Here is a 141,713-nt window from a genome sequence, read left to right as displayed (position 1 = left end):
GACAATATGAAATTTATTGGTCAAATAACAACAATCAAATTAAGATTCGTAAAAATATGTTTGAGGGATACATAGGAGGAAGACTAAACCGTATGAATCAAAACATAGATAGAAGAAGAAATGTCTCCAAATAGATCGATTGAGAGGAAGATTAAACGAGAGACATGTAAAATCAAAGTAAAAGAGTAGCTATTCTTGATTTCAACTCAAACCTGTAACGAATCATGTAGAATTTCATAGATCTCTTTGATTTGGGTTTTGATTTTTGATGACTTTTTTCGTGAGCGAGGTTGCGAGTAGATCTGACGAAGCTTTTGATTTGGGACCCTATGGCAAGCGTTGTGGCTGTGAGGTCTAGGAAGATCCAGCCCAATCCTGCAATTTGAAGATCTCTGTCAATGTTGTACCCAAGTTAGTTGCAGATTATTAGATCTAAAAACTTTTATTGGATTTGGAAACAAAAAAAAGAGAAGAGGAGAAATAACGTGAGTTTGAGGAATGTGATATTGGTGATGTGGATTAATGACATGGATAATCAAAATTTTATTTATTATTTTTATTTAAAAACGAATTAAAAATTATTAATTAAAAAAAAACTAATGAAGGGTGTTAATTGTAATTACACAAATACTCAAAACATATGAGTAATTTTTAAAAGATATATGATATTCTAATAATAAACATACTTTTCTATAACATCTGAGTAAATTTTTCTAGTAAAAATCTGTAAAGATAGTTGTTAATTCGTTGAATATTTGTCCTTATAGTTGAACCACATGTAATGCGTTGAAAACATGTATTGTCATAATTCATAAACCATGTAAACTGAAAAATGTCCACTACATATGATAATAGACATACGACAAGAAGTTTCACGTTGCAGGTGAGAAAACCTAATAAACTATCTCTTATTAGTTATTACTCTAATTAAATCAAATTTGTCTCTAAGAGCTCGAATCTCGATGCAATTGTAGTTGGTACTGAATTATTTCCGTGACCACCATTATATGTTTTGATTATCTTGTTTATTTCTGATTTTTCAGTTTATAAGTTTGAGGTGTATTAGAAATTCTTGGTTATATATGCATGTGATCAGATCCACAAAAGATAATCGGTGCAAGCAAAAGATTATTGCTACCAATAATATTTCTTGGATAATTTTTTCAGTTTATAGAGTAATGATTTTAATTACCACTTGACTACAAAATCTTTGTTTTTTTAATTAGGAAACTAAAGTTTAGTAAAATAATTATTTTTTATAACTTCAAAATTCTGACCACTGATTTAATATGCAAACAAACTGTTAGACCGATTGGTTTAATTAATAAATGTTTTAAACTAATATTTCGAGGATTGAACTACTAGGGAAAACATGCATGTTTTTTAACGAGATACTCCTTTACGTGGCCAATTAGCTATTAGGTGGAAATTCTATGAGCACTCAAGATACATATGACATATTATAGTCTCTCATTTTTTTTTTTTGAACTTATACTCTAAAGATGAATAAAATTAACCCAAAATTATAACAAAAAAAAGAAAGACTAAAAAAAGCACAAGCACGATGTTTTATTTTTTCTCATCTAAGTTTCTTTTTAGTAAAATCATCCGTTTTTAGCTTAAATGGATTATTATTTTTTTGCTGTAAAAAAAAAGAAAAAGAAAAATAGTCTTATTTCATGTGTATTACTATTAACTAGGAACACAGTTGGTCGTAAATGCTAAGATTCATAGAGATCTGAATCTTTGGTCCAATCCCCTAAGAGTTCAAGAGTTAGAAAAATTATTCTATGTAATGATATAAAAGTTCAAGAGTTAGAAAACAAATAAACTAAAACAACACTCCACAAGATTGTTGAGTTAACCTTGAGAAAAGCTTAAGAGTTTATTAACTTGGGTTAGTTAACTTGAGTTATAAGTTAACAAATAAAAGGATATAGTGTGAGAGATTTGGAAGTTATCCAAAAAGTATTTCGGAGATATCTAAATACTAAACCTTGTTAGATTTAGATTAGGTCTTTAGGTTTCCTTTATAAGAGATGCTAAAGGTGTGGTAGTCCTTATGAGTTTTGAGAGAGAATTTGAAAAAGAGAAAAAGCTTTGTTTAGTTTTGAGTTAGTTTCTAAACATCGATAAAGAGAGTTATTCTTGTTGAATCTTTGTGTTCTTTCTTTGTTGAAGTTCTATATTTGGTATCAGAGCCACAACGTGATAAGAACTCACCATGGCTGAGATAAAAGAAGACGAGAAACAAACTGAAGAAGACGTGAAACCGACCTCAAAGGAAATCAGATCCTCAGCCATAAAGTGTCCGATGCTCACCTCTTCTAATTACACTATTTGGGCTATGCGGATGCGAATTGCTCTCAAGGTAAACAAGGTGTGGGACACCATAGATCCGGGAAACAAAAACGAAGAGAAGAACGACTTGGCAATTGGGTTGTTATTCCAATCCATACCAGAGGCCTTGATCTTACAAGTTGGAGACCTCGTCACTGTAAAAGAAACTTGGGATGCAATAAAAGGAAGACATGTTGGAGCCGAAAGAGTTAGAGAAGCTAGGTTACAAACTTTAATGGCGGAATTTGATAGAATCAAGATGAAAGAGACATATTCGATTGATTCTTTTGTAGGAAAACTGTCAGAACTTTCCTCCACTTCAACATCTCTTGGAGAAACCATTGAAGAACCGAAGCTTATAAAGAAATTTCTTAAAAGTTTGCCTCGGAAAAGATTTATTCATCGCAGCCCTTGAACAAGTACTGATCTAAACAACACTACCTTTGAAGATATTGTTGGAACAATCCCTTATTCGACTTCAGAATTATCAACAGTTGACCGCTCGATACTATAACTCAAAGTTGAAAAACAGACCTTTAAATGTAGGAGACTTTGTTTTAAGGCGAGTGTTCGATAACACAAAAGAAGAAGGAGCTGGAAAACTCGGTATTAACTGGGAAGGCCCTAATCAAATCACTGAAAAAATCCGAAACGGTGTATACCATTTACAAGACCTTGGTGGAAATCCCGTTCAAAGGCCTTGGAACATAATCAACTTGAAAAAGTTCTATTGCTAAAGCAAACACATTCGAACTACGATTTGGCTTGATCCTATTCTGGGTACGTAGGCAGCTCGCTAAACACGAGTCCAGCTATAATATAAAAATAAAAATATTATTCCAGTCATGGAATCTTGTTTTTATGAATTTGATATTCGAGCATAAATATAAAAATACGTTGCGAACAATGTATAAATAAATATTTCTTGCTAAGCTAAGACCGGATCTAGAAGGGTCTTGAATTACGGAATAGCTCTACTCCTTGACCTGCGAGGTCAATGATGCTAATAATACAACCTGGCATGTTTCCGTACTCCTGAAGTCCTAGTTCGATCCAATCGGAAGGATGGGTTTCGAGGCGATGAAGCTCGCGAGAAATATCGAGGCGACGCTTCTCTAGCTCCATTATCCGTTTCCTAATCTTTTTCTTCTCATCCTCGAGCTCGTCATGCCGAGTGATAAGCTAAAGAAAATAAAACGCTACGTTGAGAAATAACAAAAAGAAGTTAAATCACTAGGATGGAAAATACCTTGGTGATAAACTCCTCGGCCTTAACATGATCTTGGGCTGACAATCTCTTGATTAATACGATCAGAACCTGAATGCTGGTTCCCTTCCTCAATATTCGTGACCCTTCCGGTTCGCCAGTTCTTCCCGTTTTTGTAAGCTCGATGTCTGGTGCTCCCGGAAGATCGTCACTTATCAATCTGGATGAGTCAGAAGTTTTCTCTGAAGAATTTCCCTCTTCAGACATTCTTGTAGAATTGTTGTTGAAATTCAATGACAGACTACACCCACTATATACTCGAAAATTTATTCGATTGCATTTAAGAAGATTAATTGACGATTTCCCAAATATGAAATTACGACTTTCATTGAAAATGTAATCGAGTTAATTGCTAATTATATTCTCTAGATTAAACGCATTAAATGAGATTTGAATAAATCGGCAAATTTAAAGCAAAAGGAGGAATATAATTAATGTTGAAGGGTTTCAAGTCCAGTGACATTTTACAAACATAAAACGGAAAGTGTTCGATTAAAAGTCTTCGCCCGATAATGACTCCAGAGAGGTGGAAGATCCCGAACAGCTTTCTGAGGATAGTCCCTCGTCAGAAGATAAATCAAAAGGGTCGGGGAAGTCATCAACAATTTTCATCTCCGGTTCCTCTTTTGCTTCAGTTCTTAACATCGGAAGTCTCCGAAACTCTGAGGAACATGAAACAAAAGAGGAGCCATCGCTGGTCGCCAAGGATAAACGATGAAATTTATCCAGCATGCGGAGGAATCTTCGGAGGCAAGTAGGCATTATGGCCACAATGTCTAGACAATTCCTCTCCCATTCGTGCGGTTCAGATTCCAGGCAAAGGATCTCTCTTTCCATCCTCTTTATGCGCTCATCAAGAGCACGGCGCCTCTTTCCGATTCTTTGTCTCTTATCACATAAATCTTTGTGTCTCCCGACAATCTGTTTGAACAAACATTTTGTCAAATAACCGAAAGAAAGGAAGTTATAGTTTTCTGAGAAGACTAAGAGTTAGAAAAGGAACCTTTTCCAGGAAGTCATAACATTTAACCCTTTTCTTCCCTGTTCGGAAATGAAAAAACGTTGGGTGAATAACTCCCTTTGGAGAGAATCCGTCTTCGGACTCAAACAGTGGGTTCCCACTTGAAGTTGTTATTCTTGAGCATGATCTGAAAGAAGACAGAGGCATTTTTCAAGTTTTTTCTTATAATGAACTATGGTGATCTTTTGGAATTCCTTTTGAAGGAGAAAGAGGTTCAGATTTCTAAAAATAATTATATATTGCTGGCCTGTTAGAGGAGGCTTCAGATCCAATTAAAACGCGGCCCAGCGATTCCGAAGCCATCATGGGCAACGATCAAAACCATTGCCTGGTCATATTTATGACAAAATTCTCATGAATTATAAATCTTATCCCTCGATATAAAAAAAAAAAAACTTAAGCCGAGCTCCATCCTCGCCTTCGAGAGACCGAGGAAAAATACTTATTAAGATTTTTTCTTTAAAACAGGCAAGTGAGCCTGATCAGCTCATCTCTCACAATTCATAAAACCTCTTTGGCGGGCTAGGACTTACAAACCTAGAATCATGTCCAAACGTTTTTGTTTAAAATAATCATCATATGCCAGAGCATGTACATGGTTGTGTTCAGTCACACTAATTGAACAAAATATTTCCGTCAAACGGAATAATCCTCATGGACTCAACAAAACAATTCTTTAAAAAAAAAAAGAGCGTTCCTACACCTCTGGAGAACCCTCATGTGGCCGAGAACCTTCACCTACCTCGAATTGAGATGGGGAATCTCCAAATACCAAAGAAAATTGTTTCAGAACGAGAGTAGGACGGGAAGCCGAGGATAACTCGGATTCAACCATAGCGAGTTCGGCAGCAACTTCGCTCCTCTCGTTCTTGAAAGAAACTCTTCCAGCCTCTAGTTCCTTAATCAGGTCTAGATTTCTCTTCAGTTCGGCTCGATCTGTTAGAAGTTTAGTCCAGACCACTTCGTCCTTGATGAACTTCGTAACAGATTGAATAAGTTGCCTACCGAATCCCCTCATCTCTTCTCGAGCATTTTGTTCGGCTTCAACGATATTGCGAGCCCTGTTCCTAGTTAAAAGCTCGATCTCTTGATTTGCTTCTTCGAACAAAGCCGTATTCTCCTCTAGCTCAGCCTCCAAGCGAAGAGCATTAGACCTCGCAGAATCTCTTTCAGCATTCGCAATTCTGATGCGTTGCTCGTTAGCTGCTAGAGTTTTCTTCATATTTTCAAAAGATGACTCGAGTGTTTTTTCCCGCTCAAGTCGCTCAGATTGGTTGGCTAATCTAAGTTCATCAACCTCCTTCTTAGCCTTTGCAGTCTCTCTCTTCGCTTGATGAAGAAGGTTCTCATAATGGAAGATCATTCCATTAGTCTCCATAAACGCCTTCAGAGTAAAAAACAAAAAAAAACGTGTCGTTTAGACAAAAAGCTTTTACCTAAGGAAGGGAGGTTGTTATAATCTAAAAGATCCAAACATGGGATAGGTAGCAAGCTCGATTGGCGAACATCTGACGGATTTCCGGCCTCCAAACCGAAAAAGGAGGAAGGGACGCCCCTTCCCTGGTTTGGAAACTTCGGAAGATGTCTCCAATCTCTTCTCCGCCTGCGAAGCAGAGGAGAATAGCAGATTAATAAAATAGATGCAATCTGTAGCAAGTTTTGCTAATGCTCGCTTTCTAAGTAAAAACTTACCTGAAATCGAAGTGGGTAAAGGATTTTGAGTCCTAACACTCAGTCCTTGAGATAGGGGAGCCTCCGGTCTCGGCTCATCTATTTCCTCTGAAATTACTCTGTCTCCCGGAAGAGGGAGCTCGGAGTTTAAAGGTTCTGAAGAGGGAGAAACAGAACGTAGAGGGCTAGAGGAGGTTATTTCTCCCTCACGCCCTGGTTCGGAAGGGCAAATTACGGTGGCAACTGGAGGATCGTTAAGGATCTCGGCTCCATGAGTATCCACCGCGGCTGACAGGGCTGCTTCTAATGAACCATCATCAACCAAGAGGGTCTTTTTGTGGAAGTTACCAACCCTGGAGATTGCAGCTATCCATTTCTTTCTCCTGATTTCGGATAGCTGATCCTTAAGAGCCTTGATTTCAGGCTCGAGACGTCTTTCTCCTCGGGAGGAGGATCGAGGGGGTGAGTCTGAGCGTCTTTAATGGCGAGCCCCGCTTTATGAATGCGTTGAAGGTGAAGGAATTCCAATTTGTTTCACCCTCGGAAACGATTCGAAAGAAGGACAAGAAGTCAACGGTTGGGCGGGGGATCGTCTGGTTCTCTGAAACAAAGTATTGGGTTAATAATTCTATCTCTTTTACATAATACAGTGGAAAGTAATAAAGGTTGGATTTTTAACCAAGTTTAGCCGACCAATTGGCGAGAAAAAGACCGGAAAGACCTTGAACGGAATGGGGATTGACTCGGAAAAAGAACTAGTATTTCCTCCAAGGCCCATCATTCGAGGGCATTCCGTCGATCAGATTACAGTCAAGGATAGGGTTTATAGAAAAAATACCCGCTGCTGCGGATTCACGGGCTCGAAATAGCCCTAAGAGTTCGCTGGTGGAGAGGGAAAACCCTACTTCTGCCGAAACAGTGAGGGTGCTCAGAACGTATCGAAGAAAGTTGGGAGCCATTTAGGGAAAGGTAATCCCTAGGTGGAGGAGGTATAAAAGAAGAACTTCCGGTATGGGAAAAAACAAACCACAACCTTTGAAATAGACTTCGTATGCACAACAGTAACCCTCTCGCATCACTTCCGGAGACTCGTTGGGTCTAGGAAGAGAGAATTCAATTTCCTGAGGGATGTTACAAAGGCGGCGAAGAGCGCCAAGGGAACCAGAGATCGACTGAGACCTGAAATGCGGACCAAATTTGTCTCCCCTTTGGGTGAAGACTTCGTCCCCTCAGGGAACAGGGATTCCTTGACTGTCATCTTCGTTTTCCGAAACATAGACGGCTGGGGAAGACATCTCTTACTAAGAGGTTTCTCTTTTTCTGGTTTGGTAAAAGCTTTTAGAGGTAAATGTACGCTGCTATAAAAGCCGTCGTTCCATTTAACCTTATTTAGCAGAAAACCGCCTTGAGAATATTGGGAAGTGGGACAGTTTTCCCCGTGGTATTAATATAAAATTAAGAAATTAATGATGATGGTTGTCTGGGAAATCAAATCATCTGATTATCCGAGATCAGCGTAACAGCGTAAAACATGGAGAAATTCCATAATGTTAAAGATCTCGAGTCATTAATTACTGTTTACTTAAGTCTTCCAAGCCGAGCATTCAGCTCGCAAGACTTGGGAGGCTAAATATTGGGGTCGGATCCAACACATCTTCGGTAGAATCCACTTGGATCTGTCCACGTCATTATTACATAATAATCCTCTTGGATTTCTAGATACTTTATTGGACTTAACCAGTTGGGAGTTCGATTCGGTGTACCAAAAGAGCTCGATCTTTACCAGTACGGAGTTCGCTCTTATTCAACAAACAGTTCGCATAAAAGAAGGCCGAAGCGAGGAGAATATTGTTTGAGGTTCGCGGCAGCGTCAAGACGCAGGAGTTTGGAGTCAACAAGAAAGAGTTCGGAAGATCCACGCGAAGCCCAAGATAGTTCAAATTCAAGCCGTTTCGGTCAAATTTTAACCTACATGATTAATGCAGATCAATGCGATTATGAGCAGTAAATGACCGCATTGATCATGTTTTCTCTATAAAAACAACCTCAAACGCATGTATTTGAGGAAGAACGAACCTTTTATCTCTTACTATCAAGCAATACAACATACTCTTTCTTTTACAATTTCGCAAGGCTTTTTACTATTTTATTCTTGCTAAACTCTTTCGCTTTATTTAGTTTCTTGGTTACTTTCCTTTTCAAATCCTTATTTTCATTTCTTGATTTTAGAGTTTTTCTCCACAAAAATACTTAAAGACAATCGAGTGTGAATCCTACATCCACACATGGGCTCTATTCCTATCCGATGGTTGGTCCGCTATGTCCGAGAGGCTTCAAAGATTTGTTTACTAACCATACAAACAACCACATGATCTTTTCCTAGGTTTTGTTCTCACTCACATAGTTCCGAAAATCACTTTCCGGAAAGTCACCTATCCAGAAATTGTTCTAGCTCAAGAACGCTTAACTGTGGAGTTTTCTCAAGACAGTTGAACGAAAAGATAAGTGCACTTTGATGATATAGGTGCCCGTGGCCAAATCAATTCTTTTAAACCTTTCCGCATGCACCACCATATTCCTACAACCGGGATGTTACATGTATCATATGTGATATGATGAGCAGCTCTCACGAATAATGATTCTTTGATATATGCATCTCTCTCCGCAACACTTGATTCCACAGCAGACGATCATGTATGAATGGCATCCCATGATGGACATGCTCTTCTTACAACACACAAGACCACAACGAATTATTCACGGTACTGGACTTCCGATAGCCTTTGTATCATTAATCTATTTACAAAAAAATGTATATCTTGACAATCGAACTCCATCCATAATGTACAAGCCTTGAAATCTTTAATAATTGAGCCTCCTTGTTATTATATATATATGCAAATTTTATGATTTTCAATTACTGACAAATATATAATTTTAAACTTTTCATTAGGACAAAAGTGTCATTTTAAAACCAAAAAATAGTTATCAAAAATAAATTAAACATTAGGTATCTTTTTCAAAAATATTAATCTAAAGGAGGTAAATTTCCTAATTTCAATAGTAAAAAGGGAGATTTACTCAGATGTTATACATTTTATATGAAATTACCAGAAACATACAAATATTTTTTTTATTACTATCATATTTCGGGTATATTTTTATACCCAGCGTGCCCCTGTTAAACGTTACAGGAAAAAACATAATTACAAAGAATACCACTACCACGTCAGCAAAGCCGCGTCGCCACGTCAGAAATCGCTGACGTGTATTAATGAACTCAGCCGTCAAGCGATATATTGGCAGTGACGGCTGAGTTACGGTATGTTGCGGCTGATTTAAGAAAAATGGTTGAGTTATGAGCAAACGGCTGACTTACGAGTATAACCCAGCCTGGAGTTACGGCTGACTTACTGAAATCTGTCTGAGTCATGATAAAATGACTGACTTTCGAGCATAACCCAACCTAAGTTACGGCTGAGTTTTCACCCGATGGTTGATTTGTTAAATTTTTGGCTGAGTTATTGCTTCGACACGGCTGACATAACTTTCTCCGGCTGGCTGAGTTATCAAAGACGGCTTAGTTATGGGATGATGTTACGGCTGATTTATGTTCGAGTGTCATAAATCAGCCGTAATGAGCTGGATTAACGGAAAACTCGGCCTTATTACGGCTGACTTAGTAGCGAAAGATTAATTACTAGAATAGCATGCAATGACGGCCGACTTATTAAACGACACGGCTGAGTTATATATTTTTGGTTGAGTTACGACAGTAAACGGCTGAATTTGGCTGCCGTTTTTTCGTTTTTTAATTACTGTAATAGTATTCATGTTGCGACCGAGTTAAAGTTTTGTTTGATGGCTGGTTTAATTAAGCTGATTTACATTTTCGTTTGGTGGCTTACTTGCCACTTCATCAATTAAAAATGACGTGGATGCAACATTCCATGTCATCATTCCATGTCATCATCATCAAAGGACAAAAAAATAGGGCCAAATTTTTTCAACTCGTCTTCTTCACCTGAGTTTTTCACATCACCGGAACTTCCAATTCCTCATCGTCTTCCTCATTCTTCTTCAATTTCTTTCATCCTTCTCCCGATATGGTTGATCCGGTTCCGGTAATTGGGTATAGAAACACAAATACGTATTTAACACCGATGAAAGAGGGTGTAGAGTTGTGCAGATAGATGCGGAAACAACGCACGAAAAACTTGTGAAGGTGGTGCTCGATGATAAAGTTAGACGAAATGTTGCGTCTCTTATTGTTTCGCGGCAAATTTACATGTCACGGCTGAGTTATATGCTTAAGGGAAGACGAAAATTTCGGTCAATTTACATGTCACGGCTGAGTTATATGTTCCAGGGAAGACGAAAGGTTCGGTAAATTACTAAATTTACATGTCACGGCTGAGTTATATTCTCCAGGGAAGACGAAAGATGGGTGTAAATTATATGTTACGGCTGAGTTATATGCTTCAGGGAAGACGAAAGGTTCGGTAAATTACATGTCACGGTTGAGTTATCATTCAGGGAAGACGAAAGGTTGTGTAAATTATATGTTACGGCTGAGTTACATCACTTTACGGCTGATTTATAATACAGATCGGAAAGCAACATTTTTTTGGAGAAGACAATATGAAATTTATTGGTCAAATAACAACAATCAAATTAAGATTCGTAAAAATATGTTTGAGGGATACATAGGAGGAAGACTAAACCGTATGAATCAAAACATAGATAGAAGAAGAAATGTCTCCAAATAGATCGATTGAGAGGAAGATTAAACGAGAGACATGTAAAATCAAAGTAAAAGAGTAGCTATTCTTGATTTCAACTCAAACCTGTAACGAATCATGTAAAATTTCATAGATCTCTTTGATTTGGGTTTTGATTTTTGATGACTTTTTTCGTGAGCGAGGTTGCGAGTAGATCTGACGAAGCTTTTGATTTGGGACCCTATGGCAAGCGTTGTGGCTGTGAGGTCTAGGAAGATCCAGCCCAATCCTGCAATTTGAAGATCTCTGTCAATGTTGTACCCAAGTTAGTTGCAGATTATTAGATCTAAAAACTTTTATTGGATTTGGAAACAAAAAAAAGAGAAGAGGAGAAATAACGTGAGTTTGAGGAGTGTGAGATTGGTGATGTGGATTAATGACATGGATAATCAAAATTTTATTTATTATTTTTATTTAAAAACGAATTAAAAATTATTAATTTAAAAAAAACTAATGAAGGGTGTTAATTATGTAAACTAATGAAATGTTCGTACCTTACCGCAACTTTCTACTTATGTAAACAATATTCCTACATATTGGCTAATTTGAGCCAATACAATAAAGCTGTTGACAAAAAAAAAAAAAAAAAAAAAAAAAGGAGGGTGTTAATTGTAATTACACAAATGCTCAAAATATATGAGTAATTTTTAAAAGATATATGATATTCTAATAATAAACATATTTTTCTATAACATCTCAGTAAATTTTTCTAGTAAAAATCTGTAAAGATAGTTGTCAATTCGTTGAATATTTGTCCTTATAGTTGAACCACATGTAATGCGTTGAAAACATGTATTGTCATAATTCATAAACCATGTAAACTGAAAAATGTCCACTACATATGATAATAGACATACGACAAGAAGTTTCACGTTGCAGGTGAGAAAACATAATAAACTATCTCTTATTAGTTATTACTTTAATTAAATCAAATTTGTCTCTAAGAGCTCGAATCTCGATGCAATTGTAGTTGGTACTGAATTATTTCCGTGACCACCATTATATGTTTTGATTATCTTGTTTATTTCTGATTTTTCAGTTTATAAGTTTGAGGTGTATTAGAAATTCTTGGTTATATATGCATGTGATCAGATCCACAAAAGATAATCGGTGCAAGCAAAAGATTATTGCTACCAATAATATTTCTTGGATAATTTTTTCAGTTTATAGAGTAATGATTTTAATTACCACTTGACTACAAAATCTTTGTTTTTTTAATTAGGAAACAAAAGTTTAGTAAAATAATTATTTTTTATAACTTCAAAATTCTGACCACTGATTTAATATGCAAACAAACTGTTAGACCGATTGGTTTAATTAATAAATGTTTTAAACTAATATTTCGAGGATTGAACTACTAGGGAAAACATGCATGTTTTTTAACGAGATACTCCTTTACGTGGCCAATTAGCTATTAGGTGGAAATTCTATGAGCACTCAAGATACATATGACATATTATAGTCTCTCATTTTTTTTTTTTGAACTTATACTCTAAAGATGAATAAAATTAACCCAAAATTATAACAAAAAAAAGAAAGACTAAAAAAAGCACAAGCACGATGTTTTATTTTTTCTCATCTAAGTTTCTTTTTAGTAAAATCATCCGTTTTTAGCTTAAATGGATTATTATTTTTTTGCTGTAAAAAAAAAGAAAAAGAAAAATAGTCTTATTTCATGTGTATTACTATTAACTAGGAACACAGTTGGTCGTAAATGCTAAGATTCATAGAGATCTGAATCTTTGGTCCAATCCCCTAAGAGTTCAAGAGTTAGAAAAATTATTCTATGTAATGATATAAAAGTTCAAGAGTTAGAAAACAAATAAACTAAAACAACACTCCACAAGATTGTTGAGTTAACCTTGAGAAAAGCTTAAGAGTTTATTAACTTGGGTTAGTTAACTTGAGTTATAAGTTAACAAATAAAAGGATATAGTGTGAGAGATTTGGAAGTTATCCAAAAAGTATTTCGGAGATATCTAAATACTAAACCTTGTTAGATTTAGATTAGGTCTTTAGGTTTTCTATATAAGAGATGCTAAAGGTGTGGTAGTCCTTATGAGTTTTGAGAGAGAATTTGAAAAAGAGAAAAAGCTTTGTTTAGTTTTGAGTTAGTTTCTAAACATCGATAAAGAGAGTTATTCTTGTTGAATCTTTGTGTTCTTTCTTTGTTGAAGTTCTATATTTGGTATCAGAGCCACAACGTGATAAGAACTCACCATGGCTGAGATAAAAGAAGACGAGAAACAAACTGAAGAAGACGTGAAACCGACCTCAAAGGAAATCAGATCCTCAGCCATAAAGTGTCCGATGCTCACCTCTTCTAATTACACTATTTGGGCTATGCGGATGCGAATTGCTCTCAAGGTAAACAAGGTGTGGGACACCATAGATCCGGGAAACAAAAACGAAGAGAAGAACGACTTGGCAATTGGGTTGTTATTCCAATCCATACCAGAGGCCTTGATCTTACAAGTTGGAGACCTCGTCACTGTAAAAGAAACTTGGGATGCAATAAAAGGAAGACATGTTGGAGCCGAAAGAGTTAGAGAAGCTAGGTTACAAACTTTAATGGCGGAATTTGATAGAATCAAGATGAAAGAGACATATTCGATTGATTCTTTTGTAGGAAAACTGTCAGAACTTTCCTCCACTTCCACATCTCTTGGAGAAACCATTGAAGAACCGAAGCTTATAAAGAAATTTCTTAAAAGTTTGCCTCGGAAAAGATTTATTCATCGCTGCCCTTGAACAAGTTCTTGATCTAAACAACACTACCTTTGAAGATATTGTTGGAAGATTAAAGGTGTATAAAAAGAATTTTTGATGAAGAAGAAGAGCAACAAGAAGATCAGAGTAAGTTGATGTATGCCAACACGGACTCGCATACATCCTATCATGAAGGTTATGGCAGAAACAGAGGTGGTCGATCTAACTGGCGTGGCAGAGGCCGCAGACTTTTTAATGGTTACCAGAATGGATCATACATGCAAAAGGAGAGAGATACGTCCATGATAACATGCTATCGTTGCGATAAAATGGGTCATTATGCGTCTGATTGCCTTGATATATTACTTAAACTGCAAGAATCTATTGAAAAGAAAGATGATGCTACACAATAAGCTGATGAATTGATGATGCATGAGGTGGTATATCTTAACGAGAATAAGGTGAAACCAAGTTGCTTTGAAGCCGATCTAGACACAAAAAATGTATGGTACCTTGATAATGGTGCAAGTAACCATATGAGTGGGAATAAGTCTTTGAGACTCGGGAAGTAGCATTTGAGAGGAAGATGAATCTACTCGATGAGAAGCTCGCAGACTTGTTGATTCGCATTGCTGGATGCGAAGAGAAACAAGAAGAAAGTCCCAAAGCCTGAGCCCGTTATGAAGCTAAGGTGAAAAAGGAAGTTGAGATCCTAGGCAGAAAAGGAAACCTCTTCCGTTTCCTCCCCCGAAAAGGAAACCCCGATGTCTTTAAAACAAGTAAGACTCCTAACCTTACTTCACCACCTCTCGCCCAAAAAGAAGAAACTTCAGAGGAAGAATTTGAAAGAGAATTCACGGAGAGTTTCAACGAAGAAGAGCCGCAAAACCCTATGGAGGAGCCAAACCCTATTAGGGAGTGCAACGCCGTGATTCCTCTTGATGCGAGACCCTTACGAGTGTTTGAACAAGGAGAGATTCACGATTAAGAGTTGGATTACTTTGATGAGGTTGTAGATGATGAAGGATACAACTCATATGACTCGGAAGGAGAACCGTCGGTCAATTCAACAATCACGGAGGAAGAATGTGAAGTAGAAGCTGCGGAGATAGAAGAGATGACCCATACCACGCACGAGAATGGCATGAGATGCACTTTCCATGACTTGGTTAGAGCGATACCACTCACGGATTCGTTCGAGGCAGCTTGGGAGAAGTTTCCCGTCAAACGATTCTACATGGAGAGTTACATCTCTAAAGATCGTGTTCAAGAAACGTTTGAGAAGGCAAGGCGTTCCATCTTCCAGAAAAGGAGCGATTACATGGAGGAACCCCCCGACGAGTTCCAATCCAAGAGAGTTTGTCTAGGGACAAACAATCCTTCTCACTACGCTTAGTGAACTACCAAACGTCGAGCCAACGACGCTAAACAAGTGCGCTGAGTTGGAGCCAACCCACTTGGTAAATACTTTTCCTTAGGATATAATTGCTTTTACTATTGATAGTTTTAGTTTTTGTTTCAGGAATTTCATAAAAACAGAAAAGAAAATAGAAAAGAAGAAAACAGAAAAGCCAAAAAGAAGAAGGAGGAAAAAGGTCCCTGGACCGGCCACACCACCCCGTGACCGGTGCCAGCAGGAGGCTCCGGACCGGCCCCACCTACCCGTGACCGGTCCCCACTGAAGCCTTTGGACCGGCCACACCTACTCGTGACCGGTCCAACCCACGCTCTGTTCGATGATTATTTCGCGACCTTCCAAAGCACGGTGGCAAGTTGAATCACAAGACCGGCATCCTTAAAGATGTTCGAAGCATGCCGAAGGCGATGGATTGATCAAGCTGCCAACGATCAATGCCAAGAGTCTCCACCCTGACAATCCGAGATTCGTGAGAACATCCAACCCGCCGTCCGTACCGCCATCCTACCGTGACCGTACGGCAGAGCAACACCCACGTCCGTTCTCCAATTCTGTCCAATGAAATGATCTAGGATTGAATATCCGCAGATAACATGGATATTTCATGAGTAATCATTAAGACAGAATCCTGAGACAACGAGCGTTTCGCGAGACGACACCAATCCTCCGTACCGCGAAGCACCTCCACGTCCGTTTTGAAGTTTCGCTTGACCCAATGAGCTGAGATTTGGAATTCACCGTCAATATTGGGATTTGATGAGGAATGATCGAGACAGAATCTTCAAAAGAGGCGCTCTTTGCGATACGACACATTCAAGCCCAACTGAGCCGTACCGCACGATGAAAGTCGACAACGTCAGAATCTGCTGGGATTCAAAACTTCCTGATTTTATGACCATTCCAGGACATATGATCGAGAAAAAACAGCTTGGGTTCGGACTAGATTGTGAGATATGACGAGAAGCCGTCAAAAGAAGCCTTCACCGTACCACCAGGCTAAACTCCGAGAAAAGGCTTGAGATTTAAAATTCATCCGGAAACCTGACATTCTGGAGAAAATGGATGAGAAAAACAGGCCTTGGAACGGGTTAGTTTTGGAGATATCGACTTCAGGTACGAGATTTCGTTGATAACCTTACGATATGCTGTTGCACTCGATGATATTGCTTGGGATTCAAAATCCATAAGCAATATGCCTATTCTAGAGGCATTCATCAAGAGAAACATGGATGTTGCCAGTTTAGTTTCAGAGATCCACGATACCACCCTCCGCTAAGCCATCCTCAAGGCATTCCGTCGTTTCAAAGTCTGTAATTCGACATGAGATTCAAAAGCCATCGGCAGCATGCATGTTTTAAAGGGAATGATCGAGAAAAAATGGCCTTAGAACGGGCTAGATTGGAAGAACGACGAGAGAGCTAGAGATTGCACATACCGGACCGTACGGATCACCGACCGACCGCACGACCCGCGACCGGTCCCGCCTCAAGCAACCAACCCCACACTACCCCGTGACCGGTGCAGGCCAAGCACCAAAGATCGGTCACACGAAGTTTCACCGACGATCCTTACCATCCATTCCACCCGTCCGATCCGTCAAGCCGACCGTCCTATCCGTCCGTCACCGTGATTTTGATCTTAATCGTGGTCAATTTGACTTCAAGATCAAATCTATCTTAAGTATGTTTTATTTATTTTGTTTTTGTTAAATTTATTGATGGTCTTAGGTTTTTCTCTCAAGGAATATGCGAATAGAGATTTATTTCATGGAAATTCGATTAACTTAGCCGAGTTAAATCGATGTCAAGCACAAGAAAGATCATATGGTTAGTTACCATCCACATCCACCGACCACCACCCCTATGTCGTTCAGGTGACATTGTTCTTAACCTATCTTTCTCACGGATTCATCTCTTTATTTATTTTCCCACCGAGGACGGTGTGATTTAAGTCTGGGGGGTTAATGAATCCGTCGTTACTAATGCTACTCTTTATTTTGTTGACTTGAGACCTTTTTCCAATTTTTACATCAGTAGGTTTTCGCAAAATTAAAAGTTTTTATTTTATCGAGTCAAAATAGTTGGGAATTATGACCTTGTTATATGATGATTTTGACCATTTTGCGTTGAGAATTTTTCTTAAGGAACACTTACAGGTTCACAAGAACAAACAAATTTGAACACTACCTCCGGACCGTCCCCCTGAATTTTCAACGCGTGGAGATCTTTGTTGATCGAAAGTCAACTCTACCTTATATTGGACGATTAACTTGATCTTAATTCTTTCTCTTGAAGAGGTTTCAGATCAGGGAAACGAGCATATACATTCAGGACTTCTTATCCCTTTTTACCACTCTCTGCTGATCCTGAATGGCCACTCACTTTTAGTGGTTTCCTACCCTTAAACCCTATCCTCTTTTCAGACCTAACACATTCTCTTTTCCTTTTCTCACTTTAGCAGCTATGTGCAAAAACGTCGGAGAGAAAGGAACGACACAGTTTCCCGCCACGAAGACGGAGATTCGGAACTTACCAAGAAAATGACGTTTTGGTCTCGAGCTTATGCTTTCTCTGGGATTCGATTTCAAAAGGTATTTATTTCTTGCTCATGAGACTTACATTCTTAAAGTACTGTTTCCCCTTTCATAAAAAAATAAATAATAATAAATAAAAAAGAAAAAGAAAGGAAAGGAAACAGTTACCGAAAGAAGTCTCATAGCATAGGAAATCCCAAGGAAAAGCATAGTTCATGGAGAGGAGATGGAGATATTCACAGAGATCCCCGCAGAAAAATCTAAGTCTGGGGGAATCTAAAAGAAAAGAAGTAAAGGAGAAAGATGGTGTTACAAGAAGAAGTGGTTGGAAACTGTGGACATCAAAACGATCCGTTCTCTCTTGCGGTTTTGCAACATATCCTGCATTCTCAAGAATTTACGGTAACCTTAAACACTTTAACTCCACCACCAAACACCAAAAAGCCCCTTTCATACCTAGCGCCGTCTACCCTGAATGATCCTTCCTAATGAGAAAGCTCACGCCAAATACTTAATGAATTTAAAGAGTTGATTGACGTGAATTCAGAGTTTCTGTAGGTTCGAAGCGGATGTACAAGGATGAGAAAGGTGTAGGACGATTATGCAGATGTTCTAACGTGAATCTTGTTTTCAAGTGGTCTGTAGATTATTCAAAATACGGTCACTGATAATAGGAGAGTTCCCGCGATTTTCAAACCTCTTCACCGGATTTAGTCTTTTGTTTGCTTGAGGACAAGCAAAGTCTAAGTCTGGGGGAGTTGATAACATGGGATTTTCGCCCATATTTGTTATTGTTTTCTTATGTTTTAGGGAGGATTTGGAGTGATTTCAGAGCTAAGAGGGAGTTATTCAAGTATTTATGGAGCCGAGAAGGTTTAAAGAGTTTTCGAGCTTTAAAGGCCAAAAGACGATCAAAACCCGTTTCAAGACAGTTTCTATCATCAGAAGTATGGCATCCGTTCGAGGTCTTACCTGTTACTAAATCAAGATATCTCGATGGCTATAGAAATATATAAGAGTCAAGATTCGCCTCGATGTAGAATCAGAGCTTTTAATCGAGCCGTTCAGAAGTTATGACCAGAAGAGTGAAGACATGTCCAAAGCAGCCATAAGCTGTGCAACCGTTCCAGAGCTTCCTGACCACCCCGGTCACTTGGGCTGAGCCCGGGCTGCCTCTCACTCACCACCCCGGTCACTAAAGCCTCTACCCTTTCCAGAGACGCGAGTTGCACTAAACCTAATCTACGGGAAAAGACGCTTTTACCCCTTGACCTAATCCTTAGTTCCCGGAACCTATAAATACATGTTGAGAGCCCTAACCCTAGGTGTGCCTGCACGTGTCTTCGAAGTGCCTCTCAAGTCTCCGCCAAGCTCGTCCCTGCCCCTATAGCCGTCGACCTTGAAGCTTTGAAGAATCACCAAATCTCTCTCTCTTTTCTCTTGTTTTCTCTAAGATCTATTAAGGTGAAGTCTTACCTCTTGTACTCTACATTCAAAGAAGTAATCTCTAAACCCTATTCAGTTCTTATTCGTTTCTTTCTTATGAGTTTATCAAACCTTACTTTGATGATCTCTTTAACCATGCTAGAGTAGTTTTCTAGTTGGGTTTAAAGGGTTAATCATGGGGGAATATGGCTGATCGTTTAGGTGGCAATATCTAGGGTTTTGTTTGATCGTTTACACTGTATTTAATGCATGTAGTTAGATTCATGTCCTAACTCGTGATCCGAAGTGTTTAAATTGCTCACAAGGTTGTTTAATACGCTAAACCTAGCTTACGAATGTGTATCGTGTTATAACAAGCACACACCACTTAGTTATTGGGCTTTATGGACTAGAATCGAACTTGATCTTATTGCTTTGATATGTGCGTCGTTGCCTGCGTTAGTTGAGTAACGGAGTATAAGGATTTTAGCCGACTAATTCTACAACATAGAGTTAGCCGAATCTTAGTGTTTTGTATATCCGAGACTTGGAAGTAAACAAACCTAATTCTAATATTACTTAGATAGCGATCATTGAACCCCCTGCGATACCCTTGATGCCCAACGTTTGTCTCTCATAGTTTTCTTACGTTATTTACTTGCTTTCTACTTTGCTTTCTTATTACTTTCTCATTTACTTTTACTTGCATTCGTGACACCACAACCAACTCCCCTTTATTGTTTTGTCCTAGCTTTATTTTGTCTTAATAAGCTTGTCCGAACTACTTCTCTCTTTGTGGATTCGATACCCTAAGTACTACGATTGACTGCTGTGCACTTGCAGCTTATTGATCCTGTTATTTGGGATTTTTAAAACCTGATATACGTGTCCCACACGACCGCAGGTCATGCTTTACCTCCACTAGCTCATTTTCAACACATTCTCTAATGAAATGATACGTTCTATGTATGCGTTTACTTATCCCATGAAACACCGGGTTCTTTGTCAAAGCTATAGCCGATTTTTTGTCAATTCTCAACAAGACCTTCTTACCTTCAGTGTTTAGTATTTCAATCAACAACTCTTTAAACCATATAGCTTGTTTTGCAGCTTCCGTGGCCGCCATGAATTCAGCTTCACAAGAAGACATAGCCACTGTTTCTTGTTTTTGAGAGCACCAAGTAATAGAACAGTCATCAAGAAAGAAAATGTGACCCGTTGTGCTTCTACCATCATCCAAGTCAACATTATGCGAGCTATCACTATAACCCAAATTTATCTTGTCTGTTCATTTGAACAAGAGTCCAAGAGAGGTGGTTCCACGTACGGACCTCAAGACTTGCTTCAATGCTGCTCCATGAGATTCCTTGGGCTCTTGCATATACATGCTCAAGACCCCAACAATATAAGAGAGATCCGGACGCGTGTGAATCAAGTAACGAAGACAACCAATACTTCTTCTGTAATCTTTCTCATTGATACCCTTCTTATTCTTAGACTTAGACAATTGTAAGTTCATCTCGATTGGAATATGAGAAAGATTGCAGCCTTCTATTCCCGTTTCTCCCAATATCTTTTCTGCATACCTTTCTTGCTTAAGACTAATGCCACCTTCATGTTGATGCACTTCAATTCCAAGGTAATAAGTCAATTTTCCAAGGTCACTCATCTCAAATTTTGTTGCCATTTCTCTCTTAAATTTCCGTATCAATTTTAAAGAAGATCCTGCAACCAGTAAATCATCTACGTACACTGCCACAATGAGTAGATGCCCTTTCTCTTCCCTTTGAGATAGTGATGGTTCCTTTGAGCACTTATGAAACTTGAATTCTCTGAGAATTGTGTTTAACTTATCATTCCAAGCTCTAGGTGCTTACCTTAAACCGTGAAGAGCTTTGTTCAACTTATAGACTTTATTTTCACTACCTGTGGATGTCGGATTCACACACTCAAGTATTTTTATCAAATAGGAAAGATTATTCTTGAGGGACAAAAAATAAGAATGTAAAAGGCTTATGAATTGCTACAAAAATTGCTATAGTATTTCTTGTTCAAGAGGGAGATCTCCCCTTTACATGGCCATTGGCCTTTATATTTATACATAGAGAAACGACATTAAAAAGAATAATTAAGTACAATTATTCCCTCTTAAATGTGTCCGTTTTGATCTTTGACTTTAATGCTCAACGTTTGAATTTGAGTTGACTCTGATCTTCATGGGCCTCGCCTTTTGGCCCAAGTGTCCTTGAACCGACTTACCCGTGTCTTCTACACCGAACTCATGTCGAAGCGCAGTCACTTCGGATTCTCGAAGTGGTGATAACCACTTCGACCGTTCCTTCGGCTCACGGGTCCAATGGGCTTTATCCTTTATGGGCCATTATCTTGACTACGTGGCAATCTTTGGTTGGTCTCGGACTTCTGGTGCGGGATCCGATACCAACAATTAGCCCCCCAAGTTCTTCGAAGTGCTATTCCAATTCGGAGGACTTTAAATGCTTTAATGACCAAAGATTGCGTTCCGAGGAATCTTCTGATTTTTTCCCGCCAAGATCCCACCAGTCCTTTAATTTCGGCGCTACCCTTATTTAGTCGCGTGACATATGTCGTCATTATGACCATATATCGATTATTTACTATTAAAGCGGGAAAAACCTTCCCACTTCTTCCACGATTCCCAAGACGGTTCCATCATTATCACCTAGCTTGCGTGAGGTAACCTTCTTTTTCATTCTTACTTTTACTCTTGATCTTTGTGGTTAAAACTCCTTCTACTTCTCTCTCTAAATTTTCTTTTTCCCGAAACTTGAATTTTTTATTCTTCCCAATGACTTCCGATTCCGATAGACCCGAGTCTCCGTCTTTCGATGAGAGGAGTTCTAGCAATGATGAGTGCACCCGCCCTAATGATATTGCCGGTCCGCACTATAGATCCACCTGCACCCTTCAATCCCTTGAACGATTGAAGGAGCTCTGCCGAATCCCACCGGGAATTATGGCGGAGGCGCAGATAGCTGATCGTACGGAGTCCCCAGAAAGCCACCGCGACGGCTACTTCTGTGTATACGAGATCTATTTTAAAGGTTGCGAGCTGACCTTTCCCCTTCCCGAAGCCCTAGTTTGTTACCTAGCGGCTCTTGAAATTGCTCTTCCTCAATTAACCCCTAATCTTCTTCGTACTATCCTTGGAATTATAACAATCGCGGCGGAGGCCGGATACGTTATCGGAGTCACTGAGCTAAATGAGCTTCTAAGCGTGAGAAGTTCATCAAAGAAAACGGGGTATTTCTCAGCATATCCAAACGCCAACAGGAACATCATTTCGCATCTTCCGAACAAGGATGAAAATTGGCACCATCCTTGGTTTCTGATTAAGAAAACTCCCGCTTCGATTGGAAATCTTGCAGATTTTCTCCCTTCGAAGTGGTCTGCGAAACCTGGTAGAGATTAGGTCGCCCATATCTTTCCCGGTTGTTTTATTATCTTTATTGACTAAAACCGTTATTTCATTTCGCAGCTTTCGTCGCTCCGACTCTCCCATCTGACGCATTCATTGAATTCTTCAAAATAATTCTCGAAGGGGAAACCCTTTGGAATTCTTTCACTCTTGAACGATTTTTAGAAGCCAACCACAGGCTCAGAATGAGTCCCCCAGGTCAACTTCACCAACTTCCGCCTCCTCCCTCAACTCAGGGGATGTCATCTCGGGCCCTTGTGGCCAAGCGTAAGGTGCTCTCCAAGCCGATAACTGCGGCTTGTGAGGAGAAGAAAGAGTTTCTTGCGGCTTCTATAGATAAGAAGGACTACAGTAGGACCCTGCTGGTTGATGATGGCAGCTCCGAAAGAGCCAGATCCGTCGCTTCTTTCAGATTAACTCCTCGTCGCGATCGTCGTGACGAACTTTCTTCTCGGAGGGACCGATCTCCTCGCCGTGATTTACCTCGTCCTTTCCGAGATGACTTTAGCAATGAACCTCTTAAGAACTTGGTTCGCAGGAAGAGAGACAAGTCCTCTCGTAGTGACTCTTCCCCGCGAAGGGAGAAGTCAAGGGCCCGGACTGACCGTTCACCTCGATCATCCCCTCCTACTGAACCAATGGGTCCTCCTAGACCGGTTGATATGTCTTCCTTTTCCCAGCCTGACAGCGAAAAGACTGTCCGGAGCGCATCTCCCAAAAAGGGAGATTCTGAATCTCGAGATGCTTCCTCGAGGTTAAAGCCTGCTCTTGTCCCTCAAGTCAAATCGCTTTTAGGTTTGGTGATTTACACATACTTAAAAGTTCTTGTCTCTATTCAGATTCCGATTTTTACAACTCTTCCTCCTTCGCAGCTATGGAGAAAGAAGGCAGCGTCTTTCGATGCTTCAAGACCCGATCGGGTTCGATCTTGCCAGACTTCGACAAGTGGCGCCCTGCGATTCGTGAGCGCTATTTGCTTCATGCTTATCATTCATCTCGGGTTAGTTCCGCTTTATTTTTCCGATTGTGCTGCCGTTCATCAAAATGACTCACCATCCCGGTTTTATGCATAATGCCAGGCTAATAGTGAGCTTAATGACATGATTGAACATTATGAGGGGCTGGTCATTGGTCGGGAGAAGGAGATCGACACGTGGAAGGGCAAGTTTTCTAATCTCGAGGCTGACCTCCGTTCTTCTACCGACTCCAAGCATGATTTGGAGGACAAGGTTGATGGTCTATCATCCGAGCTTGCGAAGATAAAGGGGGAGCTGCAGGACCAGTACGACCAAAATTTCAAACTCCAGGATGAGCTTTCTGGTGTTCAGGGTAGACTTCATGAATCCGAATCAACCGCCGATACCCTGAACAACCAGCTTATTGAGCTTAACGCGAAGTACAAGGCGATTGCCAAATTGCGTGATTCCGAGTTGGCGAGGTCGGCATCGAAAGCCAGAAAAGAGGTTAAGGGACGCGGGATGGAGTTGATCCAGGGGGCCATCCACTTCATGCAGACCGAGAAAGCTAGGTCAGATTTGGAATCAGACATCAAGGAGCACGAGAGCAACCTGATCTTGTTGGATCAAATCCATGATACAGATTTCTCCGAGGAGCAAGAGAGGACCAAACTGTCAGCTAATCTTTCTGAAAAGCGGAGTCGCTTGGCAGCTCTTCCTACTTCGACCTTCAACCCGCAGGACTTCGAGGAATTCTTCACTGAATCGCCTCCTATTAGTGAATCGGGTCTAGATTGGGCAGGTAACGCTTGGCTTCTGACACTTACTACCTTTTTCTTACCTTATGTTTTTTAAAAACTAACTGGGACTGCCCTTCCCAGGCTCAAGTGAGACGGAAGATGTCGTCCCACCCGAAGTTCCTGCGACACCGGCGGTCACCCCGGAGGATGGTTGTACTGTGGAGGGCGGACCAGGAGCCCCATCTGACCAAGCACCAGCCAAGGAGGCGAATGAAACTTCGACTGCCTAGCCGGAGTCCGAGGTGGCTGTTACTTCGTAGTGGCTGCGTCCACTTTAAATTGGGAATTGTCCCATTTATTTTTAAAACTTAATTTCGAACTTGTTTTTGCCTAAGGAGGCTTTATTATTTCTTTTGAAAAAGATATTTGCCTGAGGAGGCTTTTAAACCTTTCTAGGTTTTGACCCAAAGGAGGTTTGGTTAAAATTATGTGCGGGTTTGCAAAGTCCGCTTTTAACCTTTTGTGGCCTTGTGGTTATGCTTTCGAGATTTTTAGGCTGATCAGACCTTTCTCTTTAGAATGCGAGAACTGAGCTCGGCTTAACGCGAGTTCCCCACTTCGGGTTTAGTCAACTCGGCAAATTTATTGGGCTTGGGCCTTAGAAACTTTTGTAGTTAATGCGACGGTTGCTCTTTCCCTTCTTATTTCTTGAAAGTAGGAAAAGCGGCTCGTCTTTAATGCAATAATTGCCTTTTCTCGATTTTCCAAAAATGGTTTAAACCACTAGGGCACGCCACCATTATTGAATTTTCATTCCCAAGGCAAACCTTAACCCTATTATAAATAGGAGTTTGTCCGGCTTTGATCTTTCCTCAAGAAACTTCATAACATCATATTAATGGAAAACGAAAACATAGCTCCTATTGATCCCGGTAGCCCACTCTTCTTGTCCGGCGACGGCTTTGAACCGGTCGGCGTTCTTTTCCCTCACGCCGTCTTTCACTTTCCTTCAAAGGAGAAGAAAGAGGCTTGCGACTTTATTGACAAGGTTAATATCTGTCGTCTTTGATTAAAAACTTTTGTTTCATCTTATTCATTCATCTTTATGCTAGGTCGCCGACAAACACCGTCGCTTGTGTGAAGAGAGACAGCGGCTAGGCCTGAAAAGGCAAACACTCGAGGCTCGCATTGCTCGGGTGGAGAGGAAGATACGGGCTTTGGAAAGTGACCCCTTTCAATGGGAATGGCGGAACTTTGATTCTGTCGCTAAGATCCCGAAGATGCTCCGGATGTATCTCCGTGCTAAAGGAGTTCTGGGTCCCGTGAATGTTCCGGTCCATACCGTTCCATCCGATAGCGAGGAAGAAGACGAGGAGGAGACCAGCACCAGTCGAAAACGCGTTCGGGATCATCCCGAAGTGGATGCCAAGAACAAGGCGTCCACTTCGAAAACTAAACCGGCGATGAAGGAGCCTGTTCCTGAGCCTCTTCCATAAATTTTCTCTAATTTCTTCACTTATTTTGAACTCGTAATGGGCTTCGGCCCCTTTTTATTTATGGAAACATTTGCAATTTTCCTTACTCTTCAAATATTCTCGGAGATGCGTCTTTTAATGCAGGATCGGTTTAAAGGCATAAATCTCTCCGCGAATCACTCCATTACTAGGATAGAATCCGCAGCTTTCTAGGAATACGATATTCCTATAAATTATAGTCTCAACTTCTCTTTTCTCCTCACCACTCTTTTTCATTTTAGCAGGTATGGAGTTCAACCTTCGAAGTTTAGAATCTATGCCCGACTTCTCCAGGATCGGAATGATAAACGAAGATGCCCCAAATGAACCAAATAGGCGGCCTCTTCCACCTCGCGGCTTCTTAAGATCCCAGATCCGAGCTCCATGTGCTTTGATCAGGGATCTCCCAATCAGAGACCAAGGAACAGCGATGGCATTCATAGAGGCACTTGCGCTTCAACATCGGAAGCTTACGTTGGAAAAGAGGAGACTCCGGAAGAAGATTAACCGGATGCAACGCAGGCTTACTACGGTATCAAGAGATCTTCACGTCCTTGAATCTCACCCTGGAGAATGGGTCGAGCTTGGAATCTCTGACTTCGCTCAAATTCCGGACTGCATGATGCCAATCCTCGACCTTGCTGGTCAAGGAGTTGAAGTGTTCTGCTCGTCAACAAGATCTCCATAACCCGAAGTGTTCGATGAGGGACATTCCATCTTTTTTTTTGTTTGAATAAACGCTCTATTTCCAATCCCTTGTATGTTCGCATAGCCGAACCTTTCCCTTTAATACAGAAATAAAACAAATTTTTATTAATAGCTGAACTCGTTTCCGAGCTGCCTACGTACCCATTTCGGGATCAAGCCACACCGTAGTTCATGTACATAAAAAATGCATGTAGCTTTAAACATAAAACTTCTTTAGGTTGATCACATTCCAAGGTCGCTTGACTGGACTGTATTCTAAGTCTTTCAACCTATAAACACCGTTCCGAACCACTTCGGTAATAATGTAAGGTCCTTCCCAATTAATACCGAGTTTACCGGCACCTTCTTCTTTTTTGTTGTCAAAAACACGCCTTAACACATAATCTCCCACGAAGAACGGCCTACTTTTAACTTTAGAATTGTAATATCGGGCTGCTGCCTGCTGGTAATTCTGAATCCGAATCAAAGCTTGATCACGCCTTTCATTTATGGTATCTAGTGAATCATTAAGCATTGCTGAATTTTCTTCCTCATTTAATGGTGCTTCTGTTCGGCGAAGTTCGGGCACGTTGAGTTCAGCTGGTACTACTGCCTCCATGCCATAAGCCAAAGAGAATGGAGTTTCTCCGGTAGGTCGCCTAGGGGTTGTACGATAGGCCCATAGGACGGGTTGGAGTTCTTCGTACCATCCTCCCTTTAGATGATTCAAACGTTTCTTGAGATTGCTCAATATTGTCTTGTTCGCGGCTTCAGCTTGACCGTTTCCTTGCGGATATCGTGGAGTAGAGTAACTGACTTTGATTCCCCAGTCCGCACAAAAGGCATCAAACTCTTGTGAAATGAATTGTGGCCCGTTATCGGTGACTATTTCATATGGAACTCCATGTCGACATATAATATTCTTCCAAATGAAAGCCTTTACCGCTGAATCCTTGATGCCAACATATGCCTCAGCTTCAATCCACTTCGAAAAGTAGTCTGTCAAGACCAAAAGGTATTGTACACCTCGAGTTGATCTGTGCAATGGTCAAATGATGTCCATTGACCATCTCATAAACGGGTACGGGGCGGAGATGGAAGAGAATAACTCCGAAGGTTGATGGATCAATGGTGCATGGAGTTGGCAGCGCTTACATCTTTGGGCAAATTTAACACAATCCGTGATAATAGTGGGCCAATAGTATCCCATTCTTTTAACTTTAAAAGCCATAGCTCTTCTTGATGAATGACTCCCACATAATCCTTCATGCACTTCGCTCATGACGATTTCGACTTCGGGCCCAAAAATGCATAATAGGTAAGGATCACTGACACCTCTTCTATATAATGCATCCTTTGATAGACAAAATTTCGCGCTAACGATTTTCATTTTCCTGGCCTGCCACTTATTCTTTGGGAGCTCGCCTGTCATGATGTAGTGCTTTATTGGCTCCCTCCAGTCAGCCCCCCAGTCTTTAGCCGGAATTTGGTCAACCTTGTGAAATACTCGTGGCTCCGGTTCGGGATGTTTGTTTGGTTCAAGAACATCCTCCTCGATTAACGGCTCGGTTTCTAATATCGTTTCTGGAATCACATCTTCTGCTAAGACAACGGGTTCTTTGTTAGATGTGTTTGATCCCCTTGACTTCCTCCGTTTGTTGGGCGGAGGTTCGATCTCTGGTTCGCCACGGTCACGTACCGCTGCTCGAGACCTTGTAACGACGAGGGTTTCTTTGTTGTCTTGAATGCTTCACTCCGAAATGCATTCCACTGGAATAACTCTTTTCAACTCAGGATCTGATGTTGACGCCAATGCGGCAAGTGCGTCCGCAGTTGTATTCTCCCCCCGAGGTATGCGGATTAATTCGAATTTCGAGAAATTTTTAGATAGATCCTTCACCACTTCGAGGTACGCTTCCATTCTTGAGTCCTTGGCTTCATAGTTTCCATTAAACTGGTTAACTACTAATTGTGAATCACAATAAGCCACTATTTCCTTAGCTCCAACTCTTTGTGCCAATCGAAGTCCGGCAATCAGGGCTTCGTATTCTGCCTCATTGTTGGAGGCATTGAATAACAACCGGAATGACTGTTCTAGAATTTCTGATGTTGGAGACTCCAACTTGATTCCCACTCCGGATCCTTGCTTTGTTGAATACCCATCTACATGTAATTTCCAAGTTTGGTTCTCCGGTTGCTCTATCGTTCCAGGTATTGGTAGCTCGGTCAAGAAGTCTGCTAAAACCTGAGCTTTCATACTGATCCGGCTTTTGAATTCTATATCGTACTCGCTTAATTCCACTGCCCATTTCGCCAAACGTCCGGACTGACTTGGACTATGAAGTATTGTTCGGAGTGGTTGGTTGGTTAATACTTCAACCGGATGGGATTGAAAATATGGGCGCAGCTTCCGAGCCGAAGTCACCACCGCGAGTGCGAGTTTTTCCATCATTGTGTATCTGGTTTCCGGATCTGTCATTGCCTTACTTACGTAATAAATTGGTTTCTGTTCCCCGCGGTCCTCCCGAACCAAGACTCCACTAACCGCATGGTTTGAAACCGACACGTACAAATAAAGTTTTTCATCCGCTTCTGGTTTGGAGAGTATAGGTGGAGTGGTTAAGTATGCCTTAAGCTGCCCAAAAGCTTCTTCACACTTCTCGTCCCAAAGGAATCCTTTGTTTCCTTTTAGAATTTGGTAGAAAGGTAACGACTTATCTGTTGATCTTGAGATAAAACGATTCAAAGCCGCGATCCGCCCAGTCAACCGTTGTACTTCCTTGAAGTTTCTTGGAGATGACATATTTAGAAAAGCGTTAATTTGATTTGGATTGGCTTCAATCCCTCTTTCTGTCACAATATAGCCAAGAAATTCTCCGGATGGGACTCCGAATGTGCACTTCGCCGGGTTCAGCTTCATTTGATATTTATTGAGAATATCAAAACATTCCTCTAAATGCTTAATGTTATCTTCTTTCTTTAACGACTTAACCAACATATCATCTATGTAGACTTCCATTGTCTTGCCGAGATGATTATGGAACATTTTGTTAATCAACCGTTGATAAGTTGCTCCTGCATTTTTCAAACCAAAAGGCATTACCTTGTAACAATAAATACCTCTATCAGTGATAAATGACGTTTTTTCTTGGTCTTCGGGGTTCATCATTATTTGATTATAACCCGAGAAGGCGTCCATGAATGTTAACAGCTCGTTCTCAGCGGTGGACTCTACAAGTCGATCTATATGTGGGAGCGGGAAACTGTCTTTGGGACATGCTTTATTGAGGTCTGTGAAGTCGATAAAAACCCTATCTTTTCCATTCTTCTTCTTGACAACGACAGCATTTGCTACCCACTCCGGGTATTGCACTTCTCTTATGGACCCTATTTTCAAAAGTTTATCTACTTCGTCATTTACTATGTTTGCTCGCTCCACTCCGAGCTTTCTTCTTTTTTGTTTCACCGGCTTGAAGCTTGGATCCACGTTTAGTTCATGACAAATTATGCTTGGATCTATGCCAGGCATATCTGCCGCTGACCATGCGAATGATGTTATGTTTTTTCTCAAAAGTTCGATCAAAGCTTCTTTTATTTGGCCAGTCAAAGTTGCCCCAATTCGAATTTTCCGGTCCGGTTTGTCTTCTTCCAACACCACTTCAATTACTACATCATCTTTTTTCTGCCCGCTAGGAAATTTTGTTCTTAGTCCCTCTTTTGCGGGCTTCGTTAATTGCTATTGAATCTTCATACGGTGGCTAGCTAGATAACACGTCCGTGAAGCTTCTTGATCTCCCCGAATTGTTTCCACTCCTCTTGATGTTGGAAATTTGATACATTGATGATATGTAGAGGGGATTGCTTTCATTTGATAAATCCAGGGAGTCCCGAGAATGATGTTGTAAGCTGCGGGCTTATCGAAGACAACGAAGTCCACGATCTTCGATACCTTTTTGGCAAGGACCGGTAGCTTGATTGTCCCAAGAGACATGGCTGACTCACTTGTGAATGCAACTAATGGAGACGGAGGTCCTACTATGTCCGCCCGACTAATTCCCATTCTTTCTAAGGTACTTAAAAAGATCAAGTCGACCGAACTGCCTGTATCTATAAGGATCCTTGATACTTCAAAGTTGGCAACGTCTAGGGTAATGACTAGGGCATCATCATGAGGTCTTTCGAGGTGCCGCGTTTCTTCTTCATTAAATGATATTGATGCACCTTGAAAATCGACTTCTTCGCTCAAGCTTGCTTTGAGTAGGACATTTCGTCTATGTTTCTTGATGGAACTTATCGAATCTCGAAAAAATTTGGAACCTCCTAGAATAACATTGATCTTACCCTTAGAATTCCTTGGTTCTTCCTCGTTGGTTAACCTTGGTCTTTTGGAATTTTGATATTTGGAATTTTCCTTTGCTTTGTGGTATTCCTTCACAAAATCTTTTATATCGAATTTGGAAAGATCTCCACTGGCCCAAAGCTCTGCGAGGTGCCTTTTAAGAACGCTACAATCCTTGGTTAAATGTCCGGTCACCTTATGAATGTCGCAATATAAACTTTCATCATGGACCCAAGTGTTTGATCTTCCTTTCCCTTGGAATTGCTTTCTGACGGTACTGTTGAAGGGTTGCGACCCAAATTTCTTTGGTCCTTTGTTCTCCCTGGGTTCGAACTTCTTGGTAGGGACGGTGATTGCCGGCTTCTCTTGCTTATTTCTTTTGGCAAAATTTTCTTTTTCGTCCTCTACCTCCATCTAGTTGTTTGCGCGGAAGAGTGCATCCTGAATTGTGTCTGGTTTATGAAGTATTAAATCTTCTTTAAATCTTGAATCATGTCGCAATCCTTTTCGTAAGGCAGATAAAGCTGATTGTTGTGAGATTCTTGGGAGCTTTGACAGCACTCCTTTGAACTTGGTGATGAAAACTCGAAGTGATTCATTTGATCCTTGTGATAAGTTCCAAAGATCGGCATCCGAAACGCTTTTATCCATAAGGATGGAATATTGCTTTAAGAATACAGCTGATAGCTCGTCGAAATTGCTGATCGAACCCGGCTCTAATTGGGTGAACCACATTAAAGCTTGGCCGCATATATTTTCCGAAAAAAGCTTGTAGTAACCTGCATCCTCATCAGCTTCATCCAATTCGACTCTTCCAGCAGCGATCAGAAAAGCTGCGAGATAGCTCTTTGGATCCTCCAATCCGCTGTAAGGGTCCAACTTGAGCTTCCGGGAATCTTTGATTCTCAAACTCGCAATTCGCGAGATGAAAGGTGTTCGCCTAGCTTCTTCAATGACTCGATTGATATCCGGCTCCGAACTTGTAGCCTGATGGAACTTTGACTTCATTTCTTTTAGTTCTTGGCTAACCTTCCTCATAGTCTCGAACTGGTCGAGGTTTTCCTGCTCGTATTGATCTGCAAGTTGACCTTCATCTTCGAGCTGTGCCTCTCCATCCAATGGCTGAACTACATTATTAGTAGTACCAAGAGTTGTTTGTCCGCTGGTTTCATTTCGCGCAACGGAACTTGGCGAGTTGAGTATCCTCCTTCGGATTCCCACAGGATTTCCTGCACTTAAAAAGCGAACACGAGTTTGTATAGTATTGACGTTTTGACTAAGAGATACCTGGGATGTTTGCAACGTATCGACAGCCTTTTCCACATCCGAGAACTTTTGTGATATGTCCGACATGGTTTGCTGCATAGCTTTGAGGGTTTTGGCCAATGATGTCTCAACGGCGTCTCCTCCGGACATTGCTGCTTATCTCGGGAATGTAGTAAAGAAAAATCTGACCACTCAAGAATCCTCTGTCCCCACAGACGGCGCCAAAATGTGGATGTCGGATTCACACACTCAAGTATTTTTATTAAATAGGAAAGATTATTCTTGAGGGACAAAAAATAAGAATGTAAAAGGCTTATGAATTGCTACAAAAATTGCTATAGTATTTCTTGCTCAAGAGGGAGATCTCCCCTTTACATGGTCATTGGCCTTTATATTTATACATAGAGAAACGACATTAAAATGAATAATTAAGTACAATTATTCCCTCTTAAATGTGTCCGTTTTGATCTTTGACTTTAATGCTCAACGTTTGAATTTGAGTTGACTCTGATCTTCATGGGCCTCGCCTTTTGGCCCAAGTGTCCTTGAACCGACTTACCCGTGTCTTCTACACCGAACTCATGTCGAAGCGCAGTCACTTCGGATTCTCGAAGTGGTGATAACCACTTCGACCGTTCCTTCGGCTCACGGGTCCAATGGGCTTTATCCTTTATGGGCCATTATCTTGACTACGTGGCAATCTTTGGTTGGTCTCGGACTTCTGGTGCGGGATCCGACACCAACACTACCCGCAACAATAAATCCTTCAGGTTGACTGACATAAAATTATTCTTCCAACTCTCCATGTAGAAACGCGGTCTTAACATCAAGATGATGTATTTCCCAACCATTAGAAGCCGCCAAAGCAATGATAAAGCGAGCAGTTTCAATACGTGCCACATGAGCAAACACCTCATCAAAATCAATGCCTTGTCTCTGAACATACCCTTTGGCGACTAATCGTGCTTTATGCTTGTTAATACTCCCGTCTGCATTCCTTTTCACTTTGAAGACCCACTTTAAGCCAATTGGCTTAACTCCTATGGGAAGACTAACCAAGTTCCATGTTTTATTATTTTCTATTGATGAGAGCTCTTCTTTGCAAGCATCTGTCCAAACTTTCTACTCTCTAGCTTCGTTAAAGTCCCATGGTTCCTCATTAATTACCATCAAAAGTCTTTCACACTCTGTTTCTGCAACAAAGACATAATCATTCAAGTACACTGGTTTTACACTCGGTCTTTCTTATCTTCTCAGTTGAGGTTGTGGTGTTTGTTTCCTTTCATCTTCAACACTATGCTCATTACTCAGAGCATCTCCATTTATCCTTCTTCTATATCATCTTCTACTCCTATCACGTCCTCATCTGCAGTTTGAGTGTTCTGTGTACCTACCTCTGTTCTAGGTGTATCAATGTCTCTTATGCCTTTATTACCAAACTCTCCTAAGCTAATAAAGAATGTTTCGGAGTTTCTATGTGCTTCTCTTTCTCCATTGTTCCAGATCCATCCTTTACTTTCATCAAAAATAACATCACGGCTTACAACTATTTTCTTGGTTGTAGGATCATACAAACAGTAAGCTTTCGTGCCAGGCTCTGTTCTGAGGTGTACCAACGTTCTTGACCTGTCATCAAGTTTCTTTCTCCCAACAGTCTCTGTTCTTGCATAACCAATGCAGCCAAAAACTTTAAGATGCTCAAGGTTTGGTTTCTTCCCTTTAAACACTTCATATGGAGTCATTTGAGTCAATGATCTTGTTGCAATCCTATTAATAAAATAGGTAGCATGTCTCATAGCCTCTCCCCTTAGTGAATTTGGTATGTTCATGTGCTTCAAGATACTCCTAGTCATCTCTAAAAGAGTTCTATTACGTCTTTCGACGACACCGTTTTGCTGAGGAGAATAAGGTGCAGTCAAGTGTGTTTTGATGCCATGTTCATCACAGTAAGCTTGAAATTCATTTGACACGAATTCTCCTCCCCTGTATGTTCGAAGTGTCTTGATTGTTGCTCTGGTTTCTTGTTCCACAAGTGCTTTGAACATTTTGAATTTTCAAATGACTCACTCTTCTCTTTCAAAAGGATTGTCTACATGTAACGTGAATGATCTTCAATGAGGACAAAGACATACTTCTTTTGAGCCGGAGTGGAAGGTGTGATAGGCCCACAAAGGTCTCCGTGAATAAGCTCAAGGTTTTGAGTGGCTCGAAAAGAAGTTGCTTGCGTGAATGCCACATAGTTGACTCGGTTGGTGACATCAACCATCATCTTCATTGTCTCCAAGTTAGTGTGTTCAAGTCGTGAATGCCACATAGTTGACTCGGTTGGTGACATCAATTGTAAGCATTTGAGATTCTCAACTTGCAGAATGACCTTGTATAGACAATTCTTAGACCTTGTTGTCTTCACCAACACATTTCCAGACCGATCATAGAGATTCAAGGAATCTTCTTTCATTCGCACCTCACACCTTGCCTCCGCGTGGCCTGACCAAGGCTTACAATATTTCTCTTTAAATCCGGTATAAAGTATACATTCTTTAAATTTTTTAGCACCTTCCCCTTACCATCTCCAAATGCAAATTGAATTGACCATTTACCTTTTATATCAATGCGAGAATCATCTCCAAACCGCACCTTACCCACGACTGTCTCATCAAGATCCAAGATCAATCTATGTAATGGATCAAGTAGACTATCGATCTCGTCGAGAAGTGTTTCTCCTAGCAACTCACACCGTTTGCTTAGATCTCCAACCTTGGCGTTGGTTTCTTCGGCGTCTTCTCTAATCTTTTTTATGAGCTCACGCATAGTAGACTCTTTATCGGAAAGATCTCCGAATCTAGAATCGTTCTTCACCTTTTCTTCACTAATCCGGATTGCCAATTCACCAATGCTTTTGGCATTGCTTTGAGAGTTTTTAAGGTCTCTCTCTTGACTCTTTTCAAGCCTCTGGATTCTCCTTTCCATACCGACAGAATCTCTGTCAACAAGATCTCCCAATCTTCTGGTCTTAGAAGAAAGTTCATCGATCCTACCCGAAAAAACACTATCGATCTTATCGATTCGTGCGTGTAGTGTTCTCGTGTCCAAAGCTTGTTGATCCAAGTGTTGGCTCATTAAGCTCTCAAGTCTCACCTCATGACTTTTCTGCCTCCATGGTACACCAGATCGAATTGTCTTGAATAGGCGGGTTTGGTTGGTGAAAAGAGAGACGGTTCGGTGTGAACCTCTCTTGGTCGTTCTCGGCTCTCCTTGGATAAGGTGAATGAAAACGTCCTTCACGGCTTCTTCGGCTGGGCTCCCAATCTTCACTAACACAATGAGAAAACTTTAGTGGTGGTGGTCTAAGATTACCTTGGAAGGTAGCTTCTCCTTGATTCCGAAGTTGTCCAAAATCGGTATTTTTGGGAACTTCTTCATTAGGAATCCGAATTGTCATACAAGAGTAGGCGTCTTTGAGTTCTTCCTCCTCATCTCCATCATCTTCTTAACTAGATGATTTGGTAAACTCATCATTCCCTCTTGAATAGTCTTCAAAACGGCTTTCATTGATCTTCTCATTGAAATAAGCTTTTTCTTCATCGGCGGGGTAGTCTTTCTCCGTAGACTTAGAATCGGTGGTATGATTCTCATCAGGGGCTGTGGCTTCTTTCTCTTCGTCATGGTAGGATTGGTCACTTTCCCACTCGGGAAACTTAGTAGGATTAGTCAATCCTTCTTGAATCTCCTCAGTCCTCCACATTAGATGGCTCTCCACGGTATCAATAGAGTATCCCATGTTGATGATCTTGGTGTTGTGGTCTTGAATGTCCTCAAAGTGGTTTATGAGTTCATCCTTGACATCACCAACTTGTTCTTCTACACGTTTGATGTCGACGGTAAGTGCATCAATCTTTGAATCGAATTCGGCTTTCATCTCCGTGAATTTCGAATCAATCTCCTTCACGCCCTTCTCTTGGATTTCAAGTAACTGTTGCATGATCTCCATAAGTTTTTCCTCCGTGGCTTCTCTCCTTGGAACGAATGACTCATGGTTACGGAATGGGTAGTTGTTCGGGTGACGTCTACACTCATTACTTCTTGCGGATAGCAGTACTCTCCATCATGGTTTGCAGCTCCATGACGTGGGGAATGGTGTCTCCCAATGGTTCGATCTCCAGAGGATCGAACGACGTGGTGGAAGACATGAAGTGGTCGGGCAGGGGCCAGACCGGTTAGTGTGCCTCATGACCGGTCCGGACAGAAGGGGTCACCCCGGTCACGGGCTTCGTGGCCGGTCCAGCGGTGGCTTCTGCGGGACGGTCCGAGCAGCTCAAAGTCTCCAATGGTGGCGGCTTCGGGTGAGTGAGGGTGAGTGCGGTATGCACCGTGGGTCAGTTCTTACGTACCAAGAGGTAGTCCGTACATGTGGTCGCTCGAAAGCTCTTGTAGTGCTACGAACTCCGAAAGTGTAAGGTTTTGATATACTTCGGGGTAAGCTCTCGGAATCATCTTTGAGGTTTCCTGAAACAGTGAAAATCAAAACTAAAAATTAAAAAGCAAAAGTCCTAGAGTTTACCTAGTCCTTAAACTTGTGGAACTAACAATCTCTCCCCAGCAACGCCGCCAAAAACTTGACCTGCGGTCGTGTGGGACACGTATATCAGGTTTTAAAAATCCCAAATAACACGATCAATAAGCTGCAAGTGCACAACAGTCAATCGTAGTACTTAGGGTATCGAATCCACAGAGAGGGAAGTAGTTTGGACAAGCTTATTAAGACAAAGTAAAGCTAGGACAAAACAATAAAAGGGAGTTGGTTGTGGTGTCACGAATGCAAGTAAAAGTAAATGAGAAAGCAATAAGAAAGCAAAGTAGAAAGCAAGTAAATAACGTAAGAAAACTATGAGAGACAAACGTTGGGCATCAAGGGTATCGCAGGGGGTTCAATAATCGCTATCTATGTAATATGAGAATTAGGTTTGTTTACTTCCAAGTCTCGGACATACGAAACGCTAAGATTCGGCTAACTCTATGTTATAGAATTAGTAGGCTAAAATCCTTATACTCCGTTACTCAACTAACGCAGGCAACGATGCACATATCAAAGCAATAAGATCAAGTTCGATTCTAGTCCATAAAGCCCAATAACTAAGTGGTGTGTGCTTGTTATAACACCATACACATTCGTAAGCTAGGTCTAGCGTATTAAACAACCTTGTGAGCAATTTAAACACTTGGGATCACGAGTTAGGACATGAATCTAACTACATGCATTAAAAAACAACTTACTTAGAAAGAATACAGTGTAAAAGATCAAACAAAACCCTAGATATTGCCACCTAAACGATCGGCCATATTCCCCCTTTGATTAACCCTTTAAACCCAACTAGAAAACTACTCTAGCATGGTTAAAGAGATCATCAAAGTAAGGTTTGATAAACTCATAAGAAAGAAAGGAATAAGAACTGAATAGGGTTTAGAGATTACTTCTTTGAATGTAGAGTACAAGAGGTAAGACTTCACTTTAATAGATCTTAGAGAAAACAAGAGAAAAGAGAGAGAGAGATTTGGTGATTCTTCAAAGCTTCAAGGTCGATGGCTGCAGGGGCAGGGACGAGCTTGGCGGAGACTTGAGAGGCACTTCGAAGACACGTGAAGGCACACCTAGGGTTAGGGCTCTCAACATGTATTTATAGGTTTCGGGAACCAAGGATTAGGTCAAGGGGTAAAAGCGTCTTTTCCCGTAGATTAGGTTTAGTGCAACTCGCGTCTCTGGACAGGGTAGAGGCTTTAGTGACCAGGGTGGTGAGTGAGAGGCAGCCCGGGCTCAGCCCAAATGACCGGGGTGGTCAGGAAGCTCCGGAACGGTTGCACAGCTTCTGGCCGGTCTGGACATGTCTTCACTCGTCTGGTCATAACTTCTGAACGACTTAATAAAAATCTCTGATTCCACTTCGAGGCGAATTTTGACTCTTCTAGCTTTCTATAGCCACCGAGATCTCTTGATTTAGTAACCGGGAAGACCTCGAACGGATGCTATTCTTCTGACGTACAGAAACTGTCTTAGAACGGGTTTTGATCGCCTTTTGGCCTTTAAAGCTCGAAAACTCTTAAAACCTTCTTGGCTCCATAAATACTTGAATAACTCCCTCTTAGCTCTGAAATCACTCCAAATACTCCCTAAAACATAAGAAAACAATAACAAATATGGGCGAAAATCTCATGTTATCAGAGCATGTTCTCGGCAACGAGCAAAAGGCGGACATCCTAACAAAGCCACTTGGGAGAATCAAGTTTAAGGAGATGAGAAGTCTTATTGGAGTTCAAGATGTGAAGAAAGACGACTTCAAGCTTAAGGGGGAGAATGTTGAGTTAAGCATGAGAAAAGCTTAAGAGTTGGTTAACTTGGGTTAGTTAACTTGAGTTATAAGTTAACAAATAAAAGGATATAGTTTGAGAGATTTGGAAGTTATCCAAAAGTATTTTGGAGATATCTAAATACTAAATCTAGTTAGACATGGATCAGGTCTTTAGGTTTTCTGTATAAGAGATGCCAAAGGTGTGGTAGTCCTTATGAGTTTTGAGAGAGAATTTGAGAAAGAGAGAGCTTTGTTTAGTTTTGAGTTAGTTTCTAAACATCAATAAAGAGAGTTATTCTTGTTGAATCTTTGTGTTCTTTCTTTGTTCAAGTTCTATAAAGATTTGCCTCATCAGTTTTTTTTTTATTCAGTAGATAGTATTTATACTTATCTCAACTTGTAACATATGTGATTTTTTGTCTAATGATTAGTAGGAAATTTAATAGATTTAAAGGAGTTTCACGGACATAATTAGTTTCGAGGATGATCTTGAGATTCACTTATATAATAAGATTTTGGGTTTACTACATGTATAACACTCTGCCTTCAAATATCATCCTGAGACTCACTTATATAATAAGATTTTGGGCTTTTTAGAAATTAAAAAAAAAATTATGATTTTTTTTTAAGATTTATTTTGGGATTCTAGAGAACTTTGGGAATTAGTAAAGTTTTAATGGATCCAGTTAGTCTTCTTTGAGGTGTTATATTTAGGTTTTTTTTTTTGTTGTTGTTATAATTATATTTAGTTATATCTTGTCCTTTCATTGAACTAGTTATATTTCAGAATAGAGTCTATAACTCTTATGTAAATAAGATCATTATGTTTGTTTAGATTAATAAATGTGTATTCAATTATAAGTTGCCCACACAAAAAAAATGTATTCAATTATGCATTTTGCAATGATGTGTATGCAAATATAATGTCATATATTAATTTTGAAAACCAAATTAAAAAATTACATAGAAAGATTTATAAATTTTAAAACCAAAACAGAAGAAGAAATATTTATAAATTTACCAAAAATCGTATATACCTACCTTTCCATAGGTCGATATTTAACTCACGTTGCTATATAACGCTAGTGTAAGACCCACCAAGAAAGGACATATCAACGACTCTGTTACACTTGTCATCTAGGTCATGCAAAGGATAATGTGACCTTTAACATAATATGTTATTGTGATTATTAAGTAAACTACTATTTTAAATGGAAAATTTGCAGGAGATGTGTTTTTAGTCAAATGATTAAATTCATTTGAATTTATCTTCCCCATCGGAGTTCCACTAAGTCACCTTACTCTATGTTGTAGGGTTTGACTATAGATCATCATTGTCGATCTAAAGATGTAAAAAAAATGAAAAATTTGCATCAATAACCAACAAAAAATATACAATTCATTAACTAACCAAAACAAAAACAATTGGATGATATTCTCTATATTTTATATAATATTTGTCATTATACCCTTGTTTTCCACCATCACTCTAATCTTTTCTTTTACTATTCTATTTATTACTACCACCGCAATAACCACCACTACCACCACCTTAACCACTGCACCAACACCACCATTACCGCAAAATCACCATCACCACCACTACCGCAAAATCACCATCACCACAAATGCGCCGTCAGCATTAGCATTGTGTCTGTCACCACCACCACAATGCCATGACCACTGTTGATTCTGAAAATCACACAATGAATTTGTTTAAAGAGGAAAACAAATTCAATAACTCTCTCTCGTAATTTCTGTTTGAAGATGGTAAAAGAAGATGAATTTTATCGCTTAGAGACAAAGTTAGGGTTTTTGCACAAGAACAATTAGGGTTTTATTGCAAAGTTCCGGATCCCCCAATAGAGGACAAACCCCTCTATTTATATAGTTTTTAGGCGGTTTAGAGATAAGTTAATTTTCTAAATTGATAAAGCTAAATCTTCATGTTTTCCTTTCTTTTCGGGATTCTCCTCAATCTTCTAGGAAAAAACTCATTTTTCCTGAATGAGGAAGTCGGTCGCAGGCGGTCTTCCGTCCTAGAGCCGAGCTCGCCTGGCGATCTCCTTTTCCTGCCCGTTAACAAGCTTGACCTGGATTCCCCGGTTTAACTGAATTCTCAGATTAATTTGTAATTCGTCCGGTTTAAGCCGATATTGTCGGAGGTGCTAATTCATGCACCAACAACCACCACCACCGCGCCGTCACCGCCACTACCACCGGAACCGCCATCATCACCTTAGCCACTACCACATGGTTACCACCACCACAACTACGGTATAAGCCTTTCGTCATCGTTGACCTTGCCAAAGTCATAATCGGCACTATGTTTCGTTCCATATTATTACAGTTCGTTCTATATTATTTCATTTATATATTTTATGTAGATAAATAGTATTCACTAGTTTAAAAAATCAGTATCCTATTTTTAAAATTCAAATTATGTCATATGTCAAGAAAAGAAGAAAATTTTTAGCATAATTATGAGATTGAATAAATTTTTTATAAGAATGATTAAAGCAAATAAACTAATGATGTGGTTTATTGTAGGAAAAAGAAACATTTGTTTTTCTCTTCCTCCTCCTCTTCTCTCTTTTTCTATTTCTTTTTACACATTTATATGGATCCAACATCTAAACCCAAATTGGTCATTCCATAATCTTCCTGTATTACTTTCTTTATTTTTCAATTTATAGTGTTATATTCTTAAATAACTTATCAAAAATAGTTATTCACCTAAATCATTCATTTTAAATTGGCTTAAACTGTGTTAAATATTTAAATAAAAATGAAAATTTTTAGTGTCATTCGATAAGTATGCTTATACAATAAACCACTATAAATAAATATTATTAGAACTAAAATTATTTTAACCGATAAGAGTAATAATGTTTAATTTAAAGAGAGATTTTTTCTTATAATCCATTATTCATATAAGATTATAGTATGCAGTTTATAAGTTTAGAGTATATACAAGAGTCTTGTAGCAAGACCATGCCTAGAGATTGGGTGGCTTAAAGCAATATAATAAAAAAAAAAAATTTATATATTTTCCTGATAAAGTGTATTATAACTTATAACTAAAACTTAACATATTATTTTGTAATAAAATAGATATAGTTCACACTTAACACTATTTTTGATTCTATGAAAAAAAATATTGTACTAATTACTTTAAATGTATAATTTTATACAATTTTCACAATTTATTTTCTTAGTTAATACTATTTTTATCTATAAAAATACTAAAATTCGAAATCCTATATTGTAAAGTACTAGAGATAGCAGTCCTTCTAATATATTAAACAAATATTCAAACTTACGAAAATAGCACTAAAATATATATATTTTATCAATTAACAATTTTAATTTTTTGGATCCAAAATTTGCTTAATAATGAGGGACCTAAAGCAAATGCCTTTTTTTCACACGCACGCCTTGGCATGACCAAAACCTAACTGTAACCGTATTTCGGACCGTAACCAAACTGTTTCTCAACCATATCCGAACCATAACCGTATAAAACGGTTAAATACTATAACCGTTAACCGTAGAAATATATTAATTATATTTTAAAAATATATTAACTGTAACCGTTAACTAACCGTAAAAGAATCAAAACCGTTAGTTAAACGTGTGCGGTTAACCGCACTATTAACCATATAGTTAAAACTTTAAAAATATAATTGTAATTGCGTATAATGCAAAAAAAATATCGAATGTTCAGATAAAGATTTCAAAAAATAAAAAATAATACCGCATTTGAAAAAATCTAGGTTAGAAAAAATAATTTTTTTCTCAAATAAATATTTTTAATGCTTAATTGCTCGAAATGAAGAAAATTTGGTTTATAACATATTTTTCATCTTATTAAAAGTAGTATAAAAAGAGAGGTAACTCGTAAGATTTCGTCTCCGATATTAACCGTATCATAATCATTAAATAACTGTAACTGTATTTAACTGTAATTGTATTTAACTGTAACTGTTTTAACTGTAACAGTATTTAACCGTAGCCGTTTTAACCGTATATATAGTGGTTAAGGTTACGGTTAAACAAGATTTATAATCGTCACTGGTGGTTAATCAACCGTCACTGTAATAACCGTAATCGTGAACATGCTTACGCTTGTCCCGAATATATAAGAGATTGGTTTATATTATCTACATATATTTACTTAAAGATTTATAGAAATATATTATTGAGAAATTGTTAAAAATGCCCCTTTTTCAATACCCCTTTTCAAAAATGCCCCCTTTGAGAGTCCATTTTTAAGTATGTCCTCTTTTAATTTTTAATGACCATTTTACCCTTATTTGAAACAAAATTAGGTCCACAAAATACAAAATATTTTTTGGCGGGAAAAGTGATCCCGCAATTTTCCCGCCAAAACACTTGTAAAAACCTTTAAAAAACCTTGTAAAATTTTCCCGTAAAAATTTTTCCCGCCAAAAAATTTTCCCGCCAAAAAATTTTTTTTGCGGGAAAAGTAATTCCGCAATTTTTTTTGCGAAATTTTTTTGGCGGGAAAATTTTTGGCGGGAAAAATTTACAAGGTATTTTAAAGGTTTTTTACAAGGTATTTACAAGTGTTTTGTAAGGTTTTACAATGTATTTTAAAAGGTTTTACAAGGTACTTTAAGGTTTTATAAGGTATTTATAACTTGTAAAACCTTATAAAAAACTTGTAAAACCTTATAACTTGTAAAAATCTTATAAAATAGCTTGTAAAATCTTATAATATCTTATAAATACCTTGTAAATACGTTGTAAAACCTTTTAAAATACATTGTAAAACCTTATAAATACCTTGTAAAAAACCTTTAAAATACCTTGTAAATTTTTGGCGGGAAAAATTTTCCCGCCAAAAATTTAACGCCAAAAAAATTGCGGAATCACTTTTCCCGCAAAAAAAATTTTTTGGCGGGAAAATTTTTTGGCGGGAAAAATTTTACGGGAAAATTTTACAAGGTATTTTAAAGGTTTTACAAATTTTTACAAGTGTTTTGGCGGGAAAAATTGGGGGATCACTTTTCCCGCCAAAAAATATTTTGTATTTTGTGGACCTAATTTTGTTATATTTCCTTATATATTTATGATATCTTTTATTAAAAGAAGGGTAATTTAGTCATTTTGTACATAAAAGGGGTATTTTTAAAAATGGACATCCAAAGGGGGCATTTTTGAAAAGGGGTATTGAAAAAGGGGCATTTTTGTGAGTCTCCCTATATTATTTTATCGAATTTTGAAATTTTTTACTCCGACTAGTTGGGATCAGGACAATTTGTTTGGTTTTTTTCTTTTTTTTTTTACAGCCAGAAAAAAGTTTTATAATATCTATATATCATTCATTTAAACCAACGACCCCGGCAGTTCACTATATATAAACAACATCGAGAGGTATCTAATATTCTAACATTGGTTAGAGATGTCAAACCAAAGAAAACCAATCCTTCCTCTATTACTTGAAAAGAAACCAGTTGAGCTTGTTAAACCCGCAAAACACACTTCTTGTGATGAAACTCTCTCCCTCTCCACTTTAGACAACGATCTTTTCAATGAAGTTATGTATGCAACTATTTACGTTTTCAAAGCAAACCAAAAGAAGCTAAATGATCCTGTTTCTTTGCTTAGGAAGGCTTTGTCCGAACTTCTTGTGCATTACTATCCCCTTTCAGGCAAGCTGATGAGAAGTGAGAGTAGTGGTAAGCTTCAATTGGTTTATCTCGGTGAGGGAGTTCCATTTGAAGTCGCTACATCAACTCTAGACCTCTCCTCTCTAAACTATATAGAAAACCTCGATGACCAAGTTGCTTTGCGGCTTGTTCCTGATATCGAAATCGACTACGAGAGCAACGTTTCTTATCACCCTCTAGCTTTGCAGGTATCTTTTCATTTTCTTAATTGTATCAATAACATTGTATATATATCTATATATATATATCTATATATATATATATATATATATATTTCTTTTTGTTCAATACATAACAATTAAGATAATATATTGTTCCTTTATTGGTTTCTTTTGAAGGTTACCAAGTTTGCATGTGGAGGATTCACCATTGGCACCGCATTGACACACGCTGTGTGTGACGGATACGGTGTGGCTCAGATCATACATGCCTTGACCGAGTTGGCTGCCGGAAAGACTGAGCCATCGGTGAAGCCAGTGTGGCAGAGAGAGCGCCTTGTCGGAAAAATTGACAATAAACCAGGCAAAGTGCCCGGCAGCCACATTGATGGTCTTTTGGCCACCTCACCATATTTGCCAACTACTGATGTCGTATGTACTTCCTCACCATATTTGCCAACTACTGATTTGATTTATATTATCCCATTAATATCATATTATTATAAGTTATGATTTAATTAGCTCATTTAGCTTTTAGATCTGTAGTTATATACAAAGAATATATATTAGGTCGGATGATCTTAATGTATTTAGCTCATTTTGCTTGTATTTTTGTAATGATTAGGTAAATGATTTTATTTATTTATTATCCAACAGGTCACGGAGATAATAAACATTCCCGCTGGAGATATTAAAAGGCTTAAAGACTCTTTGATGAGGGAATGTGATTACCTCAAAGAGAGTTTCACTACTTATGAAGTACTAAGTTCTTACGTATGGAAATTAAGATCTCGAGCTCTAAAACTAAACCCTGACGGGATCACTGTCCTTGGCGTGGCTGTTGGAATCCGACATGTTTTGGACCCACCACTTCCTAAAGGATACTACGGTAATGCGTACATAGACGTTTATGTTGAGCTAACTGTGAGAGAACTCCAAGAATCATCAATCTTTGACATCGCGAATCGTGTGAAGAAAGCGAAGAAAACAGCCTATGAAAAGGGGTATATCGAGGAAGAGCTAAAGAACACGGAGAGATTGATGAGGGATGATGCGATGTTCGAAGGGGTAAGCGATGGATTGTTTTTCTTGACGGATTGGAGGAATATTGGCTGGTTCGGATCGATGGATTTTGGTTGGGATGAGCCTGTGAATTTACGACCGTTGACCCAACGGGAGAGCACAGTGCACGTAGGGATGATCTTGAAACCTTCAAAATTGGATCCATCAATGGAAGGTGGAGTCAAAGTGATCATGAAGTTGCCGAGAGACGCAATGGTTGAATTCAAGCGAGAGATGGCTGCTATGAACAAACTTTATTTTGGTGATACCAACTAAATTAATTAGTTGGTACTTGAGTGAATTTCTATGTTTGTTAATGAATGCTTTTCAATTAATGTCAGTGAATAATGGGTGAAAAATATATGTAATGTACTAATGTTCAATATAGTCATGTAATACTTGATCTGCTCATGTCATGAGTAATGAATAATGAATAATGAAGTTTGGTATTTCCATTCGATTTTAGAAATACTAAAACACATTGACATGTCTTTCAATATTCAATAGATGTCTTAAAAGATTCTTATTCCTAACAAGGCCATGTAAAGCAGCAAAAATCTTCATTTCTAAAAAGGTTTGAGATATGAAACTCTTCTTTATTCCTTATCCTTCAACGATTACAATGTTTCCAAGCCCTAACAATGGAGATTTGTTCAAGAGATTTCCTAACTATCCTCTAACAAACCATACGTTTGTTACACACATCAATACATGCATAACTTCTTCAATACTCTTTTATCTATTTATATACAACTCACTAGACTCTCAAGTGGTTAAAAAATCTGTTTCTTCTTGCTCTGTTTTAACTCTGTTTCACGTGCCTTCTCTGCTCTCTTTCCTTATTCACGAGCCTCTCTCCTTTTGAGCTACCACACATGCCTCCTAGCTTATCATTTTCTCAATAATCTAACTATCAATAGAGGCTAGTTGTTCACAAACACCTTTGATATCTTTCAAATACCCAGCCATAGATTTCTCTTTCTTCTTAGTAGTTTGCAACTTTCTTTATAACTCAAATAAACTGGAAAAAGCCACACACAGTTATGGCTAGAACAATCCATAGCTTTTGAGATGTTGTAATACTAACCATTTTCCTCCCAAAATGTTCGGGCAAGCCTAAGTATTTTCCAACTCCACCTTCTTTAAAAATGTTTAAGAGTCTTTTTGCTTTTTTCCTTCGATTCTCGGGGAGTTTTTGAAGAGAAGGTGATGGAAGACTTCCCAAAGTTTATACTTTGACCCGAAGCAAGCTCATAACTTTTTAAATTGGAGACAAGGGTCTCACACCTCCTTCCATCCGAGCGGCAAAAGAACATTGTGTCATCCACAAAAAAATAAGTGATTTATGGGGGAAGGGGGATCCATTTGCAACTTTGATGCCGGGGAGAACCGTTTTCTTGTGCTTTACAGCAAAGGCCGGATAGAACTTCGGTACAAAGGATGAAGAGATATGGAGAGAGTGGGTCTCCTTGACGAAGACCTCTAGTGGGGGAAACTTTCCGAGGAGGCGACCCGTTCATCAAAAAATAGTAAGAGACGCATTCCATAACCCAACCTATCATTTCTCCTGAAAGCCCAATTTTACTAGCAGTGCTCTAAAGAAGCTCAATTCAATGCGATCTACCTATTTAACAATAAAATATATATTGTACAAATGTTAACTTTTCTAATAACGATAAAAAAATATATTTTACATCGATCTCGTAATCTTAAGATCTCCTAACACTTTACATTTATTTTCTTAATAACTAAAAAAAATTATTTTATTTGTTAATTTATTTTATTATTGACAATCGAAATTATTCCTTTGATTTGATGGACTTACGATAAGCAAAAGAGTAAGACTAAACAAAATATTCAACACATTCTTTTCAAATTAGTGTGCGTATAATTTTAGAATGATATGTTTTTCTTTGACCAGATTATAAATAATATTAATATGTTGTAATTTATGAATATTTATATTAATGTTATATTATTATTTATAATCTGAGTAATAAACTAATGGTATTTATAAATAATACTAATATAAAATATAAATTATAGTTCAAAAAAGAAAAAAAAATTATAATTTATTTCACTAAAGATAATTGATGGTTTAAATTTTCAGATTTTTTAGGTGAGACGAAACTAATAATATGTGATTGTCGAAAAACAAAGTGAGGGTAACAAAACAAGTAATTTAAGTGGTTTATGAAATGAAAATATTATTCAGAATATCAGTAATTTATATTTTATTAAAAAAAAACCAATAATAATTAAAATAATAGTTATAAATTTTACAGTTTGTGTTATTAATCAAATATTTATAAGCATGTATTAAAAGTTGGAATTGTTATAGATTTAGGCATTTTGTGGATTTAATATTTGAGATTGGGCATTTTTCTACTGGGCTTACAGAATTAGGCATACTTAGATATTGCCCTCATTCTTCCTTCCTTTCTTCTTTTCTTCCTTTCTTTTTACCCAAGGATTCCAATCTTAAACACAAATTTAATCTATTAAGAATTTCAATTCTGTCTAGATTGATTAACTCAAACTCTGGAAATGGTGAACCCAAAGTAAAAAAATCAAACGTTTGGTGGATCTGAAAGATATTTATGATTCCTTAAACCATAAATCCATGCTAGTTCCTGATGATTAATAACATAAGCGAAAGCGTACCTGATGAATCCATAGCTTAATATCTGAATTTGGGATTAGGTCTTCCAAAGCACACCCTGAATAGGTTTAGGTCTCTGGGAATGCAGAGAATTTCTTTATTTCTGGTTAGAGTTGCTTTGGGGACCATAACCCTCTTTTTATAACTTGGCCCCTCATCAAATTAGAAATTACTAAATGTATCCACACATTAATTTTCCATAACACTTATGCCCCATATCTTTTACTTTATACCAAAGTGACCACATAAGTCTTGACTAATTAAATAATGACCCTAACACATTGATTAATACACTGTGACCCCAAATAATTCTTACAGAGTCTTCATCTTCCTCATCATTCCTTTCTGTTCTTGCAATTTGATAATGGGATTTTGCATGATGTATCAATTAGAGCTAATATTGTGGATCTCGGGTTGTCTTCACCATTTTGAGAAACGTTTCACTTCATCGAGACTCTAATGAAGCAATCTCAAGTTTTTCGAGACTCTAATCTCTGTCAAGTCAGAAGAAGAACAAGCCAACATCGTTGAAGACTATGATCGCATCACCGGAACCAAGATCCCAGGCCCCAGCCACTCTAATATCTCCTATATCGGCACATAAGCATAATAAATATCAGATTTTTTTGTGATATTTGCGGATAGTCCGGTTAATCATAATCATCAAAAATTTGATAGATTTCAAATTTCTTACCTTCTGGTTAACGCGTGTGAGATTGAGAGCAACTAGATTTTTTCTAGTTATAAATTTTGTAAGCAAATTGAGTGATACAATAGTGAAAGGTTGAAGAAAGTAAACAGAAACGTTGCTCTTTATAGTTGATGGATTGGAAATTGAAACGACAATTTTGTGATAAGAATATAAAAATATGAACTAATTTCATTTTAAATAGGAGAATTAATTTTTCCATGCATCTATTAAAACATGCTCGGGTGTAAAACTACGAAGAAGATAAAATTTGGGAAAAGGAATCGTTGGAGGATTCCAACTTCTTATTTTTAAGGGATGCAGATTTTTTTTCTTTAATAAATTTTATTTCACTAATAAAAACTGATATCACAAACACATAGCCAAAAGATGAAAAACTGAAGTTACAAATACAAGTCCAAAAGATACAAAATTACACACTATATTATATATATATATATATATATATCCAAAAGATACAAAATACACTATATATATATCATAATTTAGTGTGTATATATCTATTGATACGGATCGAAGTAGATATCTGATAAAAAAAAAAATTGTGATTTGCTTTGGTTTTTATTAATACTATATTTTTTTCTATTTGTTTTGCTCTAAAATCTTACAAATATTCAAAAATTTTCAAATCAAAACGGATCAAACAAATAATTTGACCTGCTCTACCCTTACTTTTGGTTGGCGATTAAAAGTAAAAATAATAATATAAAATACCACTTGGTTTACTATAACCAAAAGGAATTCGAAAGATTCAAATCATATCTTACCAACATGAACCGAAAATCGGTTTAGGTATTAGAATCCTGAGAAAAACCCAGTTGTGTGTTCTAAAAACTTCTAAACTCTTCCAATCGAAGTTTCCCGATGTAATTCTACAAACTTCTTCTCCAAGTTCTCCAAGCAGAAAACCTCCATCTTCTTCCTCTTCCTCATTCCAAAAACCCTAAAACCTAAAGAACACTTTCTTCATTTTACCTCACATGGCGTCTAGGAGATTATCCAAATCTGTTTCCTCAGCCATCAAAGCTCAATATACTCTCTCGAAACCATCTCTTCTCCTCCGTTCTCGTCCTCTCTCTTCTTCTCCTCACTACACCTCTCCCAATTCCTCTATTTTCCGGCCAAATTCATTCATCGGAATCACCGGAAACAACAACTCTTCGATCACTCAAACGACTACTCATAGCCAACTCTTCCCTCTTTCTCTTCAATTCCCTTCTCCGCGACGCTTCTCCACCACCACTGCTCAGGTTCGTCATCGGTTACATGGCGATTTCAATTTTGATCTTGGAACTTTTTTTTTTTTTTTTGAATTACTAAGAAGTTCTAGGCCCATAGATAGGGACCAGAGCATTTTATATGGTCTCACTCGAACCGGCGACCTCTAGGCTTTGCTTGAGTTGTTCATTATCGCTTTAGTGATGATAAAATGTTGTTTATGTAGATTAATCAAAATGAGTTTACGGAGATGGCATGGGAAGGGCTTATCAATGCCTATGATGCGGCTCGTGAATCGAACCAACAAATTGTTGAATCTGAACATTTGATGAAAGCTCTTCTTGAGCAAAAAGATGGTATGGCTAGAAGAGTATTCGCCAAAGCCGGAATCGACAATTCCTCTGTTTTGCAAGCTACTGACTTGTTCATATCTAAACAACCAACGGTATTAGCAACTAGTTTCTTTTTTTTTTATGTGTATCATCAGAACATAATTTTAACTGTAATTTCAATTTGATTTTGCAGGTTAGTGATACAGGTGGTCAGAGACTAGGGTCATCTCTTAGTGTTATATTAGAAAATGCAAAGAGGCATAAGAAAGATATGTTAGATAGTTATGTATCCGTCGAACATCTTCTTTTGGCGTTTTATTCTGATGCAAGGTTTGGTCAAGAATTTTTCAAGAATATGAAACTTGATATGCAAGTGCTTAAGGATGCTATAAAAGATGTACGCGGTAGTCAACGAGTAACTGATCAAAGTAAGTTTTGTGTTGGTACTCTCATGATGTTTTAGTGACCTTAGCCTACTCTAATGATGTTGTGCTACACATGTAGATCCTGAAAGCAAATATGAAGCACTTGAAAAGTATGGAAATGATTTAACTGAGATGGCTAGACGAGGGAAACTCGATCCTGTTATTGGGAGGGATGATGAAATTCGGCGTTGCATTCAGATATTGTGTAGGAGAACAAAAAACAATCCTGTTATTATTGGTGAGCCTGGTGTAGGGAAAACTGCAATTGCAGAGGGGTGAGACTTGTAGTTATTATATCCCTTGTTTTTCTTTTCCTCAGAGAATTATGTTTTTACGCTTTGAGAAATTTTAATTTTTTTTCAGGTTGGCTCAACGAATTGTGCGAGGAGATGTCCCTGAACCTCTCATGAATCGAAAGGTTTATTCCAGTAAATTAAGAATGGTTTACAGTTTTCTTGTAGAAAGGCTTGAGGAAGATTTTAATATGTTTGGCGTGGTTTCTTTATCATGTAGTTGATATCTCTCGACATGGGTTCACTTCTTGCTGGTGCCAAATATCGAGGAGATTTTGAGGAAAGGTTGAAAGCAGTATTGAAGGAAGTAACTGCTTCCAATGGGCAGACAATCTTGTTCATTGATGAGATCCACACTGTTGTTGGTGCAGGTACTTTTTTTTTCATTTTATCCACCACATACTACTATAAACATTGATGAATTTTTTTATATACAATACATGTATATATGCATATACTGCACTCCCCAAGTAAACGTGGTTGAGTAGAAGAACATTGCATCGGCAAATTAATGGTTAAACTATAGATGGAAAATTATGGTTAAGATATTAAAAGATCTACTCATATTAATCTTGTTTCTTATGTCTTTTGACCCACTTTAGTACTTTGTTATTGGTAAGATGAAAATAATGAATTGGCTAATATTTTTACTCTTATTTAGGAGCTATGGGGGGAGCAATGGATGCGAGCAACCTCTTGAAACCAATGCTTGGACGAGGTGAACTGAGATGCATTGGTGCAACTACACTGACCGAATACCGAAAATATATAGAGAAAGATCCAGCTCTAGAGCGTAGGTTTCAACAAGTGTTATGTACTCAGCCCTCTGTTGAAGATACTATCTCGATTCTTCGTGGGTTAAGAGAGCGATACGAGTTACACCATGGCGTTACTATATCAGATAGTTCCCTTGTTTCAGCAGCTGTTCTGGCAGACCGATACATCACTGAACGCTTTCTGCCAGACAAAGGTATGGACATACACTTTCCCTGATTCTAACCAGTTTTCTTGGGAAGTGTTTGACCATAGTATTGTTTTCTAAGATGAAAGTTCTTTTGTTTCAGCTATTGATCTTGTTGACGAAGCTGCTGCAAAGCTGAAGATGGAGATCACTTCTAAACCAACTGAACTAGATGAAATAGATAGAGCTGTGATCAAATTAGAGATGGAAAAGCTATCTCTTAAAAATGATACTGATAAAGCTTCTAAAGAACGGCTACAGAAGATTGAGAATGATCTGTCCACGCTCAAACATAAACAGAAAGAACTCAGTGACCAATGGGAGAAAGAAAAGTCGCTCATGACTAAAATACGTTCATTTAAGGAAGAGGTAAAATCTTTCTTCATCACTATGCCTTTTCGGCTTAACGTCTTATAAAAATAATTTTATACGACACTCGTAGTTTCTTGTTCTAAATAGTACTTTTAGTGGTTGTAGTACTTGTGGTGGTTGCTTATGTTGATGGTATATATCGACTGTGATGTCCTCTGTAACATGTTCTATGTTTAACAGATTGATCGAGTAAACCTCGAAATTGAATCTGCTGAACGTGAATATGATCTAAACCGAGCTGCTGAGCTTAAGTATGGAACACTTATGTCCCTCCAACGCCAATTAGAAGAAGCTGAGAAGAATCTCACGAATTTCCGACAGTCTGGACAGTCACTACTCCGAGAAGAGGTTACCGATCTTGACATAGCAGAAATAGTAAGCAAGTGGACTGGTATTCCACTATCTAATCTTCAGCAATCAGAGAGAGAAAAGCTAGTCATGTTGGAACAAGTTCTCCACCATAGAGTTGTTGGTCAAGACATGGCTGTAAAATCAGTAGCAGATGCTATCCGACGTTCAAGGGCTGGTCTTTCTGATCCTAACCGTCCAATAGCTAGTTTCATGTTCATGGGTCCAACAGGTGTTGGTAAGACCGAGCTTGCCAAGGCTCTAGCGGGATACCTTTTTAACACTGAAAATGCAATAGTGAGGATCGATATGAGTGAGTATATGGAAAAATTCTCAGTCTCGCGGCTCGTTGGTGCACCACCTGGCTATGTTGGTTATGAAGAAGGTGGGCAATTAACTGAAGTTGTTCGCAGGAGACCTTACTCGGTGGTTTTGTTTGATGAGATCGAGAAAGCCCACCCTGATGTCTTTAATATCTTGCTACAACTGCTAGACGATGGAAGAATAACTGATTCTCAAGGGAGGACAGTAAGTTTCAAAAACTGTGTTGTAATTATGACGTCGAATATAGGTTCCCACCACATACTTGAGACCCTCCGCAACAATGAAGACAGCAAAGAAGCAGTTTATGAGATAATGAAGCGACAAGTTGTGGAGTTAGCAAGACAAAATTTTAGACCCGAGTTCATGAACAGAATTGACGAATACATAGTTTTCCAGCCGCTGGATTCTAAAGAAATCTCCAAAATCGTAGAGTTACAGGTAACAAACCCTTTTACACCCACTTTTCTTTTCAGAATCTTTATTCTTCTATCCATTAATTAGATGTATTTTAAACCCTTTTACATGTCTGACGTATGTTATAACATTTGTGTAACGTGTAGATGAGACGGGTGAAGAGTAGGTTGGAACAGAAGAAAATCAATCTTCAGTATACAAAAGAGGCAGTGGATCTCTTGGCTCAGCTTGGCTTTGACCCCAACTACGGGGCGAGACCTGTGAAGCGAGTGATTCAACAAATGGTGGAGAATGAGATCGCTGTCGGGGTTTTGAAAGGAGATTTCGCAGAAGAAGATACCGTTCTTGTCGATGTTGACCTCTTGGCTAGTGACAACAAATTGGTTATCAAGAAGCTCGAGAGTAATGCTTCACCTGAAGAAATGGCCGCTTAACTATATATATATACAAACAAAATTAGTCTATTCTATCTTTTGTAGATTCGTACTTTAGTGTTGATCTCTTTTCTAACACGTACGGATTGTCTGGTTTTAGAGGACTATCTTTTGCGGACAAAAGTAAATGGGAACACACCGACATTTGCATTTGAAATTATTAACTTGGAGCGGTGAAAAATGTGGTTAAGATCATTTATGGACGTACCAATGTGGCACTATTATAGTTTGTTCGAGATCTGATTTTCGAATAAGGAGATTACAAATCTTACCAAATCAAATTGAAGAAACGTTAAATAAAAAATATTAACCACGTTCTCATGTCGTTAGAATTGAATCGGATCATTCTCTTTAATAGCTTCCGACATTGAAATATTTGTTTATTCTTACAAGTTTCTTAATAATTCGTTTGTTTGGTATTTAAATCGAGTTAGTATGCTTGTTAGTGATATAGTATTAGTTAGTGACTTTGAAATGTCAGTCGTGTCTTGTAATGAGGGGAAAGAACCTGGTACATCCAGTCTTATCAATTAAATTTTAACTATCGTTTTATAAATTATACTTTTGAAATTGTGAAATGAGCCTACTATTATCAATTAAATTTTAATTATCGTTTTCTACCTGAAACTTGATAAGCAAGCCTTAAAGAATGGTACTGAAACTATCCACAACTAGTCAACAAGTAACTGAGCAAAGCACTTAAATTGAGATGGCTAAACAAAAAAAAAAATCGCTCTTCTCATCGGACATGGTTTTTTTTTAGTAATATTGCTAAATCTTATAATTTTACTTTCCTCAAACAATTATTTTAAGAGACTAAAATCATAAATTAACTTGCTCTGTGCATCTGAACATAATATTTCTGCTAATAAACATCTCAACAGATTATTTGTAGAGATGAAAGAGATAAAATAAACGTTGTTAAAACAAACGAAGCAAAGCAAATGTGTTGAGTGCTAATAATGTAATAAGAATCAAACTTTAGCTATCATTTTATCATTTTTATATGAATGAAATGATTTTTAAAAATGTTCATTATGTTGTTACGAGAGGTACAGCTTCACATGATATTTAACGCTTCACAAGAAAATAAAATCAATAAACTAAATACAAAATGTAATTTAACTAACTAATTCAAAACTCGATTATCAAAAAAAAAAAAAAAATTCAATCTTTGTAGGTACCCATCTTTATACCATCATAGGAGAAGTATTTGTTTTAACATAAAAAAAAAAAACAAAAAACAAAATGTGTATCTTGCGGGTCAACTATTTTAGTCCATCAAACCGACTCAAAACCCAACTATAAAAGTGAAACTTCTGAATTCTCAACCTTAAAAAATAAATATTCTCTAGATCTCTATAATATTTTTTGCAAAATAAAAAAGTCGCTAAAATCTCTCTAAAAATCATATATTTCCTCTGTTTTCGCTTCCAAACAAAACAAACTATAAAAAAAAAAAAACAGAACAAAACTCTCTCTCTTTCTCTCTTTCTCTCTCTCTTGTTTCCTCAAGCTCTATAGAACTGATCGGCGATAATGGCAAAGTGTCACCGTAACAATGTAGATTCTCTTATCCTTCACCGTATACCCTCCGCTTCTTCTTCTTCTTCCTCCGCCTCCGGAAACACTTTCTCCGGATCATCATTGCGCAGGATCATCTTCGACGCAATTAGCTGCGGCGGTAGCTCTCGTTACCAACGTGAACTCCGAGAAGAAGACGACGAAGATGCTTCCAAATCGATAACAATCGGAGAGGATTTAGCAAGGAAATCAGAGAAGCTTTGTGATCTGTTAAACTTAGCGGTGATAGAGAGTGTTGTTGAGACGAAGAAGAAGGAGGAAACACTTGAGATTCTAAAACGTGTTGTTAGAGATTTACAAGTGGAGGCGGAGACGGCGGAGAAGAAAATAGTGGCGGCTAGTGAGGTTAGGTTGTTAGCAAAAGATGATACGGAGGCGAGAGTGACACTTGCGATGCTCGGTGCGATTCCACCGTTGGTTAGTATGATCGACGACGACGATTCACAAATCGCTTCGCTTTACGCTCTTCTCAATCTCGGAATCGGCAATGATGTGTGAGTTTCTTTTAGTACATTTTGAGTTTTGTTTCCATTGTATTGCATGTTACAAGTACATTTTTGTGTTTGATTTTTCGAACATTTTGAGATTTGTGAATGGTTTTTGTTGTTGTTGGTTTGCTTCTTTTAGGTAAAATGATAGAGAACATTTAATAGTTATGTCACTTTCAATGATTTTTTTTTTTTAAGGGTTTGATCTGTTTTGGTTATATGTTTTTCTAAAGCCAAGAACTTGGAAAAGTTGAAGCATTAAATTCAATCATTTGTAAGAATGACATATGGTTAAATTCTCTGAATTTCAGGAACAAAGAAGCCATTGTTAAAGCAGAAGCTGTTCACAAAATGCTGAAGCTAATTGAGTCATCAAAGCCTCCAAATCAAGCGATTTCGGAGGCTATTGTCGCGAATTTCCTAGGGCTAAGCGCATTAGATGCCAATAAACCGATCATCGGTTCCTCGGGTGCAATTATCTTTCTAGTGAAAACTTTGAAAAACTTCGAGGAAACTAGCAGCTCACAAGCTAGAGAAGACGCTCTTCGAGCTCTTTACAACCTTTCAATCAATCAACAAAACGTTTTCTTCATCCTTGAAACAGATTTGATTCCATATCTCTTGAACACATTGGGAGACATGGAAGTAAGCGAGAGGATTCTCGCCATCTTAACCAATGTGGTATCCGTCCCTGAAGGACGGAAAGCGATAGGGGGTGTGGTTGAAGCGTTTCCTATATTGGTAGATGTACTGAATTGGAATGATTCAATAAAATGTCAAGAGAAAGCAATTTACATCCTTATGTTAATGGCTCATAAAGGGTATGGAGATCGGAAAGCGATGATCGAAGCGGGTATTGAATCTTCATTGCTTGAACTAATACTTGTAGGAAGTCCATTGGCGCAAAAGCGAGCCTCAAGGGTACTAGAGTGTTTGAGAATGGTGGACAAAGGGAAGCAAGTCTCAGCTCCGGTTTATGGAATATCTTCTTCTTCTTCATTGGGTAGAGAGAGAGGTCATGATCTAAGGATGAGTGATGAGAGAAAAGCAGTGAAGCAGTTAGTGCAACAGAGTTTACAAAGCAACATGAAGAGGATTGTGAAGAGAGCTAATTTACCACATGACTTTGTTACTACTTCACAGCATTTCTCAAAGAGCTTAACTTTCTGAATCCAAGAAACAAAGTTTGTATCATTGTTAATCGTTTTCCAATAAAATTTGTTACTAGGAAATATTCTAGAAGAATATACTTTTTTGACTAAAATATTATCAACATGTTTATTTGACCAAAAAAAACAAATTACTCATGAATTTAAATATTTTACAAACTATAATCAAAATATTATGCTCTGATTACGATGCTATTTTTGTTTAGTATTTTCTCGATAAAGCTACTTTTTTTAGTTGTTTCATATTATTATATAAGTTTATAACATTCTTGATTTAGGTTAGAGCCATAAATGGTTGTTAATTTTGTATCCAAGGTTAGGTCAGTGACAGTCGTCGAGTGTAATTACCGGGAACATAAGGGGTACTAATAGAGTCTGATTTGGATCCTCCTCACATGCACCAATAATTTTTTTTTTTGATCAAAGCACCAATATTTTTTTTTATACTTCTTCATGTCATTTCTAAGACCCCAATATAGGTAAGTTACAGTATTGCCATCAAAGATATATTTCAATTTTTTTTTGACAAAAGAAAAAGAGAGATCCATCATCTGCATTAATTAAGCATGCATTGGTCCACTCGTGAATCGTGCATATAGTAGTGTCCATTAAAATATTACCACTTTTCTTATACCAATGTTCGTTGCACACTCGTGGGATTTGCGAAGAGAACCGACAACCATTTTTGTACGTTGTTTATTTATTTTTTTCTACTTGTTGGGCTAACGTAAAAGACGAATCTTGGGAAACCAAAAATGTTGTAGTTTAAGTACACGTAATGTTTGATTCAAGTGTAGTGTTTTTAGGTTAATGATTTTAAGGGCAATATAGATTGTTATTTGTAACCAATACATTCTTGATTTTAGACGAATACTCGGACACTTTTTTGTTGTGGTAAGAAGGAAGCCACGCAACGTACGTCAACAATTGGTTGCATTACTTAATTGGTTTCATTAAACACCACTTTTGGTCTACGATCTAGGTACGAGACATGATGATAAAGTAGAGATCTATAATTCGTATACATAGTTTGAAGTTTTCCTTATTGTATATATATCATATCTTCTAAGAGAACATGCAAAACTTTTTTTGTGTTATAAGGGATGGAGACAGTGTTATAGTATGAATGAATATGGAATATTTTGAACGAGACGTGCATATTTATTAATATCATAATTTAAGTGTGTACGACAAATTAGACATATAATGAGATATTCACTCGACACGACCGTTCTTGGGTAGATGTATTGACATAGACATTATCTTTATGTGTTTCAGTGTATAGACGTTGTGACTAAAGATATTTTTGCAATGTATAACCCGGTACCTACCATTCTCACTATTGGCTTCCAAATTCCTCTGCGGACTCTCCAACTATTTATATAGTTTGGAAAACGGCAATAAATGGATTCTAGAGGGAGATAAATCTTTGGTTACATGAGGGGAAATTTCTCAATTGAATTCAAAATCATGGATCTTGGCATAAGGAACAAAGTGTCGGCCCTGAAAGGATAGAGACTAAAGTGGGGCTCTATCATTCTTCAAACTTCAATGCTTAATTTTCGTCTTTTTCTCCTCCCTCCCAAGTAGACTTGAATTAGTGACATACTCCCTCTGTTCCTAAAACAATGATGTTTTAGTTTTACACACAAATTAAGAAAAAGTAACTTTTATATTTTTTTATTATTATTTTGTTAGTTTAATAATATTAGTTTTACTTCCCTCCTTCTACTATTAGTCACAAACAAAAATAATAATTATGTTTTTACAAAACATCAATCTTGGTGAAACAACTAAAAAACCCAAAACATCAAATAACTAGAAACAGAGTGAGTATATACTAACGTTGGGAACTCAATCTCAAAGCCACTAGACCACCATCCACTTGGTATATATATGTTTTTACTTAGCAAATGTATTGTAATAAAAGTCGCATTTCTCGTAGTTATCCTAAGGGAACCTAAGAATTAAGATCTCTTCGATCAGGTGAAACTTAGTTGTTTTTTCTTATATAGTTTCACATTTGATGTGGCAACTTAAAAGTGTAATATTCATTTGGCATACCCTTTTGATTATTAAGGTTATATTCTATTGATGGATGATCAATATAAATGAGACAAGGATGATGTGAACCAAGTGTAAGAACGATTACATGTAAGTATGTAACATATCTCTTTAATTATATGTATTGTTAAAAATAAAATATTATTGATGAAAGAATAGAAGAGGATACATCTCAAGTCGGTGCGGATCAGCCAACAATCTGGTTGTTGCATTAAATTATACTTATGGTCATGGACGGACCTACACATAATGGTAAGTGAAGGAGGCCATGGGTAAATGATATTTAGTCTCTTTTTTTTAAGAACTGAAATTCTTTATTTTAACATAGGAAAAACTGAATGATTGTAAGAGATTTATAAAAATGGAAAGAAAATTATACATCAAACATACCGAATAAGGACGGAAAATTGTATATGTAGAGTCGAGATGGATATTGTTTATAATTCTGAAATCGTCTCGTAGTGACAATTTTGTGCCGATCCAAATCATCCGTTCACATATTCTAGCAATTTAAACATGTACTCTTTTATATATTTCACTGGTTCCACATTTGTTTCTTTCTGTATGATCGGTTTACTTGGACTTTGATTATTTATTTAAAATAGTGTCACCATTTTTGTTTGAAAAATGAATTATTCACAAAAGATTTGTATTATTAAATAGTACTCTTGCAATTACAAAAGATTATTTTAATAGACTTAATTTCTTCAGTTGGAACCTCATTAGTTTTATTCAATATCATCGGTATAAGTTGGAACAGATTTAGTCGCATTTCGTGTAAGTTGGAACCGATTTAGTCGCATTTTGTTAAAAAAATGGTTCTTTATTATAATGTGATTGGTCAACTTTAGAAAATAAGTTTCTAATATATAAGTAAAGTCTAATTCTAATTAGTATGAAACATTTTGGGAAGGAGCCCAATAACAAATCCGTGCGGACTTGAACGTGTAAGCCCAAAGCGGACAATATCATACTATGGGGGAGTTGGATTGGGCTTAGATAAATGGTATAAGAGCCTAGGTCGAAAAAAAGTGGACCTTAGGGTGTGGGCTAAAGTTCGGTGTGGGGAAAACCCTCAAATGTGACACGATAAGAATGTGCCTCAAGAACTTCGCGAATAAGAAAGTGCCGAGTTAATGTGTCAAAGTTTCGCTGAAGAGGAGGCCCAATGTTCGTGGTCCTTGGTTTGGAGGGGAGATTGTTGGGTACAAACCAACGTCCCACATCGAAGTTTAGAAAAGAAGTTTCTAATCTTATTATATAAAGTCTAACTCTAATTAGTATTAGGCCTTTTGGAAAGGAGTCCAATAACAAATCGTACGGGGGAGTTGGATTGGGCTTAGACAGCCCTAATATGTAATGCTTATAGACGTATGGTACATTCTTTGGAATGCATGTTTCGTCACTGCAAAATATTGTACCATGAGACTAGAGAGGCACTTATTCTGATGTGACGCAATGTTTGCTGCCTAGAGAATCAAAGAGCTTGCATTCGACGATGGAGGGAGATTTGAGAGATATACTATGCGGACGCAAGCCTTCTTTATTTGACAAGCATACTTTCTTTATGTTACTTCCACAATACAATCTTTAGATCCTCCCAATACTTAATTTCTTCTTTACCAAACTTAACTTTCCTACCCATTTGGTTTATGCATACTATCTCTCCCTCTCGTATTGTTCATAAAGGCGCAAAGGTTAAAATTTTGTGACTGGTGGGATACAACATCTTCATCTATGATATCAAAAAAATTATCCGAAAAAAAAACAATGACTTTTGATTCATTTAGTTCAACTGAATACATGCCAACACATGTTACAAATATGACATTATAAAAATTATTAAACTTTAAAGATTGTAGTTTTAGATAATAATTCATGAAATAAAAAGCTACGATTTGCATCATACCTTGACAGAAAACTTTAGGAAAGAAACCCTCTAGCGACTAAGAAGAGGACGATACAATTATTTGAAGGTTTAGCATCTTCTTTAATCTTCTTTGCGCCCAACACTTTTGGAGGTGGATGGAGCATCTTTCATCAATATTGGCTCTTCCAAGTCGGCCGTTATTTCATCAAAAGTGAAACCGCGCTGCTGTCCGGAAACAATGAAAGCTAACCAGAGTGAGTTTAACATATCAAAATAACTTACGATGTGATTAATAATTGACCAGTCTATGAGCTAATAAAACATTAAGATTCAGGTTCAGTGGTATTGGCTCAACTAAAAACATTCCAAATTTACTTGACGAAATCCGGTATTACGTAAACGGTGATATTGTAGACCAAATGAAAAACAACATTAGAGATTTTTGTGTAGAAATGTGAAGAAAGTTTGTGAATGAAAGAGATTACCATTAGCTCATAGCTTTCCATCATTATAAGTTGTTCTGGCTTTAATTCGCCATCGAGAAGTCGTCTAGCTAGCGCTCGTGATGAGTTCTGCAAACAAACAATAACAACAAAAATTTCATATTTAAAATGAAATATTTTTCAAAGTTTAGGGCTTCAGGAGCACATGCATTGACAACAAAAAAATAGAAAACAAGAACATGCAAAACAAAAAGAAAAATATAGGATGGAGGAGATAAAGGAATAAAACTAACCTTGAGATTATCGACCATAATCTCCAACTTGTGATTGTACTTTGACATATCTTCTGCCAAAGAATCATATAAAACCTGCTCAAGAGCTCGAACCACCGGAACAACATCATCTGGCCAGTAAAAATCACTATCACGAGCTTGTTTCTTCTTAGTTGTACGACACTCGTGCTTAACTGCTTCCAGGAGCTCCTCCAATCCCTTGTCACGATCCGAATCACCGGTTAACAAATCAAAATCCTCCAAGATCGACTTATAAACCGTCCCGGCTTTAGGACTCCTTCTCTTAGCTCTTCCCATATACTCTTTCTGAACAATTCTTTTACTTCTTGAATTCTTAGTCTTTTGATCTTTCTCAATGTCAGGAAGATCACCAACTCGTAAAATCGTCTTTGCCACAAGACGATCAATCTCATCCTTTTGGTGCACGTCAAAGACATTATCAGTGAACTTCCTCAGCTTCTTCTTAACAAAATCATAAACATGTTGCACGATGAAGCCAGGTTGCTCACTACGGTTTGGGATTTGCTTATTCTCTGGCACGAAATTCACAACACACTTGTACTTCACAGATTCAGCAAACACTTCATCGCAATGGAAACTGTAGAATAGGCTTCTTGAATCTTTTGATTCCCATTTTCCAACATGTTTTTTATCCACATCCTCTGGGCGATAAAACCACTGGACTGAAAGTTTCACGTATTTTTCTTTGTTTGGTATATAAATATCCTGTCCAACAAATAATTTGATCATATGATAAGGTAAAAACTAAAAAGCATATCAATTTATTTTTATATTTGTTTTTTTTTACTAACCTTTATAATGGCACCATAGGGCTTGCTGTTAGGGTCGTCTGGAACCAATAGCACTGAATCCTCCTACGGGGAAAAAAATATAATGTAAATGGTAAATACAATTGAAAAAAACTAAAACAAAACAAAAATAATTTTTTTAGTTATGATATAATTTTAGTCGTTTTACACATATTAAGAAAATCGGTGTATTAATTGTTTTGCATATAACTATTTATCAATTAGTTTTTAAGTTTTTTCTTTGTGCAAATTAGCTTCTAAGTTTATAACTCGTTTTTATAATGATAAAACAATAATTGATATTCTGAAAAGTATCTGACATAGCTATATTGATTTAGAGAATTAATATAACTCAAACTGAAATGAAAAAAAAAATAGTAAGACAAAAAAACATTTAAATTCACCCTAGACGTTTATTATTTCTGGACCAGTTTTAAATACTAATATGTCAAAGCCTTTATAATAATAAATCAAAACGCAAAACAAAACTCACCAGTCCATATTGTGTGCCACGAAAGTTGAATGTCTTGTAATGACTCTTTTTCTTTGCACCCTTACCAGTAACCTTACTCACTTCCCCGAATGGCTGCGCACAATCCTCAGGTCTCCACTCTAACTCCATTTCCTTTGTCCAATTCGTCTTCCGCTTCTTCTCATGCTTTTCCTCGCAATCCTTCTTCCGCTTCATCTGCTTCTTCTCTGTTTCTTTGGTGTTCGAGTTCGACATATTTAACATCGACAATGCAACATTTTCTTCATCTTGGCTCACTTGATTCATTTGCTCGGTCAACTTCTCTTTCGTTAATAACTTTCTGGTGCGGCTCATAGTGAAATTTGAGCTTTTGTTGAAAACTTTGATTTATAACCTACAAATTCGTTTTTCACCCTATAATCGAAGAGAAAAAAAAAGAGTTGACATCAATATGATAGTATAGTATATTATGCCGGAATATTTAGTGATATGAAAGATAATGTACGAGTGATAGGATAACTTGACATATATCAACATAACACAATATATATAATTTTAACCAATTTAATATAAATATATAACTAATTAGCCTAACACTGAATAGTAAACATAAAAACAGAGAAACTAATAATCTAAAATACCCGGAAATATATACTAATATTAAACTTAAAATCGAGTGGCCGAGATATCTCGAAAAGAACTCAATAATACTAATATATATATATATATATATATATATATATATATAATAATAATAATAATAATAATAATAATAATAATAATAATAATAATTAGATTTCATGCGTAGAAAAAATTAATCAAGTAACTCAAAAATAACTGATAAATACTTTGCTAGTTGGCTACTTTAGCAGTACATGAGCGTATCACCTGTACTACTTTAGCAGGTCCGGCCCAAATGGGTAGGACAGATTGGCAGCAGTACAGGAGCGTATCACCTTTTTCAAAAAATTTCTTTGTAAAAAAGATCTATTTTGAGAAAGAAAGAAAACCCAAATAAGCTCACAAAAGAATATATATATTTGGTATAAACCAAAGCCTTTTCCACGAAAATTATGTAAATTAGCGTTCAAATAATAAAATTTCAATCAAAATGAGATCCAAAATATCATTATTTTTGTATAAATTTATTAAAAGGCCAAAAAAGTTTTTTGCCGTAGGACTCTAAAAATTATTGGGCCGGGGCTGACGGAACGAGGCAACCCAGCACAAGTAAACCTATTTTTAAGAAATATTTATAATTTCATATTGGCTTTTATAATATAAGAAGTACGGGTACAAAATTAGTTATCTGTGGCAGGTATGGGAACAAATATATCTAAATACTAATCATATATCAAAAATTAGTTATTCTTATGTGAAACGTGTTTTTTCATGTCACTGCATTTGAAACACACACAAAAGAAAAAAAAAAAAAAACACTTTTCACATCACATTAGATAAATGTATAAATAATTCCTACAACCAAAATTTTAATCATCCAGAAAACGCCATAAAATACTCAATTATACGTGCCCAAAAGAAAAACCAACTCGAAAATTATCTTTCAATTAACAAAAAGTTTACCAACTCGAAAATTACAAACAAAGAAAAAAAGAACACTTGGAGCATTCATATAATTATAAGTTACTTAGACGTGTACCTTGATCCTGATCTTTGTCCCACCAGACCAATGTTTGGCTACCTTACGGCTTCGTATAACAAAATCAAACTACTCATGCACAACAAGAGAGCCAAATTTCTCGGATATGTTTTTGTGAGCCTCTTTCTTTTACACTGGTTTTAATAACCCTCTCTCAACATTATTTATATATAATAGATTTTACCAACACATGAATACGACAGCATTAGTCCTAAATAAAAAGTATGTTTAGATTTTTCACTTTTAGATAGACTTAAGATGGAATAAAAGAGAGGTAAAAAGGGGAAAATGAAGGAAGATTTTGAAACAATTAAATAATAATCTAAATGAAATGTTAACTAATTCCTTAATAGCAATAAAAGCAAAAGTAATTTATAGGGAACATTTAAAGTTATTACAATGTATTTGGAGACTTTGGTTGATGTGGACCTGCACAAAAGTAACGTAAAGTTGGGTGGTCAAGAATTAGTTAGCTAATTCCTTTTTATGTTATAGACAATGCATGTATGTATTAATATTCAGTCAATAAAACAGTTGGCAGTAATATTTGTAAAGTTAAGTAACTTTAACTTTTTCAAGAAAAATACGCAATGCCACACATATTATTTCTATCTTAAAATTCTTCCTACAAAACCAACGGTTATATAAGGGAAGAAATCCACAAATTTTAAAGGTTTTTTCACAAACACACCAATATTATGTATATCAAAGAACATAATTGCTAATGAAAGAAACAAATAAAGCACAAAATTGCTAGTCAAAGAAACAAGTACTCATGAGTTGAGCCTGTTTTGGTGACAAATCTTTCTAAACAAAACAGCTATTAGAGAAAATCTCTTCTGCGTCGATATCACTCAGCGAGAGATTTTTCTTGCGGACGTCTCTTCTTTTGAGCAGAGGGCCGGCCCAAAGATTATTGGTGCATGAAGCCCAAAAGATTTTGATGCCCATTTACAATAAAAAACAAAAATTGTTATTATTTTTGGTGATCAAAGATCGAACCCACCACCTCATATCTGTGAAGGTGGTTAGATCTGGGACTGGAGACGCATGAGATTTCACAGGGTCGTGGATTGACGGGGGAGGTGTCCTGCGATCCGGTGAAGCTAAGCCACCGTTACCTTTTCTACTATCTACTGCTTCTCTCTCTCTCACGACTGACCATTAAACCTCTTCGACAAAAGAAAGCTCATTTTTCTTCTTCCTCCTCAAAACGACTCTACGGTGGCGGGATGTCGACGGATCCTGGGTCTCCATCTCTGTTCGGCTCGCGTCGTCCAGGCTCGCCGGATGTCCTGTTCCGATAAGCATTCGCGGTTTTATTGGGCGGTAGCTTCAAAGCCAAAGAGAATTGCTCATAAGAACAACAGTTTCTTAGACAATTTTTCTTCTTCCCAATTCATTAATCGACATTAAAGTCCTTAAATAGAGAAACAACATGGAAACTACAATTACGGAAGTTGGAAGAGTGGGGAATATGCTCCTAGTTTAGAGGAGAAAACTATTTTTTCCTCAATTAATAAAATAAACAATCTATATATAATGAGAGAGTTGTCTCTCCATGTAGGGTGTCCACATTATCATCCAAGTCATCTTATTTTAATTTTGTGTGGGTTCCACATATTTTATTTACTAAAACAAAAAAAAAAACATTAAAACTATAATTAATTCACACATTTTGTAATTTATATTATTAAATTTCATTAAACAAAAGCAATAATTTACAAAAGAATAAATTAAAGATTAAAAAAACAAAATAAATAAATTTATAACACAAAATATGAAATTTTTGAATAGAGATTGGATAAATATAAAATAATTGTATCTTAACATATAATTAGTAAACATTCCTAAATGACGAGAGATATGAAAAAAGAACTTATCATATATTTTAATGACAAAAAAATTATTTTTATGAGTTACAATTATTTAGTAGAATAAAGAAAAATAAAACTTTAAAATATACTAAATTTAAAGGTTTTTACTAAAAATAAAAAGTAATTCATTTCTGAAAAATACACATTTAAAATTAAAAATATATTTTTAATGTTAAAGTATCAATTCATGATATTTATTAAAAATAAGAAGGATTGAGTACATATTATTATTTATAATTATAATATAATATAGATAGTTATATTAATAAAGTTTTCAATATTATCAGTGTTCTCTAAATTAAAAAATGGTGGTTTTAAAAAAAATCAAATGAATACCTAAAAAAAGAAAAAACTACATATTAATCAGTGTTTACGAAATTTTAACATAGATCGAAAAATTTTAAGTAAATTTGAAATCAAATAAAAGCTATCCTAAACATCACAAATAAAAATAAAATAATCCAATTGAATAAGAAACTGTGTAACAATAATATTTACGAATGCTATTTGGAAACTAGAATAGTAATGATATATGGAAGAGTTTTTAATTAGAAGTAAAAATTAATGAATGTATTTTAAAATTAGAATGATTTATATGAGTTTGTACGTTACGAATTTTACGAAAATCAACATTAAGAATACTATATATATATATATATATATATATATATATATAATCATAATATACGTCTAATTGTATATGTATGTGAATTTGTTTTTTTTTTTTTTTTTCAAACGGTCAAGATAAAGTGCAAAATTTGATGTTGAAATACGAAGTTTGTGAATACGAATTAGTCTATATATGAGATTTGTTGTCTATAAAGCAATTTTACATGCACCAAACATGGTGAAAGACACTTTATGATAAATATCTCCTGAGATTTTTTAATATTCACTTTAATAAAAAGATCATGCAACTTATAAAAAAAATTTGAATATTGAAAGATATGAATGAGAAAATATTTACGATATATCTTGAGAACTAATTCATAGTCGAGTATATTATATGTCAATAACAGATCATCTTGATGGCCAAAGTCCATTAATACATCAATAACCGGATTAGACCGTATATTACTCGATATACCTTCTAGTTCGTTACAAATCCTCTCGGTTCCGATTCTTAATTGCAGATCATCTTGATGTTAATGCTCTAGATGTACAGGTCAGTTCCAACCAAAATTAGGGATTTGTTTTATAAAGCTGTGCTTTTTTTGTTTGTTAAAGATTGCGATTAAGGAGTGATTAGCTTGCTTTTATATGGTTTAGTTTGATAAAAATTTATGCTTTAGTGGTTTAATACTCCAACGCGCGGGTACATCTTTACTAGTATTTTTGCAGTTACTTTTGAGTCGGGTGAGTAAAATTGTTCTCGGATACTTTGGATACCCGACCCGTTTACAAATTTTGGTCATAAAAAAGTTTGTTGGATCGGGTTATATTTAACCCAACTCATACTACCGGATATTCCATATTTAATAATTTACATATTTAAAAGATTTGATTAAGATTTAGAATTATAATTCTCCTATCATCTTTGTTTGATTTGTTTTTAACTATTTTGAATCATCATATAATACATAAAGTAAAAACAGTTTTGTTTATAACCCAACTATTTTTTTTTTCATATACTATGATTCGAAATTTTAAAAACAGACATATATTATCCAATTGACGAAAATGTGTGTTCAACGTTCTACATCGATTAAAATATTAAGACAATGATTCAGAATCATATCATAAATAAGATCAACATTAATAAAATAAATGAGTTTTTTTGGCCGGACGGGTTTTTGAATCAACAATAATAAAAGATTAAAATATCATTAATCCGCCGCTTCAATACAGATTAAATCCTTTTTTTTTTAATACCACCAATATTAGACATATTAAATGAATCTCATTTAAAAAAATTGTATAAAACCAAAAATTGTCCCGTGGTATAATGTTACTTAATAACAATTGTAAACTATAAAATATAAATATCTTAAAAAATGATACAATTTTACAGAGAACTTACGAAAAAGAGGAATTGATTGTGACACTGGTTGTGCCAGATGTAGTGCACTGGAGGAAACAGTCAATCACACACTCTTTCAGTGCCATCAAGCAAGACAAGTTTGGGCACTTTCTCAGATTCCTACGGTTATGGAGACTTTTCCCACAAATTCTATTTTTGCAAACTTGGATCATTTATTTTGGAGAATACCATCGGAGTTTGATTCTATAGCTTTTCCTTGGATTATTTGGTATATTTAGAAAGCACGGAATGAAAAATTGTTTGAAAATGTGGATAACGATCCGTTAGAGGTTTTACGGTTAGCGGAAAGAGAGGCACAACTGTGGCACTCAGCTCAAGTGGAACTTCATTCTGAAACTCAGGCTTCAGTGGAATTTCCAAATCAGCCTCAAACGAGGGGGATGTCCCTAGATTCGGATTTTACAGGATACCGTTGTTTTGTGGATGGATCCTGGAAAGACAGCGATAAGTTTTCCGGGATAGGGTGGTTTTGTACACCATCAAACGGTGAGCCATCAACAATGGGAGCTGCCAACCTCCGTAGAAGCCTATCTTCGCTACATGCCGAATTTGAGGCCCTCCTTTGGGCGATGAAGTGTATGATTGGTGCAGATAATCAAGAGGTAGCATTCCTTACAGACTGTTCTGACTTGGTGAAGATGGTGTCTTCCCCAACCGAATGGCCGGCCTTCTCAGTGTATCTGGAGGAATTTCAGAGCGACAAGGAAGAGTTCTCTACCTTCTCTTTATCTTTAATTTCTCGTTGTGCAAATGTAAAAGCGGATAATCTGGCACAAAAAGTTCGTACGGAACCGCTTCATATCACTTATGTAAACAACATTCCACAAGAATGGCTCTTTTGAGCACTATTTAATTACGGATGACAAAAAAAAAAAAAAATCGTTAAACTTTAAAAATTATTACTTTTAGAAAACAAATCACGGGACGGGTTAAGAAGTTATATTTCGAAACAAAGTTATATGGTGGACGAGTTTGAATCAATATTTATAAAATTTTAAAATATTATTAACATGCCGCTTTAATACAGATTAAATCTTTAGTGTATTAAAATATAAATGACTTAGAGAATGATATGATTTGTAAACTTTTATATATAATAAATAATTATTAAATTTTAAAATAAAAACAAATCACGGGATGGGTTAAAAAATTATGGAACGGGCTATATTTCGGAACGGGTTTATATGGCGGACGAATTTGAATCAATATTTATAGATATCATTAACATACCGCTTTAATACGGGTTAAATCCTCAGTCTATTAACAATTGTCTCGTGGACTCGTGGTATACCGTTACTTAATAACAATTGTAAACTATAATATAAATAAATATTTTTTAAGGAGATACAATTCACAAAATATTTTTATACTAACTTTAAAAATAAATCATCCCGCGGTGTACCGTGGGTTAAAATCTAGTAATCTAGTTATAATTAATACTAGGATCGGACCCGCGGTCCACCGCGGGGGAATATTGGTTTACATACGTTGAATTTAATATTGTGTGTTTTTAGTAGAGCGAATCATGTAGTATACTTATAAATATTCATAATAACGAATTGTAGAGAAAATGTTAAAAAATTTTATAAATAAACCCATCGTATTAATTATGATTTACAAAATAGAATTTTGTGTTTTAAAATTCTAAAATTAGACGATTCATAGGAATTAGAACAGTCAAAATAGGTCAAAAACCTTGGGTCGATCCCAAATCATCTTACTATGGGGTAGATTTGGGAAAATATATTAAACACGCAAATAAGCGGGCCACATGGATTAATTCGCAGTGGGTCATAGGTTTAATCGGTTTTCATCCGCGGATTGGTGGATCAGCCCGCATGTTAGTATTTATGGATAAAATTATAATTTATTCAACATGTGGTAATTTAAACAAACTTAATAGTATTTTTATTTATTTATTTATTTTAGTATTTTGGTTACTTTAAAACAATTTAAACAAAATCCACGGACAATCCCGCAAATCCGCATACATTCGCGGAACGGGTTTGTATTTCATATATGTTACCCGCGGATCGTGCGGACCGACAACTACAAGTCAAAATATTTTTTGCCTATCGAAAACGGGGTTAACGGGACGAATCAACTCGCTTTGACAGCTCTAATGGGAATATTATTTAGTCATACAACAAAATGAAGTTTGGACATAGGAATAATAGAATATGTATCTTATTTCTTAGGTGAGAGATTGAAAGATGAAATATAATGATTAAAAATTAGTTATTATTTTTCATGATTCACAAAATTTAATAAATACTTATCATCTTGTTGAATAATTCTAAAATCATATTCAATAAATCTTTATAAATTGAAAATTAAACTTCTTTGGTAAGCTATAGGTATGAAAATACCATAATTTCGATTTAATCTAATTAAATTAAAATTAGTTATATGTATTTTATATCTATTTAATGTACACGACCAAAATAAAAATATCTATTTAATTTATAAAACAGATGGGGTATTACTTATGTGTGATAAATTTTCTAGAAATCTTTAGAAGCAAGTAAGATATCTTTCAATTAATGATAATTGGCTAAAATGAGCGAAATTAATGATAAAAACGTTGATTGTTATCGAATTAGTTCCAAAAATATATGAAAAATTTTATTATACGTAATTAATGTATAATATTGTTCGAAATATGCTTTTATAATTAGTTGCCATAAGTACAATCAGATTTTATTTGATTTCCATAAATATTTCATTTTTCATTCGATTTTTCATTATTAATTCGAATTTATATTCCAAAAAAAATTCAAAGATCCGATTTCAGAATTTCGGGTCAATTTTCTGATTTTAACCCGACCCATTTTCATTTGTACTTCTCTTTTAATAGTATAGAGATTAATGATAATTGGCTAAAATGAGCGAAATTAATGACAAAAACGTTGATTGTTATGGAATTAGTCCCAAAAATATATGAACAAATTTATTATACGTAATTAATGTATAATATTGTTCGGAATATGCTTTTATTATTAGTTACCATAAGTACAATCAGATTTTATTTGATTTCCATAAATATTTGATTTTAATTCGATTTTTTATTATTAATTTGAATTTATATTCCAAAAAAATTTCAAAGATCCGATTTCAGAATTTCGGGTCAATTTTCTGATTTTAACCCGACCCATTTTCATTTGTACTTCTCTTTTTTTTTTTTTTTCGTCATTTGTACTTCTCTTTTAATAGTATAGAGATGCTAATAGATTTGCTCTCATCAAAACTTGTTGAATTCTTAAAATGAAAGCGCTTGACATAACCCATATAAGAATATGCAACTCCATAGGAAAGTGGGAAACGCCCTATGACTGTTCTAATGACCTAAAATACTGGTTGCTCCATCCTGTAGATGAAGGATCCAACCAACATTAGTTTCTCGATTCTCTTTGTTTCCAAGTGAAAATCTTGGGTTGTAAATCACTTGAAGTATCAAAAGATTATCTCGAATTTAACTCTCATTCTTCTCCTAAATAAAATAGTTGGAGCATAGAGTATATTCGGCAGACGGTCATTAAACAAAGCATGGTTTATCGATTTCATAGTATCCTCGCATCAAGATTCAAGGGCAAAATTCATATATCGACTATCATATGATTCAAATTTAAACTCTCATTAGTCGCAATAGCACCTGACACTGCTTGCAAGCCAATATGAGGGGTTCGTCATCATCTAGATAAGATTGCCAGATTAAAACCATCTCCAAATGCAATGGAGATAAGCTTCATTTAGACTCTTCGCTCCCATAATGATCTCTCCATGGTGTGGGTGCATGTGAGAAGGAGATCTTGATTCATATTTTATTCTAGTTTTGTCTAACGTTTTAAAGTTCAAACATGGGTTCTTCGACAAATTCCATCAGAAGCACTAAAATGTTTTTGCCGTGAATTCATAATGAGAGTTGAGCTTTCTTTGGATTATTTGATTTATATGAAAGCTGGGAACAATGAAGTATTCAAATATTTAGATCGAGAACCACACGATATCTTGAAGATCGCGAGGAACAAGTCTTGAACGTGGAAAAACTCGCTGGCGACTGATTTTCCAAGGGATATAGATCATATCCCACCAGCTACAGAGTACTTATGTCTCAAATGTCATATTGATGGTTCTTAGACAAAACGATATGTTTAAAGGATTTTGTTGGATTTACTATCAGGGTGACCAAAAAAAAGAGATAAATGCAGAATATTCTACCAAAACAATATATATTCGTGCGACTAAAAGTATTCTCAATCGAAAATTAGCAAATATATATCTCTATTTTCTTGTTTATGATGAGTTTAGAGAGTAAAAGATGAGATACAAAGTCCTCCAGAGAAGTTATCACACTCTTCACCTTACTTGCTGCTCTCATTAAGGGGAAGGTACACTCCTTCTGCTGCCAACCAAATGTTATCCGCCTTCTTCTCCCGAATTCCACACACCTGTGTACCCAAAAAACAGAATCTGATGCATTAAATCTTGTTGTATATCTATCTCAGCATGAGTTTCAACACATTGGAATAATCTTTAAAGATCAGGCTTAGATGAGAAATAATGATATTTAGTTACCTCTTGCTGACCACCAGCTATACGTTGGTACTTCTTGTCATGGCTATGGAGGTAGCCACTAGTGTCTATGTGTTGAAGACGGACTCTTTGGTCCTGTTTCCATGTCTTCCCACTTCCTTCGATTATAAGCCTATGCGCAAATGGAAAGTAGCATGAGTTCTCAGGTGGATGTGGATAGACTAAACATTAGATGAGAATACAAATTGATTTTAAGGGATATTTACTTCCAATGATCCCCGGTATCGGAATTTGTATCATCTCCGAAGCAGCTAACCTGCATCAAGAAAATGGGTTAACTCGATAGCAATAAGGAAAATGCAACTACCAATTGAAACCGGCAAAGCACTTCACAATTCACATAGATCCGCTAGTAAATATCCTCTTACCACTAGCTCTCTATATTGATTTCCTAGATCTATCTCTCGTTCGGATCTTTTGCATCCAATCTTAGCGGATCAGGGAATACATAAAACGGAAAACAATACTAACCTCTAAGTTCCCTGATATAGGGGATGCATGCAAGTGACTGTGAAGCCATTTTCTGGTCTTCATATGCTGCAACCTAATGGTTGCTCCACTCTTGACAGCATCACCTTGCTTTTCTGTTTTCCCAGGCACAGGTTTAACAATCTATCAAAACAAAACAATTGCTCAATCACTCCACCATACCTCACTAAAACACTTGATAAAACAAGTTACCACACCATAGCTAGAATATTCAAAGTATGAGATGATGCATACCCAATAGCTGTTGGAATCAACGACGCCTGGAAAACCAGTAACTGATTGCTGACCACTACCGGATCCATACGGCACATCGTGAGAATGCAATCGAAATTTAGTTTTCTCATGCATCAGCTTAATCGCACTTCCATAAGTAATCTGTCAATATCAGAACATCATTCACACAATCGTCCAAATCTATGGGAAATCAAAACCAAATCAACAGATTAGGGATTTCAAAAAACCACCTCGACACCTTCTTTACCAGAAGCAGCGGCGGAGGCAGTTGTGTAACCGGAATCAGGATCGAGACTTAGGTAAAGGAAGATAGCGAGACAGAAGAATCCTAAAGCCATCACGAAGAGCAGACCGATAAACCAGTTCTGCTGCCAAAAGGGAAACTCCGGACTCGGTTTCTTCGCCGCAGGAGCTCGAACAGGTGAAGACGAAGGAGGAGATGATGATGATGATGATAATGGCTTTCTTCTCGAGAGAGCTTGTTGTTGCCCGGACGTCGACGCCACCGTGAAGGATCAAATTGAGATCTCGCCGGAGACAGTAATTGGTTAATTTTCCGATTTGGTTCTTCGTCGTGCTTATGAGAGGCGTCTTCGTGTAGAGTAAGTTAATTAATTTCCTCAGTTTATGTTGACACGCAGTTGTACGTACAGATAACGAATGATATTTTAACACGTGTACTTTTGATGAGATGTCGTGTTATGAGTGGTGCATCGGATGTATTTATTTTTCCCAATCTTTTCTTGGCTCAACATCAACATTTAGCACTGTTCTAAAAAACGGTGTAGGCGGTCGGTCGTTTAGGCCCCGACTAGGCGCTAGCTTCTCATGCGATGCTTAGATGACCGTTTTAACTGTCTAAAATTACATAGATCTTGTTTAGTGTATTTTTTTTAATTTCAATTAAGTTTTATTTCTATATATATATATATATATATATATATATATTTATAAATATTCGTATATTGTTTAATATAAATACAATATATTTTTATCTAGTTTTTTTTTATAATTTTATATTTTTTAGTTTTATATAGATATTTTATATAACTTTTATATATGATATCATATTTATAATGTTTTATGTTATAAACGTCTAAACCGCTTAAAAATCGCCTAGGTTCCGATTAAGCGTTCTAAGCGCTAGGCACTAGGTCACCGCCCGCTTAACGTCTAACGCTTTCTTGAACATTGACATTTAGCAAATAGTGAATTCGTTTAACTTTATGCTTTATGGGTATTTCCCAATTTAGAGTAGACTATCATATTCATGTCCACCAAACAATAATAACAAATAAGCAGTTCTAGAAACAATAATTTTGAAGATGATTAAAAGCAGACCGATAGCAGATTGAATAGCAAATTAGGAACTAAAAAAAAAAAATATTACACCAGTAGAAACATGTAACTAAATATCATTTATCTGTTTATAGAGATGCAAAACTCATTTGCATCATCTCATTTGCAGCTTCTATCCTAACCTTTTTATTTTCAATGTAAGAATTCAAATCTTTGTTTCATTCTTTTGTTGCACCATGATGCCTATAAATACTTGCACCGACTACTTGCACCATGAAGCCTATAAATACTTGTTTTAACTTAGCTTTTTGGTGTGCATCAGTCACGAATGAGAGACACTAGAAGCCTCCATCGGCGTTTCTTACTCGTCCGATCTCGTTCTCATCACCGTTTATCACCGAAGTCATAATCGTTCACTTCTAGTCACTAGTATGTTTTCGTTTACTAGCTATATCTACTTGCTTAAGGGAAAAGAATCCAACAAATTTGTGTTACAGAGAAGATCTCTCAATCCTTTTTCATACTCACATTTTTTTTATGCAATTTCTTATTCATCTGAAGTAAGATATGTTCAATCATCCGAGAATTATGCAGATCTCTTCACGAATTCTTTACACAACTATTATGTTTAGGACACATGTCCATAACATTGGAATGCGTCGTCATCAAGACATGTAAGATATGATCATAATCATTCGAAGGGGAACATGCATGGTTGTAGTCTTTTTATCTTCTATGCTTTTTTTCCATCGAATTTTCCTAAAAATGTTTCTAATGAGGCAATAGAAGATAATTACGCAAGAGGTATAGTGACATTGGTCTCCAAGAGAGAGTGTTGTAAAAGTCAAAAGAAGCTGCGTACACAACAAACAACAAACAACAAACATACGTCTATACAATGATGGAATTTGATCGTTGTAACATACATTTCATTACTTAAATTATAAAAAAATAATTAATACTAAATAAGTGACTTTCTTGCTGGTGGTCGCACGGCGGTCTGACAAGTATTTTTCATAAGGAACCGTCTCTCTAGTAATAGGCAAGGCGATCGTGCCATTTCTCCTCTAATGCTCTTTCTCCATCGTTAAAGTGAATTACGCTTGTTTCTAGTGATGTATTGTCAGGCGTCAACAAACAATAAGATGGTTATGGTGATTGATTCGAAGTTTTTGTGGCGGTTACTACAACGCACATTTCCTTTACTCTTTCGATGGCCATGGTTGTGGCATGGTTTGTAGTTACGTTGTTCATGGATCAGGTTCTACGTATCTCGGGTCTGTTTTCATTTCATGCAACGTTAGCGGCAGATCAAATGCACATGGATTCGGTTAAAAATGGTTCTTTTGATGATTTAGCAGGAGATGTTTTTCAGATAATGGAGATGGTTTATTCCCGGTTCGTTGTAGTGTATCATTTATTTGACTTTATCTATGACGAACATGTTATCTCCGTGAAGGGTTTTGCGACTCTCCATGATGCCCGATATCATCGATATTTATACTCCTACGATAAAGGAATTAAGTATAAAATTCGCATATTGGCGTTGGTCGGTGAATATAGGATCATGAAATCAATAAAAAATTGTTTTCAATTGAAGGAATTGGTTTATGCGGCTACTTCCTTTTTCTAAGGTTTGATGATGGTGATCTTCTCGTTGTCCCTCGTTCGGAATATTTAGGTTCTATGAAAAAGGAAATCATTGTCACTAACCGGCAACGATGGATAAGGCGTTACAAAAGACATGATCCAAAACCATTTCAAGCAACATATCAGTGTGTTCGTTTAATCAGAGTGATGCGGAAAGCATTTGGGAGTTTCATCTATAAGATATTAGTCTTTTACGAGTATATGAAGAGAGGACTTAACATATTTCATCTGTTGCATGTAAGGATTTCGTTTGGAAAGCAGGGTTCCTTCCACTTCTTCATCAAAATTGTGTTTAATAGTTATATTTGAATGGTTTCACTTACATTAATTATGTATCATATATATAACACTTTTAGGGGGTGTTATTGGTTAGTGGATTTTAATAGAGTCTAACTTTAACTCAAATCTAATGTTATTCAATCACTAGCTGATTGTAAATACTTTATTCAAATCAAGTGTTATTGGTTCTTATATTTACAATATCTTCATTAAAAGAGTTTAAAATCAAGTGTTATTGGTTCTCATATTTCTAATATCTATATTAAAAGAGTTTGAAATCTAGTGTTATTGGTTATCATATTTGAAATCTAGTGTTATTGGTTGTTTGACAGATTTTCACAAATGTTTTGATTTGAAAAGATATGAAGAAATCTGAAACTGATTTCATGTGTAAATTATAGTAATCAAAATCCTACCTTCTACTCAAGATTTTCACAATCATATTTTTGTAATTATAAAATCTCATTTATGAGAATAACCAAAAACCCTTTTTTTTCCTTTCACGTCTACTTTCTCGTTTTGACTTTCTTCTCTCCTTCCTCTTTTTTCTCCCTTTCACGGTAAAGTCTATCTCTCTTCATCATTATAGTCATGGCTAGTTACTTTGATTGAGAACAAATTCATTTTTATCACATTTGATCTTACAATTATTATATTTTTATTCTAGGCTTTTATATAATGGAACAAAATCTTTATGAAGAAGATGAATCAGATGTAGATATTATGTTATTGATGGTGGTTGGATTCGTTGATGCTTATAAAAGTCAAGTCCCACGTCCGATGCGACGACAAATCACGAAAAAGGGAGACGCTTATATACAAAAGGCTTTGAAAGATGATCCTATTCATTTTCGGCAACTATATCGTATGAATCCAGAGGTCTTTGCGGATTTATGTTATCTTCTCCAAATGAAGACATGTTTGAAAGGTACACCACATGTGTGTGTCGAAGAGATGGTTGCTACTTTTTTGATGACAGTGGGCCAAAATTCAAGATATTGTCACACAATAGACACTTTCAAAAGATCAAAATTCTCAACAAGTATTAATTTTCATGAGGTTCTTAGAGCTTTAAACATGCTTGCCCCAACATTGATGGCCAAGCCTACAAATACAGTGCCCGCAAAAATAAGTAAAAGCACAAGATTTTATCCTTACTTCAAGGAGAATCACCTCTCTAACCCTTTGACCACAAAACTAATCTTAAAATGCCTTTTCCGAAATTATCAATTTATTTGTTCTTTTTTAAGTAGATTTTCTGGTTAAAGACAATCATGACCTTAAAAAAACTTGTAATTTACAGACCAAACCACCAAAATCCCCACCCAAACTCAGAAACCCATTTAATTTCGGATCCTCCTCTCTTTTCTCCATCATGTGTCCTTAAAAAATTTTAAAACTCTAAACACTTAGGAGAAATCGCGAATCGATTCCTCTTTCCCCATTTCGTTCTCTTCTTCTTCGAGAATACAACCGTGGATAATGATGCATGGGTACAAAGAACCCAAGCTATCGTGAAGAACCAAATCCAGCATATGAGATCGTAGAAGAAGATGAGATCGTAGAAGAAGAAGACACTCGTGGAGATGAATCCCAAGAAAATGAATCTAATCCTAGGGAACGGTATGTCTAGTTTATTGATCTAAAATTCATAAATCGGAAAGTACAACTAAGTATGAATTCGTGTAACTTGTTTTAAAATTCGTAAATCAGAAAGTACAACTTAAAATTTCTGAATAAAAAAGTACAACTTAGTATGAATTAGTGTATCTTGATCTAAAATTCCAGAATCAAAAAGTAAAAATTAGTATGACTTAGTGTATGTTGATCTATCTTACAGGAATCCGAGGAGGAAACCAAGTTATGCAACCTCTGAATATGTACTTTGGTCCCGCCGAGTATACAAAACCATGTAAGATTTCTAAGAAGTGTTATATTGCAAAGGCAGTGAGCCTATTAAGAGGTCATCTCCTACCCGAGGAGTTGGATTGGTTCCTATTGCACCCACAGTTCAAGTATTTCTTCCATATGCCTAAAGACTCAAATCATAAGTTGATGGGTATGTGGATGCTCTTTCTTCGCACGACGTGTTTAGAGAAGAAAAAAGAATGCTGGTTCATTTCGAATGGGATCTACTATGGTCATTCAGAGTCCTATAATAATAAGGCAGAAGAAGCTTAAGGTTGTTAATGAGTCATATGTGAACTCTTTGTGTTGTTGGTTAGTTGGTTGGTTTTTTGTTATGTTTATGAGTCATTGTGGTTTGTCTAACTAGGTACACATGGTTTTTGTTTAAGTACAACTTGCTCGGAATGTCAAATGAACTCTTTCTATTGCTTAGTTTTCTATGGAACGTGTTTTATGTTGTGTTTATGAGTCATTCTATGGAACATGTTTTATGTTGAGTAGTCATTTTATGTTGAGTTTATGAGTCAATCTAACTATGTACACATGATTTTAGTTTAAGTACAACTTGATCGGAATGTCAAACTAGATACAACATCAATGACAAAAATTTAGCCAAAGTTAAGGGAGACAACTTGATTGGAGACTCACAATGACACTTTTCAGAGTTGCTGCTCATTCTCCAAATTTCCAGAAATAGAGAAGAAAAAACACAGAAATCGCAAATCCTAGAGGAGGCAGCGGAATTAGGAAAGAAGAAAGGTTTGGGTTTGAGTTTGGGTTTGGGTTTAAAGTTTTAAAGGATAATGGGCGCATCTCCTAAAAAAAAGAGGGGGGGAGTGAAATTTTTTTAAAATTTGAAATTTTCATAAATAAAATATGTGATTCACATGGGCCGTCAAACTGCAAACGTGGAGCCGCCAAAATGCACACGTGTGCACACGTGTAGCCGCAATATTGCACTAGTTGTTCCTAAATCTTAAGTTGTACCCGTTTATGCAAGTTGTACCTTTGGGATGATTTGTTTCAAATTAGTTATACACTAACTAAAACTAAATATTTTTAGTTGGACACATGACTGAAGTTAATTTTGGTACATTAACTACGTATACATGCAATAATAAGCGTTAAAACATTATTATCTTAGCTTTGTAATGTTATGTGGTTTACATTAACAAAGTGACCCATAAAGTATAAAGTGTTTCATGAGAAACCAAGTATATCATAAAATCTAAATTGACAATTTTTTAAAAAAAATAATTAATAATAACTATTATTTTAAAAGTTATAAAACAGCTATTAGCTAAACATTATTTAAAATATTTTAGATAATTTTTATTTGAAAACAACAAATAAATATTTTATTAATAAGAAATTTTAAACAAATCATTGATAAATTATTTGTATATTTCTTATCAAATATTCTAACTTGTAGATCATAAGCAGCTAGCATTTCCTCTATTTGCCATTGAGTATGACACTTTAACACCAACCCTTGACTGAACCAAAAGGATGAAACTTTTAGGAGTTGGAGTGTCTATCAAACAACGTCATATCCGACTACAGTATAACAAACTCAAAAGTTCATGGTCATGCCATTTGGGCTTACCAACAGTTCTTTTGTGCAGTTTTTTCAACTAAATCTTTAACTGTTTGCTTGCTTTCAAATTTTTGACGTATGGTCACATTCATCATCATCAATAGAATTCTCATGCCCTTGATATTGCTCATCCCCTTGATTTTCATCATTTACGTTCACATGCAAAACTTGGAATTGATCTTCATTCATTTTCAAATAACACACATTAGCATCATCAGATATATATATTGATCATTTTGGATCCACTAATTCTAGAACGTAACTAAGTTTCAGCTCAATGGTAGCTTCATCATCCTTTGCCTTTCTGCATATTTTGTTTACCAATGCAAAATAAGTAACCTCCTCAATAAATGTTTCCATCTTTTGAATTCCATCTTGGTTCATTTCCCCTTCTAACATAGTATCCCCATAATCAAAAACTATAATTTTGCGACGATTATTATTCATTGTGCCTGAAATAGAATAAAAAAAATCCACATACGAATCGTCCAACTAGTACCAAGTTGTACCAAGTATTACCAGAAAATAATCCAACTTGTATCCAATTGTACCGTATAAGTTATACCAAGTACTACTGGTTGTACCCGTCTCAGTTGTACCAAGTACTACTAATTGTAATACATCCACAAAATCACTAGCATTGGTTCGATTGAAGTGTTACAATACATGCATTCTCAATAGAATTCGACCATATCAAGTACAAATGAGACTGAATCGAATAAGCATTCATGTTAAATCTTAGAACTCTAGACAAAAATCTCTACAAAAATCCCTAATTGAATACATAACAATTTATTTCTATACCATAAACGAGTTTGAAACTACTTATATTTAATAGTTGGAATAAATTAGACAACAAATCGGACAAATCACCTCAGTGTTGGACCTTCAATGTTGGTTGTGTCGATGGATCTCGAGTTTGGGAGCTCTGTAGAAGATAAGCCAATGAAGATGAGAACATGGTAGGGTCCACTTGTTTTTATTTTTTATTTTTCTTTTAATTTTGGATTTTGATTAATTAAAATAATCAGAGACAAAAATGTTAACAAAATATCAACACAAAATCAAAGGGTACTAAAAACATAACAGGACATTGTTAAAATTAAAAAAAATATATCTATCGTCTATCTTTATTATTTAGTATTCCAATATTTCTGCAAATTTTAATTTTTTTTATTATTTATATTTATATCCACTATAAAATAAAATACTTATTTAAAACAATTTAAATATTTTTCAGATTTGTTTGTAATAAGTGAATTTTCTTAAAAAAATTGAAACTTATTAATAAGTTACTACGACACATTTTACCAACATTGCTACGACAAAACGGCAAGCAGTGTAATTAGAGAAAGAGTATTAACCGTAAAGCTACCGTCGATATTGTTCGCCGGTGATATCTTCTCCGATTCGCTCAACTCTCTTAATATCAGGTGAGTTTCCTTCTCCTATCATCTAACACAATAACCAGAAAATTTTAGATTCTTGTAACCCAAAACCTGCTCAAGCGATTCACTATTTCCTCACTTGTTTCATGTAAAGTTCGAATTTTTCTGGAGTAGTGTTTCATGTTCAATAGAAAAGTCCAATGCTTTTAGTTTTTGAAACCTACCCAGAACTCAATGTGACCAATTTAGGTTAGAATTGAGACTAAAACCCTAAAAACAAACCATTAACATCTGTTTCTTGAAAGGTTTTCAATAAGGAATGGAATCTGATTGTTTGACACCAGAATGGTCTTCTCAGCCTTGTCTAATGGGTATTGACGAAGCCGGGAGGGGTCCTGTTCTAGGTTCTTCTTCTTCTTCTTCTTCTTCTTATTCTTGTATCTAATAACTTTTGGTGAATGAGAAGAAAAATCTGATCAATTTTGTTGGTTAAACAGGTCCTATGGTTTATGGATGTATGTATTGTCCCATTTCCTATCAGTCTTCTCTTGCTTCTCTCCATTTTGCAGGTAAAAAAACTCACTTTTCATTCCTTTATGTTGAAGAATTGTTATGTGTGTTTTGAGATTTGAGAATTGAATAGATTCGTTTGTGTGTGTACATTGTATAACCACATTGTTTAACCTTCAGTTGTTAGTGTAATCATATGGCCCTGCGACGTTTCAGTTTGAGAGGGCATAAGTAAAAAAGTATGAGACTTTTGATCACATTTATAATCCTTGAATCTTTTTGTTCCCCTTAAGCCTTTTGCTGTATATATTGAGAGTGTTAGCATGGTACTGCGACGGTCCAATTTGGGAGGGCATAAGTAAAGCATGGAACTTTTGATTGCGTTCATAGTCTTTTACCTTTTTTGTTGTTCCCCTGAAGCCTTTTGCTGCTATGCTTGCAGATTCAAAGACTCTAAAAGAGGAGAAAAGAGAAGAGTTATATGAAAACTTAAAGCTTGACAAGTCACTTGGATGGGCTGTTGATGTCATTGATCCCAGAGAACTCTCAGCTAAGATGCTCGCAAAGTTAGTAAAGTTATAATGTTTTTAAAGCTGAAAGATTGGAATGCTCAAATGGTTCTTAAGCTTTGGTTTGTTTTCCACAGAAACAAGACTAATTTAAATGAGATTTCACATAACTCTGCAATGGGGCTAATCAAAAGGGTACTAGACATGGGAGTTCTTCTAACAGAGGTGATTAGCTGATTGAAACATATGCATCATCTTTTGAGAAATAAGGTTATATCCACAAGGTTTATAACCCAAAATTGCATTTGCAGGCTTATCTGGATACCGTGGGAGATCCCGAGAAGTACAGGATAAAATTGTCTGAGAGGTTTCCTTCGATCAAGTTTGTCGTTTCAAAGAAAGCTGACAGTCTGTTTCCTATTGTTAGTGGGGCAAGTATTGTGGCTAAGGTAAATATGTTATGGATTTTCATTATCTATCTTAAAGCTTTTCACTAGCTAAAGTCACTAAAAATAATTACCTGCTCAGGTGACAAGAGACAGAGCGTTGAGAGAATGGTTGGTAGAGGAAACCGGAGAAGATATAAATAGAAACTTTGGTTCTGGATATCCTGGAGGTATATTTTTTCCTCAAAACCGTTTTTGTTTTTAGCGTACACACTAATATGTTTGTAATGCAATTTAGATCCTGAGACAAAGGCGTGGTTAGTGCAACACAAACATTCTGTGTTTGGATTCCCATCACTGGTTCGCTTCAGTTGGGGAACTTGCACTACACATTTGAAGGGCGAGGTTGAAGTTGCATGGTTAGTTTTATTTATTTATTGCTATTATACTCTAATCTATTAATCAGCTATGATCAAGCCTCCATAGATCCATATAAATACTACATTTATCTCAATCTGTTGCAAATGTGTCTTGTTGAATTTGATGTTATGTTCACTTGGGCAGGGAAGCAGATGAAACCGAAGAGAGTGGTAATGGAAGTAGCAGCAAACGACAAGCGAAACTAAGCAGTTTTGGGTTCAAAACATGCGATAAAAGGAGCGAAGAAATCGAATCAAGTGGTAAAGGGCGGTGCAAATTTTTCCAAGCTCGCAAAATCCAACAACTCACTCAGTTTTAGTCTCAGTACAAGACTGAATCCAGCTTCTAGGAGATGCCTTAGCTTATAGTTTATCTCTCTAAGTGATTGTTGTTTCGTTTTTTCATTTTGAACCCCTTCTGTTAAGAGGAGTTATTTATAACATTTGTTTTACTAATTTCAAGCCCGGCCTGCTTTGGTATAATCTCTTCAGCCATGGACTAGACTAGACCGCCACTCACCCTGAGCCGGCCCGTGGTTAACCATTTGTTTTCTGAGGAAGAACTTACCTTAATACCTTTGCTTTCTTCTCCACTTCCGCCTTTTGTCAGAGGCTCAGAGCAAACGTTTTTTTAGTCAACCATTCATTTATATAATATGATAAAACCTCTCAAACTGTTAATCTGTAATTTCTTTTTTTTTTTTTTACAAAACTAACATCAAAAAATCTAGTTTTAGTTAATTGAACTAAAAAAATATGTCTTGAAATTATACTATAGAAGAATTAAAAATAAAGAATGCTTAGTTATATTTTTCCTTGAGATTCATTTCTTTTCGATATTTTAATGATTTATGTTGAATATACACATAATTTACAGAAATAAAAAAAGAAATGTTTTTACTCAAGTGATTGAATATGTACTTTTACGGGTTTATTCTTTTTATCGGAGTTTGATTCCAAATAATCATGTTATTCCACGTATTAAAGATTCGGTTATGGAGTGGACATTGCCTAACCAAAAAATGTTAAAGAAAAAAAAGAAATACTTCCTCTATTTAGAAATATATGATGTTTTACCTAAAAGCACAAGTTTAAAAAACTAATTAATTTCTTTTGTTTTGCATTTTTACATTAAAACACAATTTAATATCTAATTAAATGAATTTGATCAATAATAAAATATACTAAAACAATATAAAATATTTAAAACAACCTATAATATAAAATAAATTCAAAACATTATATATTTGAAAACAATAAAAAAGGTTTAAGGGTGTAAATGGTAACATTAGTTTTGAGGAATTGTTGAGGAATTTTGGTGGAAAAAATTATGTTACATCATTTGAAGACTTGAGGAATTGTTGAGGAATTAGTAGAATTCTTGAGGAATTTTGTTTTGTTAGTTTTTTTTTGTTTTAATCAAAAATTAAATAATTCTTGAAACTATAAATATTTAACTTAAATAATTAAAACATCATGTAATATAAACAGAAAAAGTATATAAATAAAAATATTATATATAGAAAACCAAAACAATCAAAACACTTATTATACATATGTCATGGCCACTAAAAAAGTTAGAGAAAACAAGGAAATGTGTCTTGTAAAAGTGACAGATCCAACGGCAGGGAATTAATGTCTCAAATCAACGGTCAGACTGATTAATGCGACTCTCTGGTTTATAGTGAAACCACGTCACCTTAAATATGCCCCGTCCAATGCATGCCAACAATTTTCTCTTATTCTTTATCTCGATAAAGCTTCACTACTTTATCTTTGTTTTTTTTTTTTGTTATTCTTTTGGTGTATTCGAGACATATTCCATTGAATCTATTCGTTACCCATCGCTTTATCTAGATAACTTAATTCCTATTTTAAATAATTTAGATTTAGAATCTTAGATTGAGTCGATAGAACTCTTTCATATAGGGGATCAAGATTCCAAAAATATGTGAGTAAAATGTCAATGTATATAGACATAATATTCGATGTTCTATTTCTTTAGTCATTCTAGAGAGTGAATAATCTTCTACATTATTGGAGAAGGTGCAAGCAAATATTGAAGTTAAATTCGATTTTTGATCATCCATGATGACATTATTATTAAGTAGACCAAACCCAAACTAATATCAAGTTCTATAGTTTCTCTAGATATATTTAGAAGGTTGTTATTACTTCTTTAATTTTCTTATTGATTTTTAGAAAATAAGTATCATGATGTTATTGTAAAATACTTTAGAGAAACTATGGTAGAAAGTAATACTTTAGAGAGACTATGGTAGAAAGAAATAAGATTTATAAGATACTTGTAGTTGTTGAGGCTATAAATATATATTTTTTATACTGTAGCCAAATAGAAAAAGTTGAACAAGTAAATAAAAATAAAATTTATAGAAAGAGTGTGTAACATCAAAAACAAAGCTGCATCTAAAAAAACCAAAACCAATAACAGCGAGAGACCAAACATCAAGTTTCAAGCGCGTGACCGGCGCGTGGCGGTTTAGATAGCGCCGACGTCGGTCCTCCTGTCCGTTTTCCTTTTGATATCGTCTCTAGCTTAGTTCTCTTAGTTTGTGGGGACCTTGGGAGTTGTTGGCGAGGTGAAAATTTCCTTTGGGTTCTCAGATCTGATTCGACTTTTGGTCAAGGTTTCGTTTCGTCGGAGCCGTTGGTCGTTTGTGGGGTTGGAGCGGCCGTTCTCGGTCATGTCTTGCGGTGAGGACCAGCAGCTTGCAGTATGAGGGGTAGTGGTTCGCGTCGGAGTTTCTGTCTCTCTCCTTTGTCGGTTCAGATTTGGGCTCCGGCGAAGGCGTTTTGTAGTGGTGTTGGCCGCGGTTTTGATTCACTCATGGTCTGGCCATCTTCCCGTGTTGGTGGTGGCGACGGTATCTGGTGGATTAGGGTTTGTGGTCTGTTTTTGCCACTTTGTGCCTTCGTTAGCCTTGTTCTCTTCAATTCTCTGTTGGGTCTTAGTCTTTGTGCACTCATCGTTGGTTTCTTGGGTGCTGTCATGGAATTGGCTCTATATTCAGTCTTTTGTGGTCTAGTTTCTTGATCTCGTGCCTATTCTCTGCCTTTTTGAGTATGCTTGTTTATCGATCCGGTTCGCGTTCTTGCCGTCTCCAGTTTTCGGTTTGATGCGGATTGTTTGGGCTCGGTCCTTGTCTCTACGGTCAAGACCTGATTGAGGTCTCTCTATTGCATTGGTATCTTTCTTGGCGTAATCATTTCATGGTTATTTCGCTTGCCTCAAATTCGCCGCTTCCAGGAGTTGTGTTTGGGTTCTTGTTCTCTACTTGCTGGTAAAGATGCTTTAGTTCTCTATAATTTGTGAGGTAGTCTTCATTGGTATAGGAGGAGCCGCTGTCCGGTGTCATGGATTTTCTCGTCTCCGTCGGTTAGCCACTACTTCAAGCTTTTCTCTTTGTTGGTTTGATGGTAGGCAAGATGTGATGTGCTAGATTCTGAGTTAGAGTTGTATTTTATGTTCTTTGTGCTTCGTTGCCTTCTTTGTTTCGGCATTGTTTTTCATTTGTAGTGTTGTTGTTTGAATCCCATCTCTTTGGGCTTAGTTTCCGAGGATATCTTGTTATCCGTCGGCTTAGTTTCCGGGGATGTGTTGTTTCCGCCGGCTTAGTTTTCAGGATTATGTTTTTAATCGCCGATTTTGTAACTTGGTTCTCTTTTATAAAAATTCTACCAAATGAAAAAAAAAAAAAAGAAAGAGTGTGTAACATAGATGTTATGACGGATGTAAGCAACATAACATAAATGTAAAAAGTATGACTGATTTAGCGTGGTTCACTAATACTCTCTGTTGGCTACGTCTATGGACAAATAAATATTTTATTACTGAATAATATAAATTTCAGAATACATAGAGGCAAAATTAAGAATAGTATTTATAGAAGACAACTCTATTATTTACATGGAGTTATTTTTTACTAGGTATGAAATAAAAATAAATAATATAGTTGTCTCTAAAATAGAAGAGAAAAATAGAGATGAGTATTGAATTACTCTATATATAGAGTTAAAAAATAGGTTCACTCTATTTTTCTTCTTTATTTTAGACGCATATATGTGAGGAAAATCACCTCTAAAATAAAGGTGCTCTAAAATAAAATAAAAAATAAAGGTGAGTATTGGAGATATTCTAATAAAAAATCAGTTAAGAAAATCTTAATTAGTATTTAATTAGGTAAATAGACATGGAACAGAGTAAATATTTTATGTATTACGTGGCCTCCAATTTATCAAAAAGATCTCAAACAAAAATAAACACTTAACCTGAAACTCTAACTTCTATGATAAATTAGGTATCTACATAAAAAAAAACATGTTAAGAAAAATTAATGTTTTATAATTATAAAATATTTCAAATTGGTCCAAATATAACATACCTTTTTTCTTTTTTTATTACCACAGAATCGTGTTTTTCTTTTGTCCGGTTCACACACAAATTCCTTATTTTGAACAAACAAAAAAAAAGTTTTGGTATGTTCTTTGTAAGTTCTAACATAAAATTGTCATTCAAAAAAAATTGTCATTCAGTAGAAAGAATTATTAACAAAAAAAAGAGCTTGGCGTTTCAGTGTTATCATGTACTACTATTTGTTTAATATATCTTCCATAACTTTTCAATTATTTAGGGCTTGTTGATGTTGGTCTTCCGCCAACAAAGGAAAGAGAAGACATTTAACGAGAAAATATTAATAATCAAATTAAAGGAGAGAAGAAATTAAATGCAAATTAATATTAATATTAGAGGCAAAATTGTTGGCCAAAAAAGAAAGAAAAAGGCAAACACTTTCCTAATCTTTATATAACCTCCATCATCAAAGGACCATTCATTATTCTCACTCTCAAATCTCAAGTTCATTAGAGTCTTGTGGGTTGCCATTTTTAGGTCTCTCTATAAATTCAAATGTTCTGTTCAATTCAATGCCTCGCCAGACATCTGTTCCCTTTGCATGTAAGAGAGATAAAGAAAGCGACAAAAGCCATAAAGAAAGGTAAGAAGACTCTTTGAAGTAGAGAGAGATAAGGTTTTCTCTTATCTTCTTCTCATCAGATCTTGGTTTCTTTTTCTATCTTTTTTTTTTTTTTGCTTTTTTTGGTTATGTTTTTTCTCGATTTAGACAAAAACCCTAGATTTGATCTTTCAAAGGTTCTCAAATGGATCTCTTCTCTTCTCATGTCTTTTATCTCTCTCTTTTTCTTTGGTTCTTTGTCTTCTCTAATTATAACTCAGATCTAACACCAAAGGTTAAATGATTCTCATCGTTTCTTGTTTTCTTTGTTTCATCTTGTAGATCTCTGAAGTTGGGTTGGTTGTGAGTGAAAGAGTTGGGACAAGAGAAACGCAAAGAAACTGACAGAAGAGAGTGAGCACACAAAGGCAATTTGCATATCATTGCATTTGCTTCTCTTGCGTGCTCACTGCTCTTTCTGTCAGATTCCGGTGCTGATCTCTTTGGCCTGTCCTCGATCTCTTTGTCTCAATCTCTCTCACAAAAACAGTCTGATTCTCTCTTGTTCATGTCCAAATTAAGGTAAGAAGATACGATCTAAACGCTGGCTTGTTCTTGTTTCTAGATTTTGGTTCGATCTACTTGCATGCGGGAAGAGACCTTTAGCCTTTAATCATTCATAATATTTTAAGAGATGGATAGTATCGAAAAAGCTTAATCTATGAGTTAACGCGTGGTTAAGTGAGATTAGCGATGTAACCTAGTTTTTAATAGGCTGGTCCTTAATATTTCTCGAGTCATGTATATATTATATCGTTTAATTTCTTTTGCTTCTCTGTCTCTCGAGGCGTTTAATTCCCTAGTTTCCTTTGTATATATACTCATATATGTAATATATTATATTCATGCGATCATATTGATCTCATTTTGCGTGTATAAGTTGTTACAAGGTCATGATATTTGCATTATAAGAATGAGTCGTTACTTTTCTTGTTATTTAAATGGTTTGCTCGTACATTTTTATTCCATGAGGTACATGATTAGCTTATTAGTGTAACAAAAGGGTATATGTTAATATATATATTATTCGTACTTAACATTTTTTATGTAGATTTGATTCCATGTTACATTTGTGTAAATGAATATTGTGAGAATATTCTTTTAGGGGTCTGGTTTGTTAGATTAATTTGAGAACATGTTCATTTGCAACTGCATTTCAAACACACACATTTTGTATGCAAAACTAATACAGCCTATAATGTATGAGTTTGTTCAATAGGTGGCACAAGTTGATGTGTCATGTCTTCCCACTTTTGTACTGTTAATGCTGTTGAAACATTTTGGTGTTTGTCGACAAAATATCAATACTACAATTAATTTTGGTCCTACTGTTACACCTTTTTTTTTTAACTTGGGTAAGTGAGTCGTTGGACTGAAATCACGATGATTATGTGGTCAAATATTTGTATCTTGTATATTTGTATCTTCTGTGGTTGTGATGGTTGCATTCTTTACAACATATTTCTAGATTTAATTGAAGTCAATAGTCAATACTGATATTTCTGAAGCGATTGGGAAATTTGGAAGACATGGAATATTGGTGGACTTTGTGTTTCTGACTTGAATGATTTCAGAGTAGTAGTTGATTCCAGCTTTATTAGTTCGTTTGCGCTCTGTAGAATGTAAATTCATATGTCCTTTTATTGAAGAAGGTTCCAGTAATTTGTACTCCCTTTGTTTATAGATGTTTGATGTTTTAGACTTTTTGTTTGTTCCACAAAGATTGGTGTTTTAGGTTTTTGTTTTATTTTTTATTGATTGAAATTAAGATATCTTAAACTTCAAGACATAATGATTAACTGTTTTCTATTATTATTGGCTCAAAATTATTAAAAAATGTTTGATATAAAACAGTAATTGACAAATAATTAAATAATGATTTATTTCTTAATATATGTGAAAACTCTAGAACATCAAATATCTAGGAACAGAGAAAGTATTATATAGTAACATGCAAATGCAATTCTAAACGCAACTAAAAAGCTCTCATTGTTTATGAACTATGATCGAAGAGATGCGTTAATTAATTAGGTAATTGTCACATATTTTGTTAACATTTGTTTTTTTCAATATACTATATCTCACAAGTACATCATTCGCAAATGCGTGATAATTTTTTAATCTACCAGTTCGTTCTGTTACATGGATCTTTCAGACCAGTACAGTCCTATATAACAAACATAAGATTTATCAACTTTCTAACAAAAAGGAAGTTTCAGACAAGTACAGTCCTATGTGTATCTCTTCCATCACCACGTCTTCAATAAACTTGTTTTTACTCACAAAGAGCTCAAGTCTTCAATATTTCCTCAACATTTTCCTTCTAATAGTCCTTCGTTTTTTTTTTTAATGTAAATCATAGAATTCGAAGATCAACACTTCAACAAGATCAATGCTGATCAGTTTTAATCAACACTTCAAAAAAAATTCTAAGTAATACAATATTTAAACTATATGCAGTGCGCCGCCATATCATGGCTTATTTAGGTGAATTAGCAAATCTTGTCACTGTTTAGGGCATACTCCAATCACTACTTAGACTTTTGACTGATTAATATTTAATGTGCTCCAAATTCTTGGCATGGTCAGATTTTAGTAACTAGTTTCAACGACCTAATTATCCAGTCCACAAAAGATAAACAAAATGGGCATGCAGTTCGATTTCGATATGTCTCTAGCAATTAGCCACAAAACAGAACAATAAGTTTGTGATTTTACCTTTTCACCCTTCGTTTTTCGGTACAGAGTTTGTTAGAGCATCTCCAATGGATGTATTTTAGGGTTCTCTTCTAAGTTTCTCTTGAAAAAAATGCTGAAAAATAAATCAAAACTCTGAATTTTTAAGAGAAACAGCTCTCTTGAGAGAAACTTTGAGTAGGAAGAGAGACGATGACGTGGCTTAATCTCAACCGTCGATTGTTTTGATAAAAAAAAAAAAAACGCGTAAAAAAAAAATTAAAGAAGCCAAAGACTTTTGTCATTTCCCGACTCTTCTCCTGTTTCTCTCTCTTTCTTTGCGAAACCAAAAAGCATTGAGCAAGCAGCCGGCGACGATTGAGATCACGATTGAGGCCGCCGGCAACGATTGAGGCCGCCGGCAACGATTGAGGGAAGAATAGAGAGGCCGCCGGCGACGATTAGGCCGGATTCGTCATTTGCCCCACCGCATGTCACGATCGGGAGTGAGAGAGATATGCAAATCGGATACCCAAATTCAACGGATGGAGAGTAATCGATTCAGCTTGAATTGTAATTGGTAAGAGCATTACTTCTTTTATATGCAGTTTATAATGATTTAATTTGGGGAATTTGATGTTCTTTTTAGGGTTCTTTGAATTTTACAAACTAGGGTTCATAGTTTCGTAAATTAGGAATTTGCTTAAGACTGATCGATCTTCTTGTGTTATTTTCAGTGTATGAATCAAAGAAGTATTGCGTTAGGCCTATATTGATCAATTTTGTTCATGTGGTGGTGATCGGCAAGTTTATTCTTGGGATGTATCAACCAGTTAATTGTATATCGATATCAAATGATGGAAACTACATTTTAGCTGGTTGCTTGGATTCTACTATGCGTCTACTTGATAGGTAAAACCAAACTATATTGTATGTTCTGAAAAAAAAACTTATATATCTCTTGGATTTGTCTTAACTCTTGTGAATATCTTTAAAATTACAGAACCACAGAAGAGCTACTGCAAGTCTATAAAGGTGATATTTCAAGTGTATAAAGATCCTCTTCTGAAGTTTTAGGTTTGTCTCTTTCTTTTCGTTATTGATCTCCAATTGATAAAACATGAGGAATTTACTAGTTTTGGGATCATGGTTTTGATACACTGCTTGATGTGAAATTCTCAAACCTATCAGGCCATTAATCTTAACTTTTTGTTTAATCTGCTGTAGTTTATGCTTTTTACTGAGTATGCATGCAATTGAATTGGTCTAAGCTGCAACAAATCTACTGGCTATTAATTGGCACATTTTACCATTGAATTTACGATGCCTGAGTATGATGTTTAATGTATGATGTGTTTAATGTATGATGTGTTTGTAATATGAATTCTTTGTCTCTGTTTTGGTGAGGTTAAATGAAGTGGTTGAGTCTTTTCTCACAAGTGGAGAAGGCATGATTTAACAGCCTCTAAATCAAGGTACAGTTCAAAGTGGTTGTTTCATTTAATTACTGATTTGTGCAATGTGATTAATGCTTGGTTTGTGTTTGATTAGGACAGTTTTTGCTTTTGTAAATGCTTTCTTTGTTCTTTGAAATAAATGCTTTCTAGTTGGAGTATTGTAGGTAAAGACAATTAGTGTCTTTACCTTGGCATTCATTGCTAATATTTCAATAAGTTTTAGTCTTCTTCCTTAAAACACAATCACACTTGAAAAACACAAAACACAATCACTTTCACTTCCTTTAACCTTCAGCCTAACACAAAACACAATCACTTTCACTTTCTTATCTAAAAAATGGATGATATGAATCAGTGGCGGACCCAGAAATGATTTTTACCTAGGTCAAAAAGAAAAAAATTAAGCAAATAGGTCATATTGGGGAATTGAACCCAACACATGGGGGGTGTCATTGAGCAAGAAATTGCCGACTTTGCTTCTGATTCCTTTAGGATTTTAGTACAAAACGACATATATATTTATTTTACCTGGGTCAAGTGACACCCCTATCATGTGAATGGGTCCGCCACTGATATGAATCCATTTTATCACTCATCGGGTTTCATGAACCTATTGCAAAGTCAACAAGAAGACATGTCTCAGTTTGCAAGTGGATCAACTGAAGTCCCAGCATTTAGTAGTCAACTATCTGAAGAAGGAAGTGAAGATGAAGGAAATGATGCATCAGATGTCAAACCAAAGCAAAGTATATCACGAAAGAAATGGACAGCAAAAGAAGATATTGTTCTCGTCAGTGCTTGGCTTAATACAAGCAAGGATCCTGTGATTGGTAATGACCAACAAGGTCAATCCTTTTGGAAGAGGATTGCAGCATATGTTGCTGCTAGTCCTTCCCTTGACGGAATGCCAAAGAGAGAGCATGCTCAATGTAAACAAAGGTGGGCAAAGGTCAATAAAAGTGTCACCAAGTTTGTGGGTTGTCATAAGACAGCAACAACTCATAAAACTAGTGGTTAGTCAGAGGACGATGTTATGAAGCTGGCTCACGAGATCTACTACAATGATACCAAGAAGAATTTCACTTTAGATCATGCATGGAGAGAGTTAAAGTTTGATCAGAAATGGTGTGAAGCTACAACTCGGGGAGGAAATGATAATGCTAAAAGAAGGAAGTGTGGGGATGGTAATGCAAGTTCCCAGCCTATCAATGCTGAAGATGATTCAGTCATGAGTCGACCTCCTGGTGTGAAGGCAGCCAAAGCGAAAGGAAAGAAGTCATCCACTGTTAAAGAAGGAAAGAAGCCAGCCACGGGTAAAGGAGAAGCAGGCCAGTCTGTGGAACATTTTCAGAGTTTGTGGGAACTTAAGGAGAAGGATTGGGATCGCAAAGAGAAGCAAAGAAAGCATCAGATGCTTGAAAGTCTACTTTCAAGAATTGAGCCTCTTTCAAACATTGACTTGTTCCTTAAAAATAAGCTAATTGCGGATCTTTGGTCCTAAGTTTTAAGCTAAGCATCAGATGCTTTTTAGTTTTAAGTCTATGTATGATATTATCTAGTTTTAACTTGTCTTGTATGATATTATCTAGTTTTATGTATCATGTTTTAACATGTCTTGTATGATATTGCTTTGTAATGTATGATATGTCCTGTTGTCATGTATCATGTTTTAACTTGTCTTGTTTTTTTGCTAGATGCCAAAGAGACCAATGTGTGCAAGTGGTGTGTTGTCTGATGCCAAAGAGATCAATATGTACCACGAACTTTATTCTAGCAAATTTGTACCACAAACTTTATTCTTTGTGTACCACAAACTTTATTCTTTGTGTACCACGAACTTTATTCTAGAATGAATTTGTACCACAAATTTTATTCTTTGTATGTTTTAACTTTGCTATAAATAATATCCATCGTCTTTGGATATCTCACAACTCAAGCTTTTCTATTATTGTTCTTTACTTCAACTACAAAAACAATTTTTCCCTTTATTTTTCTTTGCTTTTACCACAAAACAATCAATCACCAAAGCTTTTATATATATCTATATTGTTTAATACTTAAATCTACCAAACAATATGGCCTCTTCATCCCGTACTCCATTCGACGACGCCATGGAAGAAAGCTTCTCTTAATCAGTTGATCAACAATTCCAGAATATGTTCGTCGAATTGTCTTATGGCGAAGAGGTGGCAAAGAAAAATAGGAAACAAGCTTATTTTGACAGAAAACGCGAAGAAGGGCACGTCCTTTTATGGAACGATTATTTTAGTGATAATGCGATGTTTCCACCTCAAACTTTTCGCCGCCGTTTTCGAATGAACAAGCCGTTGTTCTTGCGTATTGTTGATCGACTCTCCAGTGAAATCCCGTTTCTTTCAACATCGAAGAGATGCTACATGAAGGTTTGGACACTCTCCAATACAAAAATGTACGGCAGCCATTCGTTTGCTTGCTTATGGTTATGCGTCTGATACGGTTGACGAATACCTCCGTATGGGTGAAAGCACTGCGATGTCTTGCTTGGAGAATTTTACAGAGGGAATTATTTCTTTCTTCGGAGATGAATATCTAAGAGCACCTACAGCCACAGATCTGAGAAGACTACTCAATATTGGAAAGATACGCGGATTTCCCGGGATGATAGGAAGTCTCGATTGTATGCATTAGGAGTGGAAAAATTGCCCCACCGCTTGGAAAGGCCAGTATACACGTGGCTCTAGAAAACCAACCATCGTTTTAGAGGCGGTCGCATCACAAGATCTCTGGATTTGGCACGCATTTTTTGGACCTCCATGTACCTTAAACGATATAAATATTCTTGATCGATCACCAATTTTTGATGATATATTACAAGGTCGAGCTCCGAATGTGAATTACAAAGTCAATGGCCGGGAGTATCATTTAGCTTACTATCTCACAGATGGTATTTATCCGAAATGGGCGACTTTTATCCAATCTATTCGACTACCACAAACTCGGAAAGACACTTTATTTGCTACACATCAAGAAGCGGCCCGTAAAGATGTCGAACGTGCATTTGGAGTATTGCAAGCTCGCTTTCACATTATTAAAAACCCAGCTCTTGTTTGGGATAAGGAAAAAATTGGAAATATTATGAAAGCATGTATCATACTGCACAATATGATAGTCGAAGACGAACGAGATGGGTACAACACTCAGTTTGATGTTTCAGAATTCCTACAAGTTGAAGGAAACCAAACTTCACAAGTCGATTTATCGTATTCTACAGGTATGCCTCCAAATCTCGAAAATATAATGGGCATGCGAAATCAACTTCGTGATCAAAATATGCATCAACAATTGAAAAGTGATTTGGTTGAGCATATATGGAGAAAATTTCGCAACAATCAACAGAATAACTAATCGTTTTTTTTTTCAAATTTTATTTTCTAATGTATGAAATTATTGTATCTTTAATATGTTATGAATTGTAATATTTTTCAGATTTATAAAATAAAATAATTAAAAAAATAATTTAATTTTTTTCTGAGAACCCCACAAAGAGAACCTACCATTGGACTTTGCAAAATTAAAAAAATTTAACAAAAGCTCTCATCTCATAAATTTAAAAATTTTAATCTTAAAAAAATGGTGAGAGCCCATGGTAAATATTAAATTGCGTAAAAATAAATGTTGGAATTATCGTGACACGCATCACAAAGTTATATGTGCTCGTTAAAATGGTTAGTTATATTATAACATTTGACATAACGTCAAGTGTGCCTGCGTAAACATATCAGATTTTAAGTATCTAAATGTAATCGGCCGAACAAAATTTTTTTAAAGGTTCCTATTTATTCCCTTGATAAAAATGTTAAGGGTATAGGGGCAGAGGGTTGGCTGATTTTTCAGCCCTATACTAGTTGCAATCTCAGCTTTCCACCCCAAATTTTTTATCTCTGAAAAAACCACCAAAAAAAACTTTAATCTCAATAAAACTACACGTACTTTCGGATTTGTTCGTAAAACTACGCCTCCAATTGAACCGATCAATTAACCGATAAGAACATCTCCATTCATAAGAATCATACTGATTAAAGATATTAATATTTTAGCAAAATTCAATTTTATATATATAAAAAAAAAAAGATTTTAGCTAATCCATGAAATACAAATGGCTCATAATTTTTTTAAGAATTAATATCTCATTTGAGAACCATTTCTCACTCATTCTCTTACCTTTTTTTTTTTTTCATTTTTATGTTATGAAAACCTCCCAATGGAGGTATTCTAATGGTTGGTTGTTTTATGAGAAATTGCAGTGAATAACCAACAAAAATTTAATAATTTATCAAGTAACCATATAACGCTTATGGCTATGATATTTTGTGTAACCTATAATATATATCATTTTGCCCTTTGCTACCATGTCACTATGTCAGCTTCTTTTGTCTATATCATTTATCTTCCTCTAGTGATATGTCTTCCCTGACGTCTCCTGTTCTCTTAATTACATCAGTTAATTATAAAAATATAGACCAATTCATAACTCTTTCTTGTATTCATTTTTCTTTTAAAACTAGTAATTAATATTAAAAAAGGAAGCAAAATTATATTGTAAATTTTTTATTTGTCGAAATATTAATTGCCATAGTATATTACTGTTTTCAAATAGAATTATTGAAATATTAGTGTATAGATTATAAGTAATTACTCAAGGTTTTTTTTATTTGTTACAAGTTTTAATTCAACATTACTTTGAGTTAGGCTCCAACTGGTAATTATTAAAAGAACAAAAAGAAAATGAATAAAAGGAACAATGCGGAATGGAACAAACAATTTTTTAGGAACAAAAAAGAAAAGATGCAGAGAAGGAAAAAAATGTACTATTATGGATAAATGGTAACTAAACAATAATATTATCTTTAAAATTATATTAATTAGTAAATCAATCAAATTTCAATGAAAGATACAAATATTTTTTATATTTAAATAATTTAATATTTAATTTGAAACTAAAATTTGTGAACTAAATATATATATCATGTTAAATAATAATAGATAATATTCACTTAAAATAAAATTGTAAGAGTAATTTAAAGGATATTATTCTTTTAGAATAGAAACATTTTTAAATTTATTTTACTATTTATATTTTTTTCAAATAAAGTCTTAAGAGTAATTCTGCATGAAATTCTTTTCATAAATATTTTTTCTGTTAATATATTATGAATATATGATAATGATTATATTAAAATATAAATATTATTGATAAAAATTATTTTTTATTTATTTTAAAATAAAAATCGAATTTTATTATTTGTTCCTTTTTTGTTCCATTTTGTTCCTCATCAATTTTGGAGAGGAACATTTTTGTTCTATTATTCCTCATTTGTTGAGGAATGTATAGGAATGATGTGGAATAAATATTACTTGTAAATGGTAAAATTATTGAGGAACAAAGAGGAATATCACATTCCTTCTCATTCTTTTCCTAAATCATGGTTACCAATTGAAGCCTTAATGTTACAAACAAAATTACTTGGGGAAATCATTTTCTGAAAAGAAGAAAGAGACAGAGGTACTTATGAATATCTCTCTCCAGCCAACACTATTTCTCTCGCTATACGTTATTCTCCCTAAGTTTTCAGACACTTTGATAATTTCACAAGGCCTTTTAGTTACTTTCTTAATTTATGGAATCATGGTGCTATATTCTTTATTTCATTATGAATTTTGGTTATTCAGCAAATTGGCCCTTGTTTTATTTATGGTTTTTGGCAATGAAAAATATTATTTTTGTTCCTTTTTTCTTTGTCAATTTTAGTATTTCATCTATGATATATTCTCACTCCTCTTAATTAGTTTAGTTAGAGTTCGCGTTAAATTGGTTATTTGGAAACGACGAATAACCCTTTTTTTTTCTCTCTCCTATGAGGAATAACAAATGATTGTGTTGATTTATAGACATAATATGGAACCCTTTTCTAACAAGTAGAGTTTTTTTTTTTTACCAAATAGGTGATAGTTTAGAGCCTTAAGACCATCTCCAATGTCCATTTCTGTTTTTTTTTTCTATTTTAGATACAACTCTGTTTTATAATTCATTTTGCTCTAATATATATTTTTTAAATAGAAGAAAAAATAGAAGTGGGCATTGGTTACTCTATTTATAGAGTAAAAAATAAAATTACTCTATTTTTTCTCTATTTTAGAGATAATTCTATTTTAGAGGTATAAAATAGAGTTGCCTTTAAAATAAAGGAAAAAATAGAAGTGAACATTGTTTTGAAAGTGAGTGCTCAAAGTCACTAGTTCAATTTTATTTTTAAAAGTTGTTTTATACATACTATTATTATCGGTTAGTCCCAAATACCAAAAGAGATTATGGTTTAAAAGTTCAGAATGTTACGGTTTATTATAAAAAATAACAATGAATTTTAGCAAAATATATTTCAGATTTGATAAACGATGCCTGGACGAAGAAAGCTTACCGAATGTGCTGGATAAAGGAATTGTGATAGAGAGTAAAGGTGAGCATGGATTCAGAATGCAAAAAAGAAGATTTGGTTGCCAGATTCAATCGTCCGGTACAATCGTCTCAAGTAGGAAAAGAGTCAAAAGCTTTCAAAATATTGAGAAAAGAAAGAAAATGAAAAAAAAAAGTCAAGAAATTGTTTAAAAATATGTAAAGGCCATGTAGAAAAGGTCACATCTTGCATTACCTAAAAAAGACAGTTCATTGAAATTTTATTGGGACAAGTTACTATTTTTAATTAATGCGTATCCACTTCAAAACATGCGTAGCATTAACGGTGATTCCACGTCAATTTCATGTCGTCCACAATTTTTGTATAAGGTATAAGGATAAGGGATTTACATTGTACATTAATTTCCGATACTTAACTCTATTCATGATTGTGTTAAAAAAAAAAAAAAACTCTATCCATGTATTCATTTCTGTCCATAACTTTTAGAACTTTATACATGAATACATGGTCAGAAATGTGCGAGAACATTATTTTAACTAGTAAAAGAAAATATTTTCTTTTTGTTCACATAGTTAGAAATAGTCTATCATAAAAAAATAGATTACCCCTAACTTCAATTTCAATCAATAATGTATAAAAAGAGGCAGTTAATTTTTTTTTCTTTTTGGGCTATGTTTTAATAATTTATGTAACTATACTAATGCTAAAAGGTTACTAATTTTATTTATATTTAAAATGATATCTCTTATTATACTTTTCTTTGTTATCGTTCCTTTGCATTGCATTGTTTTAACTCGAAATTGTCTGCTGTCAAAAAAAAAAAAAAAAAAAAAAAACTCGAAATGGTCTTTTGGCATTTCTTCTTCATCATGCTTTAATTAGATTGTTAATAATATCTATTTTTATCATGTTCTTTAACCTTTTTTTCCTATATAGCAGTCAACATAGAGAGCAAAAGCCAGTCCCTTCGGTGACATTCGATAAAATTGGAACAATACAGAGAAGATTAGTATGGCTCCTGCGCAAAGATGACACGCATAAATCGAAAAATGGTACAAATTTCAAATAAAAAAATAAAGAGCAAAAGCCGATTTAATTCAATTCTCGAATTTAATTTCGTAACGGTTATCCTTTTGGCTTTGGTCATATTTAATCATGATGTATGCTGCCAGATATTTTGCACATCACTTTGTTTAGATAAGGACAGAGAACATTTCTTCACAGTTCACTTAGTCGTCGCATATCAAACAAAGTAGATAACATTATAAATAAAATCATTTCCACAAATCATACGTTCTTATATATATAACCAAATTACAAATTTTACATATTTACTCTCACATATATACTTGTAACTAGTCAGACAAAGTCTAGAGACAATGGAAGAATCAAACCGTAGTACTGTCTTGTTCGACAAATACAACATCGGAAGACTTCTCGGTACCGGTAACTTCGCGAAAGTCTATCACGGAACAGAGATCTCCACCGGTGATGACGTGGCAATCAAGGTCATCAAAAAAGACCATGCATTCAAACGTCGTGGCATGATGGAGCAAATCGAACGAGAGATCGCCGTCATGCGCCTCCTCCGTCATCCAAACGTCGTCGAGCTCCGTGAAGTGATGGCAACAAAGAAAAAGATCTTCTTCGTCATGGAGTATGTCAACGGCGGCGAGCTCTTCGAGATGATCGAAAGAGATGGGCAGCTCCCGGAGGATCTAGCCCGAAAATATTTCCAACAATTAATATCCGCGGTGGATTTTTGCCACAGCCGCGGTGTTTTCCACCGCGATATTAAGCCGGAGAATCTGTTGCTTGACGGAGAAGGCGATCTTAAGGTGACGGATTTTGGACTTTCGGCGTTGATGATGCCAGAAGGGCTAGGTGGCAGGCGTGGTAGTAGCGATGATCTTTTACATACGCGGTGCGGGACACCGGCTTACGTGGCGCCGGAGGTTTTACGGAATAAAGGATACGACGGAGCTATGGCTGATATTTGGTCGTGCGGGATTGTTTTGTATGCACTCCTTGCTGGCTTCTTGCCGTTTATCGACGAAAATGTCATGACCTTGTACACGTAAGTATGCCTTGACCGGGTTTTGGGATAACCAACCCAAACCGTATTTTTTTATTCATTTGATAAAATATATATTTGAGCTAAAAACCAAAGCTGTCCATTTTTGAGTTGGATTTCTAGATGCTTCTCAATTTTACATCACATAGTTATTAATTAGTTATATTTATGTTAAAATAACACCTTATTTGAATGGGACAATTAACGTATTCTAGTAGATACAAAAGTGGGTATAAGATATAATATTTAAAAATTGAAAGTTTGCACACAAAAAAAAAAACGGTCTTGTAGTTATAGTATTAATCCGACATGTTATCCAAATTTCATGTCCCGTATTTTAGTAGATACATTTTCAGGAAACTCCCGCCAATTATAATAACGGTCTAAAATTTTCCTCATCTATATATACATTTTTGAATACAATTATGAAATAAATCCTGGCTTTCACTACTATTTACAATGGAATGCCACTGGATTTAATTCTTAAGATTTGGAAAATTAAATAAAAGATATGAAAAAAAAATTTTGGCTCCAAAGATCTTGCTTAAATATGATGTTTCCTTTTTTTGTTAACGATTTTAAAGCAAGTTTTGTTATATTTCTGTTTGTTTTCTTAATTAGTTAATTTACACTAATTGTATTTGATTAATTTTTTTTTGGTCGTAACTATGATTCATAATCAACACTAAACTTAGATTTTTAGTTGGTTTTGATTATAACTATAGTAAGCAACATCTATATATTATTACTTTATTATAACAAAAACATTACAACTATATGTTTTTTAAAGCAAACTTATAAATTGACTCGAATTGTATATGTTTTTAAATAAAAATATTATTAAAAAGAAATATAACAAAATGATGTTTAATTTCATGGGACGGGTTATATGGTGGGACGGGTTTGGGTCGATATTAATACGGGACGGTATACTGCAGGTGAAATCCTAGGATTAACAATCAAATACAGTTATATAATCTTAAACACTAAATAAAATAAATAATATTAACAAAAAAATACAACTTAAAATTTAAAAATTATTGTTATAAAAAATCGACCCGAAGTACCGCGGGGTAATATATATAATATATACATATGTAAGTATATTTAACCAAACAAAACAATAGGTTATATCTATAGATAATTTTCAAACTTTTGTTTAAAGTATAGCCCCGCGGTGTACCGCGGGTTAAATCTATATATTATATATTTCCTCCGTCCCATAAAGATAAATATTTTAGAAAAAAATTTGGGAAATTGTTAAAAATACTTCTTTTGGTGTGCCCCTTTTTAAAAATGCCCCTTTTAGATGTCCATTTTCAAAAATGCCCCTTTTCAAAAATGCCCCTTTTAGATGTCCATTTTCAAAAATGCCCCTTTTTAAATCTGAAATTTTTATAAAGTTTTATTAGGTTTATAAGGAACTTATGGATTGTAACTACTACTTGAAGACTCGATCCAAGTATTTATAAGGTTTTATAAGGTGTTTTTAAAAGTTTTACAAGTTATTTTAAAGGATTTTTAAGGTTTTTCAAAGGTTTTACAAGATATTTTAAAGGTTTTTAAAGGTATTTAAAATGCATTTATAAGGTATTTATAAAGTATTTATAAGATTTTAGATACATAGAAATGTAGTTTGTGTATGTTTTAATAATATTACATACATATTTGGGTAAATCTTATATTTTTAAGAGTATTTTTTATAAGGTTTTTAAAAAGGGGTATTTTTGAAAAGTGGCATTGAAAAAGTGGCATTTTTGCAAAAGCCCCAAAAATATTTATCCCACAAAGATAGAAGTTTTGTGTTTCCAATATAAAATTTAAAACAGTTGACCTATTTTACCCTTATTAAATAACAATAAATAATATACTCTTTAAAATATGTTAAAAATTAAAGTTAGAAAGTTAAAATTGTCATTATACATTATTTTTTAAAGAATGTGAAATTTCTAAAAATCTATCTTTATGGGACGGAGAGAGTATTATCAACCCAAAACATAGTATTATTGTTGAACCGGAATGTGAATTGAACAAAATCTCAGTATTGTTTCTTGTTTGATTGAAACTTTGGTGCAATCTATATACAGGAAGATCTTCAAGGCGGAATGCGAGTTCCCACCGTGGTTTTCCTTAGAGTCCAAGGAACTACTCTCAAGATTGCTTGTGCCAGATCCTGAACAACGAATTTCAATGTCGGAGATCAAAATGATTCCATGGTTCCGAAAGAACTTTACACCACCGGTAGCCTTTTCGATAGACGAAACGATCCCATCTCCACCAGAGCCACCAGCAAAGAAAAAGAAGAAAGACCTAAACAAGGAGGAAGACGACGGAGTGTCTCCAAGATCCTTCAACGCATTTCAATTCATCACATCAATGTCTTCTGGTTTTGACCTCTCTAACCTATTCGAGATAAAACGGAAGCCAAAGCGGATGTTCACATCGAAGTTGCCCGCGAAATCTGTTAAGGAGAGGCTAGAGACGGCGGCGCGTGAGATGAACATGAGAGTGAAACATGTAAAAGACTGCAAGATGAAGCTACAAAGAAGAACAGAAGGCCGCAAAGGGAGGCTCTCAGTGACGGCGGAAGTTTTCGAAGTCGCTCCTGAAGTCTCTGTTGTCGAGTTCTGCAAATCCTCCGGCGATACATTGGAGTATTACCTCTTCTGTGAGGATGACGTCAGGCCAGCTCTTAAAGACATTGTATGGTCATGGCAAGGTGATGATGATGAAGACGACGTTACCACTAATGATAATGTTAACACTAATGATAACAAAATAACTAATATTTCATGAGCTGTAATATTTAAATTTTTTTTTAATTGGATGTGCAAGAGCGAGACTATCTTATAGTGAAATTGCATATATATATATATATATATATAAACATCTTTTATAATTAACAATATAATAATCATTATGTTTTTTTTTCTTTGTTCAACAATATGATAATGTATGTAAGATTAAGGGATTAGTATATAACTAAGCATGTACATAAGTTTTTGGTTGCCGCTATATATTCCTCTTATGCATATTGCTATTTCTTTTTTCCCACACGAACTATTAGCTTCTTTATAAATCATTATAAAATCTATTTTTTTAAAAAGATATACAAATTTTTCTGTTTATTTAAATTCATATGCCTCCAACTAATCCAGGTAATAACGATGCTAAATCCGATTAAACTGTTAAATTACAATTATTATTTCACATTTTACTTGACCCGAATTTAAATCCGCGATCCGACAAAAGCCAAACAACGTCGTTTATTTTTCTTATTTAAAAGGTAAAAAAAATGAAAAACGAAAAATAAAAGAAAACATTTATTTTTCTCCTCTCGTTGCTTTGTCCGACTTCTAGCCCTCGAAAAAATAAGTAAAACCAAACATCCGAATCGAACTGAACCAATCCAAAATTTTGAGGTACTAAAACCGAACGTGTTATGATCCTTTCATAGACAACGTTGACAGAAGCAACCAAGATAGAATCCATCATGAACATTATAAGTATTTTCACACTTCTTTGCATGCTGGAGAATCCATCATGAACATTATAAGTATGTCCAGTTGTGGAAAACCCGTGATGGCGTTCTGAGTCTTTGGTGAACGAGAGTCCAGATGATAACACTGTACTCACATGTCAGCAGAAGGTGATCTCTAGTTTCAGAACCGACTTGGCAAAGACCGCAAACCGGAGAAACCAACAAACCCCAAGAAATCATTCTCAATTTTGTGGGCAGCCTATCCAAGTTAGAAATCCACATATTAAAAGCATTTCTTGGCGTGCTCCCTTGAACCAAACAGAAGACGCCCAAGACTTGTCCTCTTCTTTATGCCTTAAAGCATTCCATATATCATCAGTATGTCATGTATAATACTTAAATAGAATTTAACTAATCAGTATGTCATGTATAATACTTAAATAGAATTTAAAAATTAAACAAACAAACAAAATAAATTAAAAAAAAAAAAAAAATCATGAACAAAGATATTAATTTAGTTAACGGCGTCGTCGTTTTCTTCTTAGGTTTTCAAGTTCATTCGAACAAATTGCTTGAAGCATGAATCTAAGACAAATCTTATAACCTAAGACGAAACATGACCGACTACTGTCACTTCATCGCTTTGCTTCGAAGTTCGAACTGCATCCATTCTTTCACTCTTCATGAGATTCATCATGCACACCATCAATGCAATCTGAGCAAATAGAACATCATATTAGTATCCAGAAAACTAACCTCATGTGAGTAGAGGGAGCAAAGAGTGTTGCAGGAATTCAAGAAAGTTCCTATTAGCATTTCATATGAAACACTATCATAATCTAAAACACTACAGGGCATAATGCACGCATCAAAATTTTCCCCTTTTTCTATTTAAGACTTAACTCCAAGAGAGCACATGATAAATAGCATACATCACTCTTGATGATTGTCCCTTTTATCATATTGACAATCATAAATAGGGCCATGTTTGTTGCAGAGACGATGCCAATGGGCTTTATCTCTCTTTCACCTTCCTTTCATCTCTCCTAGCCTCTTCTATTCATCCTATCGCTGTGACTCTAATTTAAAGGGCCAGATGGTTTTTGGTAAGACCACACTATATTCATTAGACAATGAGGATTCTTCAATCATATAGTTCAGATTCCAAGTGAATATATCTCATTATCTAATTAGTCTTAGAAAATGAAAACATACATGTGAAGCTAGATGTTTGTGATTTCAAAGGCCCATGTGTCGCACTTGCTATGTACAACGTAGATGAGGTCTGTCTCTTTTAGTAACTGGTTTTAGTTTATGACAACCATAGTGGTTTTTTGACATGCCAGTCAATTCGAGCTTTTGCTATGTCATCTATGGCAATGGCATTAACTAATACTGTAAATGGCCACTATACTTGAGTACCAAGAACACAATTCTTACGAAATATGATTGCCTAATGAATATAGTTTGGTATGTCACAATTACGAAATATTATACAAGCAATCACCGGAAACTATATGTCACAATTTCCGGTTATTTTTACCATCAGTCTCTATATGCTCTCATGAGCAAAAGTTTTTAAGCGGCAAGCAACTTCTGGATGTCTTTCTGCAAAACAGCCGAAACAAATACGATTTGGTTACAAGCCGGGAATCAAACCGCTATGAACCGAATTGGAAGTAGTCCCTTAACTGTACCTCGATTTGGAAAGGGGATGTGGTGGGAGGGTACCTCTCAACGACCTTTCCCTTTTTATCAATCAAAAACTTCTCAAAGTTCCATTTAATGAGACCACCCAAGAATCCTCCTGCGTTTGATTTCAAGAATTCGTAGATGGGCGCTGTGCTTGGTCCATTTACGTCAACCTGTCGGATTTAAACTTTATTCTAATCTGCAACCTGAAAACAAGGGTGAATGTTTTGGATTATTTATACCTTATCAAATATAGGGAACTCTGCTTTAAACCGAGTGCAAGCGAATTGTTTGATCTCCGAGTTTGACCCGGGCTCTTGGAAACCAAACTGATTGCAGGGAAAAGCTAGAATCTCAAATCCTGTAATCCAAACAAGTTAGTGTTATTAACTGCAAATGCATGAAAAATACACGTACATTGGCTTATTGCCCCCTAAATGATTAATGAAAAGATCCGTAATTTCAAGAAAATTCTTTTAGCTATGGAGAACGGATGAGTGCGATTATCATCAATCCAACAAAGATGCTGAATTCGCTTCCAGTTCAAAATTGCAGAACAATTAATTTCCATAAATTAAGTTAAACCACAACCTAGTAACATCGCCGTAGTAGGAGCAACAATAGGACCAAATCATATTGACACCAAGAATGATATAAAGATCTACAGAACAATTAACTGAACACAAAACAAGAGGAATTTTCAGTAAGTAACCAAACACCAAAATGCCCAAAACGGCACTGAAAAATGAACGAACCATCAAAATGGGATAATGCGAATACACAAATAAACTCCAAGAACAAGATTAAACAAAAGACCCCACTGGTTGCAAATCGATTGCAACGAATAGATCACAATGTGTAGAAGCTAGTTAGAGCTCACCTTGGCTTTTGTATTTCTCGTACAGATGTGAAAGCTCTGAGTAATTTGATGATGTCAAACCACTGTATATTCATGAAAACACAATCTTTAAGCTCAAAAACCTCTACATGAACTATCATCAAAAACGACTTCTAAAAATCGCATCACAGAGGATGAAGAAGGAGAAGCTTTACCATCTTGAAGCAACATTGACAATCAACATAACTTTCCCCTTGAATTTGTTCAAAGCAACATCTTTCCCATCAATGTCCTGCCTCCAAAAAAGAATCCAATTATGTCTCTAATTGAAATCACTAACCTAAGTATATATATACACTACGAAATTCAATAAAAATATGAACCTAAAATACTTGAGCTTGAGCTTTTACTATACACTTATGTCTCAAAGTTCAGATTTTTATATACGTCACCAATTGAAATCACTATGAACTTCATTGCAAATTTGAAGATTCCCAATTTAGTAAAGAGCAGACAGATTTTAGAGAACCCTAGTTTTTTGGTCTGAATTGGGTAAAAGAAAAAGAACCAAACCTTAACGGTGAAGTCGTGAACGGTCTTTTCTGCAGCAGCTCTAGCTTGAACAGTGAAAGGACGGGACTTGAAGAGAAACCCAGGATTAATTGGAGATTTTAGAGAAAACCCATTACTCAGATTCGCGAAATTCGATATTCCGGTGGAGAATTTGAAGGAAGGGACGAGAAAGGTTGCAGATGAATTAGGTCTGGAACTGTTGAAGACTGTAGAGAATGGTGCGTATGAAGAAGAAGAAGTAGTCATGGAAACCATTTTGGTTACCGGAGACGAGTTTATGTTTTCGACCAGCGTTCGGTTCAATAGTGAGACCGGAGAGATGATAGTCTCCAGCCACACGACGCATTTTATATCATGCCAAAAAACACATTAAATAAATATAAAATTAAAAAACCTAATCCTCAATTTTGAATACTAATTTTTTTGAGCCATAGAATGTATTTTTAATAATTTTCTTCACAACTTATTTTTCAAATTTCGTTTTGGAAGACATAGTTGGATATTTTGCAGAATCCAATTGGAGACATAATTGGATTTTTTTAATGATTATTAGATATTTTCATATGATTATTTAAATTCTGCAATATTTTCAATGAAATCACCACAAAATTATATCTAATTTATAATTATTTCTATTCTAAAGTAATTTCAATGATATTCTTTTAATGAATTTTTTTTTTCTTATATAATTTCTCAATTTAAATAATCTTTAAATATTTTTGCTTATATAAAATGGGACAAATGAAGTAAATAAGTTGAGTGGTGCAAAATCCACGTTCATTCTTGAGAGCATTTTGGAATAATTTGAGGCACATTTTTAATTGTTATGATATATATGTTCATGTCCCAAAAATTAAATGGATTTTGTTATGGACTACGTTTCATTTTCAATTTTTTGTTTAGTTCCTTGGTTCAATCCTTATCCTAGTTATCTGACCTTGGTGTCGCACTCAAACGAATAGTTCTAATCTAACCGATGGCAATGCCTATCCATTATTATTATTTTGTAATACATATTAGAAATGTTAGTCCACAAAAACAAATAGGTTAGGGATGTCAAAATGAATAACCCAAAAGCTCAATTACTTAATGAATGAATTACTTTAAAAATAAGATTATTTCATGAGTAATATGTTGTTTTCCATTTTTTAAAACTATTTAAGATTTTTAAAATGTTAATAATGTTGTTATACAAGATTTCAGTCGTATTTATCTGAAAGATCACGTAATTATTTTTGTGTTTCAAGCCTCTCAAAACTTTTTTTTTCTTCCTCAAATACCATATATATTAAGTTATCAGAAAGAGATTCTCCGCTAAAAAGAGCCATTTAGGAATCGACTTGCTTACATGGAAGAACAGGCTATTTCGATCCCGAGCTTTCTTAGCTAAACAATATGCTCGAGTATTAAAACTACGAGGAAGAAATCCAATATTAAAATAAGGAAAAAATAAACTAAAGATCGAAAAGAGGCCAATTCCGCTGCAAATGTTGGCCAATCATCTGGATTATCAAGAAGAGATATCAAGTCAGAATAATCAGAGGCAAAAGCGCCAGAGGTATCGCCAATTCAGATCATGCATTACATTGCCCATAACAAGAGTCAAGGTCCGCGTGAAGCGGTGATAAACTTCTTCGAGTAGTCTTAAGGCTAAGATGAAAGATTATGTCTTGTCCAACTAGGACCCATCCATACCCACTTAGAGTATTTTCCAAATGCGAGGAAGCATCAAGCTAACATTTAGAGATCGAGGGGGAAAGAGAGATGGGCATGTACCGAGAGGAAAATGGACTCTGTATATACAACTTCTTTCAGATTTGCTTGTTTCACAACAGTTGTTTCTTGGATTGACTTTCGGCTTTAACTTGGGAAAACAAATTTCTTCTGGAATCCTTTTATTTCTATTACTTCACATACCTAAGTGCAAAAATGATTGTATTTCGTTTTTCAATTTACGATTTTATGTCGTTTAGCTTTTTAAAAAAATTATTTGCATCATGAAAATATGTATGTTGGATTTAAAAATAGAAATCTTAAAAAATTTTAAATGCCAGGTAAAAACTGGCATGTGTTAATTTTTTTTTGCAATTGATCCTACTCTAATACTCTTTTATTTTGCTGTTATAAAATTTAATATACTTTTAGCCAACGACAAAACCGGTTTATATGAAAGATAAGATGACAAAATACTAATAGTTTACATGGAGCAAATCTACAATTAGTTAAATTCTTCTGTTAATTTTGCTGTTTACAATGATAATACACACATTCTTGCAAAACTAAAGCAAGACATGCTCACTCGCTTTTCTCTCTCTTCTCTCTCTCGCATCATTTAGAGAGAGAAAGCTGAAACTTTTCTTGCTTTAGTCGGCCGGATTTTTCCGGTGACTACCCATGTCCAGCATCTTCTCAATCGTTTATGGAGATGGTTGGCTTATGTCTGGCAGCGATCGACTCATCTAGCGACGTTGGCCGGCTTTGCGTTTTCACCCCGCCGTAGATCGGGTTTCGTCTTCCGATCTCTTTAGTTTTGTTGTTGTTTTTCTTTCAATAATATCCATGGATCTGGTTTGGTGGAAAATTTTAGGTGCTCTGTTACTTAAAATTATTATTCTCCTGCTTGTTTCCATTGAAAATATGAGTTTGCAGAAATCTATTTGGAGATGACGTTTTAGATTAAAGAATCGAAGAATCTTCCGATGCATATTCTGATTTCCTTAAGCTGTTAGATTATCATGGAGTTTCGTTTGGATTCGGTGATAACCAGAAATTTCGTTTGATGTATCTTGACGACAATTTCTCACCGGAACGATGCTCACGGCGAAAGTTGATATCGGAAAACTTCTGTTTACTCATCCTACACGTGTTGTGGCTATGTCCACTAGATGACACGAGGGTTTGGATTGAGTCCAATGTCAAAATCTCTTTTATTCTAAGCGGTTGTTTAATGGACTTTTGGGCCTTTTTGGCATCTGTAAACTCTTATGGGGCTATACGTTGTCCTTTAATATGTGGAATGATAAATCAATACTCTTGAGACAAAAAAAAAAAATACACACATTCTTGAAGCTGTGATGATTAAGCAAAGAAAGCTTTAAACAGCTGTAAAGATTACACATCTCAAGTTGTAATTAAGTAGTTATTAACAAGTAACAAGAAAAAGGTCTGAAAAAAGTGAAGACCTTTAATTGTTATCTAGGACAAAACAATAAAAAAAAAAAGAACACACTTATTTTTAATCTTTTTTCCTTATGGATTTGATTGTACATGACATCCGATCTCAAGTAAATTTTCAAGTGGTTGGTTCTATTTCTTTTGTCGTCCCGATCGAGTTTCTTCTCCTTATCTCCAGAATTTGATCTTAAAGATCTCAAAAGTCTCTTCCTTTTTTCTTCATTTCTCTACCCAGATATGTAAGTTTGCTAGCTTGTTCTGTCATAACTTTAATATCTGAATCTTTTTTCGATCCAAATAGTCAAATATTCGCATCTATGTCAAATCGATTCAAACCCTTTTTTTAGATTGATGTGTTGAGTAGTTCTGAGTTGATTAAGTCTATAAGTTTATGAGAATGGTTTGTGTAAGATTCTGATTGGTTCAAGTTGAGTAGTTTTGAGTTGATTTGGTCCATTGTGTGATTCATGTACACGTATATGAGGAAGAGATTAGATTGTGTAAGATTCTGATTGGTTTCAAGTTTTAGTTTCTTTCTTGATTTTTTGATTGCTGAGTAGTTCTAAGTTGATTTGGTCAACTGTGAATCGGGTACAAGTCTATGAGATAGAAATGAATTGTGTAAGATTCTGAATTTGTGGAGCAAAAAAATTGATGTTGTTTTTTTGGCAGAAAGCGATGGGTACATACCTAAGTTCTCCGAAAACTGATAAGCTATCAGAAGATGGTGAGAATGATAAGCTCAGATATGGTTTATCGTCTATGCAAGGTTGGCGCGCTACCATGGAAGATGCGGTGAGTCAAACATAATTTTATTTGCTTCTTGTTGATCATACCTGACAAGCTTAATCTTGCTTGAATTTGTAGCATGCTGCAATTCTTGATCTGGATGATAAGACGTCGTTCTTCGGGGTGTACGATGGGCATGGAGGTAAGAAACTACTGGCTCTACTCCTAAATCATTATCTAGTTCAGGCGAATTTAATTTAGATTCTTTTTTAGTTGGTGTTACACGAATCAGATAGAATTTGAAAGCCGATAATGCTAAATCGAATGAATGATAAGGGAAAAGAAGTTCTTCTTGTGGTTCTTGACCATTGCAAAGATTTAGAACTGTTGATTACATATGTATATAAACTTTTGGTGTATTTTTCGATGTTTCGTTCTTTACTTTCCTTTTGGATATGCAACTCAAAGTAATATCTACTAAATGGCATAGGTAAAGTCGTTGCAAAGTTCTGTGCCAAGTATCTACACCAGCAGGTTATCAGTAATGAAGCATATAAAGCTGGAGACATAGAAACAGCTCTTCGAAGAGCATTTTTTAGGTTTCGTTTTCTCTTTGACATGTTTGTGTAGTAATTTACTTTTACAACAAAAGAGGGTTCCACTAAAAAGCGTTACATTGTGAATATTGTAGAATGGATGACATGATGCAAGGACAAAGAGGATGGCGAGAGTTAGCTGTACTCGGTGACAAGATGAATAAATTTAGCGGCATGATTGAAGGATTTATATGGTCACCAAGAAGCGGTGACACTAATAACCAGCCCGATAATTGGCCTCTTGAGGATGTAAATTGTTCATATACCTGCTTTACTTGGCTTTTTCCATATTCTGTACACGATTGAGTTGGGACCTCTGACCCGTACCTTCGTTCTTATACAGGGTCCTCATTCTGATTTCACGGGACCTACTTCGGGGTGCACAGCATGCGTAGCTCTTATTAAAGATAAGAAGCTCTTTGTTGCAAATGCCGGTGACTCACGTTGTGTGATATCAAGAAACAGTCAGGCTTACAATCTTTCTAAAGATCACAAGCCTGATCTTGAAGTTGAAAAAGAAAGGATATTGAAAGCTGGTGGCTTTATTCACGCTGGTAGAATCAATGGAAGCTTGAATCTGACAAGAGCCATTGGTAAGCTTTATCTTTATGCTTCCACTTTCATTCCTTAAAGATTCTTATTTGACTTGTAATTTTGATCGAAGCATCGTTCCTGGTTCTTTACAGGTGATATGGAATTCAAGCAGAATAAGTTCTTACCATCTGAAAAGCAAATGGTTACTGCTGATCCAGATATAAACACTGTAAGAATCTTACCTTTTTTAGTATCTTCCGCTCGAGTTTGTTTATTTGAGCTGACTTGTTATTGTTTCCTCTCATCAGATTGACCTATGTGATGATGATGATTTTCTTGTTGTTGCATGTGATGGAATATGGTAAAAAAAGAATGTCAATAATTGTGTCATTTTCTACATATAAGTTGGTTTCTTGATGATAATTTGAATTCATCTTATCTTCCTCAGGGATTGTATGTCAAGCCAGGAACTAGTGGATTTTATCCATGAACAGTTAAAATCTGTATGTTAACCCTTTTCCTTATCTCTCTACTATTACAGTTTTTGTTCCTGTCTTGGTCTGTAACATTGGTAAAAACTTTCAGGAAACAAAACTTTCCTCGGTATGCGAAAAAGTTGTTGATAAATGTTTGGCTCCAGACACTACGAGTGGAGAAGGTTGTGATAATATGACCATCATCTTGGTTCAGTTCAAGAAGCTTAACCCATCCGAGACTGAACCAGAAGAATCCAAACCAGAACCAAGCGAAGATGAGCCGAGCTCTTCAAGCTAGATATCCTTAAAGAGCCAAGATTTGTGAAAGTCTCTTTTATCATTGACTTCTTTAATTTCAACGTTGTAAATCCTTTTGAATGACTTAGATTCAAGAAGCTTCAAGAAGTCTGAAATGTCACAGAGTTTGGTTTAATCGAAAACGACTTAGTATAGAGCTTTCTTGTGAATGATGTTTTTTAACTATAGTTTCAAATTCACAAGGACAAGCTTCTTCATACCTTTGTACAAACATCATGAGATTTGTTTTTGTTGTCTTCACCAAAATTGCTTCTTCCACTAGCTTAATATTTTTCTTGGAGCTTTCATATTTCTTGTATTACTGGAAAAATTTGTAATATTTCATATCTTTTAGATTTTTTGTTTCTTTTTATTTTTTAGTCAATCTGTGACAATCTTGAGAAATAATAATAAATTGAATTTATAATAAAATAGTAGCAAGGAGCCAAAGACAAAGATCTCTTAGCTAAACAACACAACATGTAATCATTTAAAAAAAAAAGCTTTTTAAAACAAAAAAGCTCATTCTAAAAAGCAAACTCATCACATGGTTCCAAATCAGAACCAAGCCAATAGACCAAGAACAAGACCTAACACAACATATAGACCATCACCATGCCTAACTGAGCCACTGGTTGGAGCTGGAGCCAAAGCTGGACCATCTTCAAACTCAACCGGAGAAGGAGCCGGAGAGCTGACACTGTGACGAGGACTGATCACAACAAGGCTCAGCTTCTGACCTTTCTCACAGTGACCATTAGCTCCACTAATGAAGTAGAATGGACCCGAACGGTCTAATTTCACTTTGGTCTCTCCATCGGTGTAGTTAGCCAAAGGGTTCGTGGTGTTGCAGCTGTTGTAAGCTTCTTTAGTTACTTCCAAAACCGAGTCTTTACCAGATTCGTACCGGAAAACTGAAAACAAGACAAGTGATTGTGTCAGAAACAGAGTATCTCGGAAGAAAACAGAGTCTATGTCAGAAACAGAGTATTTAATGGTGGGTACCAATAAAGTCGCCGACTTTGAAGCGAGCTTTTTGAGCCCATTCGGTGAATGAGTAAGAAGAGGAAGGAGGGATCTTCCAGTCACCGGATTTTCCACCGACGGTTACTTCATTTGCAGCGGCGAGAGAGAATAAGAAGATGAAGGAAAAGATAGAAACGATAAGCGAAGGAGAAGCCATAGATTGAAAATGTTACTAAGAAAAAGATTTAGTTTTTTGGGATTTTGTGTTAGGAATGTTGTTTTGGAGATTGAGGAGTTTCTTGAGACGGTTTTATAGTGGTGAAAATTCGAAAACTAGCCGTTAGATTATTTACTTTTTGTTTTGTTGTGAAAGAAAAGAATTTTGGAAAGGTAAAGAAATGTAAAATGTTGTTACTGTAGCCGTTGTGAGTGATGTAACCGTTAGAGAAATTTTGAAACAATGTAATTATGGATACTGACATGTGTGGTGTGTGTCAGCCAAAGCTATGAGTGTTTCTCGTTGTCTCGCTTTTGATTTTGACAAAATAAGTGCTTTAGTTCGTAAATTTCAAGAAAAATAAACGTAGTAAAAAGTTAAATCCAGTCAGTAGTCTTTGATTTTTAGACTATGTGAATTCTATTTGGTGATGGGGGATGCTTGGGTATTGGCCCTACCTTTACAATTTCGAATATATTGTTGTGTTCAATTCCGGCCCAATAGATTTCTTGGCCCAAAGCCAATATAAATTTTCAAACTTTTCCTTTTAAATTTTTTTTTTAATATATTTGTGTACAATGGTTTTTTTTAAGAGATAGTTTTTTACTAAGTGCTAAAACCAATTTGACCAAATAAATTTTCTCCATTTTAATATTTATTAGAACAAGACATAAGACATAAGGGATTTAGTTCAACTTTAGCATGATCGATCCTAGAATGCATAAACTCATTTGCTCAAATGCATAATCCGTTTGTGCAAGGTTTGACACCGATTGAAACTATTTAAATGCATAGTGATATGTTTAGCGCCAAACCCATAAACTAGAGTTTTGTTTAGGTGAATTTGGTCTGTGTATTCAAAGACTTGGTTCTCAAGGGCATTATTCTCACGATTGAGCATTTTCGAAATACCAACTATATCGTCGATTTGTTTCAAAGTATCTCTAATAAACCTTCATTTATATATTGTGGTTGAATTAATAGCTAAATACATATCGGTAACAAATATTATTTTTATTTCATAAAAAATGTTATTTTAACATGTTTCACATAATTTTTTATCTTTTATATAAAAATTATGTAAATTTCTACTATATCTTTTATAAATACACTAAAGATTTTTTTTTCAAATTAATAAACTGAAATAACAATGACAAAAAAAGATATAGTCTTAAAAATTACAATAAAAATACAAAACTGTATTTTTGTGAAATAAAAGTGAAACTTTAAACATGTAGACAATATATAAGTATAGAACTATAAAAATAGTGTTTTTTTCTTAATGACTTAGAAACAAACTATGATCTCTAAGTGTGTACTCATTCAAAGATTATTCAATTTTTTAAATGAAGTGATGGCCAAAAACAATTAATTGCAAAAATTCCGAGTTTAGGAAAGAAAATAAAGCAAATCTTAAATAACTCAAAAAAGAATATTGGAAGACATGTATCATAGTCCTAAACAAAGTAACAGATCTTTGGGTCCTCCTTTCTTTTTTTTCTCCCTTCTATCTGAAATCCGACATCCTCAATCTCTGTCTCAATTTCTCCTTAGCTATATCATCACCTTCTTGGTCATAGAATCAGAGAAAAGCTTTAAAAAAAAAACCCTAGTTCCTCTTTTTCACATGAAAACCTAACTCTCTCTTCTCTCTCTGCATCATTTCTTCTTTCTCGCATGTGCAGAGCTATCAAACATCTGTTTTTGATTGAAAGCTAAGTCTCCAATTCCAAAACGGAAGAAATTGAAAGTGTGTGTGTCAAGACAAACCACCAAACTACAAAAGAAACAAAACCCACATCGCATTGTTCCTTAAAGACCCAGCAACAAGATTATCTCACGCTTCCTTCTTTCTTCCTGACATTTTTCTCATTTTTGTTTTCTCGTTATTTGGGGTTTTTTCTCCAATGTGGGTCGCATTTGGTGATAAGTGATTATTTCTAGGGATTGTGTGACCTTTGCTTTATTGGGTTAAGCATTTAAAGAAACCTCTCAATGGCGTTGTTTAGAAAGTTCTTTCACAGAAAACCTCCTGAAGGTTTGCTTGAGATCTCTGAGAGAGTTTATGGTATGTTCTTCCTTCTTTTAGGTGTTGGGTTTAGGGTTTGCTTTCTCATTCTTGCTCTTCTTTGGGATTTGGAGTATTGATTTTTAGAAAGTTTGAGTTTTTATGGTCTTAAAGATCAGATTTTTAGAGTTTTGCTAGCCTAAGTTCAAAGTGTAGTGTCCTGTTTTAGTTTCTAGTTCTTGTTAGGCTTGTTGATTGAACTGAATCTAACATTTGATAGCTTAAGATTCTTTATGGGTGAGATTTAGCTCATGGATAGATTTTTTTTCAGGTTTTGTATGTTCACTGTGTTGTGTTGCATGACTTCTCAAATTCTCACTTGTCTTATCCATGCTTAGCTCTGAGAAATAGACCATTTTAGTGACAAAGATACAAAAGATTGCTCTATAAGCTGCTTACAAATGATAAGATTGCTCTTATAAGGTTGCTGAGCTTTGATGTTTATATTACAGTCTTTGATTGCTGCTTAACCACGGATATGTTGGAAGATGAAGATTACAGAGTTTATGTGGGCCGCATAATGAGTCAGCTACGAGAACAGTTTCCCGGTGCATCATTCATGGTGTTTAATTTCCGGGATGGAGATAGTAGAAGCCGGATGGAGAGTGTACTTACTGAGTATGACATGACTATCATGGACTATCCTCGCCATTATGAAGGTTGCCCTTTGCTTACAATGGAAACGGTTCATCACTTTCTTAAATCAGCTGAAAGTTGGTTATTGTTAAGTCAACAGAATATCTTATTGTCGCACTGTGAGCTTGGTGGCTGGCCGACTCTAGCTTTTATGCTTGCTTCGCTCTTGTTATACCGCAAACAGTTTAGTGGAGAACAGAAAACACTGGAGATGATATATAAGCAGGCTCCTCGTGAGTTATTACAGCTAATGTCTCCACTAAATCCGCTGCCTTCACAGTTGAGGTTTCTTCAGTATATTTCGAGAAGGAATGTTGGGTCACAGTGGCCACCGCTAGATCGGGCTCTTACATTAGACTATGTCAATCTTAGACTGATTCCTGATTTTGATGGTGAGGGTGGTTGCAGACCCATATTCAGAATATATGGTCAAGATCCTTTTATGGCTTCCGATCGGACTTCAAAAGTTCTTTTCTCGATGCCTAAAAGAAGCAAAGCTGTTCAGCAATATAAGCAGGTGATACCAAGATTTTTATCATTGATGTGTTCATTCATTCAGACTCTTCCCAGTATCAGAGAGTTACGATAGTCCTAACTTTTCGTCTACTGTTGCAGGCAGACTGTGAGCTGGTAAAGATTGATATCCATTGCCATATTCTCGGTGATGTCGTGCTAGAGTGCATTACCCTAGGTAGTGATCTTGAGAGGGAAGAGATGATGTTTCGGGTTGTGTTCAATACTGCATTTCTTAGATCAAACATTCTAACACTTAACCGTGATGAGATTGATGTACTGTGGAACACAACAAATCGGTTTCCCAAAGATTTTAGTGCAGAGGTGACTATTTATCTTCTCTTTCTTTAATAATTATACCAATTTTGGTTTCTCAGTTAAAAGAGTTGCCTGTAGTCCAATCTTTAAATGGTCAGTTCCGGTGAACTTAGAATTAAACTAGTCATTTTTATAGAAGTAGTTTGTCTAATACATCTCTCTTAGTCAAGAATTTCGTGCATTTTATACATTTGGTTCCCCAATTAAAGGTTTCACCTTACTTTACGAGCCGGTTAAGATTAATATTAGCGAGTTCAGTTTTGAGCCTGGCATATCTGTTAAAAGCATTTTATGTTATACATAGCTAATTGTCTTTCCAAGTCAAGAAAGGAGTAACATTCTGTGTTTGTTCAGGTTATATTTTCGGAGATGGGTGCTGGTAAAAATCTTGTCGCTGTTGATCACCCGCATATGGAGGAAAAAGATGTTTTACCTATGGAAGCATTTGCTAAGGTTCAGGAAATTTTTAGTGAAGCTGAATGGTTGGATCCAAATTCTGATGTTGCTGTGACTGTTTTCAACCAAATAACAGCAGCAAATATCCTTCAAGAAAGCTTGGATTCAGGGTCTCCTCGAAGCCCTGACTCACGTAGCCTATTGGAATCGGCACTTGAGAAAGTTAAGGAGAAAACCAAGTTGATGATATCGGAAAATATTGTTGCAAGTCCTGATGCATCCTCTCCTGAATGGAAAGAGAAAGATACAGTGTCCTCTCATAAATCTTATGCCGATCCGAATTCAATCCTTAAAAAGGTTGATGAATCGCATGGACTTCGGGTTTCAGTCCAAAGAAATGTTCACCCGAAGATAATTTCACCTCGAGTAGTCCAAAGTCCAGTAACATCACCACTCCCAAACCGTACTCCCACACAAGGATCGCCCGCTTCAGTATCCAGGTTTCACAGCTCCCCTTCTAGCCTTGGGATCACTTCAATATTACACGATCATGGTACGTGTAAAGGTGAAGAGTCTACTTCATCATCACCAGCCTCACCTTCGATTTCGTTTCTACCAACATTGCATCCGCTACTCAAAAAAGCTTCTCCACAAGTTCCACAGTCGCCCACACCTGTTTGTTCAAATGGCCCTCCTTCAGCAGAAGCAGCAGTGACGTCACCACCATTGCCACTACTGAAGCCACTTAGGATTTTGTCTACTCCACCTCCACTCCCACCCCAACCCCCACCTCCCATATCCTCTCTGCGCTCCACTCCTTCACCAAGTTCCACCAGCAGTTCCATAGCAACACAAGGGCCTCCTCCACCTCCACCTCCACCTCCGCCTCCACCTAATCTACAACCTCAGCGTTCTGCACATTCATCTTCTCCTCTGCCACCACCTTTACCTCCAAAGAAATTGTTAGCTACAACTAATCCTCCACCTCCACCACCACCACCTTTGCATTCTAATTCTCGAACGGGAGTCCCCACGAGTTCTTTGGTGGTCAAATCTCCTCCTGTTCCTCCTCCACCAGCCCCTGCACCTCTGTCTCGCTCTCATAATGGCGATAGTAATGGAAATATTCCTCCAGTCCCTGGACCACCATTGGGTTTAAAGGGGCGTGGGATTTTACAGAATCTTAGAGGTCAAGGTCAAACGAGAAAGGCCAACTTGAAACCATATCATTGGTTAAAGCTTACCAGGGCAGTGCAAGGAAGTTTATGGGCTGAAGCGCAGAAATCTGATGAAGCTGCAACGTATGATTAATATCTTCAGTATCAACTTTATACAGTTTGTGATTTTATTTATTATGCTGATTCCAGCATCTTCTTATTGTGTCTTTTGAATTCCAGTGCTCCAGATTTTGACATCTCTGAGCTTGAGAAACTCTTCTCAGCAGTGAATCTTAGCTCTGACAATGAAAGTAAAGGTGGGAAATCAGGTCGACGTGCCCAACCTAAAGTTGAGAAAGTGCAGCTGGTAATTGATTGCAATGAGCATTCTACTGTTCCCAAATTTCGTAAATCTTTTAATTTTCGAGGTTTCACAGCATGAAATTAAGATTCATCGACAGTTACCTATTTTCGTCCTCTAACTTTGTCTATTAGTTTTGCAGATTGAGCTCAGACGAGCATACAACTGTGAGATCATGCTCTCTAAAGTTAAAATACCTTTGCCTGATTTGATGGTAAGCACACAGATTTTTCTTGCTAGATATCGCTTGGCTAGTTCTTGACTTGGTCTCTATCTTAAGTTCCACTGCTCGGTCAATGCAAAATTTAATCTGCTCTCATCTTGTTATGCAAGAGTTGTTTAAAATTTTCTTACCTGAATTATCTTTGGTTACAGAGTTCTGTTCTTGCTTTGGATGAGTCAGTGATAGATGTTGATCAAGTTGACAATCTAATAAAGTTTTGTCCAACAAAAGAAGAAGCAGAATTGCTCAAGGTATTTTTATTTCTGGTTCTTATCTAAAATTTTTTTGCTTCACGAAAATTTAGAAGTAATTATCATCTGGCGATAGCTTATTTTTCTGAGTAAACTGGTGCTACATCTCATGTCTTGGTTTTCTTGCTTTCCGTAGGGCTTCACTGGAAATAAAGAAACTTTGGGACGGTGTGAGCAGGTTAGTCCAATGGTCCACTTTCATATTTGAACAATCTTCTGAGTGTTCCTTTTCAAGTTTCTAGGACCATTCTCGTATTTCTTGGCTGACCAACCATCATTCCCTCTAAGCGGATAAAATATCAATAAACCAACCAAAACAAAATACAAATGAACAATCTTAGAGATGTGCACATAAATAGTCAGAACTATTCTTAACTTACTGATTTCCAGATTTTGTTTTAGGTGGAAACCAAATAGCATTTCCTGTTTAAGCTGGGAGTGATACCTTATTATAATTTCACTTTCATCTCCCGATTATGTACTGACACCTTTTTTTATTTTTCTGGTGATAGTTCTTTTTAGAACTGCTGAAAGTTCCTCGAGTGGAGACCAAGCTAAGGGTTTTCTCATTCAAGATTCAGTTTCACTCCCAGGTAGGAGAATCGACTGGAGTTTGTATTTTTTTGTAATGCTTTCTAGTTACTAATAACCTGGATCTTATATCAGTAAATGGTTGTTATCCTTCAGGTTACTGATCTTAGAAGAGGTTTGAATACCATACATCGTGCAGCCAATGAGGCAAGTCGATTTTTCGTGCAAATAGTCTGTAAACCACATATATTCATGTTGGTGATTTTCAATTCTGACTCTACTGCATGTTACACTTTCTAGGTTAGAGGCTCGGCTAAACTAAAAAGAATCATGCAAACTATACTTTCCTTGGGAAATGCGTTGAACCACGGGACTGCAAGGGGTGAGCAGATATCTATTTTCGTTAGACTGCCAAATAGTATTTATCTTAAAGAGAGACATTGGTTGTATTCAAGTATTTGAATTCGCTTCTGCATTGTTTTTTATATATTTCTACTCTTTTGACAGGCTCAGCTATCGGGTTTCGCCTGGATAGTCTTCTGAAACTTACTGACACTAGATCCCGTAACAGTAAGATGACTCTGATGCACTATCTCTGTAAGGTAGGGGATTTTTCAATCATCTCCAACTCTTTTTTTTTTTTGGTTTAATGTTAAAATCTCTTTGCTCTTAACTAGTATACTATATTCTTTACATACGTTAGTGGTTAGTCTTTATTTTTGTATGTTATGCTAACGGTTTCTTCTCACAGTAACATTTTCATGCTTGTACTTTCAGGTCCTTGCCGAGAAACTTCCAGAGCTACTTGATTTTCCAAAAGACCTGGTGAGCTTGGAGGCTGCAACAAAGGTCCCTTTTTTTCTTTAACTCAGCGTTTAAGATAAATACCTCAATTCACTTTGTGCCTTTGGTGATAATCTCTCTGAAAACATTCCTTGATGATAGATTCAACTAAAATACCTGGCAGAGGAGATGCAAGCAATTAGCAAAGGGTTGGAGAAAGTTGTACAAGAGTTTACTGCTTCTGAAACTGATGGTCAAATATCAAAACACTTTCGTATGGTAAGCTAAATTAGATATTTAAGAAGCTTGTTTCGTTATTGATTGCTCGTGTTTCATCATCTGCTTACACTTCTACTTGTGTTTATGCAGAACTTGAAAGAGTTTCTTAGCTTTGCTGAAGGAGAAGTAAGGTCCTTGGCTTCTCTCTATTCAACTGTGGTAAGAATTCTTTGGCTCTGCCTTCTCCCTGTCTTTATTACTTTTCTGAAGCACTTTACTGTGGTAAGGATTCTTTGGCGTTTCTACTATTGAACTGTGTTTTCTCATGGTATTATTAGGGTGGAAGTGCCGACGCTTTGGCGTTATACTTTGGAGAAGATCCAGCGCGTGTCCCCTTTGAGCAAGGTAACAATATAATGCAAACTCACTAATATGGTTTCTTCTCTTCTTACATCTTGTTTTCTATACATTATCTCCATTTGGTTTTCGGAGTTCTGTCCTTTCTGTCCCTGACCTAAGATATACCAAATCCTTCCGTTTGATTTGAATCTGCAGTTGTATCCACTCTGCAAAACTTTGTTAGAATATTTGTGCGGTCACACGAGGAAAACTGCAAGCAAGTCGAGTTTGAGAAGAAGAGAGCACAGAAGGAAGCAGAGAACGAAAAACTTAAGAAAGGTGTGTACAATGAGAATTGAAACATAACTGCACACAAAAAAGAATGTTGTTCTCTACTCTCGCTCGACCTCCTTGAGTAGCCTTTGGCAGTCCCAGCGCCGGAAAGTAGATGTTGCAGCTCAGCTCCTAGTTCAGGGATTTTACCCGAAGTTAAAACAATTTCCCCAGATTTAGTCTTTTAGATTAGAAGATTAAGGAGGAAACTGTGTTCCTCTGGTAGGTAACAAGAAGAAGAAAAAAAGCTGGAATCCGGCGATTAGGTAATGCAGTCAAAGATTTAGCTGTGTTTTAATGGAGATAGTATTAGATAGTCACTAATGCAAGAGTTTGAGTCCCTTCCTGGTTTAATACAGAAACAGAAATGTAACTTCTTGTGTATAAAGTTTTGGGAGGGTTAAAGAGAGATGTGTAAATATTGAGTGAGTTTGTGTGTGTCTTCTTATCAACATTTACGAGTTTACATCCAATGATATATTGACAAAGATTGATAAAACAAAACAAAACAAAACACTTCCTCTATTTCGAAACAAAATAAAATACGTAAACGTACACATAAACAATTATGAGCAATTGACAAAAATAGCATCAAAAAAGTTTTTTTTTTTTCTTTCCAAATAACATTCTAAACTTTAATTAAAATAGTAAATGAGAACAAACACTAACCTAATTTAAATGGAATCAAAATTTCTTTTAAATGGTAAAATATATATACTAAACTGGAATTAGAAAACTCAAATATAATACCAAAAACCAATATTAAAATGAATCAAAATCTTTTTTTTTTTTTTTTTTGGATGAAATGTCAAATTAATTAATAAGCAGAATGTTATTTACAATATAAATGAAAGACTAAGCCCAACATTGAGAAACAGAGCCCACACGTTAAAACCAAAAAAACAGAGCATCAAACTTGTCCCAAAACAGAGTATAAACTCTTCGTAGCTTCTACTGTGTATTCCTTGAGCTGAACCATCTTTGCATCAACCCTCGAAGCTTCTTGTTGTCGAAGTATCTCAGAGACATTATTCTTGAGCGTATCACCCTTTCAATCGTGCGAGCTAATTGTGTGTGTGTTCGGTACGGCTTTTTATGTCTTCTCTCGTTACGTTCTCGCCATATGTGATATACGGCTGCTTGGAAACATAACCGAAGGAGAATGTAGTCACAACTCTCAGATGATTGTGTGATAAGCCTCTGTATTGTCTCAGTCCAGTCCGGGTCTGGTTCTGCTCGCAATAAATCACCAACGACCTGAATCCACACCATGAATGAATATGGACATGCGAAGAACAAGTGGTCACGTGTCTCGTCAGGCTCTCCGCATAATAGGCAAGGTTGACTATCTCCCCAAGCTCTCATCCGTGATCCTGTAGTGAGACGATCCCTTATTGCCAACCAGGTTATAAACGCATACCGAGGAACCATTTGCGGGAACCAGATGACCCTACTCCATTCCGTAGCTTCTCCACGAGACCGCAATTGTTCCCATGTAGAGGCTGCCGCATACACTGGCCAGTAGTCATCCGTTGAGTGTCGCCACTTAACCACATCACGGCTCGCATCTACGGTAGGTGCCTTGAGGCCCCGTATGTGTTGGATGACATCCAATAACACTCTGTCCCGACATCGTCGAAATCTCCACCCTGTTGCATCAACCACCTCAGATACCTTAGCAAACTTTGGAATTCCTAGTTGATAACTTGCTGAACCAATAGTATCCACCAGCCGTCCCATGGGAAGCCATCTATCGAGCCAAAAAAAGGTGTTTCTTCCATCTCAAATTTCACTGCGGATAAACTCAGCAGCTAATGGTCTCAACTTAAGAAGTTTCCGCCACTGCCATGAGCCCAAAGTAGTCTCCTTGACATCCCATAATGTACCTTGCCGTATCAGATATTAGGGATAATATTATCCCACATTGGAAAGGACAAGGGATCTTGATTAGTATATAAGATATATGGGCCTCTCCACTCATTGCCAATTGGTTTTGAGTTGGAAGCCCATATTCTAATATGGTATCAGAGCCCGATCCGTACATGTCCAAATCCAATCCACCATCGGCCCGGCCCAATAGTTGGCCCGCCGATCCATGCCCGAGCATACCGAGATCAATGGCTAGAGCCATCATCTCGAGGGGGCGTATTAGGGATAATATTATCCCACATTGGAAAGGACAAGGGATCTTGATTAGTATATAAGATATATGGGCCTCTCCACTCATTGCCAATTGGTTTTGAGTTGGAAGCCCATATTCTAATATCAGATACTGATGGACCCATGCCACCCACAATGATCCAGACCCCGAGAGCACCTTCCAAATCAGACTTAGACCAAAAACCCGAGAAACCTCATGCAGTCTCCGAATACCTAGTCCACCCTCATTTTTAGGCAAACATATATCCTCCCAGGCCACTTTTGATTTCCCCTGAATGTTTGGAGAGCCACTCGAAAGGAATGCAGAACACATACTTTCAATTTCCTTGAAACACTTCTTCGGGAGAGTAAAGACTGAGCACCAAAAATTTGTGATACTAGCTATGACTGATTTGATTAGTTGTACTCTTCTTGCATAGGATAAGTATCTAGTGGTTCAGCTTGAAAGTCTGTTCCTAATCTTGTCTAACAACGGTTCATAGTCGGTCCTAGACATAGCCTTAGTGGTAAGTGGTAATCCGAGATACCGAATAGGTAGTTCACATACCTCCAGACCAGAGCTCACCGCAGCCTGTTCCAGACTAAGTTTCCCTCTACCCGCAGCAAAAAGTGAGGATTTTGAGACGTTTATATTCAGCCCCGACATGTGCGCAAAATCAGCAAAAACCGCAAGCGTAGTATGAAGTGACTGAGGAGTACCATCCGTAAACACTAATATGTCATCCGCAAAACTTAAATGTGAGAGATTAAACTCTTGACATTTAGGGTGGATTCCAATACGTTGCTCCATCACTGCCTTAGTTAATAAACCAGAAAGAACATTAGTCACTATCACATATAGGTAGGGAGAAAGCGAACAGCCTTGCCGCAGACCCCTAGAGCTTGTAAAGAATCCCTCAAGCTCTCCATTTACAGAAACGGAGAAAGCTGCAGTGGAGACACAAATAAATCCAGTTAATAAACTGTTCCGGATAATGCATAGCTCGGAGCGTTGAGGAAATAAAAGACCAGTGAACCGTGTCGAAAGCTTTCACTATATCAAGCTTAATAGCAGACCGTGTAGATATCGAAGGCCTGTGATAATCCTTGACTAATTCGGTGGCTAACAGTACATTTTCCAAGATCTCTTTATTAACAGTACACAAAATCTCTTTGAAATGGTGGAAATATATACAGTAAAACCTCTATAAATTAATAGTGTTGAAACCATGAAATTTTATTAATTTAGAGAGGTATTAATTTATCGATAAATTAATAATTATTAATTTATAAAGAGGTTTTACTAATTTTGTAATTTCTTAAAAAAATTCTATCTAAAAATATTTTTTTTCTTTATAAGCTATATCTTTTAAAAATTATTTACAAGTAGAGAAGCTATTATTAAGTTTTAAAAATAACAAAAACTTTTTTCAAATAATAGAGTCATATTTCATTAAATTTTTTACATATAATATGTTAAATATATATCATAGTAATTCATATATGACATATATAATTTTTTTTATATATATATATTGAGTTAAATATATATATATATATATAAATTTACACAATTATTAATTTATGATATAGATGAGACTATATGTTTACATGAGATTTTGAAAAAAAATTATTATCTTATTAATTTATCGATTCATGTCATATTTTACACTGGTCCCAACTCGGGACCGGAAGAATTTATTAATTTAGAGAGGTTATTAATTTATAGAGTATTAATTTATAGAGGTTTTATTGTACCTTAAATCCCAATTAATAATAAGGAATCTAAACATAATAACACAAATTCAATATTAAAATGGATCAATATCGCTTTTAAATGGTAGAAATATATATCCTAAATTAGAAATAGAGAATCCAAATATAATATTTTAAATTTATTTTGGTTGAATAGTTTTTAAATAAAAATTGTGGTATTATTTCCACCAAAAAAAAAAAATGTGGTATTATCGAAAAAAAAAGTAAACTAGGGATAATACTTTTGAAACAAAAAACTCAATAGTGAATCAACTGTGGAAGTCGAAACTAACACAATCGAGATTTGTCTAGGGTTTTATTTTAGGGATACAATGTGCGAGAATTCTCTAAGAACAACAGAAATAATTGTAACCAAAGATGGTGTTCTTGATATTATTGATGAAAAGAGTAGTTTTGATCGTACAAAGAACTAGATCGTAAAAAGAAAAGTGTTTGTTTGCTTTCGAGGGTCAGAGCTTTTTGTAGTCTGAAGTCTAGAGCGTTTTTGCTTATGCTTTCTGCGTGAGCCTTGAATTGCTTTACATAGGGATGGTAAACTGCATTTCCAGCGATATTCTTGGAAGATTTCCATTTATCTTGAAGTCGGCTTAGAATATCGCGGATTTGGATACTTTCCTTATTCTTCGGAGCTTTTGGAAGATTTCCCGATTTGAGTTGATCCTTCGAGATTCTTTCTTATCATTTCGGAAATGATCCTTCTTTCTCGGAAATGCTGTTATGATCCTTCGAGAAGGCATTTATTCGCAAAGTCTTTGTTCGGGAAATCTTTAACATTTCTCCTCGGGTATCTTCAAGGTTCCGCCTCGGGTAACTTGGTGCACCTGGCTCGGGTGACTGGTGACTTCACCTCAGGTGGACTCGAGACACTTTTCCTCGGGTAGCTTCGTAGACTCCTCGGAAGGTTTGAAGACTCAGCTCGGATGATTTGGAGGCTCGGCTCGGGGTAATTGGTGACCGGCTCGGGGGAGGTTGATGGTGCGATGTACAACCCGAAACGAGGCGCCAAGAGGGTACCCGAGCTGACTGGCAGGGTATCCGAGCTGATTGGCAGGGTATCTGAGCTGTCGGACAGGGTACCCCGAGCAGATTGGCAGGGTACCCCGAATTGATTGGGAGAGTAACCCGAGGTGAGAGGTTTGGCTCGGACTCAAAGGATGGGTGAAACCCGACCCCAACATCAACTAATACTATTTCGGGAAGTTAATTTAGTGTGTGCTATAATTGTCCATAAAATTTGTTTAGTCGATATATTTATTTTCTAGTCGTACTTATTTATGACGTTAACCCAATTATAAATTGTGCTTTGGAGAATTTTTAAAATTCATATTTTCAAAGTAAATAAATTTGTTAGAACAATATAGTATAATATTAAACACATGCAACACATGGGTTGATTTCACGTATTTGATATGACGATCTAAGATTATTTTGATTTCTTATTTATAAGCTCTGTTTAATAGGTGTGGCCGTGTGAAAAAAATTATGTGGGCTCTAAGATCCATTAAAAAAAATAATCTTATACAATAAATTCTATTTTTAGAGAAACAATTAGAAAAAAACCCAAAAAATTGAAAATACTAACTTAATTAATATAGTGAGCAGCCCAATTTGTTTGTTTGTTTTTTTTTTTTTTTTTTTTTTTTTTTTTTTTTTTTTTTTTTTTTTTTGGCTTTAGGCTTTTAGTTTGATGGGACGGGGAAAAATTTTTTTTTCCCAAAATTTATTGGACTGGAAATAATTTTTTTTACCTAGTTTTACCTTGGGTTAGTATATAAGGTTCTTGACTCTGTGATTTTTTTTCAACTTCATTAGCCTTGCAACAGTTTAGCTATGAGTTGAATGAAGAAGACACCATGAGGCAAAAATCAAAGAAGGGATATCGAAATCTATTATGCATTCAAAATGTATTTTGAAATAAAAATAAGTTTTAAGATTTTTCTATTCATTTGATTTCACATTGTTTTCAAATATTTGAATCTCATAACTTTATGAGCTCATGTGATCATAGTAATTACTAGATTATAACCCGCGGTACACCGCGGGACTATAATTTTTTTTAAGAATAAAAATTTAATTTGTTTAGTAGATTAAAAATATATATGATTTAATGTTTTGTATTTTTTAAATGTACAATTCTTATATCTATATATTTTTAGTGTACAATTACTATGTTTAATTTTTACTGTTTAAAAATATAGAAACAATAACATACAGTTCATTAAGTTAAAATCTAGATTATAACTATATAACTTAAATTTAAATTATATTTATTTTGTTAAAATTGTTTGTTTTGTTTAGTGTTTAAGATAGTATAATTGTATTTTGATTGTTATATCTAGGATTTCACCCGTAGTATACAGTCTCGTATTACTATCGACCCAAACCTGTCCTACCATCTAATACCGTTCAGTGAAATTAAACATATCTAATGGATTTCACCCGTGGTATACCGTCTCGTATTACTATCGAGCCAAACCCGTCCTACTATCTAATCCCGTTCAGTGAAATTAAATATTATTTTATTATTTTTGTTTTAATAATACTTTAATTTAAAATATATATAATTCATATCAATTTAAAAGTTTTCTTTCAAATGGTTATTTAATTATTGTAAATTTCATATATTATAATATTATAAATCTGTCATACCATCTAATCCTGTTCGGTGAAATTAAACATTATTTTTTGTTTGAATAATACTTTTATTAAAACATTTATAATTCAAATCAATTTAAAGTTTTCTTTCAAATGATTATTTAATTTTTATAGATTTCGTTCACATATTATATATATTCTACACATTTTTTCCGTTAAATATTCTAAACGTTTAATAAAATTTAAATAACTATAATATTTATCTTTCAATAAAGTATAATATTAATAATATCCTAAGATTTCTCCTTTTCTTAAGTAATTAGAATTGATGGAAATATATTAGATAAAGAAATGCTAGTAATTAAGAATCTTAATTAATTGATAATAATTAATGCCAATGACATTCTTTGTAAATAAGTTGCAACTTGAGGATTTATTTCATAAAGTGTTGCAAAAATGTATATAGAAGATATCATCTTCTTCTCTTTTTTTTTTCTTGACTTGAAGGTTCTTTTGTGATATTTTTTAGATTTTAGGATTAAATCATGATATTTTTATGTTGGAAAAACCATACGTTTTGTAATAAAATATGGGAAAAATTTCAAAAAAATCATGAAATTTCAAATTTGGGACGATTTAATCATTAACTACAAAGAAGACATATAAATCGTTAAGTTTTTGTAGGCTTTAAAATTAATTAACAAAGCTTGGTTGACTAGCTATTTTAGACATAGCGTTAAATAGGCTAACTGAAAACGATTACGGTGTTAAACTCCCGTTTGCCTTCTCTGTTATGTCCAAACGGTATCGTTTCTGTAGCGACAAAACGTCGTCGTTTCGACGATTTGGGAAAACTTAAACCTAAATCCCCAAACGGATTTTATTTCTTAGCCCTAGAAATTCTTCTTCGTACCACCTCCATCGTTTGCTTCCTCCTCCATACCACCTCGATTGATTACTTCTGCCTCGACACCACCTCCATTATTTTCTTCTGCCTCGACACCACCTACATCGTTTTCTTCTGTATCGACACCACCTCTTTCGTTTTCTTGTGGAACACATACCATGTCCCATTGTCCCTCTTCACCAACTTCTTCCTTGTTCAATAGAGGGAGCGAGAGAGAAATTCTAGGGTTAAAGAATGAAATCGATTTGGAGATTTAGGTTTAAGTTTCCCCAAATCGTCGAAACAACGTTGTTTTGTCGTTACAGTAAACGATATCGTTTTGACATAACAGAGAAGGTAAATGGGTGTTTAACACCGTAATCGTTTTCTGTTACCCTACTTAACGCTATGACTAAAATGGCTAATCAACCAAACTTTGTTAATTAATTTTAAAGTCAACAAAAACTTTACAATTTATATGTTTTCTTCGTAGTTCATGATTTAATCGTCCCAAATTTGAAAGTTCATGATTTATTTGACATTTTTCCCAATAAAAATGTGTATGAGATTTTAGTCACATCAATAAAGAGATTTCCGGCTGACCAGGAATTAAATTTGATGACAAAAAAAAAAAAAAAAAACAATAAAGAGATTTCCAATTTAATAAAAAGATTTCAAAGTATTTTCTCTTTTTGTGAACACCAATCAAACTATAGTACTTTTCTCATCCAAGTTAGATAATTCAAATAAAGAGCTTTCTATATTTTTTAGATAAATCTAACTTGGATATAGAATCATTTTATTTTGTCATAGTACCAAGTATTAATTAATTGGGATTATACTCTTAGCATTACATATATAACAAAGTAATTCTTCATAATACACTATATATATGCACACCTTGAAAATGTTTCTGTTTAAAACAAAAGGTAATTTAGATGGTAAGAAAATATATATATATATATATATATATATATATATATATATATATATATATATATATATATATATTTAGATGGTAAACATATGTCTATGCTGGACATATAGTTTTGTACTAATATGCGTATAAGCTTTGGGCTTTATGTTTATGTGGGATTTGAAAGATATATATTCTACATAGATGTGTAACATCGATTGTTTACCCTAAACTTAATTTTATCTATTTTAATCGCCGTTTTTACTATGCGTTCTTCTGTGTATTGATAATCTCAAAATTTGGTCTACGACAAAGCTTTAACCATTAAAATTTCTTAAATCTTTTCATGGTAAGTAATTCTCTCTTAAATGACATGATACACTATTATCTAGATTAGTTATCTTTGCGAATTTAGAATATCTTACATTTACACTTTTGTTGGTACCAGAATATATACATAGTCTATATCTTAAATAAAAGCTTGAATATCACTAAACATATGACATATCATGAATCTATTACCAACAAAAATGTAAATTTAAGATATTTCAAAATCGCAAAGATAACTAATCTAAATAATAGTGTATCATGTAATGTAAGAGAGAATTACTCACCATGAAAAGATTTAAGAAATTTCAATGGTTAAAGCTCCTTCAAAGATTAAATTTTTAGATTATCAATTCACAAAAGAACGCAGAGTAAAAGAGGCAATTAAAAAAAAAAAGGTTTATGGTAAACAATCGATGTGTACGCTTCTATGTAGAATATATATCTTTATGGATAGCCTAAACCCCACATATATAAACCCCAAACTTATATTCATATTAGTTAGTACAAAACTATATGTCCAGCATAGACACATCATCATTTTCAATCATTTTTGAAATGATAAATATGTTTACCATCTAACTACATTATCTTTTTTCTTTAAACAGAAACATGTTCAAGGTGATGTGCATATATATAAAGTGTATTATAAATAATGACTATCTGAATATGTAATGCTAAGAGTATAATGACAATTAATTAATACTTGATACTATAAAAAAGATAAAATGGTTTTATATCCAAGTTAGATTTATCTAAAAAATATAGAAAGCTCCTGATTTGAATTATCTAACTTGGATGAGAAAAGGACTATAGTTTGATTGGTTTTCACTTTTCACAAAAAGAGAAAATACTTTAAAATCTTCTAATCAAATTGAAAATTTCTTTAAATTGAACAAAAGTTAAGATCATTAAATTGAACAAAAGTCAATATTTGACAAAAAAAAAAAAAAGAACAAAAGTCAATATCTAATCAGGCAGTTCTTTTTTTTGGATCGAGCTAGCGGTTTGACCGCTAACTAGATTAGTGATTACGTTGGGTTATAAAAACCTTTAAAACCGTAAAACAAACTTGTGAATCTTGTATAATAATGTTTTTTTAAAAAAATTCAAATTTATAATATGTGCTTAATTTTTTATTATATATCTAACTAAAATATGTTTTACAAAGAAATTATTATTATTATTATTATAATAATAATAATAACAATAATAATAATAATAATAATAATAATAATAATAATAATAATTATTATTATTATAGATATATTAATTACCTAAGACATATATATTTATTTTTAATTTATATATGACAAAACACTGTGAATCCGGTTTGGCCGGTCAAACTAGATTGAACCGATATCCAAACGTTTTCCCGGTTTCTTCTAATTCAGTTTTTAAACTATTGTAGTCATGTAAAAAGAATATTTTAAATTTATAACATAATTAGATAATCACTAACCCCTGTAAAAAAATAGATAATCACTAACCTTGTCATCGATACCACATATCCTACAAACATGACCATTGGCAACGATTTATTTAACTGGAGTAACAGGATCCGACCGCCCGATCTGTCGATCGAAGATGGCTTTTCTTTTTTCTTGACTCAACATTGTTTCTTTATCGCTTCTTACATGAAGTTCGACCAATTCATTTCCCTACCCAATCAAAATTATTTCATCAAACAAATTATGTTAGATTTGAGATCATAAAAACATCAAAAGTTTTTTCCCTACATTTGTTTTTTATATCCCAATTTTGTAGAGATATGTACACTTACATCTAAACGCAAAGCCTTGGCTACACTTACATTTGTTTTTTATTGCTTTTGATTTTGATTATGTGTCCCAATCTTTTCTTTTTGCCGTTGTTTTGACATAGATCTGAACATATAAATAGAGTGATTATTTGCATCGTTTTCATTCTACAATGAATATAATAATACAGTATAAATTATGTTATAACAAAGATCAAAAAAATTATTTTTTAGAATTTGTGTCGCTGGAGGGAGATTCAATCATCATCATCATCATATGAAAAATCATCTTCATCATGGCCTCCTAACACATTTATATTTAAATTTTATGTTATATCTTCTTCCCATGTAAGAATTTTATATCCAAAGTATATAAATGTTTTGTGGATAGTTTTAATCAATTCTCACACTATTGAAATGATGAAAAAAAAAAAAAATCAGATAGATAAGAAACTGTAAGAGCATACCTTGTTCTTGTGATAACTTCCCCTTTCCATCCATTAAAACAAAGATCCTGTCTTGTTCAGGTGTAGAACTTAAACTATAGTTTCTCAAATTTTTGATTTTTTTTTTCTGTCAAGATATATTTGTGAAAGCAAAAACATTCTGATATGTAAAATGATATGATTTCTACTCACTATTTATAGAAAAATAAGGAATAAGATGAAAAAAAAAAATGGTGTTTTATCAAAATAAAAAAATCTTAAATAAATCCTTTATTTTATGTTTAAATTTTTTTAAATTTAGTTGAATTATTGTTTTACGTGGGAACATTTGAAATACTATCATTTGTAACGGTATGCGCGCGAAATTTGAAATACCGTTAGTTTTCTTATTAACTTAACAATTAATTTATTTATTATTTGGATAAATTTATTACTACATATACAGTCAAATCTATCATAATTTTTCTCTCTTTTGCTTTTTGATTTTTGCTTTACAATTTTGTTTTTCTTTGACCAAAAACTAAATTGTAAACCAAAAGCAGAATAGGGAAAAATATTTCTTATTTAGACATAAATATAATAGAAAGTAAATAGTAGACTTTATGAGATTTTGTATCTTGTGTACTAAGATATTTTTGAATATATATGTAATTTTTTTAGAAAAACAATTATTGTTTTGACTAAAAACAATTATTGTTTTGACTAGTAAGAAAAAATGTCTTTTGACTTGGTTGTTAGGAGAATAAAATGAAGATAAAATTTTAAACTTCTGAAAAGTTTTCATTTAGTTACAATTAGATTAGATATTTATCAAAAACAGCCAATTCATGTTATTATTAGGTGGCATAAACAATGTATGAAGAAATTTTTTGAAACATCTAACAAATATACATTTAATTACCACTATATCTCTTATAAAAACAGCCAATGCATGTTAATGATTAGTTGTAATAAAAATTGAAGGTGTAGTTAATATATATAAAGAGAAATTGTTAAAAATGCCCCTTTTTCAATACCCCTTTTCAAAAATGCCCCTTTTGAGAGTCCATTTTTAAGTTTGCCCTCTTTTAATTTTTAATGACCATTTTACCCTTATTTGAAACAAAATTAGGTCCACAAAATACAAAATATTTTTTGGCGGGAAAAGTGATCCCGCAATTTTCCCGCCAAAACACTTGTAAAAACCTTTAAAATACCTTGTAAAATTTTCCCGTAAAAATTTTTCCCGCCAAAATTTTTTTTTTGCGGAAAAGTGATTCCGCAATTTTTTTGCCGAAATTTTTTTGGCGGGAAAAGTTTTGGCGGGAAAAATTTACAAGGTATTTTAAAGGTTTTACGGAGTATTTACAAGTGTTTTGTAAGGTTTTACAATGTATTTTAAAAAGTTTTACAAGGTACTTATAAGGTTTTATAAGGTATTTATAACTTGTAAAACCTTATAAAAAACTTGTAAAACCTTATAACTTGTAAAACCTTATAAAATAGCTTGTAAAATCTTATAATATCTTATAAATACTTTATAAATACGTTGTAAAACCTTTTAAAATACATTGTAAAACCTTATAAATACCCTGTAAAAACCCTTTAAAATACCTTGTAAATTTTTCCCGCTAAAAATTTTCCCGCCGAAAAATTTGCGGAATCACTTTTCCCGCAAAAAAAATTTTTTGGCGGGAAAAAATTTTACGGGAAAATTTTACAAGGTATTTTAAAGGTTTTACAAATTTTTACAAGTGTTTTGGCGGGAAAAATTGGGGGATCACTTTTCCCGCCAAAAAATATTTTGTATTTTGTGGACCTAATTTTGTTATATTTCCTTATATATTTATGATATCTTTTATTAAAAAAGGGTAATTTAGTCATTTTGTACATAAAAGGGGTATTTTTAAAAATGGACATCCAAAGGGGGCATTTTTGAAAAGGGGTATTGAAATAGGGGCATTTTTGTGAGTCTCCCTAATATAAAAGTACAGTTAATAATTAGGAATTAACTAATTATACAGGTATTGCCCAATAAATTTGCTATACGAAGCTACTAATAAATAAAGTCATTAATAAATTATACAGCTGTCACAAGTAATTTTAAAATATTAATTTCCATATTACAAACAGATAAAAATAAATTTATAATATTAATTTAATTAAAGAATATTACTGAGAAAAAGAGTAACTATTCTCAGTACATAAAAGTACTTTTAATAGTAGAAAATCTCTTTGTAGGTATTTTTCCCTATTTAGCTTTTAGTAGTTAGTGAAAATAAAATTCATATAGAAAGAATAATTCGTTTTTGCTGGTCAACAAAATGAATAAAAATGACTAATTCCAATTATAATATTTTGACTACAATGAATTTGTAATCAACTTTAGTGTATAGACTGGTAAAAAAGCTTTTTTGTTGGCTTTTAAGTAATAAATTAAAATTAGTTTGACTGTTGAAAAATATTTGTTTGACTAGTGGAAAAGTAATTTGTATGTTCCCCTACTAGTTAAAGTGAAAACAAATCTAACAATTAACATTATATGTTCTCGTATATGTATATGTTTTCCTTGTAGAATAGTTATACTCTATCTTAATAAATGGAAAATAATCCGAAAAAATCTGACTTATTTAATAATTTGCCATAAAACAATCTGAACTTTTTCCGTTGTTAGAAAAATATATAAACAAATTTAGGCTGGAAATAAAAATATATTATCTATTTTTTTTTCGATCCCCTTTTCGTTGTAACGGCCGTTAATGGCGTTAACCAAATCGTCAAATGCTGTTACGCATATGTATGGGAAATTCCTAAAAAAAGCCCGACTTACATTATATTTGTTAGAAAAATACCCTGATTTTTTTCGTTGCCAAAATTTTTTACAAATTAATTTAATCGCTGAAATAAAAATGTGGCCTATTTTTTTGTTCCGATTCACCCACTTTCGTCGTAACGGTTATCAACATCGTTAACCAAATCGTAAATACCTTTACCTTTCTTTTTTTGGTAAAATGTGAAGTATTTATACCATTTTCAAAATTTCGACAGAAATTACAAGGAATACAAATAGCGGAAAAAAAAAACAAAAAACTGACAATAACAAAACAATAAAGAAGGAGAACGAATGTCCACGAAAGAAGAAACACCGAAAGAAGAAACACCGATTTCGAGAAACCAGACTCGGAAATTTGCGTGATTTCCACAACTCCAAGGAGCTAGAATCCCATCCTAGTTGCCATGAATAAACCCTAACAGAGGCTTGTCCTCAAAACCTCCGGAGAAAGCGCATACAGCGTCTCCGCAAACTAAAGCAAAAACGCGATGACAACACCGGACGTAATCACAAACCTGACGGTTACATGAGCATTGATGTGTTGCATTTTATAAGGTTTCGAGTCTTGATTTAGTCCGCGTTTTGAGTCATTTGTCGCGTCGTAGTCCGTCTTTTGCGTCTTGCAGGTTGCGTCTCGAGTCTTTTGCAGGTTTTAGGTGTTTAAGCAGGACGTGGATGTTTTCGAGCATTATCGGGTTCATTTGGAGCAGAAACACTCGCGAGAATTGAAAACCGAAGACAGGAGCTTCGGGATCAATCGATCCCGCTTCACACGGCGAGTTGGATCATTCCAGGAATTTCGGGATTGATCGATCCTAGGAGGGGATCGATCGATCTGGCCTTCGACGTACAAAACATCGCATCCAGGAGCTTGTGGATCGATCGATCCACCCATTGGATCAATCGATCCGGACCTTGATGACCCGAGCCGGTTTTCTTTAATCGGAATTATCCTCCTTTTTCTATACATGGGTATAAAAACACAGAGACCTAATTTTTCATGGCACGTTTTCTTTCTGTTGTTTTTCTGAGACATCTCTTCTGTAAGAAACACTTTGAGATTAGAGATTCATCCTTCTTGACAATTTGGAGATGATTTCTAAACCCTATTTCATTTCTATTCAGTTGAACTATGTCTTCCTTTACATCTATTTTGTCTTGTTTCTGTTGTTATGTGTGAGTAGTCTTTTAATTGGGTTGTCATTTCTATTCGGGATCGATCGATCCGGCCTTCGACGTACAAAGGATCGCATCCAGGAGCTTGTGGATCGATCGATCCACCCATTGGATAGATCGATCCAGACCTTGACGACCCGAGCCGGTTTTCTTTAACCGGAATTATCCTCCTTTTTCTGTACATGGGTATAAATAACCAGAGACCTAATTTTTCATGGCACGTTTTCTTTTTGCTGTTTTTCCAAGACATCTCTTCTGTAAGCAACACTTTGGAGATTAGAGATTCATCATTTCTTGACAATTTGGAGAAGATTTCTTAACCCTATTTCATTTCTATTCAATTGAACTATGTCTTCCTTTACATCTATTTGTCTTGTTTCTGTTGTTATTTATGAGTAGTCTTTTAATTGGGTTTTAGGGTTCTAAGTAGGAGATTTGATGGATTGATGGATTGATTAGTATTAGGAACTCTCATTCTCTAGGTTCTTTGATTCACATGTTTTTAATGCTAGAATAGGATTGATCACCCTGTTGTAGATTCTAGGTTTTTCTATGCATCAAAAGTGTTCGATAGAATGCTTGAAAGAATGTGAATTGAGCAGTGTATTTCTAGCCAACGAAGGTTGAAGTTAGGACGCATTGTGAACTTAATGAACTTGTTTGATAATGCGAATTTGACTAGGAAATTATATGCGAAAGTTTAGTAATCGAGTAGTCAAATTTAGTGATTAATGTCTTGAAAGAGAATTAGTTTAAATGTGTTCATGTTCAAGAACGGTACTTAATTGTTGAATTCTTGGTCTCATGTTTCCACTGTTCATTGATCTCTGAAATACCCTATGGCCCAATGTCTTTAAGTCTTGAAAGTTAAATCGTTTAATTTATTTGCATTTTTATTTTATAATCTGAAAACCCAAACAAAACAACTATTTGTTTTAACTAAGAATAAGTCTCAAAAGTCTTTAGTGTACCATTGATTCTTGTGGATCGACACCGTATATACTATCTTGCGGTTAAGTGTATCGGATAATTACTCGAGCAATCAAGCATCTACGGGCAACCAGAGAAACCACCTCCGGTCGCCATTCCTATACAAATGACAAGAACCATCTCCCACGGATAAACGATGCCACGTAGACCAAAGGGCCGCTTCTATTCTTCTCAAGAAAACTCCGCTCGAGCAAGACACGCACCTCTAAAAACTGATATACGAAATGAAAAACACCAACATCGAACCACCGGAACAGAGAAAAGGGAACCTGACGAAGAGCCACAAACTAGCAGCGACGGAACGTGAAACTGACACCAACGTCCTCCCACAAGACAGAGTAGACTCACCGTATATCGAAGAAAACCACCCACGGCAAGCCTAACCGCCACACCAACAACAAAAAGCAACAAATCACAAAGGCAAAACAAATTGATGCCGAGGAAGCCTCCACTTGTGCCACATATCCAAATCCTCACTCTCTGCGACCAGAAGCAGGAAAAAACCGACGAAGGAGAGACCGGGAATGACAAGAAGAAACAGAATAAGAGGAGGAGGGAGAAGAGAGAAGCGCGTGGAGGGTTTTATTATGGTTCCATGCGCGTGCACACCGGATCAATACCTTTACCTTTTCCATTTTACATTGATAAATAAGTTGAATTCTTATATTGTGATATAAATGCATCATTTTTATCTGACGATGCTATACAAAATTATTTAGGACGGACTACGGAGCTATAGAAATTACTCTAACTTCTAGCATTATTGAGCTTTATGTTGAAGGAAATCTAATCACCGAAGAGGTATGTTTTCTATGATCTCAACATCCTAAAGCTCTTTTCTCTAAACTACGTTGAGGCTGCAATGGAGATAGAATAAGCTAAACAATAAGCTAAGTTCACTTGGGGAGCTGCTTAGGAATCCTTGTTCAAACATAAACGTTCGTATTCTAAACAAGTGTCATCTGAAGACTTGCATGTATAATTCAAGCACTTTCAGGCTGAACTATTATTTTCCATAAATCTCTTCTTGTAGCTGCTATTAAACCAAATATCTTCTCCTTTTAAAACTTATAAGATTGGTTATTTTTGTAATTTCTAAACTTGTTTGGGTTATTGTAGCATATCTTCTTTCAATCAATACGAAAAATTTAAGAGAATAAAGATTTCAATGTCGGAAGCTATACAAGAGAAAGATCCAATTTAAGAGAATAAAGATTTCTAGCGACAAGAGGACATGGAAATTTTTTATCAAACTGTGTCTTCGATTTGATTTGGTAAGATTTTCTAAGTTTCATCTCCTTGTACAACATCATATTAAACACTCCACAAAATATCTTAACACATTATTCATCGCTCGAACTTCTAAATTTAAAATGCTTGTAGACTAACAAGAAGTAGGTGCTTTTGCTTTCGGCGGTAAATACAATCCTTAAAACATCATCATCATTAGAAAAAAGAGATATAACCGCTAACCGAATCGTCTTAATAAGTTTGTATGATTATGGGGCCAATTCTTCAACAGGAGCATTAATCTCTAGCTTCTTGATGACCAATTTGTTGTTAGGTTGGTCAACATCGAGAAGTATAGTGTCTTCCTCTGAAATTTCTCCCTTCAAAAGTTTTGAGGAGATCTCCTTCTTCACTATCTCCTGAATCACTCTCTTCACTGGCCTTGCCCCATTGTTGGGATCAAACCCAAGCTGAGCAAGGAGATCCACCGCTTCTTTTGTGTACTCAAGATTTATTTTCTTTTGTTCCAACAAATTCTTCACTCGTCTCATCTGCACCAAATGGTAACAATATACATTTATACCAAACACAAACAAAAACTAGACCAAAGGAAAAACCAAATACCCTAAGCCTATACACTAACCAATGAGCACTAAATACGTTTTCAAAAATTAAACGGATTGAGTGCCCACTGGTTAGTGTGTAAGATTAGATAAAATATTTCTAATGATGATGTAACAGATGACAAAAATAAAACAAGATAAAATAAAATGGATTTGTATATAAGGTAAAGTACCTGAAACTCCACGATTTTGGATAATTCTGTTAAATCCAACGGCTGGAAAACTATGTATTCGTCAATTCTATTCATGAACTCTGGCTTAAAAGTCTGTCTTGCTAACTCCACAGCTTGTTGCTTCATCATCCCATAAACAGCTTCTTTGCTATCTTTATTGTTGCGGAAAGTCTCAAGTATGGGTTGTGATCCTATATTCGACGTCATTACTACAAAGCAGTTTCTAAAACTTACAGTCCTTCCTTGAGAATCAGTTACTCTTCCATCATCTAGTATCTGTAGAAAGATATTGAAAACATCCGGGTGTGCTTTCTCGATCTCATCAAACAGAACCACCGAGTAAGGTCTCCTCCTAACAGCTTCAGTTAACTGCCCACCTTCTTCAAAACCAGCACAACCAGGAGGTGCACCAACGAGTCGTGAGACTGAGTTTTTTTCCATGTACTCACTCATATCGATCCTCACTATCGCGTTTTCAGTGTTGAAAAGGTATCCAGCAAGAGTGTTGGCAAGCTCGGTTTTACCAACACCTGTTGGACCCATGAACATAAAACTGGCTATTGGAC

The 141,713-nt window shown here is 35.3% G+C and overlaps 14 protein-coding genes and 4 long non-coding RNA genes across 21 annotated transcripts in view; 11 read left to right on the top strand and 7 right to left on the bottom strand.

The window, feature by feature from the left end:
* Window positions 1–5,325: 5,325 nt before the first annotated feature.
* Window positions 5,326–7,258, bottom strand: LOC110229065. The gene is made up of 4 exons (XM_021027877.1): window positions 7,138–7,258; window positions 6,321–6,767; window positions 6,104–6,231; window positions 5,326–6,012 (listed from the first exon to the last, which is right to left on the bottom strand). Exons 1-4 carry the CDS (start codon window positions 7,256–7,258, stop codon window positions 5,326–5,328), a joined length of 1,383 nt encoding a protein of 460 aa, XP_020883536.1.
* A 6,910-nt stretch (window positions 7,259–14,168) lies between these two features.
* LOC110229549 lies at window positions 14,169–15,633 on the top strand. The gene has a single exon (XM_021030061.1). The coding sequence runs from the start codon at window positions 14,907–14,909 to the stop codon at window positions 15,183–15,185; it is 279 nt and encodes a 92-aa protein (XP_020885720.1). The 5' UTR covers window positions 14,169–14,906; the 3' UTR covers window positions 15,186–15,633.
* Window positions 15,634–43,799: 28,166 nt separating this feature from the next.
* On the top strand, window positions 43,800–45,838 carry LOC9316722 (spermidine coumaroyl-CoA acyltransferase). Its single transcript, XM_021029838.1, has 3 exons — window positions 43,800–44,351; window positions 44,502–44,753; window positions 44,979–45,838. Exons 1-3 carry the CDS (start codon window positions 43,896–43,898, stop codon window positions 45,657–45,659), a joined length of 1,389 nt encoding a protein of 462 aa, XP_020885497.1. The 5' UTR covers window positions 43,800–43,895; the 3' UTR covers window positions 45,660–45,838.
* A 120-nt stretch (window positions 45,839–45,958) lies between these two features.
* Window positions 45,959–48,890, bottom strand: LOC110229495. Of its 2 annotated transcripts, XR_002332879.1 has the most exons (3): window positions 48,740–48,890; window positions 48,048–48,633; window positions 45,959–47,007 (listed from the first exon to the last, which is right to left on the bottom strand). It is a non-coding gene; the product is annotated as an uncharacterized LOC110229495 (long non-coding RNA). The 2 variants fall into 2 exon arrangements; XR_002332878.1 differs by lacking the exon at window positions 45,959–47,007 and having other exon boundaries at window positions 47,701–48,633.
* Window positions 48,891–49,573: 683 nt separating this feature from the next.
* Window positions 49,574–54,061, top strand: LOC9316721 (chaperone protein ClpB4, mitochondrial). Its single transcript, XM_002880608.2, has 10 exons — window positions 49,574–50,004; window positions 50,199–50,417; window positions 50,498–50,732; window positions 50,809–51,004; window positions 51,093–51,147; window positions 51,243–51,393; window positions 51,684–51,992; window positions 52,087–52,352; window positions 52,536–53,465; window positions 53,588–54,061. Exons 1-10 carry the CDS (start codon window positions 49,735–49,737, stop codon window positions 53,873–53,875), a joined length of 2,919 nt encoding a protein of 972 aa, XP_002880654.1. The 5' UTR covers window positions 49,574–49,734; the 3' UTR covers window positions 53,876–54,061.
* Window positions 54,062–55,306: 1,245 nt separating this feature from the next.
* LOC9314894 (U-box domain-containing protein 4) lies at window positions 55,307–57,192 on the top strand. Its single transcript, XM_002880607.2, has 2 exons — window positions 55,307–55,953; window positions 56,259–57,192. The coding sequence occupies exons 1-2, from the start codon at window positions 55,415–55,417 to the stop codon at window positions 57,115–57,117; spliced, it is 1,398 nt and encodes a 465-aa protein (XP_002880653.1). The 5' UTR covers window positions 55,307–55,414; the 3' UTR covers window positions 57,118–57,192.
* Window positions 57,193–60,932: 3,740 nt separating this feature from the next.
* Window positions 60,933–63,795, bottom strand: LOC9314893. The gene is made up of 3 exons (XM_021027439.1): window positions 63,089–63,795; window positions 62,599–62,661; window positions 60,933–62,512 (listed from the first exon to the last, which is right to left on the bottom strand). The coding sequence occupies exons 1-3, from the start codon at window positions 63,419–63,421 to the stop codon at window positions 61,604–61,606; spliced, it is 1,305 nt and encodes a 434-aa protein (XP_020883098.1). The 5' UTR covers window positions 63,422–63,795; the 3' UTR covers window positions 60,933–61,603.
* Window positions 63,796–72,793: 8,998 nt separating this feature from the next.
* LOC9316720 (stromal cell-derived factor 2-like protein) lies at window positions 72,794–74,571 on the bottom strand. The gene is made up of 6 exons (XM_002878779.2): window positions 74,192–74,571; window positions 73,962–74,102; window positions 73,710–73,850; window positions 73,445–73,494; window positions 73,221–73,350; window positions 72,794–73,093 (listed from the first exon to the last, which is right to left on the bottom strand). The coding sequence occupies exons 1-6, from the start codon at window positions 74,297–74,299 to the stop codon at window positions 73,007–73,009; spliced, it is 657 nt and encodes a 218-aa protein (XP_002878825.1). The 5' UTR covers window positions 74,300–74,571; the 3' UTR covers window positions 72,794–73,006.
* A 2,799-nt stretch (window positions 74,572–77,370) lies between these two features.
* On the top strand, window positions 77,371–79,560 carry LOC110229401. Its single transcript, XR_002332816.1, has 2 exons — window positions 77,371–78,812; window positions 79,030–79,560. It is a non-coding gene; the product is annotated as an uncharacterized LOC110229401 (long non-coding RNA).
* A 2,447-nt stretch (window positions 79,561–82,007) lies between these two features.
* On the top strand, window positions 82,008–84,497 carry LOC9316719 (ribonuclease H2 subunit A). Its single transcript, XM_002880606.2, has 9 exons — window positions 82,008–82,127; window positions 82,388–82,486; window positions 82,580–82,651; window positions 83,035–83,158; window positions 83,239–83,326; window positions 83,413–83,550; window positions 83,630–83,717; window positions 83,786–83,906; window positions 84,052–84,497. Exons 2-9 carry the CDS (start codon window positions 82,402–82,404, stop codon window positions 84,224–84,226), a joined length of 891 nt encoding a protein of 296 aa, XP_002880652.1. The 5' UTR covers window positions 82,008–82,127; window positions 82,388–82,401; the 3' UTR covers window positions 84,227–84,497.
* Window positions 84,498–88,640: 4,143 nt separating this feature from the next.
* LOC110229110 lies at window positions 88,641–90,673 on the top strand. 2 transcript variants are annotated; one of them, XR_002332546.1, is made up of 2 exons: window positions 88,641–88,921; window positions 89,222–90,673. It is a non-coding gene; the product is annotated as an uncharacterized LOC110229110 (long non-coding RNA). The 2 variants fall into 2 exon arrangements; XR_002332547.1 differs by lacking the exon at window positions 88,641–88,921 and adding an exon at window positions 88,971–89,076.
* A 174-nt stretch (window positions 90,674–90,847) lies between these two features.
* LOC110229109 lies at window positions 90,848–95,058 on the top strand. Of its 2 annotated transcripts, none has more exons than XR_002332545.1 (5): window positions 90,848–92,195; window positions 92,353–92,527; window positions 92,619–92,692; window positions 93,034–93,090; window positions 94,767–95,058. It is a non-coding gene; the product is annotated as an uncharacterized LOC110229109 (long non-coding RNA). The 2 variants fall into 2 exon arrangements; XR_002332544.1 differs by having other exon boundaries at window positions 90,850–92,195; window positions 93,023–93,090.
* Window positions 95,059–100,597: 5,539 nt separating this feature from the next.
* LOC9314892 (CBL-interacting serine/threonine-protein kinase 16) lies at window positions 100,598–104,449 on the top strand. Its single transcript, XM_002880604.2, has 2 exons — window positions 100,598–101,601; window positions 103,686–104,449. The coding sequence occupies exons 1-2, from the start codon at window positions 100,904–100,906 to the stop codon at window positions 104,392–104,394; spliced, it is 1,407 nt and encodes a 468-aa protein (XP_002880650.1). The 5' UTR covers window positions 100,598–100,903; the 3' UTR covers window positions 104,395–104,449.
* A 2,015-nt stretch (window positions 104,450–106,464) lies between these two features.
* On the bottom strand, window positions 106,465–108,514 carry LOC9316717 (phospholipid hydroperoxide glutathione peroxidase 1, chloroplastic). Its single transcript, XM_002878778.2, has 6 exons — window positions 108,183–108,514; window positions 107,825–107,901; window positions 107,652–107,713; window positions 107,014–107,132; window positions 106,777–106,944; window positions 106,465–106,687 (listed from the first exon to the last, which is right to left on the bottom strand). Exons 1-6 carry the CDS (start codon window positions 108,435–108,437, stop codon window positions 106,658–106,660), a joined length of 711 nt encoding a protein of 236 aa, XP_002878824.1. The 5' UTR covers window positions 108,438–108,514; the 3' UTR covers window positions 106,465–106,657.
* A 2,891-nt stretch (window positions 108,515–111,405) lies between these two features.
* Window positions 111,406–114,267, top strand: LOC9314891 (probable protein phosphatase 2C 21). Its single transcript, XM_002880603.2, has 10 exons — window positions 111,406–111,595; window positions 112,029–112,151; window positions 112,224–112,287; window positions 112,576–112,684; window positions 112,777–112,930; window positions 113,025–113,274; window positions 113,368–113,444; window positions 113,524–113,576; window positions 113,664–113,718; window positions 113,801–114,267. The coding sequence occupies exons 2-10, from the start codon at window positions 112,035–112,037 to the stop codon at window positions 113,987–113,989; spliced, it is 1,068 nt and encodes a 355-aa protein (XP_002880649.1). The 5' UTR covers window positions 111,406–111,595; window positions 112,029–112,034; the 3' UTR covers window positions 113,990–114,267.
* Window positions 114,268–114,383: 116 nt separating this feature from the next.
* LOC9316716 (early nodulin-like protein 1) lies at window positions 114,384–115,283 on the bottom strand. The gene is made up of 2 exons (XM_021028854.1): window positions 114,994–115,283; window positions 114,384–114,902 (listed from the first exon to the last, which is right to left on the bottom strand). Exons 1-2 carry the CDS (start codon window positions 115,169–115,171, stop codon window positions 114,547–114,549), a joined length of 534 nt encoding a protein of 177 aa, XP_020884513.1. The 5' UTR covers window positions 115,172–115,283; the 3' UTR covers window positions 114,384–114,546.
* A 1,327-nt stretch (window positions 115,284–116,610) lies between these two features.
* LOC9314890 (formin-like protein 18) lies at window positions 116,611–123,803 on the top strand. Its single transcript, XM_021028563.1, has 17 exons — window positions 116,611–117,239; window positions 117,692–118,392; window positions 118,491–118,712; window positions 119,061–120,403; window positions 120,500–120,626; window positions 120,763–120,834; window positions 120,996–121,094; window positions 121,231–121,272; window positions 121,607–121,687; window positions 121,782–121,832; window positions 121,926–122,007; window positions 122,133–122,227; window positions 122,403–122,474; window positions 122,571–122,687; window positions 122,778–122,846; window positions 122,966–123,032; window positions 123,183–123,803. Exons 1-17 carry the CDS (start codon window positions 117,167–117,169, stop codon window positions 123,323–123,325), a joined length of 3,456 nt encoding a protein of 1,151 aa, XP_020884222.1. The 5' UTR covers window positions 116,611–117,166; the 3' UTR covers window positions 123,326–123,803.
* A 16,545-nt stretch (window positions 123,804–140,348) lies between these two features.
* The window catches only part of LOC9314888 (chaperone protein ClpB4, mitochondrial), a 3,661-nt gene continuing 2,296 nt past the window's right edge, over window positions 140,349–141,713 (bottom strand). Inside the window, exons 5-6 of the mRNA XM_021027221.1 lie at window positions 141,148–141,713; window positions 140,349–140,902 (exon numbers count right to left, since the gene is read on the bottom strand). The exon at window positions 141,148–141,713 is cut by the window's right edge and continues 334 nt beyond it. Of these exons, the coding sequence (XP_020882880.1) occupies window positions 140,621–140,902; window positions 141,148–141,713 (848 nt within the window). The 3' untranslated portion in view covers window positions 140,349–140,620. The remainder of the gene's footprint in view (window positions 140,903–141,147) is intronic.

The sequence above is a fragment of the Arabidopsis lyrata genome (assembly GCF_000004255.2).
Source record: "Arabidopsis lyrata subsp. lyrata unplaced genomic scaffold ARALYscaffold_4, whole genome shotgun sequence".
Lineage (NCBI taxonomy): Eukaryota > Viridiplantae > Streptophyta > Magnoliopsida > Brassicales > Brassicaceae > Arabidopsis > Arabidopsis lyrata.
Note: the sequence above shows the minus strand (reverse complement) of the source record. Positions and strands in the feature narration are given on the sequence as shown.

Bases quoted from the DNA above. Each gene is read 5' to 3' on its own strand.
- LOC110229065 (XM_021027877.1), bottom strand. From the start codon at position 7,258: ATGGCTCCCAACTTTCTTCGATACGTTCTGAGCACCCTCACTGTTTCG. The intron at 6,768-7,137 runs GTATTTTTTCTA...AAAGACGCTCAG, and splicing joins CCGTGAATCCGCAGCAGCGG to ACTCACCCCCTCGATCCTCC. The intron at 6,232-6,320 runs GTAAGTTTTTAC...TCTGCTTCGCAG, and splicing joins TTTACCCACTTCGATTTCAG to GCGGAGAAGAGATTGGAGAC.
- LOC110229549 (XM_021030061.1), top strand. From the start codon at position 14,907: ATGACCCATACCACGCACGAGAATGGCATGAGATGCACTTTCCATGAC.
- LOC9316722 (XM_021029838.1), top strand. From the start codon at position 43,896: ATGTCAAACCAAAGAAAACCAATCCTTCCTCTATTACTTGAAAAGAAA. The intron at 44,352-44,501 runs GTATCTTTTCAT...TTTCTTTTGAAG, and splicing joins ATCACCCTCTAGCTTTGCAG to GTTACCAAGTTTGCATGTGG. The intron at 44,754-44,978 runs GTATGTACTTCC...ATTATCCAACAG, and splicing joins ATTTGCCAACTACTGATGTC to GTCACGGAGATAATAAACAT.
- LOC9316721 (XM_002880608.2), top strand. From the start codon at position 49,735: ATGGCGTCTAGGAGATTATCCAAATCTGTTTCCTCAGCCATCAAAGCT. The intron at 50,733-50,808 runs GTAAGTTTTGTG...CTACACATGTAG, and splicing joins TCAACGAGTAACTGATCAAA to ATCCTGAAAGCAAATATGAA. The intron at 51,148-51,242 runs GTTTATTCCAGT...TTTATCATGTAG, and splicing joins AACCTCTCATGAATCGAAAG to TTGATATCTCTCGACATGGG.
- LOC9314894 (XM_002880607.2), top strand. From the start codon at position 55,415: ATGGCAAAGTGTCACCGTAACAATGTAGATTCTCTTATCCTTCACCGT. The intron at 55,954-56,258 runs GTGAGTTTCTTT...TCTGAATTTCAG, and splicing joins CTCGGAATCGGCAATGATGT to GAACAAAGAAGCCATTGTTA.
- LOC9314893 (XM_021027439.1), bottom strand. From the start codon at position 63,421: ATGAGCCGCACCAGAAAGTTATTAACGAAAGAGAAGTTGACCGAGCAA. The intron at 62,662-63,088 runs GTGAGTTTTGTT...TTTTCCCCGTAG, and splicing joins GTGGCACACAATATGGACTG to GAGGATTCAGTGCTATTGGT. The intron at 62,513-62,598 runs GTTAGTAAAAAA...TTTGTTGGACAG, and splicing joins CCTATGGTGCCATTATAAAG to GATATTTATATACCAAACAA.
- LOC9316720 (XM_002878779.2), bottom strand. From the start codon at position 74,299: ATGGCTTTAGGATTCTTCTGTCTCGCTATCTTCCTTTACCTAAGTCTC. The intron at 73,495-73,709 runs GTTAGTATTGTT...TTCTTGATGCAG, and splicing joins CTATATCAGGGAACTTAGAG to GTTAGCTGCTTCGGAGATGA. The intron at 73,351-73,444 runs GTAAATATCCCT...ATTTGCGCATAG, and splicing joins GATACCGGGGATCATTGGAA to GCTTATAATCGAAGGAAGTG.
- LOC9316719 (XM_002880606.2), top strand. From the start codon at position 82,402: ATGGAATCTGATTGTTTGACACCAGAATGGTCTTCTCAGCCTTGTCTA. The intron at 83,159-83,238 runs GTTAGTAAAGTT...TGTTTTCCACAG, and splicing joins TCAGCTAAGATGCTCGCAAA to AAACAAGACTAATTTAAATG. The intron at 83,718-83,785 runs GTATATTTTTTC...AATGCAATTTAG, and splicing joins TGGTTCTGGATATCCTGGAG to ATCCTGAGACAAAGGCGTGG.
- LOC9314892 (XM_002880604.2), top strand. From the start codon at position 100,904: ATGGAAGAATCAAACCGTAGTACTGTCTTGTTCGACAAATACAACATC. The intron at 101,602-103,685 runs GTAAGTATGCCT...ATCTATATACAG, and splicing joins AATGTCATGACCTTGTACAC to GAAGATCTTCAAGGCGGAAT.
- LOC9316717 (XM_002878778.2), bottom strand. From the start codon at position 108,437: ATGGTTTCCATGACTACTTCTTCTTCTTCATACGCACCATTCTCTACA. The intron at 107,902-108,182 runs GTTTGGTTCTTT...TTTTGGAGGCAG, and splicing joins TTCACGACTTCACCGTTAAG to GACATTGATGGGAAAGATGT. The intron at 107,133-107,651 runs GTGAGCTCTAAC...TTTGGATTACAG, and splicing joins CGAGAAATACAAAAGCCAAG to GATTTGAGATTCTAGCTTTT.
- LOC9314891 (XM_002880603.2), top strand. From the start codon at position 112,035: ATGGGTACATACCTAAGTTCTCCGAAAACTGATAAGCTATCAGAAGAT. The intron at 112,685-112,776 runs GTTTCGTTTTCT...TGAATATTGTAG, and splicing joins CTTCGAAGAGCATTTTTTAG to AATGGATGACATGATGCAAG. The intron at 113,275-113,367 runs GTAAGCTTTATC...GGTTCTTTACAG, and splicing joins GAATCTGACAAGAGCCATTG to GTGATATGGAATTCAAGCAG.
- LOC9316716 (XM_021028854.1), bottom strand. From the start codon at position 115,171: ATGGCTTCTCCTTCGCTTATCGTTTCTATCTTTTCCTTCATCTTCTTA. The intron at 114,903-114,993 runs GTACCCACCATT...TCTTGTTTTCAG, and splicing joins CAAAGTCGGCGACTTTATTG to TTTTCCGGTACGAATCTGGT.
- LOC9314890 (XM_021028563.1), top strand. From the start codon at position 117,167: ATGGCGTTGTTTAGAAAGTTCTTTCACAGAAAACCTCCTGAAGGTTTG. The intron at 120,404-120,499 runs GTATGATTAATA...TTTGAATTCCAG, and splicing joins AAATCTGATGAAGCTGCAAC to TGCTCCAGATTTTGACATCT. The intron at 121,273-121,606 runs GTTAGTCCAATG...TTCTGGTGATAG, and splicing joins CTTTGGGACGGTGTGAGCAG to TTCTTTTTAGAACTGCTGAA.